The following is a 144,179-nucleotide window of genomic DNA, read 5'->3' as shown; positions in this document are numbered from 1 at the left end:
TACAATAAATCTTAGTTACGAGAATAACTGTATGCTAAGTCTTGTGAGTCCTTCTAGCTAATTTCTAAATTTGGGGATAGCCTTGGGACCCAATAGAAGGTCCTTCTATCCCCAGACCCTCTCCTGACATCAGAGAGAGTCCTCTTATTCCTGACCCTCTCCAATGCTCTTTCTAGAAGATCTTTGAGGAGGAGGCTCAGGCTGGAATTCTATTACTACAAATGGTGTCTGACAATCGCTAGTTTGTTAGTTTTTCTAGCTAATGGTGTATCCAGGATTTGGTTATTTCATTTTTTTTGATCTAATGCAGAGAATGTTTATTTTTGAGGAAAGATTAGCTTCTCTTTGTTTCTGGCTTTAGTCTGGCTGAGAGGACAAATCTGAAAACATTTTGGTGAACAAAATTATTTAAGAAGTATTATGTATCCATCAACCATCTGTTTATTATCTATGTATTATCTATTTCTCTATCATCTGTCTACTTGTCTTCTATCTATTCATCTATCTATTATCTATTATCTCCCAACTACTCTGCTCACCACCCCTCTACAATTGCCATCATCACCTTCACCAGCAAACTAGCTCTATCATCAACATTTGGGTCTCACTGTCACCACCATCATACCCACCTTCCACCTCCATTATCACAATTGATACTATTACCATTACCACAGTCATTATCGACTCCATCTCTACCACTAGTCCCACCATCACCACTAATGTCAACATCTCTATCAAGTTCCATCATTTCTTATGTCCTCTTGACTGTTATCCTTACCTCACCACCTCCCCACCAGGCTAGGTCAGCATTCACTCTCTAGCACAGTTCATGCCACATTGGTACTGCCTAGTGAATCAACCAAGTAACCATTATTTAATAATTGATTCATTACAACCATTTTTATTAGCAAAGTCATCAGCATGATAACCATTAAAAAACCCGGAAAATAACAAGTTCTTTTAAATTCTCCAAAGAAATCAGAATGCTTTATGGTGATCTGAAGTAGACAAATTCTTCTATGTAACAGGAGCTGCAGGCTGGTCTCCAGTATGATGAAGCAATGGAAAAGTACTGGAAGAAATAAAGGAAGAAATCAGCAGCTACTTTCAGAGTAGACCATAGGCCCCCAAATCAGCACAGTGCCTCTGTGCTAGACATTGAAGATGTTGGTCAGGAGTGTGGTGAAAATCTTACAGCAGCCAACAGAGAATTTAAAGCAACACCTCTTTTATTTCCCACTCCCTATTTGGCTTTCATAAAAACCTACATTTGTGAAGAAAACTTTAGCATTATTGATATTAAAAGACATTTTAGCCAGCAGATGGGGAAGTGGAAGCCTAGTTAGGAGTGGCTGGGGTGAGGGAATATCTGAAATGCATGTTTTATCAGTCAAGTGAGATGTCCTGGCTCTGGCATTCCTCACTGCCTGGATGTGGCCTTCCTTAGAATCTGTGGCCTTTTGTTGCCATGAGCTAGAGTAGAGCACTTCTGATTGACAGAATCTAGGAAATTTTCATTATCTCTTTACCAGACTATGGTTTGGATATAGTTTGCTTGTATCTACCAAATCTCATTCGTTTTACCAGGCAGCCCATAATAACTCCTTGAGTTCCCTCTGAATATCTACCTCAGGCCCCCAGACACTAATGATCAAAGCCATGATGCAAAAAAAGGAGGGAAACAGCCATAGGTGAGTGTGTTCTCATCTACTTTCCTTATTCTCCTCCCTCTCTCTCTCAAGTAGCTGAGTCTATTTGGCTTCTATCTGTAGTCGAAGGGATTCACAGGAGGGGAAGCTCAAGGCCAGATTCTGGGGCTCAGGATCGTGTGCCTCTGGCTTTGCATCTTGCTTTGACCTTAGGTATTGCTATGGTTTGGATATGGTTTGCTTCTCCCCACCAAATCTTATATTGACATTTGATCCTCAATGTGCCTGTGTTGGGAAGTATTTGAGTCATAGGGGCAGAGCCCTCATGAATGGCTTGGTGCCATTTTTGTGGTAGTGAGTTCTCACTTTCATGAGACTGGATTGGTTCTCGGGGAAATTGATTAGTTCCCCCAACAGGGGGTTGTTATAAAGCCAGGATGCCCTTCCTCTTTGGCCCCCCTTTTCACTACCCACTTCCCTTTTGACCTCTGCCATGCTTTGACACAACACAAAAGCTCTCATCAGAAGCCAAACAGATGCCAGTGCCATGCTTCTTGTGCAGCCTGCAGAACTGTGAGCCAAATAAGCCTTTAAAAAAAAAAAAAAAACCACCCAGACTCAGGTATTCCTTCATAGCAACAGAAAGTGGACTAAGACAGGTATCATTTCTGATTTCTGGAGCTTCTGTGTTGGTACCAAGACCCATCCCCATTCAGTCTCATCTTTCAGTTCAGTTACTGAGTGTCTCATTTTTGCTGATGTGCCTGAATTATCACCTTGAATTGTCACACTAAACTCACCGCTTTGGAACTGGGGCTTATCTTGCTCTTGCTTCTGTGCTGAGAGACTGTGGTCCATTCACCACACATTTATGGTATTTGCATTATGTACTGGGCATTCTTCATGATAATGTGATCAAACAAATGGCAAAACACAGCCTCTGCCTTCATAGAGCACTCACACTATTGAGGGAGACTGACCCTTACACAGATGCTTGCTGTAGTGTGAAAGAGTGATGTGCAGGATGTGGGAGTGAAGGTAAGTTGAGGGAAGGCTTTCTGGAAGATATGATGTCAAATCGTGTTTTGGAGCTTGGATAAAATTTAACCAGCCACACTAAAGGTGAAAAGTGCATTTGAGGCAGAGGAAAGAGAGTGGGCAAAGACACAGAACATGAAAGAATGTGGGTATGTGCAGGACTAGAAGCTGTTTGGTAGTATTTGAAGATAATTTCACACAATTCAGTTCATAACATACCCCTTGTTTTATCTCTCCCTCTGCTTATCATAGAGTCTGAAACTTCACCATTCAAGACTTACCTTTTGGTTCTGGAGGTTTCTTATTCTCAAACTATTATGGACATAACTATGGGAACTTTTATGGTTGACCCCTTGGGAAACATGATATGTTGAGGGTTTATTGGCTGACGCATATGGCTGCTCTCCACAGAGAACATGCACATGGCAGTGAGGTTGGTATTATCATGGGGGAAGAGGTCCCCAGGGAGATGAAATAATGCCAGAGACCAATTATGTTTACAGCTGTGCCAGGGCTGGCTGTTCCTGGCCATATGCCAGCCCTGGAGTAATATCTCTGCCTCCAGCCTTTTTCTCCTGAAATAAATCCTTGAAGTGCTATATTGGAAATGCAAATCGGCATCACTGTCCCCTAAAAATCTTTCTGTGGCTTTCCTTCCCTGAACTTTTCCGAAGCATGGCAACGAAGTGCTCAGCATCATGGCCCCTGCCTCACCCTCCGGCTATATTTCTCCTCATGAATTCCCCCGCATCCTACTTCATTTCACAATTCATAGTTCTGCTCATAGCCTTGATATTCTATATTCTAATCAAGACCTGTTCATGATTTAAGAACAAAAGTATAAAGAAGCAAGAAAATAAATAGATGAATGACCAAAGAAGTAACTGGTGATGAACTGTTGGTAGATACAGAAAGTATTCTTTGGATTTTCATCTGCGTAATGGGATGGAAGAATGTGAAGAAACAGCCTCAGCTGATACTCATGATAGAAACAAATCCCACTATGAGAGTTATTTCTACTTATTATCAGTCTACTCTTCTTGCTTTCCAAATTACTCCCACGAATCTCCATAATGATTCTGCTATAACTGGTCACTGCCACAGGAATGGGCCCACAGCTAGTGAGTACTACAGTCAGGATTCAGAACAAACCGGGAATACCTAATGCTCAGGTGTGTGCAGTTTCTTCCACTCCCCATTGCCTCACAGAGCCATCTCATGCTCTGGAAATGTGCGTTTAGTGTTGAGGCAAATACCCGGTTTTGTGACAGGGGCCTGTATCCTCCTACCTTAAAAAAAAGCCCGAACGCCTCCTGAGAAAGAGGAATGAGAATTCTCCGATTTATCCAGCTGTAAAGTGAGAGGGGCATGGACTGAGAGCCAGAAGATCTGGGTCATATCTTTTTTCTGTCCAGAGTTTTATTCTCACTGGGATTATATTTTTCTCAGTTAGCTTCATACTGCCTGGCCTCTCAAAAATTACTAAAACTCTCCAGGTTCTCAAAATAGCTGAGCCTTTTAGCTTTACTCTTCTTTCCATACAGGAACTTTAATAAAATTCTCCAGCACCAAGTCTTGGTGCATTTAGGAACACTGACAGGGCTTCCGCAGAGACAGTCTTCATTCACCAAGTTTCCAGTGGGGGATATTGACCTTTGGGTCCTCTCTTACCTTAGGGCATCACCACCTCTTGCCATTTTGGAGCATCGCCACCCTGGCCTGGTATATTGGTTGGTTTTGTCTCTCCTAATTTGGTGCCTGCAATGACTGTGTTTCAGAGACCTGATCTGCTGCTCCAGGGCATTAATTGTCATTTGAAACAGGACATAAGCACCCCTTGCTAACAGGTCTTGCCTATTCTGAAATTCCTATTCCTATTCTTGAATTCTGAAACCCCAGAATTCAAGTCAACCATGTATATTAAGAGTACTCTTTGTTACCCAGAATTTTGCCACTCCCACTCAGACTGCAGCAGGATAGGGCCAAGTACTCACACTTCCCCATCCAGAGAAGTCTCCTACTGAGAGTCAGAGCCAGGGGTGTTTAGATGGTTGTGAGGCATGTTCATCTTACAGTGTCCTTGAGAGATAACCTCTGGGCTCTCACATCCCATTATGTGCATGTTACAGAACCAACCTGAACGAGTCAACCTAGAATTCACCTGGGGATAGAAAACAGAATGATTACAGGACTGAGAAAAGAGTAAAAGAATGAATGATGCCAAGGTTGACTGAGCAGTCACAGTGGTTGAGGTGGTCATGCAGAGTCGTCAATAAACTCAGAATGATGCAAACTCTAAGAGAGAGAGAGTGTCTGATACAAAGTGAGATTGAGAGCAGCTGCGAGGCTAGACTTAAGACAGGGAAGCTCAGTGGGACAATAGGACAAATGTCCAAAAACAGAGAACATGGGTTATTGATATTAAAATTTATTGGGTTTCTAACATTTGCCATACACTTTATTTACATAATCTCATTCTGTTTTAAAATAACTCTGCAAAACATGTTACTTAAAAGAAGCATGTTTAGCAACATAAAAAGTTGAAATGTTGAAAAATTAAGGCTCTTGGGGGAGGAGGGAGAACATTAGGAAGAATAACTAATAAATGCTGGGCTTACTACCTAGGTGATGGGATGAGCTATGCAGCAACCCACCATGGCACACACTTACCTGTGTAACAAACCTGCACATCCTGCACATGTACCCCTGAACTTAAAATTTTGAAAAAAGAAAAATTAAAGTGCAGGGAAACTTACCTGTGTTCATATACCCAAGATTTAGTAATCTCTTTCTGACACCTTCTCTCCCTCCCTCCCATCTTCTTTCCCTTCTTCTTTCTTCCCTTCTTTTCCCCATTTCACGATGCTACACTTTCTCTAGTGTTTTATTATTAAGAGAAGTCATTTTAGAAGTTCGTAGAGCACTCTTTTGTTCCAAGGTGCTCAAGGAACTAAGCTGAAGGTCCCAGGTTTGACAGACAACTGTCCTTAACACTGAACCCTAGACCAGGCCTGGTGCTTCGTCTCATACCCTCATGGGAACATATGCTTGTGAGTCCCAATGTGGCTACCAAACTAAATTTCTTTTATGATTCTCTAAACAGACTTGGCTTATGTCTTCCTGATTCCAGGCCTTCCTATATATTTTCCCCCTACTGGGATGCATTAGTTGAGTGACCTGTTATGCAACGTAAAAAGTAATTAAAAAATAAATTTATTTAAATAATGCATGATATGGTTTGGCTGTGTCCCGCAACCAAATCTCATCTTGAATTGTAGCTCCCATAATTCCCATGTGTTGACAGGAAGGACATGGTGGGAGGTAATTGAATCGTGGGCACAGGTCTTTCCTGTGCTGTTCTGATAGTGAATAAGGCTCTTGAGATAATGATGGTTTTATAAAGAACAGTTCACCTACACGTGCTCTCTTGCCTGCTGCCATGTAAGACGTGACTTTGCTCCTCATTCATCTTCCACCATGATTGTGAGTCCTCCCCAGCCATGTGGAACTGTGAGCTAATTAAATCTCTTCCCTTTATAAATTACCTAGTCTCGGGTATGTCTTTATTAGCAATGTGAGAACAGACTAATACGAGATAGTAGTTTATTTTTCACTTACGAAACAGACATAAGTGGTCCTGAGCTAGAGGGGCAGCTGTCCTTCCCAAGGATGTCAGATCCTGGAGTTGTTCCATCTTCTTGCTTTGCCATTTCCAAGCTGTTGTCCTTGCAGCACATTGATTCTGGCTCCTCTATACCCACATTCCAGGTCAGTTGGTTTGTTAAGTGGCTAAGTAGGACATTGGGCTAATCACTTGGGCTCACATCTCATTATCACATGGTCACACCTAGTTGCAAAGAGGTAGGAAATATGGATTCTGCTGGGCAGCCACATTTCCAGCTAAAACCAGCCACATCTTCCACTAAAAGGAAGAAAAGGAGATTGGACACTGAAGGATATTTGGGAGAATGTCTCACACAAAAATTGTCTCCTTCCATCTTTTTCGCGTGTTATCCATCCCCCTGAGATGTCACTTAAAAAATATTAATTTAATTTAAGTTCCAGGATACATGTGCAAGATGTGCAGGTTTGTTACATAGGGAAATGTGTGCCATGGTGGTTTGCTGTACCTATCAACCCATCACCTTAGGTATGAAGTTCCACATGCATTAGCAACTTATCCTGATGCTTTCCCTCCCCCGGCCCCCCACAGATCCCAGTGTGTGTTGTTTCCCTTCTCGTGTCCATGTGTTTTCATTGTTCAGCTCTCACTTATGAGTGAGAACGCGCATTGTTTGGTTTTCTGTTCCTGTGTTAGTTAGATGAGAATAATGGCTTCTATTGCATCCATGTCTCTGCAAAGGACATGATCTCGTTCCTTTATATGGCCACATAGTATACCATGGCGTATATGTACCTTTTCCTTGAATCTTTCTCTAACCACTCAGACTTACCTACCCCGTTTGTTTTTACCCCAAATATATCGTTTTCCAAATTGCCTCAGAATGTGCCTATATACTGTCCACTTCTCCCTATATACTGTAAAAATTTTGAGAATAGAAACCTTGCCTTATTCATCTTTATGTTCCTATTCCTCTCACAAACCTTGGCCACTGTAGGCAGTCAATAGGCTTATATGAGAGAGAATGAATAATTTAAAGTTCGCTGAGAAACATCATTAAACAGAAACTGCTGCAGGATTTCATGAGATAAAATGTTAGTTCTAATGGATTTTTGATAACTCATTTTCATATGAAGCTTAAATGGTTTCTAGGCAATGTTTCCCATGTAGTATTTTATTTTGATTCTGACTCTCCTACCAAACAGTGAGGCTGATAGAGTGTAATATTCCTTCCAGCCTGCAGCTCAAGAAACTAGGGCTTGGAGCCTTGAGGTTTGGGTAAGCCACGCAATCAGGAAGTAGTGAGGCCTGCTTGGACTGGAAGTCATATTCTTTCATTGTAAATCAAATGTCTTCTATCATCGAAGGGGACTATTTCTGGGTATATAAAGGACCAGAGAGTTTAAGTGACTCAGACAAGGCCAAAGGGATGGAACCTACGTTCCCACCCGGGACAGTGTCTCTCATTCCTTCCAGGCAGATTCATAGATATGGGCCCTTTAATCAAATGCTCTGAGTTCCAAATTATTAGCTGTGTGTCCTTAAGTAGGTTACATAGATCATCTAAACCTGAATTTCCTTTTCTATAAAATAAGGATAGTAATATTTTCAAGTTATCATGAAAATGAAATGAGACCTGAGTAAAGAACCGTGGCATACAAGGCGGACTCAATTACATGTTAGCTATCGATTACATTATTATTCATTTTTTTTTTTGTGAGCTGGAATTCAGTTTTGAGTCTCCTCAAAACAGTACGAATTACCTTTTATAGATCACCTACTATGATCCACGCATTTTATGTGCTCCCCTATGATCCATGCATTTTATGTGCTCCATTATAACAGCCTATCCACTGTTATACTCAGCAGACAGATCATGATTCCTGCAACATTCACACTTCCTCATAAAGAAATTGACGCTTATTTGTTCCTTGAGCAAGAGGGACTGTCTTCTGAACCATCTTTCCCTTTTCCCTGACTACAGTGGAGATCATAGTAGCTAGGTAAGCTGATCAGGTTCTCAAGAGTTTGTGCTTGAAAATTCAGAGAATAACCTGCTTATGTGAAAGGGCAGATGTGATATCTAGGCAAGTAGAGACCAAATGTAGTTGAACAAGTTATTGTGCCTCAGGAGTGAAGAGCCATGAACTCTTGTTTTTGGAAGAACTACAGATACTCAGGCCCCAGGAATGAATGGAGCTTCCACGGATTCTGAGTAGTCTTACCATTCTGGACTCAAAGAGGCTCCTGGTTCTACAGTTATTTTTGGCTTCCTATTGAACACTGCTTCTCCTTAGCCCATTTTCCTTAGCTTCCTGAGGCAAATTGAGAACTTCTCAGTTATTTTTAATAAGAGACAAACACAAGTAGCCATTGCTACTTCGTACAGGTAAAGAAAGTGAAATTCAAAGAGGTTGGTCTTTATCCTTAGGCCACAAAGCCAGCTAGTAGTGGAGCTGAGATTCAAGGTTTGCCTGGCATCATGGCAATTCTCTTCTAATTGCCCTATTAATCCAAGTGCCTGTGAGTATCCCTGGACTGCACGTAACCTCTTTTATATTTTGGTGAATTATTTAAATGATATGCTTTATTTTTTACCATTAACCAGAAGGAATATAAGATCAGATATGCTTGAGATAGCTTTTATTTATGATAAGAACAGGGGTGTGTCCTGTATGTTTAGGAGCTGGATTTGTCTTTTCCAATATAGAAGCTGAGAAAGTATTATCGACTTTAGCAAACCTTGTTTGAAGATTTGTGGAGCATAAAGATACCTTGAAAGGGTTGCTGAAAACTGACTTCTGCAGGAATAATGGGTACATGGATGGTTACACATGAAATCCCTTTAACTGGTCGGGGAAGAATGTGATCAATTTTTATTGTTTTTGTTTCTTGAAGAAATTGCTTAATAACTTATTTGGGGAAAATGTTTGTGTAGAACCAAGATAAAAATAAAGGAAAATCAGGGTTTAGTCAGAGAGTAATGATATCAGTAAAAGCATAGCATCACTGAGGGAAAGAGGATGGTGTCCTCTCACGCTAGTTGGAGCTCACACGGGGATGATATAACTTCTACTGTGGTAAGAGAGAACGTTTGCAATAAGACTCCTTAGGTCTGAACCACAGCTTTGCCTCTTAACTTAGCAATGTATGGAAACATTATTTAAGTTCTCTAAGCCTCAGTGTTCTCATAAAGAAAATGGGAATAAGTGGGAGTAAGTGCCTTATAGGTGATTATACCTCCCCTCCCCTCCCCTCCTCTTCCCTCCCCTTCCCTCCCTTTCACTTTCTTTCTCTTTCTCTCTCTCTCTACTTTTCATCTCTCCCTCTCTCTTTTTTTTCCCTTCTCCTTGACTTTACTTTCTATTCAATTGTTCCAATTTTTCTGGGAGTCTTTTACACCTTAGTGTGAAAAATAGGAACATGGCCAGCAGCACCATGCTCTTGCCTCTTGTTTCAGTCTTCCATGATCCCACAGTCAATCCTAAAGTAGCTTTGAGTCCCCATGATCTGGAAAAAGAAACCTAAGATTGCCTCTGGGAGTTTAATGGGGAAATCAATAAGTAATTAATGAGAGAAAACAACGCTCTTTTACATGGACAGAATGTCTATTAGGCCAAAATATCTCGACTCTAACCTAATTTAAAGCATTAATATAACATTAAAGAGATATGTCTCAGAAACATAGTTGTTCAGCTACCCAAAGCATAGCAAAGGAAGAACTAAGGAAGGAGCTATAGGAATTGCCCAGCCAAACCCTGATCAGAGGAGAGGGAGACTTGGTCCCAGAATTATTTCTTCTTGCATAAGGATGTGAGAATCTTATGACTAGGAATACATGAGGGTTTTATTCAATGCAATCAAACATTCCACTGCATAAAAAATTTCTTGATGTGATTGCTTGTTCCCCAGAATGCGTTATTTGACTTTGCTTGTGGCTACCTTATGGAAAGAAAATGTATTATCTCCAAAGTACGTGTAATTTTCATAGTAAGGTAGTAGCTTAATATATTGATTTTAGAGTTTAAGGAGGGGGAAAGCATACATTGTCCATATTGTTGCAGAGCTGATTTTTAGTGAAAGGGGTTTATCAGTGTTTGGAGAAAGTTTCCTGAAGTCTTGCATAATTTATTTTAAAACTTATCAAGTTGGATTGTTATTCAAAGAGAACCATGTTTATAGATTCATGTCCTAGTGTCTTCTGACTCATGCAACTTAATATCCTTGTTTAGAGGGTTGGGATTCTTTATTTTAGGCTCAGTCAAGATCATTCTAAACTTTCTATCACAGTTTTCTATCACTTGGCAAATTTGTGATGGTTTTAAGAACAAAAATAACCCAAATAGTTGCTTTTTTGGTGGCTTTGTTTTCTAACAGTATTGTGTAGGACTTCAATATCATGCAAAATGTTCTTGTACATTCTTCCTCTTCAATATCTCAGTGATCCTCAAAGGATCTAGACTGTTTTATAAAAGCCTTGACAGATTTGGCATCACTGGGGCTGAGACACTGGCCATTTCCTTCATGGCCTGAAAGAACCTTTGGCCATGAGAGACCTTGAAAAAAGCAAGGTCCTTTGACACCTTGCTATATTGCCCCACACCAGGCACTAATCCTGAGTCTTTCTGCAAGGTAGAATCACCTCCTCATGGTGGGATTGCTGAAGTTATTGAGCAGCAGCTCTTGACTGTCCATTCCCACGTGGAAGCCACAGTCACCTCTGCAATTTGCAGCTTCCTCCTTGAATGTCTAAACTGGAGCTGGTACCAGATTCAGGTCCTCCTCATTTCCATGGCCTCTGCTGCATCCACCCCTGCTGTAGTCATGGACACTTCTATTATGGGACTCAATTCCTTGGTTCTTCTTTGATTGTACTTGACTCAGTTTGATCATTTACCAAGAGGCAAAAAGCTTTCAAATAACAGCCAGAAATCATGTTCTTTTCTCAAATTGTCATCAAATGACTTTTTGACTAAAATGTGAAGGGGTTGTGTTTGTCTCATTACATCACCCGGAATTAACCAGCAAGTGTAAACATTCACAGCTAGTGACTTCTATGCTATGCCTATCAGCGATAGTAAGGCTGCCAAGTTCATATGAATGAGCAATGGGTCATGAATGTACACCTAGTTCTTCTGATTTTGATGCACGTTTCCTTTTCATTATTCTAAACCACTCCTGCTGTTAAAAGGCCTTTGGGAGATACCAGCAGTAGGCACTGTATATGTCTGGAGTAGGGAAGAGTCGTTATTTTGTTTGTTTGTTTGGCTGGGAGAATTGGAAAGACTTTCCTATGATGCTAACTGGGTGTAGAAGGCAAAGGAAAAATTTTAGTCTTTGGCCATTTTCCAGTTAGGTGGAAGCCCAGGGATCCCCAGCCTGTCTTGCCCAAATGACACACACCTCTTACTCTGAAACCCCAGCAGCTGACAGCACACTCATTTCTGCCCATAATTCCACAAATTCCAATTTGGCAAAGGCACATATAAAACTGTTCTGATGATGGTGGAATTAATGTGGGAGGTGGGAAATGGCTTCTTCACTGTTTTGATGACAGTCCTGAGGGGGAGCCAGAAAATACATTACTTGATATATTTTGTTCTCTGCACAATTTTAGATGTCTTAATACATCTCTAGTATTTTGATCTAAATGTCATTTTTATTTGGAGTCATTTGACTCTGTGTCGAGGGAGTAAGGAAGGAGGAAGACAATCTAGTACTTTGCAATATGTTTCCATACATCAGCACTCAGTAAGGAATCGGAGAGAGGAGCCAGGTCCTTTGCAATTCAATCCAGTTTCCCTGCTCATTAACTGGGAAAGACCTCGAGTGAGCCCCTTTACCCCTTTACCCTTCACCCTTTTGCCTCCCACACGAGGAATTGGATTCTTGCTTGTGTTTTTGGTATGCTATTTTTAGGGAAAGAAATATCTGCATGTTTGTTGGTATACTTCATGATTTCAGTATTTAAAGAAAAGAAAACCTGCAATTTGAATTATTTATGTCTTGCGACACACTCAGAGAGCTACCTATATTCGACATTAAAATTGTAAACAAACAAATGTCTATTTGTTTAGAAATCATTTTGGCCACCTCCCTCCCCTTTTTAAGCACTCTTGAGGTATCGTACTGTTTAAATTCCCATTTCCCAGGTTCCTAGGAATATTGAAATTGCTTTTAATGCTTTTCAGTCATTTGTATTTGCCCAGGAGCCAGTTCTGCTCCATCTGGCAGATATTCTTGATGGAGTTGTTTTAACTGGAAGAAGGGTGGGGTGATGTTTAGGAAAACAGGAGGAGGGTAGTATCAGTATAGGAGGGATTAAAGGAGGAAAGTGGAGGGAAGAAGAGAGGGGTGCTATGAACAGGCTTAATTTCCAGTCATTTCTGTTGAGCCTGACCACCTCCTTCTGTCAGGTCTATGTTCACGGTGTGCTCATCACTTATTTCCATCAAGGCTGATTTCCATCCTCCCGTAGGATGATTTATTTTCATCAGTATCAACTTCCACTCATCCAACTTGGAGATCCTTAGTGTGAAGCCTGACCCTCTTTCAGCCTCTAAGGACAAGTTCAGCAGATGATAGCAGCTACATCTCCCTTTTTTCATGGAACACTGGTAAAAGCAGTAAGTGCCTACTGGGCTTTTTATCTATGATCTCAGGCGATCTTTACAAGACCTGTCTGTAAGCCTCATCTCGTGACCCACCCTTTCACAGATGTGACAACTGACACCAAGAAAAGTGATAAGCAGCTTAGGTAGGGGACCCACAGCTAGCGAGAATCAGTACTAGGATCTGAACTCAATCTTGCCCTTTCCAAAACCATATCTCTTTCCACAATGCTATGGGAAGTAGATTTATCTTCACCAGGTGACAAGTGGACAGGGTGAGCAGAACGCTTCTCCTTTTCCCCAGTGTTCCTGCTGCTGTTGAATGAGTAGGACCTTCTCTCAACACTCTGCCTTCTCAGGAAAGGGCTGGTAGGGGGTGTTTCTACCCTTCTCTGCATTCCTTAAAGAGTATGAAACTCTCAGAGAGTAAAATCTTGAGGCGATTGAGTCCACAAAATTTGTCTGGGGTGGGAGAGAGTTGGACTGGAGGGAAGGAAATTTCCTGGGCAAACTTTGACATAGGGGTCTTGGCCAGCTGCTGCCAGACCACACCACCACTTCTCCTGTTAATTCTTCCAGAAACAACAGCAAGTATGTTTCTAAGAAACAGGAGCTCTGGAGTAAATAAATCGAGTTTTTTCATTGTTTGGGACAAAGCCTAATAAGAATTTACAGCGAGAAAGCAACATGAATCTCTATAGATGCCCTTTCCCAAGTAACTGCACATCTCTGTGTCTTAATTCCTTGATCTGCAAAACAGATACAATTATTCTTGTCTTCATAAATTACACTAGGCTTTGGGGAAGACAGATGGGGAATATATATGAGAAAGAATCTCATAACCAGAGGAAGGAAAGCAGCTTATAACTCCAAGGTATTTATGTTATTAATTTTATTCAAAAACTAGAAATGGATTAGAAAGGCCACAAAGGCATTTTAGTGCTCTAAGCTGTTAGGAGGTTCCAGCTGAATAGACTCATCCAAAGTTTTCTTCAAATGAGCAGGATTAAGCTTTTATTTTTGTCAAACTGGAGGGTTTATTTGCTCTGCACAATTCCTACAGCCTCGTTGTGATTCATTTCGATTCTCAAAATTTAGGCTGAACATATTTTGCAGTGAGGTAGACTGGATTGACATTTAGTTAAACATTTGATGAGACTGGTTTACAACGCATGCAGGAAACAGGGGCAGCAGCTAATTTTGTCCACGTTCAGTGCCTATTGCAGGAAGGTCAAGGGTTTGCCTCCTTTGGTAAACAACCTCTTCCTACAAAATAAGAAAATTGTAAGCTGAAATATTGGTTGTTTTAAACACATATAAACAAACATTTACATGTATGTTTCTTTACCTTTTTTTATTGATACATAATAGTTGTACCTATTCTGGGGGTACATGTGATATTTTGATACATGGATGTAATATATAATGATTATATATAATGATTAGACCCTTTATATAATTATAAAGGGTAGTTGGGATATCATTACCTCAAACATTTATCTTTTCTTTATGTTGGGAATATTGCAATTTTTCTCTTCTAACTACTTTAACTATATAATAGAATCTTGTTAACTGTGGCCACCCACTGTACTATCAAAACTAGATTTTATTCTTTCTATATAACTATTTTTGTAACCATTAATTAACTTCTCTTCATCCCTCTCCCTTGCCTACTCCCCTTCCCAGCCTCTGATACCCACCAATCAACTCTCTATATTGATGAGATCCACTTTTTTAGCTCCCGCATGTAAGTGAGAACATGCATTATTTACCTTTCCACACCTGGCTTCTTTCACTTAACATAATGACCTCCAATTCCATCATGTTGCTGCAAATGACAATATTTTATTATTTTTTAATGGCTGAATAATATTCCATTGTGTGTTTATACCACACCTCCTTTTTAATTTATCTATTAATGGCGTTTAGGTTGATTCCATGGCTTAGCTATTATGAATAGTGCTGTAATAAACATGGGAATACAGGTATATCATGTTAATATATTGATTTCCTTTCTTTTGGACATATATTCACCAGTGGGATTGCTGGATTATACTGTAGTAGTATTTTTTTAAAAGGAATCTCTATACTGTTTTCCACAGTGGATGTACTAATTTACATTCCCAACAACAATGTTTGAGGGTTCCCCTTTCTTGGCATCCTTACCAGCATCCATTATTTTTTGTCTTTTTGATAAAAGCCATTTTAGGTGGAGTGAGATTTTAATTTGCATTTCCCTTATAGTTAGTTAAGCACCTTTTTTTTTTTTTTTCATATACATGTTGGCCTGTATGTCTTCTTTTCAGAAATATCCATTTTGAATGTGGCTTACAACAAAGAGTATGAATTCTGAGTCCATGGGCCTAGTCCTGAATGGCAGCTTTCCATGAACCGGCCACTTGAAGTGCATACATCGATTTACTCCTCCACTTTGGGTTCTGCATTTGGGAAATTGAGGCAATAATGCCATTTCCATTAGGTTTTCATGAAGTGTGGCAGACACTCTTAAGACTCTTCCTAATATCCATTCTGGTTTTTTTTTTCCAGATGAGAAATTTGCCTATTTGTTCAGAGCAGCAATGTGTCCAACTAAATACTCGTGCTTCCTCAGCCTCCTATGCAGTAGGGGTGGCAGATGGGAAATGGGTAGTGTTCTATTGTGAGTCCCTAGGGGTAGTTTTTCATTTCCTAGGGGAAAAAGGGTGCTGAAAGGAATGGTGCATTATCTTTTTGCTTTGAATATGGAAGTGTTGTCTGGAGCTAGTAGCCATCTTACAAGCATGGGGATAAAGCTAAGGCTAGTAGACCAGAAAGATAGCACACTACTCCTTGTGGAAATAAAGCCAGAAATTTCCCACCTATAAAATGGAAGAACAATAAATTCTATTTGTGTAAACCATTCTAAGTTGGCATATACATGTACCCAAATGCATTCCTTGCTGCAAAAGAGAATAAACAACGTAACAGTCATAACTTGCAGACCACAATGCCTGGCACACTATGGAAATTCATTAGGTCTTGCTTCTGCTTCCTTGTGTTACTTAGTTACTGTATTAAACAAGAGATGGATTAACTAATATTCCTTCTTTTTAATTAGCTTTCCAAATATTAAATATCAATGACATACTAGACATTCTGTGAAACATGAAAATACGAAGATGAATGAGACTGAGCCCTTGACCTTGAGTTGTTCAGAATCTTAATTGGAAGATAATTAATTGCAATTCAAGGTAATGAGTACTAGTGTGGAAATAGGTATATAATGCTTTAGGAGTATGGGATGTAAAACTGAATATCAATAGCTGTGAGACAAGGATAAAAGAGAAAGAAAAATCTTCCAACCCCGAGAAAGAGTGGCCAAGCCCAGCATGTGGCTATTGAAAATTTTGTAGAGAAAAGTAGATTTATCTGTCTATGTCATAGCATTGAGTCACACAAAAATTTGAACCTAGAACCCTGAAATATAACAATAATAATAACTAGCTAACATTTACAAGAAATTTCCTTATAATCTGGTGCTCAAAAAGTATCATTTTATTTAATATTCACAACAACTCTCTGGGCTAAGAGCTAATGCTATTCACATTTTACAGATGAAGGGACTGAAACTCAGTTAAGTTGTTATTTGCCCAAAATCACACAGGTATATAAAAAGTGGAGTTAAGGCTGAAATCCCATACATGGTATTAGTAAAGTCTGCTCCATTAAATACCTTGGCAATATCTATGGTTTTGCAATCTGTGGTTTCCAAGATATACTTATGATTTATTTTGTGATATTATGGTTCTCTTGGTGAGTGGCTGCTCTCTGGTCTGCCATCCAGAACTCCCACCTGTGCAAGGCATAGTAAGTGAAGGCCAATAACATTTTTATTTCAATTTGTTCTATTTTTGCCTATTTATATGTTTTCAAGATAGTTTCCACCTCAGTGAGTGCTGGAATCCTAGGTCCCCTAGATCAGGCCATACCTGAAGACATCCTAACTCTGGACTTTCATTACATGAGCGTAAAACATCCTCTTTTGTTTCCCCTAATCCAGTTGGAGTTGTGTTTCTTTTCTTTTGACCCAAGGAATCCAAACTAATACACTATGCATCCTCCCAAAAGTAGAACCCCTTAGTATATAGTTAAGGAGTTTGGACTTTGTGGAAACTCAGTATTTAATGATGCATCGTTTATCTTTGTATCTCCAGTACCAAATCCTTTGCCGAACACTTTGTAAACCCTGTTTAAGTATTCAGTGTCAGAAAACCTATCTCTCTCTCTCTCTCTCTTTTTCTTAAATGTAGGTCTACTTTATTTCTCATGATTAATGAGCATTTTAGTTCCCGAATCCAATCAGTCTCATATTCTTTTTTGCCTAGGACCTTATGTTGGCAGATTAAACTTTCTAAAAAAGCCCCTTGCAATTCCCGAGACAATCTCAGGTCAAACATGCCCTGTGCCTTGGTCATGGGTAGCACACAGGATGGAGCTCCTTTCAATCCATACTGAATTCATTGGTTCCAGGACTTCCAATTTGCTCCTACCTGAAGCTCTCATTTTTTCAGGAGCCTTCTGGAGCCAACAGGGATTATTTTTGGCTCAGACCCTTCTTGTCAAGCTCACTGCCATCTCTAATTCACAGGCTGGCAGTCATGGGGCAGCCACTGAAGTCTCATGCCCAGTGGGCAGCTATTCTGGGATGTTTGTGCTTGCCATTCACGATGGCTTCCTGGCTGACTCACTCTCCAGTCCAGCCCCCATCGTGCTGGGCTAGGGTAGCTCAGCAGCCTGTTTTGATTCTCCTAATCAAAGAGCAGCATCCTAAAATCTTGCAGTCAGCCATGCACACCAGACTGGGAAGAAATTGTCAGCTGCTAAATTTAACCACAGCCACTTTAGAAATGAGCTGCTGGGAGATTCTGAGAATGTAAACTGGGGAGATTCTTTCTTCTTCTCTTTCTTTAATTTTTCTTCTGATGTTTGAATCAACTGGCTGAGTTAAATCCTGGATGAACTATTTCTTGCTACTCTTGGAGAAGTTACTTCACTACTCTGAGCCCTAGTCATCGCCCCGTTGTTGAGAGTAATTTCTCTCAACAAATGGTAACAATAAAGCCTACACAGTAGGATTGTTTATAGGATTAGGAACAATTAGCTTGTCTAACAGGCCTGATACAGTGCCAGGCATCTTGTTCATTACCATGTTGTTCTTGTTTCTCATTAATTTTCCAACCACCTGGGGCCAACCACCTAGTAGGTGCTCATTAAATGTCAAGAGAATAAGTGAATAAAATAATAAATAAATGAATAAATGTTGGCATCATAACCCTTGTTTTTCCTCTTTTATCCTACTTTGATCTTTTAAATAGACTAGATGATCCACATAATGCATACTGCAGGCATTGGACAATTGCCCATCTCAGAAAACATGCAGAGTGCATCTTGACACCTCTCATGTCAACTCGTAACTTCCCCATCTGCCTTCTCTACTGACATTCAGCCCTGCCTAAAGCATTCCCGGACTCTGACACTTTTCCCACGGGCCCACTGCTCTGGGGCCTGTTTTGCACATGCCACTCTGGCTCTCTCTGACACTGTCCTAAGACGATTCTGATGTACTTTGGACCTCACTTCCTCCTGTTTAAAGACATTCTCATTATCTTGCTGGGATAGCCCCAGGGGCTAAGCTCTCTCTCCCCTTCAGGTGAGGAGGGGGCACTGCCTCTGAACCACACACTTTGCAACTTTCAGTTCAGAGTTCCTTGCTGGGAATCAATGCTTTCTATAATGAGTTTCCACCTTCTTGCTTAGATCTCCTTCACAATAAACTTTTTATTCCAGACACCCAACTCTAATCACTGTCTCCTAAAGATACATTGCCGGACACATAGTGAATGCATAGAAGTGTTTGCTGTTATCATAGCATTAACATTATTAATCATATCAATACTTTAAAAAAATGCATCGTCTTTACGTTCTTCCAAGTTGCATTTCGCTATTTTCCTAATGGTGCAGCTCAAAGCCCACTCCAGTTACTGACAAAAACAAGCTACAATAGTGATGACAACAACATCACAATGCCAAGAATGCTAATAGCTGACTTCAAAGGAGCACCATCAGCGGGCCAGGCTTGCTATGAAGCACGTCTCACTCACTGACGCAGGTTACTCTAATAGCAACTTAATGGCTCCTATCTCCCCACTGAACAGATCAGTAAATAGAAACTTAGAGAGGCTAAGAAATGCTCCCAGTGTAAAAAAGAAGGCAAACAAATTTTAACTCCAGAGCCTTAAAACGTAACCTTCAGAACCTCAACTTCTCATCTTTGAGATAAGTTAACCATAACCTTTTTTTTTTTTTACGTTTAGAGAGAAGATTAAATAAAAGAATACCTGTTAAGCACTTAGAGTATCTGGCATTCAGTGGCATGCAATAGCTGTTAGTGAAGTTGCTGCTGCTGCTGCTGAACAGTCATCTGAAGTCCATGTTTGCTCTTTGAATTATTCACTAGCCTATGGAGACCCGGAACCTTTATCATGTTGCTGCCTAATTTTCTCTGTATATATGCTTTGTCTCCCCAGAAGGACTATAGGCTCCTTCACTGCAGAAACCAGCCTAGGTACACAATTCTGCTCCTTGGGGGTCTCAGTTTTCTTCTCTGGAACAGGATTTTTGATGCTTCCCAAAGCCCCTTCCAAATATGACAGTCTCTGCTTCCATAAATGTTATTTATTCTGACCTCTCCCACAGCCTGTAACACTCCACTTTGCATGCAATCCTCAGTAAATATGTACTGAATTATTAACATCTAGAGGTGAAGTCTCAGGTACTAGGGAGGTTCTTTAATTTTGACTTTGGTGAAAGAGGGAGAAAAAGATGTAACCAGGTTATAAGGTGCATTACCATTGATATCTAAAGATTTCAACTGAGGGAACTGGAAACTGGGGCATTTATAGGTGGTGGAAATGATGTGAGCTTTGAAAAGTGAGGAAATTCCTTTCCCCAAGGGATATTGGGCTTTCACTGTCCTCTATTTCAGTCAGTTCTGAAAACGTACATGTCACTGGGTTTTGCCGGTCCTGTTGGCTGGCTTCTGCTGAGAGGGAAGGAAAAGAAGGAGACAGTGAAGGAAAGGGAGCTAAATTTAGTGGGATGGTCCAAGGCTCCAGGCAGTGGCTGAAGGCAGCTCCTAAGTACTTAGCCTCCCTGGGAGATAGAAGTAAAGTTTTCCTGAAAACAGGGTAAGAGAAGTGGGAGGAGCGATGTATTGCAACATGTGCAAGCTTCCTATATTCACTCCTTCTCCTACTGAGATCTGCAGAAAGCTTGATCAGTGGTGGTGTTTGATAGCATTTATTGAGCACCACCTGTGAGCCATGCTCCACATTAGACCCTGGGATACAGAAAGATATAGGACATAGCCCCTGCTCTGAAGTATCACCATTTATTGGCGGGAAAACCAACATATAAACAATTACCAAAATATGTTGTGATATGTCATGTGATGGAATTATGTGGAGTAGTGTTGGCACCTTTGAACACTACGAGCTCCACCAGAGGCAGGGATTAAGGTGAGAGTCTCACAAGGAACTCCTGAACCACAGGCTGTCACATAAAAAATAGGTGCTGTTTTAATCACCAAGTTTGTAGCAATTTCTTATGAATCGTTAAAAACTAATACAGGACTATTATAAATGGTACAGATTTAATATATTTTTCTAAATTATTAATCATGATGCATGTGGTTAAGATCTAAACTTCTCCCCCTCTGTACCTCTTATCATGTTGGTCATTGTCACTCCTGTGATGTTCTGGGATAGCATACACATGAAGCAGATCTAGGAGAATGTCAACTCCATTTTATGAGTATTTTCTTAACATTTAAAAAATTTTTCAAATAATTGTAGATTCACACATCATGTTTCTTACAACTCCTTGTAAGAAACAATAGAGAGAGATTCTGTGTACCCTTCATTTTGCTTTCCCCGTGAGGTAACATCTTGCTTAACTATAGTATGATATCACAACTAGGAAACTGACATTCTTATAACCCACTGACCTTATTCAGATTTCACTAGTTTTATGTACTTTTGCATATATGTGTGTTCATTTGGTTTTATGCAATTTTATCACAAGTGCATGTTTATCCAACCACTGCAATAGTTAAGATCCATACCAGTTTTATGCAAGAATCCTTCTTCATGGGAGCTGGGTTTTTTTTTTTTTACCCTAAATTTGTGCATGGCTTTCATCCCTTGTGGTCTGGGCCAGATGAGCCAATATTCATTTCCCTGATCTAGATTACAGACCATCTTTAGTAGAAGGGACACTGATAGTTTTATCACTTGAGGTTCCTGGCTCCACATGTCAGAATGCTTAAATATTTTATGTTCTTTAAAATGAGTATTTTCAGAAACACATAAATTACAGAGGTAGTTCTTTCTGGCTTCAGGCATGACTGGATCCAGGGTACCAAATCATGACTTTAGTTTTAGCATCCAAAGATCTCTGTTATGTTTTCCTTCATGGATAATTTTTATCAAGCATCTCTTTCCTTGCAGTAGCTTCAGGCAAACCATCACTAATGCCCTACAGTTTAACAATCCCAGAGAAGTCTTGGGATTCAGCTTCATTGTCATGGGATTCGTTTTTGAGAACATCCTTTTGGCCGGTGGGATGGAAATATTCTGATTTAGCAGGACTGGGCAGAGGAATATGATTAGCCTCACTCTAACCATGTTTGATTCAGAGAGGAGAAGGTGGAGTGGGTGCTGGGGTGCAAACTCATGATAGTCCTTGACCTCACCTACTCTCATTCCCTTCTCTCATATATGAGGAGACCCCAGACCCTATGCTCCATACCTACTCCTTGGTAGGTGAACACAAAGAGGGGAAAAAGAAAATGAAAGGCTGAAGTGAAGAATAGAGTAAGAGAAAGAATGAGATTTCCCAAGAGAAGGTCAAAGAGAGAAGAAGTACAATAGAAAAATAACCTCTCCTGGACAAAAAAAAAAAAAAAAAAAATCAAAAATGACTTTCTTCAAGAAGAAACAATGGCTTCTATTAAGTTGGTGCAAAAGCAATTGTGGTTTTGTCATTACAGCAAAAACCACAGTGACTTTTGCCTCAACATTATATGTTACTAAGATCTCCCTGCAGACCTCTCTCCACCTAACCCCTCCACCCAATCTGTCTTCTAAAGCTCTTCAGTGTTTTTGTTCTTGAACCAAAATGGATCAAGAAGGGGTCACAGAAAATAACCAGAGACCTCTATCGAGGTTAGCAATGTAGCTCTTACTCGGATTACCATGCGTCTCATTTTCTCAATACTCAGGTTTCTGAAAACTGAACTCCACAGAAGTGTTAATTTGAATTTATGACAGTTACTGAGTCCTAATAACATTCAAGAGCATCTTTGAATTCACCCAAAGAAGTGACAAGTAGAATTTCAGAAACTGCAGAAGGTCAAGGCGGGAACTATCTTTTGCCAAGCAGGATCATTGGGAAACTCTCCAAATATGGTCATTTAGGCAGCCACTTTATTGGGCTTGTCTTCTAAAGAAACAAGCCAACTGAAAGTTAACTGAATCTCAAGCCCAAACTACTTCCTTTAATTTTCCTTTGTGTCAGATAAGCTATATAATTATCGATAACTGTGTGCGTCCAAGTATTTGCTTAAAGGGCAATTTAATGTCTGTGATATATACTCATGAGTTATTAAGTAGCTGCATATTTCCTGTGTATTGTTTTCTTAACATATGATTAATTGAAGTTTAATGAAGTTTTAAAAGACATTTTTCCAGTTTTGTCTGGAATGCTGTCTTCTCTCCAGAAATTACAATTATCCCCTGTGGAACAACTTTGTAAAAAGGATAGAAAGGGGAGGTTTTGGGCTTCTGACCTTCCTCTTTTAAATCCATCTATATGACCCAAGGCACATTTCTAACAGATATGCTGCTTTTGGGTTACAGGAGACCGAGTTATTGACTTCTCATTCTTGACAATAGTCCCTATACCTACTTCCCACAGCCACTGCCTAAGAAGCTGCTCGACTTCTCATTCTTTAAGGCAGCTGGGTAGGGTCTGCTGCAGCGGGAGTTCTCATACTAGTTGACTCTGGATACATCACCTCATTCTTTTTTTTTTCGTTGAGATAGAGTTTCGCTCTGTCACCCAGGCTGGAGTGCAGTGGTGCAGTCTCGGCTCACTGCAAGCTCTGCCTCCCGGGTTCATGCCATTCTCCTGCCTCAGCCTCCCAAGTAGCTGGGACTACAGGCGCCTGCCACCATGCCCGGCTAATTTATTTTATTTTATTTTTAGTGGAGATGGGGTTTCATCATATTAGCCAGAATGGTCTTTATCTCCTGACCTCGTGATCTGCCCGCCTCAGCCTCCCAAAGTGTACCTCATTCTTTAGAGTGTCCTACATATATTATCGCTATCATTATCATTATCCAGACCAGTTTCATAGAGGGATCCCTCGTGAGAGCTGGATACAGCTTGTCCCCACCAAAACTCAAGTTGAAATTTGTTTCCCAATGTGGCAGAGTTGGAATGTGGGGCCTAGTAGGAGGTGTTTTGGTCATGGGGGTGGATCCTTCATGAATAGATTAATGCCCTCTTGTGGGAGTGAGTGAGTCCTCCTGGGTTAGTTACCAGAGATTGGGAGAGCTGGTTACTATACAAGTGAATTTGGCTTCCTAGACTCTCTTACTTTCTCTTTGTCATGTGATCATGTGGAAGATGGGGGAAGCACCTGCAATCACATGTATACAGGTATATGTTACTTTCAGGTCTGGCCCATAAAACTCAAGCAATTCTTTACGTTCTTTCGGCATTTTGCAGGGGACTCAATTCCCCGGTGGGTGATGTAGTCTGGGTTCCTAAACTACTGTGTAAAGGAGAATTTTCTCTGAATTCCCTACCCCTAACTCATTGGACTGGACCATGAGCGAGAAACACATTTTTCTTGTGGTACGATACAGGTTTTGTGTGTTGCTAATGCAGCAGCGTTTTGGATAATCTTGGCTCCTGACATCCCTCAGCTGCTAACACAATTAATCAGTGTTTCAAAATGGCAGTACCTGATCCAAGCCTTTTCCTGATGTTTGAAGTTTGGCCAACATAGTGGACCTCACTGCCTCCTCCTTGTTTAGTAGTGATTTCATCTGCAATTTTATCACATAAGTAGACTGACCAGTGAATAAATGAGCAGAGGCTAATTGGAGGGACAGCCTTCTAGTTCCATAGGAACTATAAATCTGATCCTAACAAACTCTTGGAGACAGTGAGCTCACTGATTACTAGATTACTAGTTCACTTTACCAGAGGCACCAACCTATGGGTTTCCTTTTTGAGCCACAATCAGGGGGTATATATGCTGGCCTAAGGTCAACTACAGCAGCAGCCAAAAGAAGCTGTAGTCAGTGAATCAGTGACAGTTTTGTGAGAGCTTTCAAGCAGGCAGTCATCACTGATGATGTCATAATGTTCTTCTTGTACTGAAGTTTTGATCGTTGTTGATTTTTCTTTTTCTTTCTTTGTCTTCTTAGTTAAAATCAGTACATATTTTCTTGCTTAGGTGACAGGTTGCTGGGATGGTAACTTTCACTTTTTGTGTAGACGTAAGAAGGAAAATGAATACTCGCAGTCTGGAGGGGAGGGAAGAGGTAAAGTATCACTAGAACCGTGAGGAGACTTACCTTCAGTAGAGTCACAAGAAGATCTGCATAGAGTCCTTACCTAGAGGACGTATGTCTGCTACTGAAAAATCACAGTTATATGCCCTTAGATTTATTGTGGAAAGAGGCTCTCCAGAAAGAAGAGATGATTGGTCAGTCTTTCTTGCCCCCATTCACAAAGTCTCAGCTTCCCTTTGGGATGGACTTCCTTATTTTATTACACTGGTCTCCATGGCGGAGACAGTGCTCTCCTTGAATGCTCAAATATAGACAAGCTATCTTTTTCTTAGCTGAATTGGGCAGCAGTCTTCAAAAGTGGTTCTCAAATTCTAAGTAGAAAAGGGGAATTCATGAAGCATATGAAATTAAAAGTAGTCCAAATCACAGGTTGCAGTGGTTTGTCATTTCCACTTGCTTGCCTGAAGGATTACCATGTAGAGTATTTGGCTGGATTCTCTACTACCACGATAGAGAGGTGTCTCTTGTTACAAGAGTTCCTCCTTATGGAAACTTCGTCAGAGAACTATCTCACGGACAAGGAATAGGGTGATCTCTTCTTTGATGAAGAAAAACCAATATAGAATTTTCTTCATTCTTTAATTAGGATAATTTCTTTCACTTTTTTGGGAGTATAAGAGATATACTCATTTATCCAGCTATAGGACTGACTTCCCACATCAAGTTCAATGCATATAGGAATTGAAATAACTTTTCTTATTGGTCTAATCACATTTTAAATTGTTTTTGGGAACATGTGTAAACATGTATCGAGTTAAAAGTAAGTCTCTGTACCATGCCTGATTCAAGATTTTGAGTTTTCTTTCCCATAGTTAACAACATTTTACGTTTTTTTTGGTGTATCTTTCCCTCAATAAATGTGTTGTTTTTAAAGTCTACTTTGTGTTAGGCCCTGTTCTAGGCAGGTCACATTACATTTACCTTCAAGATATCCAGAATCTGACCTTTTTTTTTTTCACCACTGTTTTTTTGAAAAATAGAGACAGAATCTTGCTCTGTTGCCCAGGTTGAGGCACAGTAGTGTGGTCATAGCTCACTTTTTTGGCCTTAAACACCTATCTCATTATGTTGTCCAGGCTAATTTTAAATTCCTGGCTTCAAGTTATCCTCCTGCCTCAGCCTCACAAAGTGCTGAGATTTCAGGCATGAGCCACTGCATCCAGCCTCCTTTTACCTCTTCTGTCATTATCACGTTGGCCCTCTCTTGTCAATTGTCACATTAACCTCCTTCTAGCATAATTTGGACCCATTCACTTTAAGACAAAATCTTTCTCTTTTTTTCACAAAGCATATCATTATCTTGCATGCATATTATGAAATATATTATTTTACATTGTTTTCAAAAATAAAGATACAATAAATTCCAAATATAAAAAGCTTATAGCTAACATCATATTCAAGGAGAGAAAAAGCAAATCTTTTTCTCTATGATCAGGAACAAGACAAGAATAACCACTCTCACCACTTCTATTCCAGTTAGTTCTGGAAGTATTATCCAGAATAATTTAACAACAACAACAACAAAAAAAAACAAATAATAAAAGAAGCAAAATTATCTATTTTATTCAGACGACATAATCTTATATGTAGAAAATTCTAAAGATGTCACAACAAAGCTAATATACTAATTCAGCAAAGCTGCAGAATACAAAATCAACATGAAAAAATTAGTTGCATTTCTATACACTAACGTTAAACAGTCTGAAAAGAGAATTAAAAAAATTTTCATTTACAATACTATTTAAAAAACAAAATAGGTATAAACTTAACCAAGGAGGTGAAGGTCTTGTATACTAAACATTATAAAACATTGCTGAAAGAAGTGAAAGTTGACACAAGTAAACAGAAAGATAACCCTTATTCATAGTTTCAAAGACTTAACATTGTTAAAATGTCCATACTACCCAAACTGATCTACAGATTCAAGGCAATTCCTATCAAAATTCCAATAGCACTTTTTTTTACAGAAATAGAAAAAGCAATCTTGAAATTTATATTGAATCACAAAGAAGCCCACATAGTCAAAACAATCTTGAAAAAAAGAACAAAACTGGAGGCCTTTAGCTTTCTGATTTCAAAATATATTACGAAGCTACAATAATCAAAACAATATGGCACTGGCAAAGACAGACATATAGACTAATATAACAGAATAGAGATCCCTGAAATAAAGCCAAGTATGTACTGTCAAGTAATCTTTGACAAGGGTGCCAAGACTACACAATGGGGAAAGGATAGTCTATGCAATGTATGTCACTGGGGAAACAAAATAAAAATGAAATTGGAGCCCCATATTACATCATACACAAAAAATAAAATTGAGCCTTATATTACATCATACACAGGAATCAACACAAATTGATTAAATACCTAAATATAAGACCTGAAACTATAAAACTCTTCGAAGAGAAACATACGAGCAATGTTTCATAACATTAGTCTTAACAATGATTTCTTACATGTGGCATCAAAAGAATAGGCAACACAAGCACAAATAGACAGGTGGGACTAAATCAAACTAAGAATCATCTGCACAGCAAAGAAAACAATAACAGGTTCCAAAAGACACCTACAGAATGAGAGAAAATATTTGAAAACCACGTATCTGATAAGGGTTAATATCTAAAGTATATAAGAAGCTGACACAATCTAATAACAAAAACATCCCATATAATGTGATTTATGAAATGAGCAAAGGACTTGAATCTACATTTCCCCAAGAAGACATGAAAGTGGACAACAGATATATAAAAATATGCACAATATCATTAATCATTACTGATCATCACCACCTGACCAATCTTATGACTCTAAAAAGAGATATATAGTTGTAGAATGTAGAATGAACAGAATAGTCCCAGTGTCAATTAGAAAAAGATCATGTATTTCCTATCATTAGAAATTAGGCATTTCATCTTCTGTAAGGCCACATCAAAATTCCTCAGAGACTATTAGTTCTTATTTCTTTATTGGCTAGGATGGGACAATGAAATTTCTAGTGACTCTTTTGTTTAAAATATTGACAAATGTCTTTGTGTAAGTGGGGGCAGGATGTCAATGCTTCTTGAGGGTTTACTAACCTGTAATTTATTTTCAAGGTCCTGCCAATCAAACCTTTCCAACCAAGGTAGAAGTCAGTATCTTGGCCTATTTTGTGCTCCCATAACAGAATACCTGAGACTGGGTAATTTACAAGGAACAGAAATTTGTTTCTCACAGTTCTAGAGGCTGGGAAATCTGAAATCAAGGCATCAGCAAGTTGGTGTCTGTCAAGGGCCTGGTCTCTGCTTCCCAGATGGTGCCTTGAATTAAGCATTCTCCAGGGAGGAGGAACATTATTTCTCAAATGACAGAAAAATGGAAGAGCAAAGAGAGAAAACCCAACTCTGAAAGCCCCTTTCTAAATGCATTAAACCTGCCCCATAAAGGTGGAGCCTAATTACCTGTTAAAGTCCCATCTCTTAATACCTTTCCAGTGACAACTGAATTTTGATTTGAGTCTTTGAGGCAACAAACATTCAAACCATAGTAGCCAATGAGGCTTCAAATGCAAGTTTAAATTCTTAATCAACTTTTTTGTTCTCCATCCTGGGTTTTGGAAAGTCTTTCAGGAAGGCAATCTTAAAATCCAAAATTTGTGGGAACTTCCCCATAACGTTTAAAGAATACAAACCCTAGGATATCCAAGATTTTATTTTCTTTTTATTTAAGACTTTTCACAAGTGATCAATGTTGTTTAAATGTCAAAGTTCTCCAAAGTGAGTCACTGTGATATCAAATTGCTCTTGGTGAAATTATGGCATTTAGAAAGACATGTGCAAGGATAATACTTGTAATGCAAAAACATGAAAAAACACTGGGTTTGGCCTGGAGGGAGCTTAGATTTAGGGCTCATGATAAATGCAAAAATGCTAACTTATGTCTCTGGAATCTGGACATAGACCAGCTTTGACCAGCTGCTGGCCCAGGAACCCAAAAGTCCAGACAGACTGACTTGGACACAGCAGCTCTAATCAAACAGGACAACAAAGACAATTGTGAGGAAGGTCTTTATAGGGCTTTGATAAGGTGATCCAAAGCAAAGTTTATCCAAAGGTTGTCAGTTTGATGAGAACATTGGAACTCATCAGCTTTGGGGGCCAGCTTGAGGATAGATTTATATAGGATCTATGTCTACCTTTTCTCCATAGACTTTCTCTTAAAGATGAAAAGTGCTCAAGATATTGGACAAACAGAAAGACAATAGGTGATGGTGTTAAAAGCTAAATTTTGCAAAAGAACAATATAATTTGATGGGAAATCAAAAATCTAAGAAAACAAATATAAATAACACTCCAGATTTCAAGCAATAATGAAACTTAGCTTCATTATGAGACTTACTTTGCTGTAGTAGGCAAAATTGCCTTGAGCAGGTGGAGTCTCAAGGGGTCTAATATAAGCACACTGTTTTCAAGGTCCTGTTTTGCGGTGGTAGGCTTCTTGCTGGAATCTTAGTAGGACCTCTAGGATAGTTGATGTGCTCTGACCAATGAATGGCCAATAGGAACACAATTGAAGCTTAAAAAAAGTTAGATTTTTTTTTTTTTTTTTTTTTGGCACTCTAGGGGAACTCTGGGAGAATCTCAGCAAAGAAAAATTGGGAGGGGATTCTTATAGAGTGTGTGGGTATACGTTGAGTGATTTTTTTTTTTTTTTTTTTTTTTTGAGATGGAGTCTCACTCTGTCACCAGGCTGGAGTGCAGTGGTGCAATATCAACTCACTGCAACCTCCGCCTCCCAGGTTCAAGTGATTCTTCTGCCTCAGCCTCCCAAGTAGCTGGGACTACAGGTGCCCACCACCATGCCTGGCTAATTTTTAGTATTTTTAGTAGAGACGGAGTTTCACCATGGTGGCCTCGATCTCTTGACCTTGTGATCTGCCCACCTCGACCTCCCAAAGGGCTAGGATTACAGGTGTGAGCCACCACGCCCTGCCTATGTTGAGTGACTTTTTAAGGAGAAAGTCGATCTGCCTGGACTTTTGGGTTCCTGGGCCAGCAGTTGGTCAAAGCTAGTCTACGTCCAGATTCCAGAGACATAAGTTAGCATTTTTGCATTTATCATGAGCCCTAAATCTAAGCTCCCTCCAGGCCAAACCCTGTGTTTTTTCATGTTTTTGCATTACAAGTTTTATCCATGTACATGTCTTTCTAAATGCCATAATTTCACCAAGAGCAATTTGATATCACAGTGACTCACTTTGGAGAACTTTGACATTTAACGTAAGTGTAATGTTCTCAATTTGGTGAGTGAATATATTAATAATTTTTATTTGGTGTTTTAGCTCAAGCTGCCATAACAAAATACCATATACTGGGTGGCTTAAACAATAGAAATTATTTTATTGCCATTCTGGAGGCTAGAAGTCTGAGATCAGGATGTGAGTATGGCTAGATTCTGGTGAGGGCTCTCTTCCTGGCTTGTGCATGGCTGCCTTCTTCCTGTGTCCTCACATGGCAGAAAATCAGAGAGTGAGCAAGCTCTCTGGTGTCTTTGTATAAGGGAGCTAATCATATCATAAGGACCCCACCTTCACGATGTTCCTTAAACCAAATTACCTCCCAAAAGTCCCATCTCCAGATAGCATCCCATTGGAGATTGGGGCTTCACATATGAATTTTCAGGGAACACAATTCAGGTCCATTGCATCTAGGAAGCAGGAAAATTAAAGCACGTGGGAATGGTCATGCTAAGATGCAGTAACCACTCAGAGTAATGGGACATCATTCAGAAGAGAGGATGCTCAGTCATTTTTGTGTTTGCAGAGTGGCATTGCCTAAGTCTTGTTCCGTACATAATCATGGATTGGCCTTGTCTATGTCTTGGTCTGAGGATTGTTTATGTTCTTTTGTGAAAATTTACTGCCTTGTTCTCAGAAAGTCTGTTTTTCTTAGTAGATTGGAAACATCTCCATTACTTCTTGTTGTTTTTAATTGCCTTAATTCCTCTTTTTGCCTTGAATGAATAAAAGGAATATGTAAATTATTATTTCATTTGATTGCAAAGTGATAACTCTTTGGAAAAGAATATGAATTAACTTTTGTCTTTGTTAAAGTAATATGTATATATGCATTATAGAAAAATTAAAAAAATATGAAAAAAGCTATTATAGTTTTATCTTGCAGAGACAAACTATGTTCCCATGTTTGTTTCTTTTCACATTTGTCATTTTATTCTATGAACATTCACACTTGTTTTCATAGTTTGGGTTATACTGTAGATATATTTTGTGTTCTGAACTCTGACAAAAATTTTGCAAAGCGTATTATCTTAGGCTGTAAGGAGCTCTGCTGATGGGAAGCTTGAGAGCCACTGAATCTACCTGTAACTCAGTTTGTTCACCTGAAAATAGAGATGAAATCACCAATTCTGTATTATCCAAAAGATTGTTGTGAGAGTTGCATAATTGTATATTAATGTGTAAATATGCTTTGAGGACAGTAACTTGTTGTACTTTTTAAAAGGGATGTACTTCCCGTTATAGAAATTGGAGGAGGAAGACTGGAGGATTCTGATTTGCAAGCTTATTAAGGCAGAATAATAAATTTTGTTTAAGTCTGTCTTTGTAAGTAATTACCGCAAATTCTCCAGTCCTCTAGTCCTGGGAGGCAGGCAGTCAAGCTATTTGTCAACTAAATGGAGCTGCTCTCTTTTTTAGTCTTGAGCAATAATTTTCTTCAGACTTGGGAGAATCGATGAGACTCTAGTTGCTAGATGGGGTTAGTGTCCAGTCTGTTGAGCAGGAACTTACACCTTTCCCCAGTGGCTGTGCTAATGGGTGTCAGCGTCAACAGGACAGGCAGAGTGTGCCAAAGGAGACACGGAGTGAAGCAAAAAGGAATCTTTTCAAACTGTGTAGATGGTGTAGTATGGGGAAAAGACTACTTTAAAGTACCAGGGGAAAATCCCAGAAGCATTAATAAATAAATGCAGTGGATACAAAAAAGGGTGAGCTGAAAATATTATATTGTATTCATCTTGATATTTTCAGCACCTAGCACAGAGCCTGGAACATCAATAATTGTTTGCTGAATAAATGAATGCATGCATGCATGAATGAATGAATTATAATATTTAGGATAAAGCTGGCAGAAGGGAGGAGATGAAGCCATTACATATTCAATGCCTACACTTTACCAGACACTGTGATAAGCACTATAGAGGCATGGTATCCTTTGATGCTCAGAGCAATTTTGTGAAGGTTAGTGTTATTATCCCTTTTTATGGGTGAGGCAACTGTGGTTGAACCCTTTCTTTTTAGCTCCTTTCACAGACATGCAGTGATATATGTTATGAGAGAGGATTTTGTAAAACGTGAAGCACTACCCACCTGTGGGGAATTAAAAGGTGTTACTTGAGCCAGAATAAACTTAAAACACAGATATAATCAAGGCAGTAACGTTGGAAATAGATTAAACTTAATTGACCCTTTTTAATGCCTATTATGTTCTTACTGTAGGACCGGATATTTCAAGTTTGAATTACTTTTGCTACTCTGTGACCAAGGATAAATCACCCAATCTTATTTGTTAAGCTACAGTTTATTACAGGTGCTGTGGTATCACAGGCAATTTGCCTACATTACCTTATTTAGTTGATAAAACACAGTTATCTAACAGGAATAGTTAATATCATTTTACAAACCATGATTGAATGGTCTGACAATAAACCTAAGAACTCATAATTTAGTGAAATTAGGATTTTTATCTATTTGTCTTCAAGATTTTCTTTTACATTATTATATAACTTGGCCTCACTACAAAATGTCATAATAGACACCATCTGAACACTCATGAAATTCTAAGCTCAATCCTTATAAATTTTCCCAGATTGTGAAAACACTGCTGGCTAACCCATTTTACAGAGGAAGAATCAGGGGGTCCCAAAAGTAACATGATGTTTCAAGGTCACTCTGCTGATAGGAATTTAGTTCATATTTCTGCCCAAAGCTCTCCCAGTGGTTTCCAACCGATGCTTCTTAAATTCTTGTAAGTCCAGCAGGAGTAGCTCACATATGGTGCCCTGCTTTTGGGCTCCACTAGGGGAGGTGATCCCAGGCTCATGTTTGGTTGAGGGGCAGCCACTGATTGAAGCAGAGCTGAGTATTTTACTCAAGGACAATCAGTCTGGATGACTTATCAGTTGGAATCTAAAGAAGGGCAATGGAGATTTGCTAGGCTAATCAGTTTTTTATTTGAAATTGAATGAGAAAATGTGGGGAGAACCAAACAGTTAGTCGAGCAGTAACTATTGTTGAAAGATTAGTAGGAAAGCTACGGAAATCAAGGAATATCTGCCTTTTTGTCATAAGATCAAAGTAACAGGGGGTGAGGGGCTAGGTAACCAGCTGAAGAAAAACTTCCCTGAAGAGTCAACTGGATCCACCGTAGAGTTTGTATAGAAAAATAATATTGCTGGCTTAAGCCAGTGATCTTGAAAGATTGTCTATTACTGTAGCATATTCTATCATATCCCACTAATATAATGCTTTGGGGTCTCCTTTGTTTGCTTCAAGTAGTAAAACCAACTGGCTATTTTAAGCAAAATGCAAATTTGTTGGAAGAATGGAGGGTATCTAACAGAATCACAAGGAAAGCTGAACAGCCAGTCTTCTGAGAAAGGATCCAGGTCCACCCTGATGATTGGAGCAGAAAGTGATAGGCAATATGAATCATTTCCAGCCACATTCTGTCCTCTTCTCTGTGCTTAATATTCAGATTCCCAGGCAAGAATATCAGATTGGCTTATTTTGGGGTCATCTGTCCACTCTTTGGCCAAAGGAAGGCAGGCATCTTGATAAGATTGTTCCACTAAAATGGTATGCAATGGGGAGATAATTTCTCAAAAGAAAATTAGGACACAGCTAGAAAACAAATAAACAAAGCAAAAAAAGTAAAAACAAAAACAAAGCTATAGAGCTATGCAGCCTCAAACGACAGGTGCAAAACAACAGGTGCTCACCACACAATTTCTGTTTCACTGCAGAGTATTACTTTCATCTTTCAATTTTAATTATGCCTCTACCCTCTAGACTGATACACTCCTCACTTGTCTGACATTGGATCTTTGGTTTTCCTTGACTAACATTGCTTCTGCTTCAGCTGCCAGATACCTGAAATGTACAGGATGAAACCCTTTTTATAACCATTTGTTCTCCTTCTAGCTTAGCCAGCTCCTTTCACTTTTTCCTTAAAGGTGGCAGGAATATGAATTTATTCAAAATTGGACGGCTCAGGAAGGTTCTTTCTGTTTATGTGAAAAGTGTCATTGCAGTGTTGATGAAATTGCATTGAATCTGTAGATTGCTTTGGGTAGTATGTACATTTTAATGACATTAATTCTTCCAATCCATGAACACAGGATGTCTTTCCATGAATTTGTGTCTTCTTTGATTTCTTCTATTGATGTCTTATTGTTTTCATCCACTTTCTAAAATTTATTTCTAAGTATTTTATTTTTTGATGTTATTGTAAATGGGATTATTTTCTTAATTTACTTTTTGTGTTGTTCACTGTTAATGTATAGAAACACAAATTATTTTTGTATGTTGATTTTGTAACTTGCAGTCACTATCCGAATTCCAATGGCATTTCTTATAATTTTTTTAAAATCCTAATATTTATAGGAAAACACAAGAATACTCAAATATCCTAAGCAATCTCAAGAAAAATGAACAAGTCTGGAGGGTCCTAATTTGAAAACATATTATAAAGCTACAGTAATCAAAACAGTATGGTATTGGCATTAAAGGAGACACATAGACCAATGAAACACAATAGAGAGCCCAGAAATAAATTCACCCATTTATGGTTAACTGATCCTTGACAGAGTTTCCAAAAATACACAGTGGGAAAAACACAATCTCTTTAATAAATGATGTTGGGAAAACTGGATGTCCACGTGTGAAAAAAACAATACAGAAATAAAACCTTTGTCTTACACTATACACAAAAAATGAACACTAAACTAATTAAAGACTTAAATCTGAAACCATAACACTCCCAGAAGAAAATCGGAGAGAAAAATCTCTTTGACATTGGTCTTAGCAATAAATTTTTAAAATATGATCCTAAAAGTAAAGGCAACAAAAGCAAAAATGAACAAGTGGGACTACATCAGACCAAGCACTTCTTCTTCACAGCCAAGAAAAAACTTCAACAAAATGAAAAGGCAACCTATGAAATAAGAGAAAATATTTGCAAGCCATGTGTTGATAAAAGGTGAATGTCCAAAATTTACAAAGAATCTGCACAACTCAATACCAATTAACCAAATAATGTACAAAGGACTTGAATAGACATTTCTCTAAAGAAGACATACAAATGGCCAATGAGTATCTGAAAAAGTACTCAACATCACAATCATCAGATAAATGCAAATCAAAACCATGGTAAGATATTACCTCACACCTGTTAGGATGGCTATTATCAAGAAGACAAGAGATACAAGTGTTGGCCTGGGTGTGGAGAACCCAAGCTTGAATACTATTGTTGGGGATGTAAATTAGTATAGCCACTACAAAAAAAAAAAAAAAAAAAAAAAGATTCCTTTAAAAAAGTGGAACTACCTCATAATCCAGGAATCCTAGTTCTGAAGGGTATATATCCAAAGGAAATGAAATCAGTACCTTGAAGAGATAATTACATCCCCATGTTCATTACAGCATTATCCACAATAGCCACGATATGGAAACAACCAAAGTGTGTACACACACATACATACACACACCTTCTCACACACACAAGGAAATAGTAATCAGCCACAGAAATGAAAGGAATTCTGTCATTTGTAACAACATGGATGAACCTGGAAAACATTGTGCTAATGAAATAAGCCAGGCACAGGAAGACAAATACTATATTTGTCATTTACATGTGGAATCTATTAAAGTTGAATTTATAGAAACAGATTAGAATGATGGTTGCTAGGGTCTGAGGGTGCAGGTGAAATGGCAAGATACTGATGAGGTTACAGACTTTCAGTTACAAGATCAGCAAGTTCTGGGGATCTAATGAGTGGTGACGGATATGTTAATTGGTTTGATTGTAATAATCATTACACAATGTATGTGTATATCAAATCGTGTTTTATACTTTAAATATATATGGGTTTTTTTTTTTTTTTTTGGTTTTTTTTTTGAGACGGAGTCTCGCTCTGTGGCCCAGGCTGGACTGCAGTGGCCGGATGTCAGCTCACTGCAAGCTCTGCCTCCCGGGTTTACGCCATTCTCCTGCCTCAGCCTCCCGAGTAGCTGGGACTACAGGCGTCTGCCACCTCGCTCGGCTAGATTTTTGTATTTTTTAGTAGAAACGGGGTTTCACCATGTTAGCCAGGATGGGCTCAATCTCCTGACCTTGTAATCCGTCTGTCTCGGCCTCCCAAAGTACTGGGATTACAGGCTTGAGCCACCATTCCCGGCCAATATATATGATTTTTATTTATCAATTAAATATACATACATACACATATACACATACATATATGCACACATTCATATATATGTGTATGATATATATATCATATATACACATATATATCCATGTATATGATCAGATATATATCTCCATATTTCATGATTGAATATACATATACATATATGTGTATATATCATGATTAGATAAATATATAGCTATATATCCAATTATATATATATCCAATTTTATATATATATATATATATATGGTTGAATACCTCAGGGCTAAGTTTCTGAGGCAAAATTGCACTGGCATGTTTCATTAGTAAGGAGTTCAGCTGCTGTTGTGGACTGAGGCTTGGAGGATTTTTATCAGCCTAAGTAAGCATCAATTAATGAATACACAGAATTAGGAATTCTAGCCACATATCATGTTACTCAGGAAAAAAATCCCAAAATAATTCGAATGAAAAATTAGTCTGTTTGTGTATTTGACAGCTAGCTAAGTGCAATGTTCATTAGGAAGTTTAAAAACCTGTTTCTCTTTTTCTAAGTTGGGAGTCTGTTTAGTGCTGCACGAATTTTTGAGATACTTTTTCTATCTGAATGTGTTTCTCTCATTGTTGCATGGTTAACTCCTCTCCAGAGGTTTTTGACAAGTTCTCTTGTACTGCAGGTGCATCTGCAATGCCCATTTATATTAATTGAGAGGCAGGAGCTTCAAAAAAAGAAAAAGAAAAAAGCAAACACAGAAAGATTAAATTTAATCATTTTCTCCAGACCTGTGGTTCCCAAACCTGACCATGCACTGGAGTCATCTGGAGGAGGTTCCAAAACTCTGTTAATAATGGATTTCACACTAGACCAATTAAATTAGAATTTTTCACTGTAGGACCCAGACATTAATATTTTAAGAAGCTCCATGGGTGATTCTAGTATGTGGCAGGATTAAGAAACACTAATTTAAATCAAACAGGAGCTGATCCTGCCCCTGGGAATTATCTAAGCTCTCCAGGTGCATAAAGGAGCCTTTTGGATCCCATCAAGGCTTTTGAATAGTATGGACCAGAACTAGGATCATCAGTAGTTAGTGAGCACGGCCCTTCCCTTTTCTCAAGAGATACATTCATTATAGGAAAGGAGGAGGAACAGAAATATATTTACACATTATTGTGGTGTGCCTGGCACCATACTATGTTCTTCTATGTATGTTATCTGTAACGGGAATTTTGGCTTTGATTTGTCCAAGAAAGCTAAAGCAAGGGAGATAATTCCTCTTCCTGCTCCCAGTGGACCAACAAAGAGTGACCAATTGAATGTTGCCTTCCAGAACTTTTGGTCTGGGGTAAGTGACATAAGAGGTAGGAGAAACTTAAAGTTTATTCCTACAGGAGTGGCAAGGTATGTGGCAGAGTGATAAGGGCTAGGGTACCAGATTCACCTGGATGGGGCGGTGGCTGCAGCTCTCCCACCACTGTCTTGCTTCATGATCTTTTGGCCTGGGCTAATTTCTCAGGCTGTCGTGGGGTCTGCCTGTCTTCTGAGTCACATTCTCCATCCTTCCTTTTGAGTCTATGGGCCCACAAACATTCTTCCAACAAATTCCTTTCCTTCCCTTAATCAGAGATGGTTTCTTTTTTTTTTCTTATATTTCTTTGTTTTTAAGATGAATAACCTTGCATAGCATATTACTTATTCATAATTATAACAACAATAATAATACAAATATTTTTGTAGCTCTACTCTGGTTAAAACATGCTTTCATATACTCAATAATAATCCTGTGAGAAAACACATAGATATCAGAGAGCATATGTATACTACTTTCCATTTTGCATCCACTTGGAGGGCTAGAATAAAAAAGTCAGACAATAACATGTATTGGCAAGGATGTAGGGAAATTGTAACTCATATATAGTTGGTGAAAATGTAAAATGGTGAAGCAACTTTGGAAAAGAGTTCAGTAGTTCCTCTAAAAGATTGAAAATGTATGTCCATGCAGACACTTTTGCATGAATAGTCATAGAAGTATTATTCATAATAGCCCAAAAGTGAATATAATCCAAATGTCCATCAATTGATGAATGGCTAACTAAACTGTGGTCTATCCATGCAATGGAACAGCATTCAGCATTAAAAAAGAAATTTGAAAATGTTCTAAAATTATTTAATGATGGTCGTTGCACAATTTAGTGAAGATACTAAAAATCGCAGAATTTACAATTTAAAAGGGTGAATTTTATCGTATGTTACTTACATCTCAATGAAGCTGTTATATTACAACAGAAATCACATATACAGGAGTTATACCTTATACCTTATTGTAATTCATTTACATATACTCAGCAGAAGAAATAAGCAAAAAAGCATTTTTAATAATAAATAGATCCAAATTATGAACTATTTTTGGCATTCAATCAAAGCAGTAGCAACCTGTTTATTACTGAGGGAAAAACTGGCTTTGTATGGAGAAATTATGTAGTATCGCAAAGCTATGTATATAATATTCTGTTAATGACTTAAGATGTTTTCAAGGATAGTTTTGGTTTTGTCTTATGCACATATTTCAGAAACTACTTCATAAGATACAACTACAGTGTGTTAATATTTTTTGTTTTAGAGGTTAAGAGACGGTAGTTCATGGAGAATATGTAAATTGTTGAGAGTAATAGTACTAGTAAGAAGAAGAACCTGAATTTTTACCCCAATCTTCTGAGCTCCAAATTCTATACCTTTTGTCTTCTATCATATGGCCTTCTATAAGAAGGATTACATTTTATGTTACAAGTTAAGCAATTACCTATTTTTAGTAAAATTCTGTGGTCATCCGTCCATCCATCCATCCATTCACCCTCCCACTGAGTCTTGAACAAATGCTTGTTGTGCTATACTATAAATTTAGTGGTATAGAAGTCCATATATGTTCTCCAGGAACTTACAGTCTAGTGGAGGAATTTAAGTCATAGTTTTCCTACTAAACCTCATTTGGCATATACACTGGGTCTCAATCAGTATTGATTTGGAAAAGCAATGGAATATTTTTCAGTGCTGGACTTGGGTGTGTGGTAATACCATGTTTTCCTTTGCAATTCATGAGAGCTGCCAAGACTTAGGGTTTACCTTTTACACAGGGAATCATTGTGTTTGAATTGGAAAGAAGGGCTATTATCATATAAGAGGAACTCCTGTCTATCTTGGCAGCTGTCAAGTTTTTGCATTGCTTCCAAATATCCTGGTCACTACAGAATGAGTGACTCATGGTCTCTATCCTGGAGCCCTTGGCTGACCAAGTATGGCCCTGTATGAGAGTTCTGTATAGTTCATTTGTTTTTAAGCTTTCTTATATATGGGATGGATACTTCATGTGTAAAACAGAAAACATTATCCCCATTTTACATATGTCCAAGGCTTTTAGACAACAGTTAAGATTTGACAACAGCAGGTAAGACAGGAGTTTTGACTTTAAGGTTAGTAAACGTTCTACCCCAGGTTTCCGCCTTTGAGACAGGCATTCTGAGAAACTTTGTTCCCTTGAACAGAATCAACTTGCTAGGATAACATCTTGTTCTCTGCACAGGGAGATGATGGCTGCTGCTTATGTTTCCAGCAGGCTGAGGTGCCCCCAGCTCATTCATTGGAGGCAGGCAGTCTTCTTTTATAATCCAGATTCTATTCTTCACATTTCTCGTATGTAAAATGCGAACAGTATCAGTATTCATTTCCTCGGGTTCTGATGAAGACTAAAGGAGACCATGCATATAAAGTGCTTAGCAGAGGCCCTGACAAATAGCATAGCACTTGCTATTAAGCTTTCATTATTACTGCTGTCATTGTTATTATTTGTCTAGAGGCCATGGTGAACCTGACTTGCGTTTTATCACTCTGTTTAGTTTTTAAGGATTTTAATAAAAATATTAACACTTGCATATGAAAAAATTAAAAAGGGTCCACAGTGAAAGTTAAATCTTCTGCCAACACAGACTTTTAGTTCCCCAGATCCCCCTGGGGACAACTCCTGTTACCAGGGTCTGGCATCTTTCTGAAATGTGACAGATGCACACATGCATTTGATACGTCTTATACATGCATGCTATGCACAGTTTTGCATCTTTTTTTTTCTTAGCAATGTCACTTTGAGAACATTTCCTGTCAGTACAAACAGAATATGGTTTCTCTGATTCAGTAAATTAAATCAGTAAATTGCTTCATTGAGGAACATTTAGGTTGCTTATAGACTTAGCTAATACCAGCAACACTGAAATAAACACTTTCTACTTATTTCCTCGTGCATGTATCTGTAGGGTAAATCTCTTGAAATGGAACTGCTGGATTGGTTGGCTTAAGAACTACTAATTTTAGTAGACATTTCCATATTACCTTTCAAAGAGATTATACTGATTTACTTTCTTACTAGTAACTCCCCCATACCAACTTTGTAATCTCTGTCAGTAAGATAAATATAAATGGAAAGCCCATTACAGTTTTAAATTGCATGTTAAAAATTATGACAAATAGGCCAGGCATGGTGGCTCACACCTGTAATCCCTAGCACTTTGGTAGACTGAGGTGGGCGGATCACGAGGTTAGGAGTTTGAGACCAGCCTGACCAACATGGTGAAACCCCATCTCTACTAAAAATACAAGAAAATTACCTGGGCGTGATAGCGCATGCCCGAATCCCAGCTAGTCAGAAGGCTGAGACAAGAGAATCGCTTGAACCTGGGAGGCAGAAGTTGCGGTGAGCCGAGATCGCGCCACTGCAATCCAGCCTGGGCAACAGAGCAAGATTCTGTCTCAAAAGAAAAAAAAAAAAATTATGACAGTGTGTTTTCATGTGTTTAAAAGCAAAATGTATTTTTCTGTGAAATTTCTGTCCTTGTCCTCTGCCTGTTTTTCTAATGAATTCTTATTTATTTAGATACACTCTTTACATTTGTAGGTAACAGATTATGTTATCTTGGAAGTATTTTCTTTCCTCTTTGTCTTATGTTTATGACTTTATGAACATTTTTATATGCAGAGGTTTTTAACTCGTACGTGGTCAAATGTATTCATTTATTAATGGCCTCTAGGTTTTATGTCTTTCTTAGAGAGACCTGCTGAAATCTGTGATTACAGGAATACCTCATTTTATTGTGCTTTGTTTTATCGTGCACCACAGATGTTACGCTTTTTACAGATTGAAAGTTCATGGCAACTCTGCCTGGAGCAAGTCTATCGGCACCATTTTTCCAACAGCAAGTGACAACTTCATGTCTGTCTGTGTCACATTTTTGCAATTCTTAGAATATTTTAATATGACAATATTATATTGTCATTATGGTAATCTGTAAACAGTGATCTTTGATGTTACTCTTGTAATTGTTTTGGCTGCGTGAGCTGTGCCCATATAAGATGGTGAACTTAATTATAAATGTTGTGTATGTTCTGACTGCTCTCTTCTGTCCTCCTGTATCCCTCCCTCTCCTTGGACTTCCCTATTTCCTGAGACACAACAGTCATGAAATTAGGTCAATTAATAGCCCTACAATTGTCTCTGAGTGTTCAAATGAAAAAATGAGTCACATATCTCTTCACTTTAAATCAAAAGCTAGAAATGCTAAACTTACTGAGAAAGACACGTTGAAAGTCAAGATAAGCCTAAAGCTAAGGTCTCTTGTGCCAGTTAGCCAAGCTGTGAATGCAAAGGAAAAGTTCTTGACAAAAATTAAAAGTACTACTCCAGTGAACATACAAATGATAAGAAAGTGGAACAACCTTGTTGCTCATGTTGAGAAAGTTTTAGGGGTCCAGATTGGAAAAATGAAATTAGTCACAGTATTCCCTTAAGCCAAAGCCTAGTCCAGAGCAAGACCCTGACTCTCTTCCATTCTACAAAGGCTGAGAGAGATGAGAAAGCTGCAGAAGAAAAGTGTGAAGATAGGAGAGGTTGGTTCATTAGGTTTAATAAAAGAAGCCATCTCCATAACGTAAAAGTGCAAAGTGAGGCAGTGAGGGCTGATGAAGAAGCTGCAGAAAGTTTTCCAAAAGATCTAGCTAAGATCATTGATGAAGGTGACCACACTAAACAACAGGTTTTCTGTGCAGATAGAACGGCCTTATATTGGAAGAAAATATCATCTGGGACTTTCACAGCTAGAGAGAAGAAGTCAATGCCAGTCTTCAAAGTTTCAAAGGTCAGGCTGACTCTCATTTTAGGGGCTAATGCAGCTGGTGACTTTAAGTTGAAGCCAATGTTCATTTGCCATTCTGAGAATCTTAGGGCCCTTAAGAATTATGCAAAAACTATTTTGCCTGTGCTCTATAAATAACACAATAAAACCTAAATAACACACTTCTGTTTACAACATGGACTAAAGAATACTTTGAGACAACTTTTGAGACCTACGGCTCAGAAAAAAGATTCCTTTCAGAATATTACTTCTCATTGACAATGCACCTAGTCACCGAAGAGCTCTGATGGAGATGCACAAGGAGATTAATGTTGTTTTTATGCCCATGCTGCTAACACAACATCCATTCTGCAGCCCATGGATCAAGGAGTCATTTTGACTTTAGGTCTTATTATTAAACGAATACATTTCACATAACTCTAGCCATAGAAGTGATTCCTCTGATGATCTGGGCAAAGTAAATTGAAAACTTAAAATAATTCATCATTCTAGATGCCATTAAGGACATTTGTGATTCATGGGAGAAGGTCAAAATATCAACATTAACAGGAGTTTGGAAGAAGTCAGTTCCAAACATGGATGACTTTGAAAGGCTCAAGACTTCAGTGGAAGAAGGAACTGTAGATGTGGTAGAAATAGCAAGAGAGTTACAGTTAGAAGTGGTGTCTGAAGATGTGACTGGGTTGCTGTAATCTCATGATAAAACTTCAACCAATGAGAAGCTGCTTCTTATGAAGAAAGAAAGAAAGAAAGTGGTTCCTTGAAATGGAATTTTCTCCTGGTGAAGATGCTGTGAACATTGTTATAAAGACAACAGAGGACTTAGGACATTCCCAAAACTTAGTTGATAAAGCAGCAATAGGGTATGAGAAGATCTATTCCAATTTTGAAAGAAATTCTAGTGTGAGTAAATGCTACCAAATAGCATCACATACTAAAGAGAAATCTTTCGTGGAAAAAAGAGTCAATCCATGCAGCAAACTTCATTGTTGTCTTATTTTAAGAAATTTCCATAGCTACTGCACTTGTTAGCAACCAACACCCTGATCAGTCAGCAGCCATCAACATTGAGACAACACCCTCCAGCAGGTTAATAACTACAACTTTTTTTTTTTTTTTTTTTTTTTGAGACAGGGTCTTGCTCTACCTCAGGCTAGAGTGCAGAGGTGCAATCTTGGCTTACTGAAGGCTTGAACTCCTGGATTCAAGCAATTCTCCCACCTCAGCCTCCCTAGTAGCTGGGACTACAGGGGTGTACTACTACCACGCCTCACTAATTTTTCTTTTCTTTTCTTTTTTTTTTTTTTTTTTGTATTTTTGGTAGAGATGAGGTTTCACCATGTTTCCCAGGCTGGTCTCGAACTCCTGGGTTCAAGTGATCTGCCCACCTCGGCCTCCCAAAGTGCTGGGATTACAGTGTGAACCACCACGTCTGGCCTAAAGTATGTATGTTTTAAAGATGTAATGCTAATGCACAAATAATAGACTACAGTATAGTGTAAATATAACTTTTTATATGTGGTGGGAAACCAAAAAATTCCTATCACTTGCTTTATTGTAACAACTTGCTTTCTTGCAGTGGTCTGGACCTGAACACGCAATATTGTCGAGGTATGCATCTATTTTATTTTGTTTTCTTTTTCTTTTTTTATTTTTAATTTTTGTGGGTATGTAGTAGATGTATATATTTATGGGATACATGAGATGTTTTGATACAGGTATGCAATGTGAAATAAGCATGTCATGCAGAATAGGGTGTGCATCTCCTCAGGCATTTATTCTTTGAGTTACAAACAATCCAATTACACTCTTTAAGTTATTTAAAAATATACAATTAAGTTATTATTGACTATAATCACCCTGTTGTGCTATCAAAAAGTAAGTCTTATTCCTTCTAATGATTGTTTTTTGTACCCATTAAGCATCCTCCCCTCCCCATCATCCCTCCAGTGCCCTTCCCAGACTCTGGTAACCATCCTTCTACTCACGTTTTTAAATTTTTTTTCTCTCTCTTGTTAAGGAAGTACCCCCATACATTTATCACCTTTCTTAGATTCATTTTCTTTATAAAAATATTTTATAATCTGTACTTCTCTTTTTATCTTCTGAAACACTTTAAATATATTTTAGTTATCTGTTCTTGCATCGTTTAAACCATCTGGGCACAATTTGGTCTTAATGTCCTCTCGGGAGAGTGATTGTTTCGACAAATATCTGTTTCTTCGATGGTGACTAGACTGTGCATATCTTCTGTACCTTCTGAAGTAAAGTTTGTTGGTATGAATTGTTCTAGAAAATCATTTACCTTTCCATTTAGCTAAATCTTTATTAATAGAGTTGAGCAAAACAATATTTTATGTCTTTGTTACTCACAGTGTGTATTAAAAAGTCATTGTTTTTATTTTCTTAATTGGATTTGGTTATGTTTTATCTGGTTTACTGCTATTTACCCCACAAAGAAACAGGTTTTTAAATTTGGTAGTCCCACTAGTTTGTAATTTTCTATTTTATTAATTTGTGCATTTACATTTTTTCTTTTTACTTATTGCCTTGGGCTAATTTGTTGTTCTTTATCTAACTTTCAGATAGATGCTTTTATTTATTTACATTCTTTCTTTTTGAGTAACACAATTACATATTAATTTTCCTTTGGCTATTGTTGTAGCTAAATCCCAAAAGTTCTGTTATATGTTTTTATTATTATAATTTTCCAGTCATTTCTTTTTATTTTCTTTTTGATTTACACATGATTTCAAACAATTTACTATTTAAACTTTTTTTTTAATAGAATGGAAGTTTTTATTAATTAAAGTTTAAAAGTTTAAAAACTGTTTTGCCTCGTCAAAGGCTTTTCTGTATTCTTTATTCCTTTTGAAATTTATTAAGGTTTTCTTGCATCTTAATATGTATTAATTTTTGCAAATCTTTCACAGACCCTTCGAAGAAAACTTTCTATTTTCCTTTGAGGGCATTAAGTTAGTCATGAAGTAATAGCTTTAAATTGTTAGTTTTGTAACTTAAATCTTCTGTATCCTCACGTTATCTATATTACCTAATATGTACTGAAAAGGTGAACTAAAATACATAAGTATTATTATATTTCTTCTTTTGTTTCTTATATTCGCATTAGGTTTTGCTTTATGAATTTGAATTCCATATAATTTGGTTCATTAAATATTTTTACATATTCAGTAAATAGTGTAAGAATTTTTTATTTTATAATAAATTTATTTTAATAAGGTACCTATTTTATCAAGTTTAATGCATTTTGTTCTGAATTGAACTTTCTTATTATTTATAACAGGTCTCTACTTTTTTTGGCCTGCATTTTTCTAGTTTGTTGCCCATTCTTTTCTTTTAAACTTTTCTGCTTCTCTTCCTTCTAGACATACCTGTTAAATATAGCACATAAGCATTTGTTTTGTGAACTAACCTGAGTTCTTTCCTTTTCATAGCAAATTTATTCTAACCTCATATTTTCATTTGCCAGTGTTTTTCTCTGTTCTGTATTGTTATATAACTTATCTAGTAATAACTGTTATTTTTAGTGCACTTTTAAAATAAATTAAATCTTTCAGTACGTTCTTTATTTTGTTTTCTGCATGTTTACATGTCCACTGTCAGCTTAGTCTCAGGAACAGGGTGAAAGGACTTCCCAAAAGGGGAATGGATGTTTGCCCAGTAGTCTAGGACAGCGGGGCTGGAGCGCATGTCCTTACAGTTACGCTTTAACTACTTATTTTCCTAAACAAAATTTATGACCTCATTTGAGCTCTCAGGGAACAAATGATCATATAAATGTGTAATACAATTTTTACTATTTGAGATACTGACAGATATGATGGTCAAGAAAAACCCAATTCCTGCGACTTTTCCTAAGTCACATTTTCTGCTTGATAAATGAGGGTGTTAAACTACAGAACATCTAAGGTTCCTTTCCAGCTCTTTTCTGTAATTTTTCTGATGTAGCAGGTATTTTTATTGTGTCTTTACATTCCTTTAGCCTCAAACAATACAAAATACTTAAAATTTTGTTTTCAAAATGCAGCGTATAAGAAAATGCACAAATCATATTTCAGCTTAATGAATCATCACAAAGTAATTGCAACCGATACAACTATCACAAAAGTGGGGAAACAAAATATTCTGTCACTATAGAAGTCTTTTCATATCCTATCAAAATGTAAAAGCTATCCTGACTCTATACGTCACAGATTAGTTTTCTCCGATTTTTAATTTTATGCAAAAGGAATTATACGGCATCAATTATTTTAGTGTCTGACATCTTTTGCTTAATGTTATATTAATTGAGATTCACTTACGTTGTTGTATATAGCTGTAATTTAAAAAATGTTTTATAGTATAAAATTCCAATGTATATATATCACAATTTATTTAACCTATCATTGACAGAAGCTTCTTTTCCCCAGTTTTTTTTTTTTTTTACTATTGCATATCACTTAAATGCTTCCACACGTCTTATTGTGTAGATATGCACTCATTTCATTTAGCTATACATCTAGGAATGACATTTCTGCATTATTGAGGTTATATTGTTTAACCATGAAAAATAATGCTAATTAACCCAACAGAAGACTATAGTTTCCAGTGGATTTTATATCTTCACCATAATTATGTTGTCAGAAGTTTTAAGTTTTAGTCATTCTTTTGAATGTGAAATTGCATCTCATTGTGATTTTAGTTTGCTTTTTTTCTGATCATTAATGAGAGTTTTCATGTACTTTGACTTTTTGAGTATTTTTTTGAAGTGCCTATCAATTTTTTTGCCATTTTCAATGAAGTTGTTTGTCTTTTTCTTATTAATTTGCAGAGGTTCTTTTTCTATATTCTGAATATGAGCCCTTTGTTAACCATAGATATAACAAAAATGAAACTACCGTATGATTTAGCAATCTCTCTACTGGGTATTTGGCCAATGGATAATAAATCAGTGTTCAAAGAGATACGTGCACTTCCATGTTTATTGAAGTATCTTCACAATAGTAAAGATATGGAATCAACCCAAGTGTCCATCAATAAATGAAGGACTAAAGAAAACGTAGTATATATACACACAATGGAATATTATTTGGCCATAAAAAATAAAATCATGCCATTTGCAGCGTCATGAATGGAACTGGAGGGAATTATGTTAAGTGAGATAAGCCAGGCACAGAAACACAAATACCACATGTTCTCACTCATATATGGGAACTAAAAAGCGATGCCATGGACATAGAGAATAGGGCAATAGATAACAGAGACTGCGAAGGTTGGGTGGGTTGGAAGGGGTATGAAGAGAAGTTTATTAATGGACACAACATACAGTTAGAAGAAATAAGTTCTAATGTTTGATAGCAGAAAGGAATGACTATTCTTAGCAACAACATCTTGTGTATTTCAAAGTAACTAGAAGAGAGGACTTGACGTGCTACCAACACATAGAAATGATAAATACTCAAAGGGATGGATATCCTAAATATCCCGATTTTATCGTGACACATTCTGTACATGTAATACTCACGTGTACTTCAGATATACATAAAACTTTAATCAATTTTTAAAACTAAAAAAAAAAGCCTATATTTTCATTTTTTTATGGTGGGTGCTTTTTACATCCAATTAAAGATATTCATTAGATACAAAAGAAGTCTGGAGAGGGGAACTTTAAGCAACTCAGTGGTTGGGCTCAGTTTCCCAAGGAACTAGACACCAAAGCTGCAATGAAGAAAGGAATAGACATTAGACAGGACAGGCTAGGAAAGGGGGCAGGCCTGCCAATCATCAGGGCCATATGAGCAATGGTGTGCATTGGGTGCTGTGAATCCCAGAATGACTAATAATGCTCAGCATTAAACTCTTTCAATTGGGGCCCTCCCTGTGTTAGTCTCTTAAAAAAAGTTTCACCCTCGATTTCTTTATGCCCAGCTCACAGGACTGTTGTGAACAGATGGGTTAAGTTAGTATATGCCAAAATAATGTGCAAAGTGCAGAGCAAAATAAAAATTAAGTTTTGGATTTTTTGAGGCAGCTAGTGACAGGGGAGGAACACAGACGCTGGAATTAGTGGATGGAATTAAATTCACTGGTGATTTAACAGCTGAATTATCTTGGGGAAAATTAGCATTTCAAAGTTATTATCTGTGAAGTAATGAACAACTAAAACATCTCCTTCAAAAAGAAAAGTACATATATACGTTCTTTCTAAACTGTTAAACCTTTTAAAATATGACTTTGTCATCCATCTTTATTCATGTTTTTTTCTAAAGCTATAAAATAAAAAAAGAATCAGAATGACCATCATTTGTTTATAGAATCTGATTAATGTGTGTTTGGTTTCAGTGTTTCAATCCTATGTATATTCATGAAAATAAGAGAGGAGAAAATTGCTTCCTGCCCAACATATTCCAGTGAGGATTTTGATAAGCAGAACAATCATTTAATTGGTACATTTCTATTTCTACCAGTGTCAGGCTGGGACAAGAGGCTCCTTATGCAAATCAAGAGGATTGGGGAAATGGATGCGGATTTATGGATTGCCCAGTGATAAATCAACATATTTTTCTTACCTTGGGATCTCAGCTTGAAGAGCAAGGACAAAGACACCGGTTCCAAAATGAGACAACATAGAAGGGAATGGGCCTGGCTGAACTGATAATATTCTAATATATTGATTACTGCTATACATGAATATAACAGAAATACTGTTGTATATTGCTATGGACTAAATTATGTCTCCCCAAAATTCCTATGTTGAAGCCCTAACCCCCAGTATGACTGTATTTGGAGATAGAACTTTTAGGAAGTAATTAAGGCTAAATGAGGTCATATAGGTGGGGTCTGATTCTGATAGGATTGCGGACCTTATTAGAAGAGAAAGATTCATTCTCTCTCTCTCCACTCCTTCAACACAAGCACTGAGGAAAATTCACGTGAATGCACAGCAAAAAGGTGTCTGTCTGAAAGCCAGGCAGAGAGCCCATACCAGGACCTGACCATGCTGGCACCCTGATGTTAGACTTCCGGCTTCCAAAAGCATATGAAAATAAATTTATATTGTTTATACCACCTAGAATGGTATTGTTATGGAAACCTGCACAGACTAAGACATACATGGCTAGCACTCTGTTATTCATGTATCCAGCAAATATTTATTTTTGTGAACATAGCCTGTGCTAAATACTGTACTAGCTCCTAGGTTAACAAAGGCTGTTAGAACATAGTATTTGCTTTCCAGTGATTTAGAGGTTAATAGGTTGACTTGCCGGTCTGACTCAATTTAAGTCTTACAAGTCAGACTTACAATAAAAGTAAAATCAAAGAAATGGGTACATACAGGAGAACATATTTTGCATATTTTGGTGTTCCTGGATGTGTCAGAGGATGCTTATTTTAAGAGATGACATTGAATTGATTTATGGCATTCCGGGCAGAATAATAGCATGTGAAAAGGCTAGAAGGGAAATGGGAACTTTGAAGAAGTCTAAAGTAGTGTGTACACATGGAATATAGGATGGTAAGGGAAATGGCAGGAAGGAAGACTATCAATGGGAACATGGAAGGGCCTGCCATGAACTCTATATGAATCTAGGCTCAGAAGGTGGATTTTAAGAATTTATTCTTTCAAGGAGAACTACAAACCACTGCTCAGTGAAATAGAAGAGGACACAAACAAATGGAAGAACATACCATGCTCATGGATAGGAAGAATCAATATCGTGAAAATGGCCATACTGCCCGAGGTAATTTATAGATTCAATGCCATCCCCATCAAGCTACCAATGAGTTTCTTCACAGAATTGGAAAAAACTGCTTTAAAGTTCATATGGAACCGAAAAAGAGCCCACATTGCCAAGACAACCCTAAGTCAAAAGAACAAAGCTGGAGGCATCATGCTACCTGACTTCAAACTATACTACAAGGCTACAGTAACCAAAACAGCATGGTACTGGTACCAAAACAGAGATATAGACCAATGGAACAGAGCAGAGTCCTCAGAAATAGTACCACACATCTACAGCCATACATCTGCAGGTTTTTGAAAAACCTGAAAAAAAAACAAAAAATGGGGAAAGGATTCCCTATTTAATAAATGGTGCTGGGAAAATTGGCTAGCCATAAGTAGAAAGCTGAAACTAGATCCTTTCCTTACTCCTTATACGAAAATTAATTCAAGATGGATTAGAGACTTAAATGTTAGACCTAATACCATAAAAACCCTAGAAGAAAACCTAGGTAATACCATTCAGGACATAGGCATGGGCAAGGACTTCATGTCTAAAACACCAAAAGCAACGGCAACAAAAGCCAAAATTGACAAATGGGATCTAATTAAACTAAAGAGCTTCTGCACAGCAAAAGAAACTACCATCAGAGTGAACAGGCAACCTACAGAATGGGAGAAAATTTTTGTAATCTACTCATCTGACAAAGGGCTAATATCCAGAACCTACAAAGAACTCAAACAAATTTACAAGAAAAAAACAAACAACCCCATCAAAAAGTGGGCAAGGGATATGAACAGACATTTCTCAAAAGAAGACATACATACAGCCAACAGACACATGAAAAAATGCTCATCATCACTGGCCATCGGAGAAATGCAAATCAAAACCACAATGAGATACCATCTCACTCCAGTTAGAATGGCAATCATTAAGAAGTCAGGAAACAACAGGTGCTGGAGAGGATGTGGAGAAATAGGAACACTTTTACACTGTTGGTGGGATTGTAAACTAGTTCAACCATTATGGAAAACAGTGTGGTGATTCCTCAAGGATCTAGAACTAGAAGTACCATATGGCCCAGCCATCCCATTACTGGGTATATACCCAAAGGATTATAAATCATGCTGCTATAAAGACACATGCACACATATGTTTATTGCGGCACTATTCACAATAGCCAAGACTTGGAATCAACCAAATGTCCATCAGTGACAAACTGGATTAAGAAAATGTGGCACATATACATCATGGAATACTATGCAGCCACAAAAAAGGATGAGTTTGTGTCCTTTGTAGGGACATGGATGCAGCTGGAAACCATCATTCTAGAATAGAAAACCAAACACCACATGTTCTCACTTATAGGTGGGAACTGAACAATGAGATCACTTGGACTCGGGAAGGGGAACATCACACACTGGGGCCTATTATGGGGAGGGGGGAGGGAGGAGGGATTGCACTGGGAGTTATACCTGATGTAAAGGACGAGTTGATGGGTGCTGACGAGTTGATGGGTGCAGCACACCAACATGGCACAAGTATACATATGTAACAAACCTGCACATTATGCACATGTACCCTAGAACTTAAAGTATAATAATAATAATAAATAAATAATAAAAAAAATAAATTGATCAAAAAATGAGGTGGTAAAAAAAAAAAGAATTTATTCTGAAAGTAAAAATGGACCCTTGGAGATTTTTTCTTCATGTATTTTGGAGTTTCATTGTTAGGTGAATATATATACACACACACACATATATATAATATTTACATATATACATTATTAGATATATGTATCTATTATATATTTTATATATACACGTTATATATATAATGTTATGTTATATCTTTGTGATAGGTTGACATATTATTATTATAAAATGTCCTTTTGTGTCTATAGTAACAATTTCTGCCTTAAAGTACATTTTGACTGATATTATTTTAATCACTTGAGATCTCTTTTGGTTACTGTTTCATATTTTCTCCATCTTTTTGTCTTCAATCTGTTTGTGTTTTTGAATCTAAAGTGTGTCTTTTGTAAATAGCATGTGGAATCATGTGTGTTTGTTTTCATTCTATCAATCTCTGTTTTTTGATATGACTGTTTAATTCATTCAAATATCATGTAATTGCTGATCAGATAACATTTATTTCTGTTATTTTGCTATTTGTTTTCTCTTTGTCTTATTTCTGTTTTGCTTTTTCTATTTCTTCATTACTTTCTTAATTTGTGTTAAATCAACTTGTTTTAACGCACCATTTTAATTCACTTGTTATTTCTGTTACCGTATTTATTGAGCTATTTGCTTAGTAGTTGCCCTGGGAATTAAAATTAACACCTTAACTGAAAACAATCTAGTTTAGATGAATGACAACTTAATTTCAACATATATAAAACTTTGTTCCAAAATAGCTCCATTTATTTTCCTCTCCTTTATGATGTTGGCATCATACAAATTATATCACTATACATTTTAAGCTAATCTATACATTTGTGTGGTTATTACATTGTGCAATTAACTTTTAAATCACATAGAAGCATCAAAAATAAAAATAAGTTTGTTATTTTTAAAATTTTACTTTAGGTTCAAGGGGTACATGTGCAAGTTTTTTTACATGAATATCTTGTGTGATGCTGAAGTTTGGGGTACAGATGTTCCTGTCACCTAGTAGTGAGCATAATATCCAATAGGTAGTTTTTTAGCTCATGTTCCCTCTCTCCCTCCCTATGCTTGTAATAGCAAGTATCTACTTTTTTCACCTTTACATCCATGTGTACTGAGTGTCTAGCCCCCGCTTATAAGTGAGAAGATGTAATGTTTGGTTTTCTGTTCTTGCACTAATTTGCTTAGGATAATGACTTCCAGGTGCATCCATCTTGCTGCAAAGGACATGATTCCATTCTTTTTTATGGCCGCATAGTATTGGATGATGTATATGTACTACATTTTCTTTATCCAAAACACCACTGATGGGTACCCAGGTTGATTCCATGTCTTTGCTACTGTGAACAGCACTTTGATAAACATATGAGTGTGCGTGTCTTTTCAATAGAACCATTTTTTTTTGGCAATACACCCAGTAATGGTATTGCTGGCTTGAATGGTAGCTCTGTTTTAAGTTCTTTGAGAAACTGCCAAACTGCTTTCCATAATGGCTGTACTAGTTTATATTCCTGCCAACACTGTATAAAGCATTTCCCTTTACTACAACCTCACCAGCATCTGTTATTTTTTTAACTTTTAAATAATTGACATTTTGACTAGTGTAAGATGATATCTTATTTTGGTTTTGATTTTCATTTACCTAACGATTAGAGAAGATGAACACTTTTTTCATATTTTTTGGGCCACTTGTGTGTCTTCTTTTGAAAAGTGTCTGTTCATGCCCTTTGCTCATTTTTTTAAGTGAGTTTATTTTTTTCTTTGCTTGATTTAAATTCCTTGTTGATTTAAAATGTACCTTTGGAGATATTTTTCTTCATGTATTTTGGAGCTTCATTGTTAGGTGAATATATATATATATATAAAATATATATAATTACATATATACATTGTTAGATATATATAACATATCTATTATATATTTATATATACATTTTATATATATACACATAATGTTGATTTAAATTCCTTGTATTTTCTGGATATTATATTTTGTCAGATGATTTAAATTCCTTGCATTTTCTGGATATTAGATTTTGTCAGATGCATAGTTGGTGAATATTTTCTCCCATTCTGAGGTTGTCTTTTTATTCTGTTGATCAGTTATTTCACTGTGCAGGAGCACATTAGTTAGGTCTCACTTGGCAGTTTTTGTTTTTATTGCAATTGTTTTTGGGGACTTAGCCATAAATTCTTTGCCAAGCCAATGTTGAGAAGGGCATTTCCTAGGTTTTCTTCAAGGATTTTATAGTTTGCAGTCTTATGTTTAAATCTTTATTCCATCATGAGTTAATTTTTGTACATGACTGATTTGGTTTGGATCTGTGTCCCTGCCCAACTCTCATGTTGAATTGTAATCCCCACTTTTGGAAGTGGGGCTTGGAGGAGATGATTGGATCATGGTGGTGTATTTCTCATGAGTGCTTTGGTACCATCTCCTTAGTGCTGCTCTCTGATAGTGAGTTCTTGTGAGATCTGGTTGTTTAAAAGTATGTAGCACCTCCACCCTCTCTCTTGCTCCTACTCCAGTCGTATGATGTGTCTGCTCCCCTTTAACATTCCTTCATGATTTTAAGTTTCCCGAGGCCTCCCAGAAGCTGAGCAGAATGCCAGCCTCATGATTTCTTTAGAAGGATGGGGGAATTGTGAGCCAATTAAACTTTTTTTTTTTTTTTTAAGTTTACCTAGTCTCAGCTATTTCTTTATAGCAGTGTGAGAATGGACTAATACAGATTGGCACTGAGCAATGGGACATTGCAGTAAAGGCATCTGAAAATGTGGAAGCAGCTTTGGGACTAGGTGACAGGCAGAGGTTGGAAGAATGTGGAGGGCCCAGAAGAAGACAGGAAGATGAAGGAAAATTTAGAACTTTCTAGAAACTTGTTGAGTAATTGTGACCAAAATGCTGATAGTGATATGGATGGAGATAGCCAGGCTGATGACCTCTGAGATGAAGATGAGGAACTTATTGGGAACTGCAGTAAAGGTCACTTTTGTTATGCTTTAGCAAAGAACTTGGCTGCATTTTGCCCCTTCTTTAGAGATCTGTGGAACTTGAAACTTGACAGTGATGATTTATGGTATTTAGTGGAAGAAATTTCTAAGAAGCAAAGCATTCAAGATGTGGCCTGGGTATAATATTTCTTATACAGCAGGGCTTCCAGGGTGGTGTTCTGTATGGTTTTGTTTATTTAGGAATGTCTTAATTTTATTTTATTTTTTGAAACACAATTTTGGGAAAATAGAATTCTTAATGGACATTCTTTTTCTTCCAGCACAGTGATTATATCATCCTGCTGACTTTTTGCCACTATGTTTTCTGATAGGAAATCCACTTTTAATCTTATTGAAGATCCTTGCATGTGATGAGATGTTTTTCTTTTGACACTTGCAAGAATTTCTATTTGTTTTATCTTTTAACAGTTTGACTATGATGTGTCAAAATGTGTATCCTTTTGGATTTATCCTATTTGTGATTTGTTGAGATCCTTGGGTGTGTAGGATTTTTCTTTCAATTTGAAAAGTTTTCAGTCATTTTTTCTTCAAATTTTTCTTCTCCATTGTCTATTATCCTTTTGGGACTCCCATTATAGAGATGGTAATATGCTCGATGATGTCCTACAGATCCATTAATCTCTGTTCACATTTCTTCATTACGTTTTTCTCTTTTCCTCACACAGGACAATCTCAAGTGACTTATCTTCAAGTTAACTGGTTATTTCTTCTGAGAGCTCAAATATTGTCTTGAGTCTTCCTAGTACATTTTTTATTTCAGTCAATCTACTTTTCAACTTCAGAATTTCTACTTGGTGGAAATCTATTTGATTAGCTTCGTGGTCAGCTAATGATTTGAAAGAGATTACCTTAAATGCCTTAAATCAATAAATAGCCTCTTAACTAAAAGGTTCTGTGTTTTTATTGGCAGGTAGCTTATAAGCTCTGGCAGTTGACAACACTACCTGCTTGCAAATAGCCTTTAAGATCAACTAGAGGTGACAGATTGTTACCAGTGGCAGGTATCCAAGATACTGGTGGCAAATCCATACAGGTCTGCAGTAACCTCAATTATTGCCTCCTCAGAAGAAAGAATTTAACTGAGGGGCATAAGACAGAAGAGACCAAAGTGAGTTTCAGAGCAGGAGTGAAAGTCATTTAAAAAGGCTTTACAAAAGGAAAGAAAGGAAAATTCACTTGGAAGAGATCCAAGTGGGCACCTGAAGGTTAAGTGTCATGTTTAACCATGATGTTAGGACTTTATAGGCTGACCTCTTTCCCATGATTCTTCCCTTAGGGTGGGCTGCCTGTAGGTGCAGTGTCTTCCTTACCCTTGGGAGGTGAGCACATGGTGTGTTTAGAAAGTAGTATGCGTGTCCATCTAAGACTTTCTTCCCATTTCTGGGAGAGTGCCCTTGAAAGGTCATACTTTGCCATTTTGTCTCTTGATGTGCATGTGCAGGAAGTTGCTTCTCCCTGGCATCTGCATTCAATTAACACTTTAATGTTAACAGCTGTGAATCATCAGGAGACTGTCTCTCCATGGTGCCCTGGCTCCTGCTGCTGAATTATCATTTTTAGAGAGGCAGTGTGATAATTGTCAAACCATGACCTCACAGTCCTAGTTGGTGGAGCAGAAGAGCCTGTGCCTGCGCTGCTCATGCCTGTCTAACTACCCTTAACAAGATTAGGAATCTGCATATGGAAGGGGCCAGAAATATATTGGAGCTTTTCAAAGGCCCTATGAAGTTTTCAGTTTCCAGATTTTTATTTTAAGGATTTTGTCCATTCTCATGCTTGCTCCAACTGGTTATGCTGCTTCAGGAAGCTGTAATGTTAAACAATTGCCTCTGATTATTTTCAGCAAATACCATGAGAGTATGTTCTTTTCTACTGGGTGAGCTCTGAGTCAGTTCAAATAAAGATAAGCCCTGTGAATGAGGCTTTTCCAGATCTTTCCCAGATACTTCAAATAGTGACAATTTTCTGGGAATAGGGCTTTATCTCAAGCTTCAAGCCAATTTTGCCTCCTCTAGTGGCTCCTAATCTGTTGGTTTTCACAGCTCCAATGGTGTGAGTCTCTTAGTTTTCAAGGTTACTGTGAAACTTGGAAGAAAGTGATGAAAATAGGGCAAGTTAAAATTTATAAAGCTCTCTATTCTTAACAGGATTCAGCAGTTTTTCATGAATAAACATTCGTCGAATTGTTGCAAGGCTTTGGTCAATTTCTAGGCTTCTGCAAACGTTGATTTTGACCTTTTTTTGTTAGTGCTATTATTGCCTGTATGAAGGAATGTATTTTCAGATGTCCTTATTCTGCCATTCTGAAAGTGCTTCTGTGTACAAAAAGTTTAGTTACCTTTGAAGAGTTTTAACCAGAGGAATGACATAATTGACTTTGTTTTGGTCTAATCACTCTGTCGGCTTTTGGAGAATGGGGTATGAGTGAAAGAGTAAGACACATGCCAAGGCTTGACAGTCATTCAAGGATGAAGTGATGTGGACTTGAACAATACATTGCTGCTAATAAACACTGCTGTCCTAAATAACCATGGATAAAGGGTTACCAAAAGACTTTCCCTTACTGGATGAGAATTTGATCTCCATCTAGTTATCTTGTTGAGTTACCCAGTATTCAATAAGAATAAGAATGTCAGCTATGTTATTAAGCAATGTTTCTCATCATAACCCCATGAATGGTAATCTGCACACGTCTGATCAACATTCCATGGCTTGGACTTTCCCTGAGTGCAGTGCTTCTTGTAACTCGGCACATCTCTGTGATGACCCAGGAAGCCGTGCCTATGGAATTGTTGTCTGATACTGGCTCCCATGAGACATAAAATGTTTAAACCAAAGCCCCTATACCTACTTCATGTGCATCTTGTCTCTTGGCATTTGTATCATCATCTGGATAAGGTGGGGGTGTCGAAGAGATAGCTCCCTGTGCAGAAAAAAAAAAAAAAATGCCTGGTGCTATACTGATAGCAAACTCTGATTCCTTTCTTATGTCATTACAAGTGAATAGGATGCCATGTGTGGCTGAGGATGGTTTTGAGAGTCTTAATGTTTAGTGATATTAACAAGAAACCATGGTTGGCTTTGCAGAGACCCTTGTGACATGCTTTGGCATTTCAATGACTGGGAATGGTCTGCATTCTTACCTGCAGCTGGTATGGAATTTGTGCTGCCTCAACACTTGCAAAGTGTTTATAGTAGGTCACATTTTACTTTGCATACCAATCTAACTCATTTTTTTAATGTGTAATAAATAACATTGTTTTCATTCCAGTATATTCTGGAGGTGAGTAATAATACAATCTCATATTTGTATATGGGTAAAAAGTCATTAGATTTGATAATCCTTCAGAGATTTCAAAGTGCTGTCATAATTATGGTATCATCTTTTTCTCAAACAACACTGAGTTGACATCATTGTCCTTATTTCATACTGTGAAATTCTGGCTCTCAAATGCTCAGTGGCTTGCTCAATGAGTCAGATGATTAACGGCCAATCTGTGATCTGAACCCTGGTCTTCAGCCTTCAATTCGGTGTTCTTTCCACTGCCATATGAAGCAGAAGTTGTTAGCCATGTCCCCATGAGTCCTATGCCAACAGAAGCTAGTCTGAACTGATTTTGTTTTACGTGGTTGTTAGAAAGTGAGACACTCGCCCACAGAGCCAACAGGAAAGCTTGCCAGATCTTCAACCTTCCTGTTGAAAGAGGAAACTCTACTTCCTCATCACTTAACACTCATGTCATAGTTTTGGTGAAGGCCTTGTCACAACTGGCAAAATTCTTTTTCAGCTGAAAGCTGCTCATGCATATTCAGAAATGTAAATTAAATGTATGCCCTTAACTGGAAAGAAGTTAATAACCTGTAATAGCTGCCTCTGGCACTCCAATGCTCTTGTGTCTTTACTAAGCAGTGGCAAGAGAGGGTGGTTTCTCATGGAAACCAGTTTTGTCTTTTGATATATGCGTACTAATAATATAATGGTTTATATTTTTGATAAAGCTAGTCCTGCTTCCTTCTTGGACTCTTATTCTTTTTCTAAAATTTTACAGTTTAAAAAATTAACTTGTGATCTTTAACGATAGGATCTTAAGATTGAGATTCATGTTTGAACAATCTCATTTTATTAGATGAGAAACTGAGTCCCAGAGAAGCAAAGCAATTTTTGCAAGGTCACGTAGCCCTACTTGGGAATTCTTTAGCCATCATTTGGTTTTCCTCTCCCTGCTCATTTGTTTTGAAATTTTGTTGCATTGTGATTAATTTATAATAGTTGAAAACAATATATTGAGGACTAATTATAGAGCACTTACTAGGTCAGCTTTTCAGAATTCTGAGATGTAGAAGTTTATAATTTGATCGAGAAAACAGATAAAAGTTAGCAGGTAAGATGCTTATATATGGGAATAAAGGCATACATATTGTGCCTTAGTGGAGTACATTCACTATGGTTAGTTGATGGAACATGTACTTGTTTTTTGTTTGTTACATACAATGCAATGTGACATACAATGTTACATAAAATGCAGTGTGACAAATGTGATGGGAAATAATGATGTGAATGAGACATAATCTTTGCCTGCCCTAAACCTGCAATCCAGTAAGGCAACTAGCACTTAAGCAAATGTGTTAATGACCTGATGTCATTACGCATAGAAGCATACATACAAGTACATATAGTCAAGAGTATGAATGACCTAGTCCTACACTGTTTACATATCTCCTATTACACCTTTTCTTGATTTCAACCATTCTTCTCTATCATCTATTCTGGTTAGTTATTCCTCTCTGATCATACCACAGCCTGTATGATGTGTAAACATGTGGATGCTGGAGCTATTGTGCAGGGTTTGTATCCCAGATCTCCTGCTTAGTAATTATGGGGCATGAATTAGCCCTTCTGTTCCTCCATTTCTCCATCTGTGAGTTGGATATAATGGTATTATCTACCTCATAGGGTTTGTGAGGAATAAATGAGTTAGGCCATGCAGAGATTTTAGAACTATTTTTGGCCCACAATCAGCACTAGAAATGAGTGTTAGTATTAATATTGCTCGTATGACCTCAACATATCTTTCAAGATTTTATTCAAGTGTTATCTTTACCACACATCCTCTCTTTTTAAAAATTATATTTATTTATTTGAGACAGTCTTGCTCTGTCACCCAGGCTGGAGTACCTTGGTCCCATTACAGCTCACTGTAGCCCTGAACTCTTGGGCTCATGTGGTCCTCCTGTCTAAGCCTCCCAAGTAGCTAGGACCACTGGCCTGGCCCAAGTCAGCATGTCTGAATATTCTTTTTTAGTAGATGAGGTCTATCAGCCTACCCCACACTGGTGCTGTGAATGGAGAACAAAAAGACTGAAAAGGCATGTCGGAAGGAGAAACAACAGGACATAACAATGCCATAACAATGTCAACAGCCAAACAACACTCTTTTATGCCCCTCTCTTCTGAGACCCTCTGCCCCCATGTTTGTTAGTTTCAGCTCTGGGCTCCCTTCAGACTGTGCTCCAGCCCTCGCCTTCTGAAAGCTGACTCTTATCTCTAACTGCTATTGTGAGTCCCTAACCCTGGGTAGAATCTCAATCACGGGACTACTACATTGCATTTCTTGGTGTTTTTTCTCTCTCCAAATATTTTTAAGATTATCCAGGATAAGAACCACTGAGGGATGGATACAAAGGACATATAGGTAGAGGAATATTTTTAGTGCATGGAGAAATGTGATGGATTTTGTCATTAGTTTTGATTTTTAGAGCCCTATTTTATTATTAATCAATTAGAAATAAAGAAGAGAAAGAATTTTTAAGAGCCCCAAACAAACAAACAAACAAAAAACCCAATCAATCAACCAATCAAAACACCAAAAACTGCTGCTGTTTCAAGATGGCAGATCTGAAAAATATATTCATTTCCTGTTCTTCCTAATATATTTTAAGATAAAAAATCTGGAAGCATAGAAAAAATAAATAAAGTATATCAAAGTGTAAAGAAAATGTATGCAATGTATAAAATAAACCAGTTAAGAGAATGGATGAAGGTGGAAATTTTACCATGTGAGAAATAACACTGTTTTGGATGATAATAAAGAGTGCATTGATGGAAGAACCCACAGAGAAAACTGCAGCCATGTAGACCAAATGGAACAAAAATAGAGTCTAGAAATACATTATACATTTGTAGTCAATTGGTCTTTGACAAAGATGCCAAGAACACACAATGAGGAAAGCTAAGGATAGATTTTTCAACAAATGTTGATGGGAAAACTGGATATCCACACGCAAACAAACAAACAAACAAACAAGAAACCCAAAACGTATTAAAGATTTTAATGTAAGACCTAAAACTATAGAACTACTAGAGGAAAACATAGGGAAATTCTTCAGGACATCGGTATGGGCAATTATTACTATTTGGATATGATCCCTAAAGCACAGGCAAAACAGCAATGATAGATAAATAGGTTATCATCAAACTAAAAGGTTTCTACATAGTAAAGAAACAATAGAGTGAAGAGGCAACTTATACGATGAGAGAAAATATCTGTAAACCATGCATTTGATAAATAGTTTATATCCAAAATATGTAAGGAATTCAAACAATTGAACAACTGAACAATGAGAAAACAAATAACCTTATTTAAAAACTGTGTGAAAGACCTGAAAAGACATTTCTTCAAAGAAGATGTACAATGACCAAGAGGTATATTAAAATGTGCTCAACATCACTAATTTTCATAGAAATGCAAATTCAAGCCACAATTAGGTATCACCTCACATGTTTTGGGTTGGCTATTATCAAAATTACTAGAAATAACATGTGTTGATGAGGGTATGGAGAAAAGAGAACCACTGTACACTGTTGGTGGGAATGTAAAATGGTACAGCCATTATGAAAAAGAATAAAACCTCCCCCAAAATGAAGATAGAACTACCATCTTAAAATAATTAATAATGATTTCCCCAATATTTTGAAAACTACAGAAAATATCTTATTTAGGCATTCCATATGAAGAGAGCGAATGAACCCACTCAGACAGCCCCATAATTTAAGAGCACGTTTTAGAGTTTTCGAAGCCATCTGAATCAGATCACTCGCTCTGTAGTGGAAGATCCAGAGAGATGTGTGTAACTCAGCACATCCATCTCTACTGTTCTTGCTGTAGTTGTTCAAGAACATCTTACCTGCACTACATGCTTCACTGCTGTAGCTGTATTTGTAAAATATTTCATTTTAAATATTTCATTTTAAAGTCACCAAAATTATCTTCTTAAAATCCAGATCCTAGTGTAATGGGATATTATGTTACCCTGGGATTTATGACTAAGATTCTAAGTTAGGAGGAATCAAGTATCTCCTGCAAGTTTGCTAAGATATGATATTAGCAGCACTGCTAATGCCAGCCACAATCTCAACATTATCCCTTGCTCCTTCCCAGCCCACTTATGGGGTCTGGAGTGACTCAGTGTCCTGAGATATTGGCTTTGAGGTAGGGAGGCATAGTGTTGTTTCTTTTCCTCTCATCAGCAGGGGTGCTTTACTCCCACTCTAAAGTAGAGAGAAAGGATCCTCCAAAAGGATTCCTCAGAGCTTTCTGCAAGAAGGAAAGATGGGCACCTTGCTTTCTGTATGGCTGTTGGTTAATCTGCAAAGAGTTGCATCCCCATCCCAATGCTCTCAACTGCAGTTAGCACTGTTCTGTGGGGAGCCTGGAGTATGGGCACAGATGTTAACTCAGAGACTAGAGATTTCTGAAGGTGGAGGTGATGGTTGCAGGGCCTGTGGGCACCAGCAGAGTGAGAAAGGACCATGAAATAGGGTGCTTTTGAAGAAGTGGGTTTACATATCCCCTGATCTGGTTCACATATCACCTGATCTCATTTACATGGCTATAGATGTCATTAGAAGAGGAATTTGGTGATTCCTTTGGGTCCACACAAAGGAACAGGGAGGATGAGGAAGTGGCAGGACCCTGGTAATAGCCCAGGTGGCTGCCAAGGGAAAGAGTGCCCCCTTCCCTAAAGAGGCCATTAGGTGTGATTTACTGGCTAGGACAATTCATAAGCACCATCCCAAGCAAGTCAGGCACACAATCTAGATGGAGATCATTAAATTATTGACCACCAGAGGCTGGAATGACACTAGGGTATAATCAACATCAGACAGTGTGGTAATTCAACCTCTACTATATTTTCCATTATTCTCTTATTTCCCCAACACCAGAGACAGATATAGAAGAGGAAAGAAGAGGAGAAAATATTCCCAAACCAACACGCCTTTCATCTCTCCTGCTGTTTCTGTCTGTACCAAATTGGAAGAGGTGACAGAAGGATGGAAAGAATAGAACCTGTATGCCTTGCCCACTACTTCAAGTCCACTAGGCAAAATATGACTGAGAACAGGAAGGGGTGAAGACCTGAATCCAATGTGAGACTAGAGTTTTCAACTGCACTTAGGAGTTTATAAGTTAAGCACAGTGACTGAAAAGTTAGTTGGAAAAAAATGAATTTTCAACAAAGCATGGTTAAACACAGTGATCTGGTGGAAGGAGAATGAAGAGTTTAAGCTTCACATTTCACTTATGCCAGATTGCTTAATTAGCCCCGAGTATACCGCTTGGTATGATTTGAATATGTGTTCCCACCAAATCTCATGTTGAATTGCAGTCACCAGTGTGGGAGATGGGGCCTCGTAGGAGGAGTTTAGGTCATGGGGATGGATCCTTCATGGCTTGGTGTTATCCTCAGGGTAGTGAATGTGTGGTCTTGAGATCTGGTTGTGGTAAAGTGTGGCACCCCCACCACCTCCTTCTCTCTTGCTCCTGCTTTTGCCCTGTGACATGCCTGCTCTTGCTTCACCTTCCACCATGAGTAAAAGCTCCCTGAGGCCTCCTCAGGAGCTGAGCAAATGCCAGGGTTGTGCTTCCTGTACAACCTGCAGAACCGTAAGCCAATTAAAACTCTTTTCCTTGTGAATTACCCAGTCCCAGGTATTTCTTTACAGCAATGTAAGAATGGACTAACACAACGCTTCTCTGAACCAAGCACTCAGACTATTTTGTAACTTTTTAGTATGGCATTCAGAACATTCTCCAAGCCTACCTTGGGCTTCCTAGCTCTTGTGCCTTTGTTTAAACTGTTTCTTCTGCTTAGAATGAACTTTCCTCTCATGGTCTCATATTCAAGTTCTCTCTAGCCCCTAAGGGGCTATATAGTATTCCATTATAGAATTGGAACATAATTTATTAAACTAACTGCCTCCTTCCCTTTGTGATGAAAACTATCATTTTTTAAATCTGAGATATAATTATATATCATAAAATTCACTCTTTTCAAGTGTACAATTTAATATCTTAATAGTTGTGCAATCATCACCACTTATACGATGATTTTCATTACCCTCGAAAGAAACCACATACTCCTCCATGATATGCTTATTTTACATTGCATGCCTATATCAAAACAAGCAGGGGATACCTGGTAGGTGTATGTATTTATGGGGTAAAAATTAAAATAAAATAAAATAAAATAAAATAAAATAAAATAAAAATGTTCCCATTAGCAGTCACTCCTTATTTCCCCCTGCACCCACGCCAGGGAAACCACTAATCTACTTTTTGTTTCTGTGGATTTGCCTAATCTGGACATATAAATGGTATCATACAATATGTGTCTGGGATCTTTCATATAGCATAATATTTTCGAGGTTAATTCATGGTACAGCATGAATCAGTATTTCATTTCTTTCTATGGCTGAATAATATTCCATTGTATGGATATACGATATATAAATGTAATCAGTGGTAAAATTCTACCATTTGGAAAGTAAGTCACATTGCTAACATAATCTTCAAATATATATAAAATATATATTAATAAATATTTCAGTGAAGCAAAATGGTTTCTGTAACCATTTATATATAAAATATGTAATGTATATATATGGTTTGGTTTGTCTTATCCTTTAAAATTAGCAGTCAATGGACATTTGGGTTCTGTATACCTTTGACTATTTAGAATAGTATTACTATAAACATTTGTGTATATATATATATTTAAAAAACTTATTTTTAATTCTTTCGGTTATTCACACAAGAGTGGAATTCCTGAGTTACACGATAATTCTATGTTTGACTTATTGAAGCACTGCCAAACATTTTTTCAAAGGTAGCAGCACCATTTTACCTTCCCACTTATAAGATATGAGAGTTCTAATTTCTCTATTGTCTTGTCTGTTCTTTTCAGCCTGAATAAATTGCTTCAGTAGTTTTGTGAGAGAGGCCTGTTAGCAATTAATTTCATCAGTTTTTGCTTTTGTGGGGCTGTGTTAAATTTCTTCCTCTTTTTTTTTTTTTTGAGACAGAGTTTTTTCTGTAGCCCAGGCTAGAGTACAGTGATGTGATCATAGCTTACTGAAGGCTTGAACAACTGGTCTCAAGCGATCCTCCCACCTCAATTTTTCAGAGTAACTGACACTATGGTTACAGAGTAACTGCCACCATGTCAGGCTAATTTTTTATTTTTATTTTTCGTAGAGATGGGGTCTCACTATGTGTATGCCCAGGCTCATCTCAAACTCCTGAACTCAAGCAATTTTCCCGCTTTGGCATCCCAAAGTGCTGAGATTATAGGCATGAGCCACTGAGGCAACCCTCTCCTTCATTTTTGAAGGATAGTTTTGCCGAATGTAGAATTCTTGGCTGATGTCTCTTTCTGGATTTTGAGTAATATCTCTTTTCCACTGGCATTTGTGTTTTCGGATGTAAAATTATCTGTTCATCTAATTGAGGATGTCTTGTACATGATGACTTGCTTCTCTTTTTCTGCTTTCAAGACGCCTTCTTTGTCCTTGTCTTTTAGTGATTCTGGTGTGTCTAGGTGTGGTCCTCTTGGATTTCATTCTACTTGGAGTCCGTAAGTTTCTTGGATGTGTAGGTTAATACTTTTAGAAATCAAATTTTGGAAGTTTTCTGACCTTATTTCTTCAAATATTCTCTCTGCCCTTTTCCATCTCTCCTCTCCTGCTAGAACCTCCATTATTCATATGTTGATGCGCTTGATGGTGTCCCCCCAGGTCTCTGAGATTTTGTTCAATTTTCTTTATTTTTTGTTTATTTCCTCGCACTACGTAATCTCAACCGACCTATTTTCAAGTTTGTTATTTCTTCTGCCTTCTCATATCTGCTTTTATGAGTCCCTCTAGTGAATTTTTAAATTTCAGTTATTGTAGTTTTCAACTCTACAATTATTTTTTAAAGTTTTCTGTCTCTCCATTGAAAGTCTCTGGGAATCATTGTTCTCACAAGCCTTTTTAGTTTTTCGGACATGACTTTACTCTAGTTCTTGGACACACTTTAAATAACTATTTAAAGTACTTTTCTAGTAAGTTTACTATCTGGGCTTCCTCAGGGACAGTTTCTATCGACAATATAATGAAACAACTCTGGCATTCAGATTCTTCCACCTTCCCATGGTTTGTTATTATTACAGTTTGTTGTTGTTTTATCTTTAGTAACTTTTCTTACTAATCCTGCAAAATCTGTTCTTTGGCATGTATGGTCATTGATGTGTCTGCTTAATTAGCTTACTGGTCAGCTAATTATTGAATTGATATTTACTTCAATGCCTGCAATTAATAAGTCTCCCATTCTTTGCAGATCGTCTCTATATGTTTGTTGGAGTACATCTCCAACACTCAGCCAGGCAGTTTCCAACTCCACCTTAGCCAACCCTTCCTGTTTGTGCCAGTTTTCCCCCAAAAAGTTGTACCAATTTCTGTTTCCATCAGCATCTATGATAGTGCCTAAATAACAGTGCTTTTTGACTATACTGAGTTTTTTCAATAGATCTTTTACTAAGTTGTATTATGTGAGAATCTGAGGGAAGAACCACCTGAAAGATTTATCTTGAAGCCAGTTAGCCCTTTCCCTGAATAACTAATAGCAGACTAATAAGTCAATTAACAAAGGACTGCTTCACATATGCTTGGCTCCTCTATGCACAATCAGATTCTTGCTGCTGCACATGTTGTATTAAGAGAACTGGAGTTAAACAGGAGCGAAAAATAACTTATCTTAATACAGCATCCACCATATTCCAGTTCATACAAATATATTGCTTAACAAAACAGACAAATAAGTGGAAAATTTGAATATTGTGTAATTGATGTTAGTTTAGATCTGTGCACTGAATAAAAACAAAATTTTAAAGCATTTTTCAGGTCATGCATTTTATATGACTTGTCTCACTTAATCCTCAATAATCCTGTGAGATGAGTATGTGCTCTGGATTGAAAACGGATGGGCTCAACCACTCCTCTTCCCATCATAGAGAGTATAACACTGGGAAAACCTGTTTATCATCTCTAAACCTCATTACCCTCAACTGGGAAATGACAGTTTTAAAAATAGTTACCTCATAGAGTTGTTAAGGAAATGAAACAAAGTAATGCATATAAATCTTGGCATAGAGTAGGAGAGGAATAACCATGAGCTAATATTAATATTGTTAACTTTATTTTTTAAAAAAATTAAAGTTGGGAACCTAAAGCTCAGAGATGTAAAGTGACTTTTTCAAGATGGTTAGCTCAAACAAATAACTGGTGGTATGATTTTGAACTCAGGTTTATCGTTAGCATATATTCTCCTCTATTCTGAGTTCCGTGGACAAAATCACTCAAGGTTTTAAAATTTGTATTTAGGAAGATCACATTGGAAGCATATAGGTGTCCCTGGGCTGTCACATCAACTCAGCAAACATTGCTTGGTCACCTATTTAATGGTAGGCCCTGTACGCTAATCGATATGGGAGATCAATTGACAAAGAAAATCAATTGGCACAGCAGATTCAATGGATAGATATTAGAGAGAGAGAGAGAGAGAGAGAGTGCACATGAGCGCAGACCTATGCTTCTCAGGAGCTCATTATTTAGTGGAGAAGGCAGTCATTTCCGCAGTTTATTGTAGAGCAATGTAGGATAATCTTCAAGGGAAACCTTAATGATGCAACAACTAAACTTGCTATGGTAGATAGATAACATTTTAAGAAGAAATATAAAATATAAAATTTTGGATTGTGTCATCCCACAAGGCTATCTTTGGCAGAGATAATTCTTTACAGGAGGTGTGTTAATGAGAAGCCATATAATAGTAATAAGAATTACATTTCTGTAAACCAGGTACTTGATAAAGATTTTTAAATCTACTCTTTATTGAATTCTTATAGAAACCTTGAGAAGATGTTCTCTTTCCATCCTCATTTTTCATATGAATTAACCCAGAGTTAGACACAGTGGTCACATTAGAAACCAGAGTTGAGTTGGGCAATGAAATCTACATAGGACCTCTCAGAAGGGATATTTCAAAGCAATTCTAGAGAAGAAGCAAGAATGATAGTCTATGCACAGGCTTAAATGCCTCATGAAATCTTTCCCTGACCCTTAGATTTCATAAGTCCTCTCCCACCCACACACAGATAATCCTTCATAAAAAAGTTATTACATCTATTTGATTTTTTACAATCTTCTCCTTTAGTTCATAAGAACAAGGACAGTATTTGTTATGTTCTACTTTTTCTTAGGTATTAGCTTAGTTCCTGACATTAAATAGGTATTCCCTTAATATTTGTGTAAACAAATTTGAGTCAAAAACAGAAGTTTGTTATAAAGCTGAACATGGGTTTACCATAAGTCTTGGCAATAGCATCCTTACATTTATCTCACAAAAATGAAAATTTATGCTCACACGAAAGCCTATACATGAATGTTTATAGCAGTTGTATTTGTAATAACTCTGAACTGCAAACAATTAAAATGTCATCCAATGGGTGAATGGTTAAACAAACTGAATCATTCATATTGTGGAATACTAATCTGCAATGTAAAAAGGAACACATTGCTCATGCAACAACTTGGATGGGTCTCAAAGGATTTATTTCGAGTACAAAAAGCCAATTCCAAATAGTTACATACTATATGATTCCATTTATGTAGCACTCTTGAAATTACTACATTATAGAAATGAAGAACATAAGAGGGATTGGGGAAGGGAGAGAGATGACTGTGTCTATAAGGAGTAGCATGAATAATTCTTGTGGTGAAGCTGTCCTGTGTCTTTACTGTGGGGGTGGTCATGGAAATTTACACCTGTGATCAAACTGCGTTTAACTCAATACACTACCCACACACGTGCATGTGCACACACAAGCGTGAGTGCATATAAAATTGGTAAAATCTGAATAATGTTTGTGGACTGCATAAATGTTAGTTTCCCTATTACGATAGTGAACTATAGCTGTTTTAACATTAGAGAGAATTGAGCAAGAAGATTATAGGATATTTCTCTGTATTATTTCTTATAATGGATTGGTCTTTATTGACCTAGGTCCTTACCACTGGGCAGTATCTTAAAGGTATCTTCTACCTTCTGAGGAGCTGTTTCTTGTAATAAGAGAATTTGAATGTCTTGATCAGACCCCAGTACATTCATAATAACTGAAGGGAAAGAAGAGTATATAGGTACAGCTGCAGCCAAGTTGTAGGTGAGGTGAGGGGAACAAGGAGAAATTATCTTTTGTTTGTTTTTCTTTTCTCAGGGAAATAGAAAGCAAGACCATCTGATGAAGGTGACTATGAGAGAGGAGAGCTTTCCAATCTGAGGATAGAGAAGGCATGAAATAGTCATGAAGATGAATGGGAAAGTGAAGCATCTACAGGGAGAAGTAATAGGATTGCCGTTAGTGTCAGAGGCATTCGAACCAGAGCGACTGCATTTTGAGTGAGGGCTGGAAAATGAGGCTGAGACTTGTTGGGCTGCATTCTCAGAAAATTAGGCATTCCTAGCCTCTGGATGTTTACAGTTAGGGGAACAAATTAATAATGTTTACTACACAGACCCAGACTTGGGAGTGTCCAGATATCTCGATATCTGGAGAACAAAGGCATTCCTAATTTTGTTTTAAAGATAATAATATCAATTCAAAATATAGTAATTAAGAAAATTAATCCTTTATCACAAACCCTTGTAGCAGAGCACATCTCCCCATATTGCAAACATTGTACCCAGGGTGGACGCATTCCTTCTCGTACTTTCTGGAACATCCTATTCTGTCTATGGAGTAGCTGTCCTTTCACCACTTTACTTTCTTAATAAGCTTGCGTTTACTTTACATTGCGGACTTGCCCTGAATTCTTTCTTGTATAAGATCCAAGAACCCTCTCTTGGGATCTGGTTCAGGGCCCCTTCCCTGTAACATTAAGGCTGAGAGCCCACTTGAGGAGAATGACTTTAGAATTTCTAAGTGATTTTTGTATCTGCATATTTATGTACTTTCCTCCGGTCATTCTCAGTTTGCCAGGTTGAGGAACTAAATGAATGGAGAGTCACTTAACCAAGGTGGTGTTTTGCAAGTGAATTTGACAAAGGAGCGGAGAAGCAAAGCAGTCGAGGTGATACTGATGGTGATTTTAACGATGGACCATGGAGTCTAAGCTGAAAGAAAGGAAGTGAGGATGTGGGGACAGAGGTAAGAGAGAGTGAGAAAATGGTAGCATCAAAGGTTATAGAACATAATCGTGTCAAAGAATTACTGGAGTTGTGTGACTAGAAAAATGATCTGGAAATTGACTTATGGAAAGGGTACAAATTTGGGATACGACTGGTGACATGAATGGTTGAACGGCGGTAAAAGACAAGATCATTCGAGGAGGGACAGTCAAGAAAGTGAGAAGCCAGGGCAAGGGGAGCATTATTTTAGTGGATATTCAAATTTAAGATAAGACTGTGTTGGAGAAAGGATCAGTGATCTAGAAGTTGCCACATCCCAGTAATAAATACCATTGTACTCCATCCTCACAGGAAGACTGTGATCTAGGTCTGCTTAGCCTCAATATACAGAGGACATAACTGGGGCTCACAGAGCTGAGACAATTAGTGCAAGATCTTACTAAAATATATCAGATAACCAGAAGTTCAGGTAAAACAAGTCTCCGTAAGGAGGATATTTCAAATTTTTGGAGCATGGTGGTCCCTGTCAGTTTAGCTGAGGCCAAAGTAGATCATTGTGGAGCCCTGAGGAACCTGAGATAAGGAGGGGCATTGGATTTAATTCTCAGGCTTTACAATCATGATCAGAGACATGTTCTATAACCATATATACTATAAGGCTGCAGGCTTGGTTTACTTCTTCAGCAACACTCTAACCAACTGAGCTAACTGGCCACCACCTTGGTTTACTTTAGAAAATAGAATAGCTGATCCTGGAAGCTAGTGAATGGGAGGTTGAAATATGGGTTTTCCACTCAATCAATAATCAGAAGGCAGGCTCACCTGCTGGAAGTTACTCTTCTTCTAGGCATTTTCTACATCAGAGTCAGGCAGAAATTAGTCCTGAGTCCCCAAGAGGAAATAGACGCCTGGAAGTGCCTGACCTAGAGTGAGAGACAGAAAAAAAGAGTGCAAAGAGGTGGGCATGATGAGAAATGCTAGAAGACACTCTTCTGAGAAGCCAAGTTCAGGGTGATAATTTTTGCAAGAGCTTTATATAGTCTCACTGAAACTAAAACTGGGGCAAAGTTTTTCAGATACTCTTTCCAATAAAATCAAGCTAAATTACTAAGTTTTAAAAGCAAAGTCACAAAGCAACTTAAATAAATTCCACTGTGCCTCCATACCCAAATCTCATGAAGTGTTTAAACTGAGAGAGAAATTTCTTAACATCTAAAATTGTACTAATAAAGAGATTCTCAATTAACCTTAAAAAATATGTATGTGATCATATAGAAAAAGGAATAGACTTTGTAGCCACAGAAAACCGGATTCAAATTTCATCTTTGCCCTTTTTTGAGTGGTATATTTTGATGAGTTACTTAACATGTATATGCTCCAACATTTTTCTTCTGCATGAAGGGATTATTATTTCAAATGTACTATATCGTTGGGAGAACTAATTCAAATAACATATGTAAAGGAGCAATCACATACTTGTCTCAGCTATCTCAGTTACCCTAACTCTTAATTTAAAGGTTCTAAGACCTCAGACCATGAAGAATAAAAACAATGATGACAATGACAGCCACCACAGAAGCTAGAATGTATTGTTAGGTGCTTTACATATTTATCTTATTTAATCTTCCCATTGACTCTAAGAGTTAGCTATTACTACTATCTTATTTTGTAGATGTTGAAACCAAGATTGAAAAGGCTAAATAACTTGACTAAAGGTGCATGGCATATGCCATGGAACTGGCCTTCGAGAACTGAGTTTCTTTGGAAGCTTTCTGCATCATTACCCAATTTTTGATAACCAATACGTACCAGATGTCAGATTAAAACATGGTAAAATTATTTCCTTATAGGAAAATAGTCACCTCGATAATGTCCCTCCCTGCCTTCCTTTCTGTCTTCCTTCCTTCCTTTTTGCCTTCTTTCCTGCCTTCCCGCCTTCCTTTCTGCCTTCCTGTCTTCCCATATCACATAAATTGCCATCTATCTCACCTTCCTCCATGAATTCTTAGAAAGGTTAGTAATCTTTACCAGTTTGTCATTACAACATGCCCCTTTCTAGCTGTATAGTCTTAGAATAGTCATCTGAACTCTGTGAGCCACGAGTGTCTCATATGTAAAATGCACATGAACATAAGATGGTTGCGAAGACGTAAGGATGTAACGTACATGCTTAGATGGAAATCACTATAGAAATATTTAGCATAAGGATAAATGATTTAATTAGAGACAATGACAATATTTAATTTATCAAGAATAACTTGCATATTTTTTCTTTTTGATTTCCATGTTATTATATTATCTTTACTAACCAAGAAAATCTTTTTTGAAATGATGTATACAGAATATCAGAATTTGAATCTTGGTTCCACTATTTACTGGCTGTGCGGAATGCTCTGGATCAACTATAGAGAATCATAGATCAGTAGATCAATCCTCTGTATCAACTATAGGGATAAAAAAAGACAGTGGAATAAAAAAGATAGAAAGGAGAAAAGAAAGGGAGGACAGAAAACACAATGTTTGCTGGGTACTTCACATATGTTATTTCATAGAATTTTTGATGAAATAACCAAGACAACAAAAGAATTTACTTACTTTCCCAGGTCACACAATTAATAGATTTCAGTTTTAGTATGGAGAGATATTGATGAAAACATGATGCAGGGGCAAGATTGATGTTAGTCCTACCCATATTTGGGAGGTGGAACAAAGTGGATGACAGCCTTCTTGGGTCATTGCAAAAAAAAAAAACCAAAAAACAAAAGTCAACCACCTAGCAGTGTATATTATCAGAGAAGCTGTGCATACAATTGTGCAAAATCTTCGAAACTCTCAGTTAAGGGAACCTTGTTAATTAGTGTCCACACCCCTGCTCCTTGCCCAGCACAACTGACTGCTCAGAGTCCTGAGCACTAACAGTCACTGACCTCACAGAGATTCAGTGATGAGTGAGACGACCAGAGGTACCTGCACTCCAACAGGCCACTGCTTTGCTTGTCTTTTTTTTTTCTTTTTTTTTTTTCTTTTTTTTTTTTTTTACATAGAGTCTTGCTCTGTTGCCCAGACTGGAGTGCAGTAGCAGGATCTCAGCTCACTGCAACTTCTGCCATCCAGGTTCAAATGATTCTCAGCCTCCCAAGTAGCTGGGATTACAAGTGCCCACCACCACAGTTAATTTTTGCACATTTTGTAGAGATGGAGTTTCACCATGTTGGCCAGGCTGGTCTCAAACTCCTAACCTCGTGATCTGCCCACCTCGGCCTCCCAAAGTGCTGGGATTACAGGCGTGAGGGACCGCACCCTGCCTGGCCACTGCTTTTCTCTATAACTCAAAGCCACACACTAGTTAGGGCCCTCATGGTAAGATGAATTAATGTCTGATTTATTTAATTGCTGAAAAATAAGAAGAAAGAGGAGGAGAAAGAGAGGTGTACAAGACTTAAGTAAGCATATAGCTGTGTCCCTGTAGCATTGTGGTGCATGAGGGGAAAGGGCTATGGAGATGGAGACTTTCAAATGGAGCATTTATTCCAAAGGGAAGACAGTGTCAGAGGGATTCAGTATCAAGTGGAACTAACAGCCCGAGCAATTTAAGAGAAACAGTTTGAGGATAAAAGCATCCCAGTAAATGACTTTCGAGAATTAAAGGTGTTAAAGACAGACTTTTATTTTAGTCATTTACTTTTTTCCTTTTCAATTTTTATTTTAGGTTCAGGGAGTACATGGGATGGTTTGTTACATGGGTAAATTGTGTGTTGCTGGGGTTTGGTGTACAAATGATTTGGTCACTCCAGTAGTGAGAACAGTACCTAATAGATATTTTTCTGACCTTTATCCTCCTCCCACCCTTCACTGTAACATAGGTCCTGGTGTCCATTGTTCACCTCTTTGAAATTAAATGTGTGCTCAACATTTAGCTTCCACTTATAAGAGAGAACATGCAGCATGTGTTTTTCTATTTTTGCATTTATTTTCTTAGAATAATGGCCTCCAGCTGCATCCATATTGTTGCAAAGGACATGATTTTGTTCTTTTTTACAGCTGCATAGTATTCCATGGTGTATATATACTATGTTTTCTTTATCCAGTACACCGTTGGCGTGCATCAAGGTTGATTGCAGGTCTTTTCTATTGTGAAAAGCACTGTGATGAACATATGAGCACATATGTCTTTTTGGTAAAATGATTTATATTCTTTCTGTATATACCCAGTAATGGGATTGCTGGGTCAAATAGAAGTCCTGTTTTAAGTTCTTTGTGAAATCTCCAAACTGCTTTCACAGTGGCTGAAATAATTTATATTTTGACCAGCAGTCTATAAATGTTCCGTTTTTCTCCACAACCTTGCCAACACATTTTCTAACTTATTAATAATTGCCATTCGACTACTGTGAGATGTATCTCATTGTGATTTTGGTTTGCATTGAAGACAGACTTTTAGAGGTGTAACACCGCGGTTCCCAGTAACCATATTTTAAAACTCATGCCATCTTTAATAGGACTGAGATTTCCCAACAGAAGCTGATATTTCTTGATTCAAGGCAACACTAACTCCCCTGTTCTCCTCCTATTTCTTCTTCGTTTTAAGCCAAAATTGCGTAAGTGCATAAGTAATTGTGGTTTCAGACCATGAATTTTTAAATCATTATAACTAGGCTGAAACACATCTTTATTAATTAAAATAGGAACCATTACAATCAACACATTTTTGCCAATGATAAATAAGTTTGTTTATTCCTGTAGTGCAAAAATCCCTGTGTCAAGATTGGACAAACTCTTGGAAAGCATTTTCTGTATCCAAGAGTTTGTTGCATCTCAAAGCATAGATTTTTAATTTATTTATTAACTAATAATTTATTTATAAATTTATTTATCACTTATGTATTAATTAAAATAGGAACCATTACAATCAACACACTTATTATTTGTAATATGATTTGATAAAAGTCATACAATCTGGTACAATTGGTGTTTTTAATGATAATGTGTAACTGTCAAGAAAAGTCAAGTGAAATGGGGTTCTTTTCTATTTAAGAAGATAGATAAGTGTGCAATATGTTTGAGATTAATTTATTCCAAGTTAATTTATTTAACAAATATTTAGATTGCTGGTTCTGTGCTAGACATTGAGAATACAAATGTGATTTAAAGATATAAGGTACCTGCTCTTCTAAAGTTTATAGCTAGAACGGATATTAAGAGAAGTAAATAAGCAATGAGAATATGGCATGCTGAGGTCTCTAACTGAAGAGATACAAGAGGCTCTGAAAATCACTGGAGGGGCACTTAGTTTAGGGGAAGGAAGCCTTTTAGGATGGTCTCCAATAATCTCCTCCTCATGGTATTCACCTCCTTGGATAATCTCCTCTCATTAAGTGTGAACTGGACTTACTGACTCTAATGAAAAGAATCCAGCAGAAGTGATGATTTTTCACTTAGATTAGATTATTTAAAGAACTGTGTTTTTTGTTTTGGGTGTGTGTTCTCTCTCACTGTCTCTGATTGTCTGCCCTGAGGGAAACTTGTTTCCAGCTTGTGAAATAGCCCAGTAGAAGGATTCAGGTGGCAAAAGATGAAGACCTGCTGGCAACCACAGGAGGGAACTTGGAAGCGTTCCATCCTTCCCCAGCAAAGCCAGCAGATGACACTGTAGTAACACTGGGTGACAGCTGGACTGGCCTGACGGCATATATCTGGGTCCTTGGACTTTTACTCTGCTCTATTCTGGGACTAAAAAATGAAAAGTACTATATATATATATTTTTAAAACTAGATGTCCACTGCAGTCTGAGGCTACTTCTACCTAATCCTTCTTTCTTCCCTCTCTCCTTTCGTAAGTATCAGACCCCCATCACAATCTAAAGAGTCTCACCTACTTTTACATCTTTCCCTTGTATTCTTCAGAACTGTTTCCCTAATAAATCTTCTGCACATCTAATCTGCTCTTTCCATTGGCTTCTCAGAGGATACAAACGGACACATTCTCTGAAACCTAAACCAGATGAGCCTCAGACAGCAGTGCAGTTCTGAAAAAGCCTTGGGCAGGTCAATGGGCAGTCTTTGAGCAGAAGTTGCCTGTTAGAAGAGTCCCTTATCAGGTAGAAATCACCCAGAGTTAGTACCCCTACTGTGCTCCGTCCTTGGCTGGGAACAAACTGGGGAAAGTGTGCATCAGTGTGAACACAAAGGATGGAAATGGAGAAGAGGGTAGCAGTTACCTCACCATTTACATGATTCACTACTTTCTGGCATATTGTATGTGTCCAAGAATGATTATACTGTGACAACTAGTATGTATTATGACTATTAAAACACTTATATAGTGCTTGTTAAAAATAAACTAGGCCCAATTCTAAATCCTTTGCATATATTAATTCATTTGATTATCACTATCGCCCTATGAAATAAGGTTATAGCCTTTTTAAAGATGATGAAATTGAGGTATAGACAAGTTAGTAAGTAAAGGGGCAGAGCCACGCTTTGAACTCAAGAATGCTACCTCTGGAATGCATGTTTGTACTCATTACATCTGTTTTATTTACTTTAACAACACAGTCTCTCATCTGATTTTCACACTAGTTCTATGGAATATGTGTTGGTATATCCAATTTATAGGGGAGACAGATGGGCCTCACAGAGTGGTAACATGTTTAGTTCTCATAAAAGAGATGAGAATTGAACTGAAATCTGTCTAACACTGATGCTCATACACTTTTCATAATACAACCCTGCCTTTAGAGGGAAAAAAGGAGAAAAGGGAGGAAGGATGTAGGGGAGAAAGGAATGAAATATATATGTTAAATCTTCTTGGAATGACTTCAGCATGTTCTGTTCCATCCAAAAATTTAAAAATGCAAAATTTTTGTTAGGCAGACTTGCCACTTTCCACTTGTTGGATCATAGGCCAAAGCGTTGTCATGGATGTATCATTGTCTCTCCTTAGTTCCTTTACTCTTGCCCTCACTTTTAATTGGTACCTGCATTAAATCATCTTCCATTATCCTATTCCAGTGTTCTATCTGTTTTCTGCTGGGACCCTGACTGTATATAGTTCTTTCCTAGAGACTTTAGAAAAAATGAAAAGAATATTTAGAAAAAATGAAAAGAATATAAAGGAAGAAACAATGGTGATATTAATAATAACAACAGCAGCAGCAACAGGAACAACAACAATAAATCATTTATAATCCCACTGTCAAATATAATCATTAATATTTTACTATGTATTCTTCCAATTTATTTCTTTACATTTTTAGATTATTTTTGTGACATATTATGATTTTTGTTAGGGTTCTCTAGAGGGACAGAACTAACAGGATAGATACACATATAAAGGGGAGTTTATTAAGGAGTGTTGACTCACATGATCACAAGGTGAGGTCCCACAGTAGGCCATCTGCAAGCTGAGGAGTAAGGAAGCCATTCTGAGTCCCAAAGCTGAAAAACTTGGGAATCCAATGTTCAAGGGCAGGAAGCATCTGGCATGGGAGAAAGATGCAGGCTGGGAGGCTGAGCCAGTCCAGTCTTTTCATGCTCTTCTGCCTGCTCTTTTTTCTGCTCTCACTGGCAGCTGATTAGATTGTGTCCACCCAGATTAAGGACGGGTCTGCCTTTCCCAGTCCACTGACTCAAATGTTAATTGCCTTTGGCCATTAACACTCACAGACACACCCAGGATCAGTACTTTGCATCCTTCAATTCAATCAAGTCGATACTCAATATTAACCATCATGTGATTATTTCCATTCTGTCAAAGATGAAACAACCTTGGGGAGTTGAAGCTGCCTGCTAGTTTCAAATGAATAGATAACTAGGCCAGATCTGCGGGATTCCATGTAAGGCTGAGATATTAACAGAGGAAAATCAGTGAGGTGGGGAATGGGAAAAGTCAAAGGAAAATATAAGAGCATGGAACTTTTGTGTAGCATGTGCCTAGAAAAGGTATGTTTGGGAGGTAGGGAGGCAAGAGGGAGCAGCTAGAGAGGCTTGGAAACATGCCCTTAAACTGGGCTCCTTGAAGGTAACTCTGACTTTATCATCTCTATTTCATTAGACCTGAGCAGAGCCTTGCATATGGTAGGTGTATAATACATCTTGAGCAAGAGTGAGATTGAAGGAGAGAGACAAAGAGAAAGCATTACACTCTAAAGGTTCTCAAATGACAAGGGAGACTTGGATCATCACATTGCTCAGTATATGTCCATCTTGGCCAGTATTTCTATCCTAGATGTCTGAGATCTGTGAGTCTTCTCATTAGTAGGTTGGCTCTTTCATTTATCATCAAAACCTTGAGAGTAAAAGGAGATATTATTAATAATTGCACTGAGCAACAGACCTAAACTCAGACCAAAATGATGGCATATGGTCACTTTACCCTTCAAAAGCCAAACATGTACCTCTATGCAGGGGCTGGGATGGTTGGGAGGGATCTGTGAGTCTCTCCCAGGGAACGGAGTCCAAAGCACAGCAGTGGGCTCATGGCAGAAGCCTGTGTCTAGGTCAGTGAGGGCGATTGGTCAGGGATACTGAAGCTCTCTAGAGGTGAGTGTGCCCTTTACTTCTTTGGTTTCTGGCTCAAACACTCTAGGAAGCAGGTGTTTAGGCAAATGAAAGTATTTTTTAAAAAAATGGCAGGGAGCAGTGTATCTGTAGGTGAATGTTACATATTGTCAGAATGAAGCAGATCAGAATTGCTTTTATTTAATTTATTTTAATTTTTTCACAGTTTATAATTCTGAGAAATCTTGTGTTGAGAGAAGAACAAAAAGAGCTTTATGACAATGCCATTCAATTCTTTGAAATTATTTTAAGTTATATGCCATAAAAGACTAACATTGATCTATAATAAGTGTGTTTTTTAGCAGTATATCAGTTGACAATTCTCTTAGGTCTTCCTCCAATTTTGTTGGACGTGCTGAATTAGAAAAAGCCTGATTTGCCAAAGGATTTGTTACCTAGGCATTAGAGACCCTCATTTTTAAAATTTCTGGCAAGTATATAAAAAGTTTTTAATCAACGTTTATTAGATGACCTGTTATTTTTAATTTAGAGGTTTAAAAAATATTATTCAGCATACTCTGGAAAACATCTATTTGTTAAAACATTGAAGCTGCAGAATTAGATTATATTCAAAATATTTATCGCATAATTTAATAACAGACCAGCCACCTTACAAAATAAGTCAACCAAATCAGATAGTTTTCTTGAGAAATGTGTCTTAATTTTAAAATTTAAATAAAGATGTTTATATACATTTATACAATAAAAACCATTCAAATTGAATAACAGAATGCATCTTCAAAGATAATTAAACATTATCATTATCAACACAATTGAGAGCTAACATTATCAATTCATCCAGATTAATAAGCATAAGAATTCATCCATATATTGCATATAACTACGTTGTAATAGTGCAATTTAATGTAGTTGAAGTTGTGAGCAAGTCATACAATGAAAGTTATGATATTTCTTCAGGAAACATACGTGTAGTCCTTTGCTGAGTTGTAGTATTTGGGTCTCTAGGAATAATTAAATCAGAATAATAAATACAAATTCAAAAGTGGCTCGATTAAATTTTCTGGACATACGATCATTCTGCTAAAAACTAGTTGGTCCAGTTGCATTAAATTTTACATTAATTTGCATTAAAGTAGGAGACAGAAAATAACAAACATTTTGTAAGATATAATGAAAGGAAATTGATTATAATCGGAATTATTTTTCATATTATGATTTGATTGAATACGTTTTAACTACCTAACTGCATAATACACACACTTTTTTGTTAAGTCACATACAATTGTTACTTGGTGGTTTCATCCAATATAACCTGAAATTTTTTAGTTCCAGAACACATCTGAGTTATATTTGAAATAATCAACATCACTAATCTATTCTGTTTTTAAGTACTGTGTGTTTTTTTTTATTTTAGGTGATGAAAAGTCCTTAGGAGTTAAAAATAATTGCTTATATTTAAAGAAGTAAATAAATGACATTTACAGGGTTTGGTATTTCTTCAATATGCTACCTATGCCCTTTGACATGCTTTCTTAGGACTCTACCCGCAAACCATAAATTTTTGTAACAACAATTTGGGCATAAAATCCAGATCATACAAGGAAAATCATCATCATGCCTACCACCGAAATTCTTGCCTTCAGAATCTGTCAAAAAGGGCCAAAGCACACCATTTCCAAAGCCATGCTTTGATCTTTACAGGAAAAAATAGAACTCCATGATGAATGTGAAATTTTGGTGCTATAATGGCTCATTAAAGAGTCTTCTAGAAAATACTATCTAAAACTATTGTTTTATTTGATGCTCTGAAGATATTCATATCTGGAGCAATTCTCCATGATGAGATTCTGGATATCTGAGGATTATGACTTCCATAAGTAGAGTGGGAGAGGGGCTATTGTGAAGAGTGAGGTGGAAAAGGAGATATTGCATGATGCTATAAAGTGCAAGTGCGAATGATGACTAATTCCTAGAAACTGATTTCTAACTTTATTAGCGCCTGAGCATTCCTTCGAAGGCTTTGGGAAAGGTTTTGGAACCTTAAAAATTTAGAACCTTAAAAACTGTCTAATGTATTTGAAGAACTTTGCTTTAGATCATCTTTAAGGTCTCAAATTAGATGTGAAGCCTCTAAAATCATCTCTATAAACTACACTTTGTGGATAAGAAAATAAGGCCAAGCAGAGTTTAAAGACTTGAGTGGATTTCTATGCCCAGTTTCCCTATGGTGTTTTGAACTACTTCATTTATGCCATGATACTTACCAGCTTTAGCATGGTCATGGATTCAAACCCTAGCCCTATCACTTCCCAGCTGTGTTTCTCTTGGCAATTTATTTAACTTCCTGGAGCCTCTGTTTTCCTGTTTGTAAAACAATGATAATCACACTACCCAATTATAACTGTTCTAAGTATTAACTGAGGCGTTAACATGTAACATGCCTGGCACGTAAAACATGTCTAAGAAATACTCATTTTCACTGACTTTCCATGTTCGTTCCTTCCTTTGTAGTATGTTTATTAATGGTGATCTTCTCTTGCAAAAACATTATTTCTTTGAACATATATGTCATAGCTTATTTACCTTTGTATAACCCTTTAGTGTTTCTATCAATACCTAGCATATAGTAAGTACTCAGTAAATGTTAGTTGTAAGAATGGAAAATAGAATTTTCTTCCAAAATTAAGATACTCTGAGGATTGAGGTGGAAAGCACCTTAGGATGGTTTAATAATTCGTGGCTATCAGTTAATTCTTAGCCTAAATTAATTTATCAAATTGCTAAACTTAGGGAAAGTGACCTAGAAGTCTGATGTAGGGGAATGCAGGTCTGAATGAGGTGCAGAAGTGAATTCTTCTGGTCTTTCATCAATTATTCAACAAACATCTATTAAACTCCTACTCTGTGCCTTTGTGTATATGGGGATGTAACAATTAATAGAATAAGGTACTTCTCAGAGACCTTATTGTATTACAGGGAAGATAGACTACACAGCAGGGAGTACACTGTGCCATTAATGGAGATAGAAATGTCATTAACTCCTGTAAGTGCTTAACAGGCACTGAATAGTCTTCTAAATGCTTTACTTGTATTCACTAATTTAGCACTTACAATCATCTCTTTCAGTAGATATTGTTAACATTAAAATTGTATACATATGGAAAATAGAAAAAAAGTTAAATAACTTGCTAGAGAACACACAGCAACTGACAGATCAGGGAACTGAACCTCAGCATTATAGCTCCAGAGCTTTCCCTCTTCATAAAAGATCCTGTTCCGAAGGGGAGAGTTCTGTTGACTACTGGCTTAAAGAAGGCTTTGTGGATAAGCAGTAGCTCAGAGAGTAAAGCAGTATAGCTTAGTGATTAAAAGCTGGAATGCACTGTCCAGATTTGAATCCCAACCCTGCTCTTTATTAACTATACTTTTAGAACAAGTTATTTAATCTTTTTATGTCTCAGTTTCCTCAACTAGAAAATGGGGCTAATGGTATAGACCTTGTAGGTATTAATAAAGGTAAACTAAAATAAAGTATGCAAAGTGACTGGCAGATAAGGTCAACAAATTACTGTAGATGGATCTCTAAGTACAGGCATAGATTAGATGTGATATCCCAGTGAGAGGGAAAATCATTATCCAAGTCATCGCTCCAGTGGACAAGGCAAAAGAAGGCTCTCATTGTGTCTCCTGATATCCACAGGTGAATGCAAGGTGACGCTGAGGAATCTGTACCTGTTCCATAGACTCATGGTTGTTGGCCTGGCAGTGGCTTTCTTTCTGAGACTTATTTTATATCTGAAATGGGCATAATAATACTAGACCATAACAGAGTATAAGATTGAGTAAAAAAGGGCACACTTTAGGCACTCAAATGATTTGGGTTGAATCTAAATCTGATCATGGCCATGGTGTTTGGAAGGTCTAGGAATGGGTGACGTCATTTTCAAGATTCATTATTTTCTATTCTCCTGGTGTTACTCAACGGTTTCAGTTTCAAGTGTCAGTGATTTGTAGTTGTAGGAAGCCACATTAGTGCTTCTTCAAGACTGGGAAAGACACAGTTGATTTTTGTGGTGCTCTCTGTGCTGGTAGAGTGGCAGCCTTAAGCAGCTAGTGTCACTATTCCCTGGGGCACTACACATGGATTGAGGAGAATGTTTAGAAAGCATGAAGGGCAGACTTCTCCAGAAATTGGCACATGGCAAATACAAAGAACAGCATTGCACTTCCTGACCTGTTGATCAATATAAAAAAAAAAAAAAAAAAAAAAAAAAGGACAGTCTTTAGGATATCATTTCTTGTTTCTTGCTTTATTATTGTGCAGAAGGCACAATAGAGCCCAATGCACCCCACCTGATTCAGTTAAAGGTATCTTATATGCAATTCATACACATTGAGCTTTTAAAATGTGTCATGTGGGCTGGGCGCAGTGACTCATGCCTGTAATCCCAGCACTTTGTGGGGCTGAGGTGGCCGGATCACCTGAGGTCAGGAGTTTGAAACCAGCCTGGCCAACATGGCAAAACGCCATCTCTACTAAAAATACAAAAACTAGCCAGGCATGGTGACAGGTGCCTGTAAGTCATCCCAGCTACTTGGGAGGTTGAGGCACGAGAATCCCTTGAACCTGGGAGGCGGAGGTTGCAGTGAGCCGAGATCACGCCACTGCACTCCTGCCTGGGCTACAGATCAAGACTCTATCTCAAAAACAACAACAACAACAACAAAAACCAAAACAAACAAAAAAAAACCCCAAAAAACAAATAAAATGTATCATGTGTTTCATTGGGTCTCATGGACAGGAAAGATAATACCCTCTTTAGTCTTGCAAGGGAAAAAATCAGATTACTATACAGTATAAAAGTAACATGATAGGAATACATTCTGAGCTTAAGAAACAGCAAGGACATTTAATTCAGACTGATGGCAGGGGGCTTTGGGAATATACTATTCTATTGTTTTGTTCTTTTTTTATTAACTCTTTTTATTTATTTCCAGGTGTTTGAGATATATTTGACACATAAAAATTGTATATATTCAAGATGTACAATGTGATGATTTGATCACATTGTACTATGTAATAACCGTACTGCAAAGGAAGGAAGGAACATGGAAAGTAGGTAAAAATTAGTATTTCTTAGACACGTTTTATGTGCCAGTGGTAAAAATAATTACCACAATCAAGCTAATTAACACACCCATCACCTCACATAGTTACCATTGGTTGAGCTAGGGGGCAGTGAGAATACTTAACATCTACTCTCTCAGCAGATTTCAGGTATATGATGTAGTATAATTAACTATAGTCACCGTGCTGTAGTTAGAGCCTCAGAACATGTTTATCTTGTAACTTTGACCAACATCTCTTCATTCTGTTACTCCATGCCAGCCTCTGGCAACCATCATTCTACTCTCTGCTTCTATGAGTTTGATATTTTTAGATTACATCCATAAGTGAGATCATACAGTACTTATCTTTCTGTGTGCAGCTTATTTCACTTAGCATACCATCCTCCAGTTTCATCCATGTTGTCACATATGGCAGAATTTCCTTCTTTGTTATGGCTGAATAATATGCCATTGTTTGTTTGTGTGTGTGCCACAATTTCCTTATCCAGTCATCTGTCAACATACATTTAGGTTGGTCTCATACCTTGGGTATTGTGAATAATGCTTCAGTGAACATGGGAGTGCAAATATCTCTTTGACATAAATATTTCATTTCCTTGGCATATGTACCTAGAAATGAGATTGCTAAAATCATAGGCTAGTTCTATTTTTAATTTTCTAAGGAATCTTTATATTGTTTTTCATAATGGTTGCATCAATTTTCATTCCCACTAATGGTATCCAAGGGTTTCTTTTTTCCCACATCCTGATCAACACTTGATTTCTTATATTTTTGATAATAGCCATCCTGATGGGTGTGAGGTGATACCTCATTGCACTTTGATTTGCATTTCCATGCTTATTGGTGATGTCAAACACTTTTTCATATACCTGGATGTAATATGTGTGCCTTCTTTTGAGAAATGTCTATTTAGGTCTTATGCTCATTTTTGAATCAGATTATTTATTTTCTTGCTAATGAGTTGTAGGAGTTCCTTATATATTTTAGATATTAGCTTCCTCTTTGATATATGAGTTGCAAATATTTTCTCCCAATCTGTGGGTTGTCTCTTTACTTTGTCAATTGTTCCCTTCGCTGTTAAGAAGCTTTTCAGTTTGATGCGATAGTGTTTGTTTATTTCCGCTTTTATAGCCTCTGCTTTTGGGGCATATTCAAAAATCCATTGCCAAGATGAATTTCAAGGGGCTTTCTTCCACAACGTTTTCATCTAGGAAACGTGTAAGATCATGATTTCAGATCTTACATTTGAGCATTGAATTTACATCAAGTTAATTTTTGTGTATGGTGTAAGATAATGGTCCAATTTTTTTTTTCATGTAGATACTCAGTTTCCTCAATGCCATTTGTTGAAGAGACTATCCTTTCATTATTGTACATTTTTGATGCCCCTTTTAACAACTACTTGACTATATATGATTGGGTTTATTTCTGGGCTGTGTATGCTGTTTCATCAGTTTATGTGTCTGCTGTTTTGCTGACATCACACTGTTTTGATTACTGTAGCTTTGCAATATGGTTTAAAATAAGGAAGTGTGATGCTTCCAGCTTAGTTCTTCTTATTCAAAATTGTTTTGGCTATAGAGGTTGTTTGGTAGTCCACACAGATTTTAAGATCATTTACACTATTTCTGTGACAAATGCCATTGAAATTTTGGTAGGTTTTACATTGACTCTGCAGATCACTCTTTGTAGTTGCAGATATCTTAAGAATATGAATTATTCCAATCCATGAAAACAGGCACTGAGCATCTGAGGCAACTTTGGGTAGTTCAATGGGGCCATAGATTTGAATCTGTAAGAATGAAGAGACAAGAAAGGAGGTCAAAAGTTTTGGAACAGAAAACACAGGAGCTCAGATTCCAAACATGAGATATAATCTTATTGATCACTTTTAACTGAAAAGGCTTAAAGGAGACCATAGAAAGCATACATTCTACATTGCCTGGAGCTAAAAAGAAGAACTACATGCTGGGTAAAGGAATCAATACTTGAAGTCACTTAGCAGACTGGAAAGATTTTTGAAGCTCAGCAAGATGAACTCTAATAGGGATGAACAAAAAATCTCACAGAATTGGAATCTAAGTCAATTGCAGCAAAAAAGTGATGAAGTACTGGTGTATATAGAAACACATACATGCACACATGTCTAGGAAGATCTAATGTTTCCTTTGTCCACAAAATTAAAAGGAGCCAGATATATGACATGGCTGCTGAAAAACCTAATGCTGTCTCAGGCTACTCAGATAGGTGGTGGCCAAATCCATGGATATAGTGTAATGCAGAAGGAGTTACAATGTTTTAGGAATCAAAAAGAATCACTGTACCACCTACAGCTGTGTGGTCTTCAATGCATTCTGTAGCCTCAGTTTAATCATTTATAAAATAAAGCTAGTGATAACTGCTCACTCCCTTAAAGCTTAATATGAACATCTGTAAAGTGCCTATATAGTGCCTCACATATTAGTGGCCAAGAAATGTTAATTTTTTTCTGCATTAATATCATCCTTGAAGTGACACTGAGCAAATTCAATCAGGACATCAACCAACAAACAAGGAGCTACTGAGAGGAAAAAGACTTAGGTAGTAAGAACAGGGGCTAAAAATAGCATGATCTTTTTGTTTTGTTAAGAAGAAACAAGCAAACAAACATGGATATAATAAACTATATGATTTGAGGGCTCTTATATATAAAGGAGAGAATATTTATTTATAATAGCTCTAGAAGATAGAAGAGGGATTATTTACTCTGTCATTTTTAGCTCCTTAACTTCTACTTATCCTTCACATGTTAGGTCAATGTCATTTCTTTCCAGTAAGGTTTTCTTTACTCTTATACTTTTAGTGTATTCCTACAACTGATTATTACCTTTGATTATATGACTAATGCTCATCTCCCCATTCAACTCTATGTTCCATGAAAGATGGGACCATGCCTATTTTCCAAACCATTATATGCCCAGCCATTGACATGGAGCCAAATGCATGGAAGGCCCTCAACTGTTTGTTACATATAATTCCCACCCTCAAGACTTATAGTCTTGTGGGTCAGACCTCATGAGATGCTGCAACTACAGGATAGGTAAAAATGAGAAGACAAACCCAAGCCGGAGATTAATCACCTTCAGCAGCACAAGCCAAGTGATTTATCAAGAGTTATTGGTGCCCTGATTCCATGGTCTGGCTTCTCACCTCCACTTCTGGCTACTTAATAGGGTCTACATCTGAACACAGGGCTGTATTGCTGAAAGTTAATGGAGGGAAATAACTTCACCTATCTTAGGACATTTTCAGAGTTAATGAATTGGAAAACATCAGAGTGAAACAAGGTCACAGCCCAGGCAAGGGCTTTCAGCAAAGGCAGCCACAGCGGGCATCAGAGGACAAGGGGCTTCATTTGATTGGGAGGGCATCTTAGTCATGCAAATTAATGGAAAGGAAGCAAGGGGGTTACCTTGGTGATGAACAATGATGACAAGGGACTGGAGACATATGGCAAAGAAGGAAATGCAAAGTTATGTCAGCTTGCAGTGATTCATAAATAACAGCAAGAGGTCTGCGAAGGCAGATTGAAGGCATCCAGGGTGTTATGTAATCATGTCCCAGTGATGCATAAAAGTATCGAGCATTTTAATGTGACTGTCTGACATGCCTGCTCTGTTAAAGAAGCCTTTAGTTCTGCGGTCCTGTAGACACAGTTTGTACAGCTAAAGAACCATTTCAAATGAATGATTTTTCTTAGTGCTTTGATCTAATTTTGGTTAAATCTTTTAAATACCTGTAGAAATTGTTCACATTTCTGTCAGTCCTCCCTCATTCATTCATTCATTCAAAAAACTATTTAATGCCTAGTTTGTGCCAGCCTCTGGGCTAGGTGGTGTGTTGCTTCCTATTGCTACTACTCGTGTTTAGGCAACAGTCTTCTCTCTAAGAGATTACTGCAAGTGTCTTCGCATTAATCCCCTGTCTACAGTCTTGTCCATATCTATTCCTTTCTTCACTTTTCAGCCAGAAAAAAAATTTAATTTTGTTTTTCTTGTGATGCTGAAAATGTTTCTTGCTGTAACATACATTCCTTCCATCTTCTGTAAACAGCATCCACCCACCTGCACATCCTCTGCATCATCTACATTTTTGACAATGCTACATGAGGACTGCTATTTATAAATTGCTCTTCCTACTCCAATTCCATTGGTTAAGGGGTGGGCTCATGACCTGTCTGAGCCAATTAGGAAATTCTCCTTTACCCCGGCTGCAGTGATTGGTTCAGATTTAGGCATACACCAATCAGAGCAATTTTCTGAGAGCCTACTAGAGCTAGGGCAGAGGCAGAACTCAAGGCGCACGCTCTTCGTGCTAGTTTTCAGCTGGTGCATAACATACTACCAGCAACATAGTGGCTTAATACAACACTGATTCATTAACTCACCAGTTAGGTGAGAAGTCTGGCAAAGAATGGCTGAGTTCTCTGCTCAGGGTATCACAACACTAAAATTAAGGTGTTTGCCAGTCTGAGTTCTCTGAAAATTGTCTGCTGTCTTTGACTTCCTGCCTGAACCTATGACTATGAGCTTAAAAAGTCTTTTGGCTCTAACAACCAATGCTATTTTTTATTTAATGATCTTAATATGTCCCTCACTGTTTTTGTCTTTTTGATTGGGACCAGCTCTGGCTTCTCTGGCAATGTCTAGCAATATCACAGCTGGTCTCTCTAGTTTGCAATTCTACCTTGGGCTGATTCACGTTAACTTCCAATCTTCCAGATTTGATTTGGCCTTGGCATTGGGGAACTAGGCATCAGCTGTCAGTCCCGTCATCTCCAGTCCCTTTCAATTGGAATCAATAATTTTTTCCTTTCTGTATATTTGGTTCCAACTAATTTCCAGGCAGTTCTCGCCAAGACAGCAGTACATCACTAGTCCCCATCCATTGATGGGTGAAGTCTGGGACTTCACCCTCACTACTGCTGAAAGCTTGGTTTCCAATGAACCTGACATGAATTCAAGTACATGTCAAATTATAGCTTTTCGCCACCCAGTTATTATTAACTGAATTCTTACAAATGGATGTAACTCATCGGTTTATTAATGTCCCATTACACACTATTACTAACATATGCCAACTTCAGTTATATGTATTTCCTGCCAGGTCCCTGAATGTATCATGTGAGTTTATTCTGGAGTCATTTTTATACTTCAGAGAAGTTGGATCCTGTCCTACTCCCTCTACGTTTTCTAGTAAGATCATGCTGATAACATGGACTTGTGCAACTGTTATTAAAAATAATTTCCTGACTCCTTTTGGAAATTGACATCAACTTTTAGCAAATTTTAGTTCACTACATGTCTCTAGGTGCTATGTATTAGGCTTACAAGCAACTCTTCACCTCTGCCCTTTCTCTGCTTCAACTCCCAATGGCTAACTCTACCAAAGGTTCACATATGCAGGTTACTTTCCTTCTAGGGTCAAACTTATTTCTTCGCCTTTCCTAGTAGAAATGTAGTTAAGGACCCAGAACATTTCACATATGAATTCAAACTGGTTTTGACACTGATTTTATTGTTATTATTGGTCGAAGACATTTTCTGAACTTCACTTTGCCTACCAGTAAAGATTACAGTTTTAAACGCAGAAATCTCTCAAGACCCTACTGGTCTCTTAATGCCTAACTTCTACATCAGCTTTACCTTCAATTTTCTTACATTGGTTTTCTCATCCATTTTTTGCTTTCCTCAAAAGACTTCTTTATTTCCAACCTGGCTTCTATTCTCATAAATAATTTTAGGTTCAAATGAGTGAATGCCACTTATGCCTCATCTCATAGGGTTCATTATGCACTGCCATTCTAAGGAGTCTGTAGTTGAAAAGTTTATTTCCTTAACTGATGGCTCATTTGAAAGTTTTTGTTTGTGTATATGTGTGTTTTATTTCTTAAAAAATCAATTTTAATGAAATTACTAGAGAAAATCAATGAAACTAAAAGCTGGTTCCTTGAGTAGATTAATAAAATTGATGAAACTCCAGCCAAGCTAATTAATGAAAAAGAAGAAACAAATTACTAATATCAGAAATGAAAGATGTACCATTACCACAGATCCTTGGACATTAAAAGGCTAATAAAAGAATACTATGAACAATCCATGCCCACAGATTTGATAACATAAATTAAAGAGGCGAATTCCCTGAAAAACAAAAACAAAAACAAAAACAAAACAAAAACAGCTACTTAAGCTCTTACAATAAAAAATAGATAAACTGAGTGGGTCTATACCAATTAAAAATTAAATCAACAATTAATAACATTCAAACTGAAACACAGTACCATTGATTTGATTGATAAATTCCACAAAACGTCAAAATAAGAAAAACTAGCAATTTTCTAGCAAGCTTGTCTATAATCTCTTTCAAAAAATAGAGAGGGAACATTTACTAAATAATTATAGGAGGCCATCATTGTAATGATACCCAAAGCAGATAATGATGTTACAAGAAATAAAAACTACGAACCTATATCTCCCATACTGTAAGTGCAAAAATCCTCAAAAATTAACACATTAAATTCAACAATATATAAAAATAATTTTACACCAAGTGGTATTTATTCTAAGCATGCAAGAGTAGTTGAACATTCAAAAGTTAGTTTACAAAATCACCACATAAACAGGATAAAAAGAGATAGCATATGATTTATCAACTAATGTAGAAAATGCATTTGACAAAATTCAACACCTCTTACTCAGAAAATTTGGAATAGAATTAGCTCCTTCAACTTGATAAAGAATATCTCCATAAAATCTACATGTAATATAATATATAATGATGAGAAACTAGATGTTTTCTCCCAAGATTAATGATAAAGCAAGATACCCTCTCTCTCCTCTCCTATTCAATATTGTACCAGAGTCGTATCTAATGCAATAAAACAAAAAAAGAAAATTAAAGGTATAGAGATTGGAAAGAAGAAACAAAACTGTTTTGTGTGTTTGTTTTTTTGTTTTCTTGAGACAAACTCTTGCTCTGTTGCCCATGCTGAAGTGCAGTGACATGATCTTGGCTCACTGCCACCTCTGCCTCCTGGGTTCAAGCAATTCTCCTGCCTCAGCCTTCTGAGTAGCTGGGACTACAGGTGCCTGCCAACATGCCCAGCTAATTTTTGTATTTATTTATCTATTTTTTGTTAGAGATGGGGTTTCACCATATTGGCCAGGCTGGTCTCAAACTCCTGACCTTGTGAACTACCTGCCTCTAGCTCCCAAAGTGCTGGGCTTATAGGTGTAAGCCACTGTGCCTGGTCAATAAAACTGTTTTTATTTGAAGATGAGATGATTGTTTATTTTTAAAAGAACTTAAAAATAAATTTAAAAACTCCTAGAACTAATAAGCAATTATTTTAATGTAGCATGATACAAGGTAATACATATAAATTAATTGAAATTCTAATATAAACCAGCAATGAACTATTGAAACTTGACATTGAAAAAAAGAACAATTTACAATAGCACCAAAAATTGAAATACTCAGGTATAAACCTAACAAAATATGTAAAGAATTTATACTTGGAAAAATTTATACTGATAAAAAGCTCAGAGGAGGACTAAATAAATGAAGAGATATTCCATGTGCATGGTTTTTCAAGACTCAATATCACTAAGATGTTAATTCTTCCTAACTGATTTATAGATTCAATGCAATCTCAATCAAAATCTCAGCAGTCTATTTTTCAGGTATTGAAAATGGGATTCTTTCTTTCTGTAATTTTAATTACAGATTCAGCAGGTACATGTGCAGGTTTGTTACCTGGGTATATGGCATGTTCTGAGGTTTTGGATACAATTGATCCTATCACCCAGGTGGTGAGCATAGTACCCAGTAGTTTTTCAGCCTTTGCCTGTCTCCCTCCCTTCCTCCCTCCCTGCCTCCCTTCTCTAGTAGTCCTCAGTATCTACTGTTGCCATCTTCATGTCCATGAGTACTCAATACTTATAAGTGAGAACATTAATTTTTTGTTCCTGAGTTAATTCTCTTAGGATAATGGCTTTCAGCTGCATTCATGTTGCTGCAAAAGATATCATTTTGTTCTTTTTGGGGGATGCATAGCATTCCATGTTGTATATATACCATATTTTCTTTATCCAATCTATCATTGATTAGCACCTAGGTTGATTCCGTGTCTTTGCTATTGTCAATAGTGCTGCGATGAACATTTGAGTGCATGTGTCTTTTTGGTACAACTATTTATTTACTTTTGGAAATATATCCAGTATTGGGTTGCTGGGTTGAATGGTGGTTCTCAGTTCTTTGAGAAATTTCCAAACTGCTTTCCACCATGGCTGAACTACTTTATTTTCTCACCAGCACTGTGTAAGTGTTCCCTTCTCCACACCTTGCCAGCACCTGTTGTTTTTTGACTTTTTAATAATAGCCACTCTAACTGGTATGAGATGCCACATTGTGTTTTTGATTTGCATACATTTCTCCAATGATTAGTGATGATGAGCATTTTTTTTCACATATTAGTTACTCACTTGTATGTCTTCTTTTGAGAAGTGTCTGTTCATGTCTTTTGCCCATTTTTTAATGGGGTTGTTTGTTTTTTTGCTAGTTGTTTAATTTCTTATAGATTCTGGATATTAGACCTTTTTCAGATGAATCATTTGTGAATATTTTCTCCCGTTCTGTAGGTTGTTTGTTTACTTTGTTAATAGCTTCTTTTGTTGTACAGAAGCTCTTTAGTTTAATTAGGTTCCGTTCGTCAATTTTTGTTCTTGTTGCAATTGCTTTTTAGGACTTAGTCATAAATTCTTTCCCAAGGCCAATGTCCAGAATAGCATTTCCTAGGTTTTCTTCTAGGATGCTTAGAGTTTGAGATCTTATATTTAAATATTTAATTCACCTTGAGTTGAGTTTTGTATATGGTGAAATGTAGGGGTCCAGTTTCATTTTTCTATATGTGGCTAGCCAGCTATATCAGCAGCATTTATTGAATAGGGAGTCCTTTCTCCATTGCTTATTTTTGTCAACCTTGTTGAAGATCAGATGGCTGTAGATGTGTGGTTTTATTTCTGGGTTCCCTATTCCATTGGTCTATATATCTCTTTTTGTACCAGTACCATGCTGTTGTGGTTACTGCAGACTCACAGTGTAGTGCAAAGTTAGGTAACGTGATGCCTCTGGTTTTCTTTTTTGCTTAAAATTGCTTCATCTATTCAGGCTCTTTTTTGGTTCTATATGAACTTTAGAATAGTTTTTTCTAGTTCCATGAAAAATGACATTAATAGTGTGATAGAAATAGCATTAAATCTGTAGATTGCTTTGGGTAGTGTGGCCGTGTTAAGGATATTGATTCTTCCAATCTATGAGCATGAAATATTTTGTCATCTTTTTGTATCATCTGTGATTTCTTTCAATGATGTTTTGTAGTTCTTCTTGTGAAGATCTGAAAATGGATTCTAAAGTTTATATAGAAGGGTAAAATACCTAGAATGGCCAAGACAATATTAGAGGAGGACAACAAAGTTGCAGGACTCACATTACTAAACCAGAAGGCTTACTATAAAGCTAAACTAATCAAGAGAGCATGGTATTGGTGAAAGAATAGAAACATAGATCATTGTAACAGAATAGAGAGCCCAGAAATAGACTCACGTAAATATAGTCAACTGATCATTGACAAGGGAGCAAAGGCGATTCAATGGGAATAAAAAATAGGCTTTGCAAGAAATGCTGCTTGAACAAGTAGACATCCAAATGCATAAAAACAAATCTAATCACAGACCTTCCTAACACCTTTCACAAAAATTAACTCAAAATGGGTTGCAGACGTAAATGTAAAATAAAACATGTAGTTTTTAAGTTTTACCTCTATAAACTTCTATAAGAAAAGAGGAGAAAATATAGATATTCTTTGATTTGGCAAGGAAGTTTTAGGTACAGCACTAAAAGTATTATCTATACAAGAAAAAATGGCATTGAACTTAAGTAAAATTACAAACTTCTGCCCTGCAAAAGACCCTGTTAAGAGAATAAAAAGAGAAATCACAGATTGGGAGAAAGAATTTGGAAAATGCGTATCTGATAAAGCTCTTGTATCCAAAATATACAAAAAACACTTAAAAATCAACAGGAAGAAAACATGCAAACAACTTTTAAACAGATCTGAACAATTCACTAAAAATATATGCAGACAAACAAGAAGCATGTGAAAAGATTTTCATCATTTGATTAGGGATTTGCAAATTAAAACAAAAATAAGATACTATTACATATCCATTAAATGGCTAAAATCCATAAAATAATGACAGTACCAAATGCTGGCAAGGATATGGAACAACAGGAACTCTCATCCATGGCTAGTGGTAATGTATAAAATGGGACGGTTACTTTGGAAAACAGTCTGGCAATTTCTTACAAAGCTAAACATAGTCTTACCAAAAAATCCAGCAAATGCATCTTAGGTATTTACCCAACTGCTATGCAAATTTATGTCCACATAAAAATGTGCAAGTAAATGTTTATAGTAGTTTTATTCATAGTTGTAAAAACTGGAAGCAAACAAAATGTTCTTCAATACATGAGTGGATAAACAAACTATAGTAATCCACACAATAGATGATTATTCAGTGATAAAAAGAAATGAGCCATTAAACCATGAAGAAACAAAAAGTAAACTTAAATGCGTATTTCTAAAGCAAAAGTTCAGTTTGAAAAGGCTACATACTGTATGATTCCAATTCTCCAACATTTTGGAAAAGGCAAAACTTAGACAGTAAAATGTTTAGTGGTTGCCAGAAATTCTGGGTAGGAGAGAAACATTGAATATGAGAAGCATAGCAGATTTCTTTTTTCTTTTTGGGGGCTGTGGAAACCATTCTGTATAATAATGTAATGGAGACTACATGGCACTGTGCGTTTGTCAAAACCCATCGAGCATAAAGAGTGATATTTAAAAACAATCGTTTAGGAGTTTAGTGCTTCCCAAATCATATGCAGACTATGAAAAAAAGAATCTAACTGTATTACACATTATAAAACAACTTCAGTGAGGAAAGTAAGAGTGGGGAAGGACTGACCCAAGTATTTTTGGAAATTATTGAAGTCCATAAGACTAAAAGCAAAAGAAATTGCGCAGAAGCACTGCATTATAGTTGAAAAAGCTTTTCCCATGATATGCACGGGTTAACCATCTGATACTTCTATAACTACACTAGAATTGAACAATGAAGTAAATGGATGGCAGGAGGCGTGAGCCAGGTGTATCCCTGATAGAGTGTGAGTTTACAGGAGGGAGAAGGCTAGAATGTCCTAAGTGTTAATGGATCAGAGTTGAGACTATACAACATTAATTTCCTTGCACTGTCGGCAGAGAGGCCTAGAAGCCATGGCACCTCAGTGGCAACCAGTACCGCTAAGCAGCTAGATCTTGGTTTGGAATGCTAGTCTTTAACAAAAGGAACCAGCGCTCCCTGAATAAATGGCTGATCCTAGGACTAGGACAGAAAATACATAAGATAAGTCTGGAAGATCCTCCAGTGCCAGAAACTAAGGAAGTAATTAAAGACGTAGCCCACACTAATGAGGTATGCAAAAGTGGAACAGGATCTACTTTAAGGATCTCCCAGTGGCGAAGGGGAGAGCAATTTGGGCAACATATAAACAAAGATGGGTTGAATCATAACTCAAACAATAAAATAACCATGAGTCATAAATAAATTGCTGAATAAATTAATTAAAGGGGAGAAGAGACAAATCTCCCTTAAGGAGGGAAAGCAGAACTCCTTACTCCCTAAGTATAGGCTGCATATAGTGACTTCCTTTGAGAGTACAGTAAAGAAAAGAAATGGTGTCTTTGCAGTGGAAAAGCTTTGTAAACACTGCCTTGGCAAGGTAATGGAGGATAATATCAGCACAGCTAAATCATGCTGATAATATGTACTCTTGATAGAATATGATGAAAATGGCACCTTACCTCTGTGATCTTCCACCCCCAAACCTATAGCCCTACTCTCGCATGAGACAAACATTAGACAAGTTTCTAAAGAGGGGAGTGTTATAAAGTACCTGACCAGTACTCCTCAATACCGTCATGGTCATCAAAACCAAGAAAAGTCTGAGAAACTGTCACAACCAAGAGGCACCCAAGGAGACATGACAACTGAATGTAATATGGTATTCAGGATAGGATCCTGGGAGAGAAACAGGACACAGGGTAAAAATTGAGGTAATCTGAATATGGAATGGGCTTCATTTAATAAGTCATTAATATTAGTTCACTACATTTCACAAATATACCACACTGATGTAAGATGTCATTAGTAGGGGAAACCGGATGTAGAATATATGGAACTTTCCATACTATCTTTTCAATTTTTTTCCTGCAAGTCTAAAATTATTCCGAAAGTATAGTCTGCTTTGAAAAAGCATATTTATTTTAAGCTGTCATTCTTTAGTTACTAATTTTTGGTTTATTGTATGGTAGTCAGAGAATATAGTCTGTAAATTTTTTGCTTTCTAGAATTATTCTATTTTATTTGTGTTCTAATACATGATATAACTGTTGTGAAAATTTGTACATGAATGAAAATAATGTGGCTGGGCATGGTGGGTGGCTCACACCTGTAATCTCAACACTTTGGGAGGCTGAAGCAGGTGGATCGTTTGAACTCAGAAGTTCAAGACCACCCTAGGCTCATAGTGAAACCTAGTCTCTACAAAAAATACAAAGAGATTAGCCAGTAGTGGTGTGCATCTGTGGTCTCAGCTACAAAGAAATTAGCCAGTAGTGGTGTAAGTCTCACTCTGTTGCCTAGGCTGGAGTTCAGCGACTCAATCTCAGCTCACTGTAACCTCTGCCTCCCAGGTTCAAGTGATTCTCCTGCCTCAGCCTCCCAAGTAGCTGGGATTACAGTCACCCTCCATCATGTCCAGCTAATATTTGTATTTTTGTAGAGACAGGGTTTCACTATGTTGGCCAGGTTAGTCTTGAACTCCTAACCTCAGGTGATCTGTCCACCTCAGCCTCCCAAAGTGCTGGGATTATAGGCATGCACCACCGCACTCAGCCGAGGACCTATTTTTTAAATGGGACATTTTAGCCCATTCAAATATGAATGGAAAAGTGCATAAATTTACTACTTTTTATGGTTTTCCACCTACAGAGCAATCCCCATAAGTAGAACATTCAATTCAAAGGGTACCTTCAGTGGACCAATACCTTGAGTTATGCTTTGAAAATTTTCTTTCCTACAGTCCAGGACATTCTGGATGCCTTATCCAGGACATTCTGAACACCTCTTTTGTATCCCCTGTGATACACTTGGGGATAACAGGCATGGGCATCAGCAGATACTACTACTTTCTCAACATTCCAAAATTTATTTCTAAGGACAAGGGACTTGTTGAATGGCATGATTCCCACATAATTTTCTCCTGTGTGCAGGGGCCACGGGTATCACAATTTAGACTCCATGCCTTCTATCCTAGGTTACTCTCTTCAATCTGTAAGCTCAGGTTCAGCCCTCATTTTTTTTTTCCCTTTCCCTTTTTCTGTTTCTGGTTGAAGTAGAGATGATTTATGTAATGCTACATGCTGAACAGTTGTCCCCAGCACAGCTTGGGGAAGCAGACCCATTTTCTTCTGTATTTTTATGAGTAGTTGACCCATACCTTGAAAATCCTAGATCACCATGAATGGCTTCAGGATCTAAGAATGGATCTAACAGAAAATTTTCTTTCTTGATTACATTTGACATTCAGCTGCCGGACTATACATTTAAACAGCAATTGTGTCTACCTGCCACTGTCACTTGGTATTTTGTTTGGCACTAGTGGATGCAGGGGATGTTGCTGGTCTACAATCTGAAAGCCACTGTATAGACATTCCTGAAACATATCCATGATTGTCCATCTTGAGGCAAAGATTTTGAATTGTGAGTAGAGTATTCTGTCTAGTGCTCTGACACTCTCCTGCTGTTGAAAACTGCATGTCTCCTCTTTGCTCACCTCTAGTCCTTCAAAGCTCACTCTTGTATGCAGAGTGAGGGACTTACTAGGGTCAGCTAAGGCTAAGTCAGGGGCTGATAATACTTTTTGCAGAGTAATGAGTACCCAGTCAATGGATGGCTCAATACTAATTTCTTGAAATGTTGAAGAACGTGGGTTGATGAGACAGATTCCTGTTGTTCTTGAGCTTTCTCCTGCTTGGTCAAAGCTACCCTGATCTTAATCTTATAACTCACAGTTACATCATTAATGGATTAGCAATCATGACATAAGCTTCACAAAATTTATCTCATATCCATCATATTCCCATAAGGAGAAAAATCAGATGGTGACAATTTCTGTGTTCATCACCACTTTGGCTAATCCTTATGATCCAAGGAACAGTGGCATTTATCAGGATCTACCTTCAGTCTTGCTTTCTCCAAAAAGTTCCTTTTAGTCTTCTCCAAAGACAAGCCGGTATCTCAAAATAGCTTGTGTCTCAACTATTTTTGCTACTAATTGTTGAAAGATGGCATGAGATACTTTGGGGCATTTTTTCAAATTGAAAGATATTCTGTAGGATGTAAGATTTTATTCTTTTTCCTTTAAGGATGTATCTATTTTACTCTTCTTCCTTTCAGTCAGAGTTATTTTAAAATAACTATTCTCCAAATTCTTCACTCCAAAATACTGGCTCCCCCATCAATAGAAAGCAAGGGTTTTGTCTGCTTTATTCTCTGCTGAATCCTCATTGCCTGAAACAAATTTTGGTAATCATTAATTCTTATGAAGTGCTTTACAAATAATTTTTGAATGGATTAATTAAAAAACTGCTCTCTGAAAAACTCAGTAAATAGTACATGATTTGTTTATCATCTCTCCAGAATATGGTAATCACTCATATTTGTATTTATTATTCTTATTTTATCAGTAGATGGGGACACATATAGAACTGAGGGTTTCTGCAGGTAATCACCAATAAATATTTTTACAAGTATTTGACTTTAAAAGGAGCAAAATTTCTAGATCAAGATCTTAAAAATCAAGAACTATGTGGCTCACATTCCATCCACGTGGGCAGAGAATATCCCTTTGGACTTTCTTTTTCCATTTCTTAACTCTTCAGATATCAGGGAGACTCAGATATTAAAATTCTTAAAATTTAATTTTGGGAGAGACCACATGGGTTATGATCCCTGAGAAAAGGCAAGGGTTTATTGGATTTCTTTGGTTTATTATCTGTCTTTAGGGATGTTTTGGCACATAGGACATAAGTGAGTACAACCTATGGCCACTCTGAGCCCTGATGCTATTGACTGAAATGGGCTAGCATCTTAAAATGTTGAAGTTTGTTGTAACAGAAACCTCTACTCTCTGTATGCCTCCTGGGTCTGCAAGTAAGTTAGTGAATGTTTCCCCACTGGTTCCAAATATCAACTGGGGAATTCAAGCCAATGATAATGATCCTAAAACATGAGCAGACTTTGTTTTTCAAGCTGTTCCAGCCTCTACTGCCAACTCCTTCCCTGGGACCCACCAAACACGAATGAACTGAAGATGAAGAGGCAGCTCGCCATGAATCTCTCTTGGGGAACATGGGACCGGTCATCTCCAGGGCCCTTTTAGCCACCTCTAACCCTTTGCTGAGAGCTCCTCAACCTTTGGGATACCAGGGCTGCATTATCTTTCTTATTACAGCCCCCATGTGTGTGTCTCAGGCTTTTTCCATGCCAGCAGGTCAAAGAGGGGTTGCCTACTTACTTTGTGGGATGCTGCAATCAATTACCTTGCTTTGGAAACAGCTCTTGGGAATAATGCAGAGGTGTACTAACACCTTGTTCCTAGACTGTAAAACAAGTTTAGGCTTTGCATTTCAGAGCCTTTCTTGTCCATAGCTCATGAAAGGGAGCAACTGATTCTGTTTTCTTTCCCCAGTAGCTTCAGCCACTGGGGAAATGGAGCCATTTGATTGAGCTGAGAAATGAAGGCATGTTTTACTGAGATTGGACTCAGGTAATTCTTGTTTTACGTGGTCTTGTGAAAGTCTTTTCATCACTAAAGTTCCTGATCTAGGAAACGTGCTCTTTTGCAATAGCCTTGTGGAATATGGCACCTGGTTTCTTCAGACTTGAGTTGGAGAGAGCTAAGCCTTCATGGATTGCTTCAAAGGCTGGATGTCTTGAGTGTTACATCAAACTTTGTGTTTATTTTCCTGCATCTGATACTGGCATTTGTGCAGCATCTTGCACTGGGGTGGAGTGTCCAGAAAAGTACTTTAAATTTTGATATTTTCCCTAGTAAATAAGAGGGATAACTTTCCTAATGAAGTTCCTTTGTGCACTATTCACGGTAGCCAAATTATAGAAACAACCCAAATGACCATCAGCTGATGCATGGGTAAATAAAATGTGACCCATCCAGAAAAAGAACTACTATTCAGCCATAAAAGAACAAAGTACAGTGGTATTGTTTGGATATTTGTCTCCCCCAAATCTCATGTTAAATATAATCCTCAGTGTTGGTGGTGAGGCCTGGTGGGAAGTGTTTGGGTCATGGGGTGGATCCCTGGTTTGGTGTCGTCCTCATGGTAATGAGTGAGTTCTCTTCTGAGTTCATGGGAGATCTGGTTGTTTACAAGCGAGTGGAAGCTCCCCCACGTCTTGCTTCTGCTATTGCCATGTGACATGCCTGCTCTCGTTGTGCCTTCCACCATGAAAGAAAAGCTCCCTGAGGCCTCACCAGTAGTCCAGCAGATGCCAGCACCACATTTTCTGTACGGTCTACTGAACTGTGAGCCAATTAAGTTTCTTTTCTTTATAAATTACCCAGCCTTGTTACTCCTTTATAGCAACACAAATGGCTTAACACATATCAGTACGTGCTACAACATGGATTAGCATTGAAAGCGTTATGCCAAGTGAAAGAAGTCAGATGCAAAAGTCCACACGTTTCTGATTTTGTTTACATGAAATATGCATAACTGGAAAGCCTATAGAAATCAGATTAGTGGTTGTCAGGGGAGGTGGAAAGAGGAAGTCACTGCTTAATGGTTATAGGGTTTCCTTTTTTAAAAAATGTAATGTTTTTCAAACCCACCACCCTCCAGGGTTTCCTTTTAAACTAATGAAAATGTTCTGAAACTAGACAGTGGTAATAGTTTCACACATTGTGACTATTAAAATGCCATTGAATTTTGCACTTTAGAATGGCTAAAATGGCAAATTTTGTGTTATGTGCATTTTACTACAATAAAAAAATTAAAAAAGAAACAGTATTATAAGACAAACAAAATATAGTATTTCTGTAATAATCATAGAATTGGGCAAAGCTTTTCTATATACAAACTACTAAAGGCATCGAGCAAAGATGAAGAGATACAGCTACTTTAAACATTAAAAACTTCTGCTTGGTATATCATAATAATTGTTTTAACACATTTGAGAGATATTTGAGAGCAAGAGCCAAAGTTCATAATTTTAAATATATATATATCCCACAAATCTATGAAAAATTTAGTTTTTAGAAAGCAGTAGAAAAAAATGTCAAAGGAAATTCACAAAAACGTGAATGGTTTCAAACAAAAACATATTCATCTAATATTTTCTGAAATGAAAACTGAAATGAAGAAATAGGTTTTTCCACATTGGACTGACTAGAATTTAAGACATTTAAAGCATCTGAAGTAAAACAAGAGTGTGTGAAAATAGCACTGTTATATACAGAAGTTTAAATTGCTGTTGTTATTTTGTAAGATAATTTTGTAATTTCTATTAAAATATTAAAATATGCATAACCTATGTCCCTGAAATTCCATTTAAACAGTTGTATTCTATAGAAGTTTACTTTCTATTACAGAAGCAATAGGAAGATTGTCTTAAGCTATATATGCATAATAATTTTATTCTGGCAAATTTAGTAATAACAATAAAAAAATTAGAAATGACCAAAAGGACTTCTGATGAGAGAAGAATTTAAATTAAACATAACATAATATGATGCTCAATAACCATTAAAGAAAATGTGGTACATATACACCAGGGAATACTATGAAGCCATAAAAAAGAATGAAATCATGTCCTTTGCAGGGACGTAAATGGAGCTACAGGCCATTATCCTAGAAAACTAACACAGGAACAGAAAATCAAATACCTCATGTTCTCACTTATAAATGGGAGCTAAATATTGAGAACACGTGGACATGGAGAGGGGAACAATACACACTGGGGCCTGTTGGTGGGTGGAGAAAGAATTGGGAAAAATAACTAGTGGGCATTAGGCTTAATACTTGGGTGATGAAATAATCCATACAACAAACTCCCAAGACACAAGCTTACCTATATAACAAACCAGCACATGTACCCCTGAACTTAAAATAAAAGTTAAAAAACTTAAGTGGGGCTAATAACAAAGTATCAAAACAGAAAAGTGTCTACTATATACAGTTTTGTGAAAAAAGGGAAACAGCTTAGTAATATTTATAGTATGGTCTCAAACTTCCATATTGGAAAGGATAGATAGGGAGAGATTTTATTGCTTGATTATATACTTCAAAATCTAATTTTGTCGTCATGATTGAATATTATTTTGGCTTTTTGCATGTTTCTATTTTTAAAAAGTAACTCTGTATCTACTTCTACAACTTTTAAAATAATTTATTTCCAGGCTAATCATTGCTATTCCAACCTTATGCTCTTGGAACAGCCAGAGTTTCTATTTCCTCTAGATGCTCTGCTTATTTGCAAAGAATTGTAGTCCTTCCTGATCTCAAGAGTAATTTGCTACTTTTCCTACCTCCTCTTTTGGCTTTCCATAGCTTTCTTGCTGCAGCTCACATTCCCTGATGAGCCTCAAGCCTCTGCTTTCTCACGGGCTAATGGAGAAATCAGCATTGGGAGGTTATGAATGGTTACCTCATTTGTGCTGGCCCTCTAGGGCTGAGGTTTGCATTTATAATTTTCTAATTTGTAAATATGCTGCCAGAAATAGCTACAAAATATGTCTTGGGGCACCCGGAGTCTGTTTTCAGGATCTCGAATTAAAATGCACACAAAGAAGTTACCAGGCTGCACACATTCTCTTCACATCTCCCTCACTGTGCTTTTGCTTTCTCCGTTGTCTTTCTTCATTTCTCCTTGCTCCATCTGTTACTCTTCTCTTCTTCATCCTTATCTTCACACAACTGGAGTTTCTTAAATTTAGGGATTCATTTAGGAAAATAGCTTCCTGTTGGTATCACAGCCCAACACGCAATAGCCAGAATGAGGGCTAAACTTGGGTGACTGGAGGAAAGGAACATCGAGCCTCTCTTACACAGATCTGTTTTGCAGTGACCAGAACTGTAGATTTGGGGGAGAGATGAAAATGATCCCCTCCATTTTGGTCATGCTCAATTCCATCTATCTGTGAGATACACGGGCAGGATAAACATGTCTGGGGTAAAAGAGAGATGTGGGCTGCAAATACGAGGTAGGAACTCATCACATATCTATGTCCAAAGATCACCCAGCTAGTAAGTGACAGAGCTTGGATTTATACCCAGGCTCTGTGACTCCCAAACCCTGTACGTGACTAACACTCAGTACTGCTGCTTTCTTAGATGACCTGCAAATCGATCCCAAAGTCGAGATTCTAAAGATGGCATTATTCCATTGGCTGTAGTCCCTGCCATTCCTTCATCTCCAGAGCCTCCATTCCTCACTCCATACCCTTCAGGGGACTCAGAACCATCCTTCCCTTTCCTATGCTGTGCAGTCTGTGTTTGCCAAAATTAGCTTTAGCCTGTGATATGGTTGGCTGTGTCCCCACCCAAATCTCATCTTGAATTGTAGCTCCCATAATTCCCAGAGTTGTGGGAGGAACCTGGTGGGAGATAATTGAATCATGGAGATGGTTTCCCCTATTCTGTTCTTGTGGTAGTGATTACGTCTCACCAGATCTGATGGTGATATGGGAGGGGGGCAGGGAAGTGCTGGGTAGAGAAGGGCGGGGTCCCTGGTGAAGGCTCCACCCTAGGGCCTATGCCCACAGACCTATGTGAGGACAGGCATTCCTGTTTCCACACCCAAATGTTGTAATTTCCAAGACCACTATGGACCACCACGTCCCCCCATCCTGTGCCTATAAGAACCCTGAGACCCTAGTGGGCACACACACAAGTAGCTGGACGTTGAGAGAAACACACTGGCAGAAGAACACACTGACAGATGTCGGAAGTGATGGTGGAACCACATGGATGACATGGAATTCTGGCGAGGGTGGTCAGAGGAGAGCCCTGCGGCTGAGCGGCCCGACAGCAGGAGAAGACCACCTTCCCACTGCATTCCCTTTCTGGCTCCTCGTACGTCTGCTGAGAGCTACCTCCACTCGATAAAGCCTTGCACGCATCCTCCCAGCCTATGTGTGATCCGATTTTTCCAGTATTAGGGCAAGAACCTAGGATACAGAAAGTCCTCTATCCTTGCAATAAGGCAGAGGGTCTAATTGAGGTGACTAACACAAGCTGCCCGTGGACAGCTAAACTGAAGGAGCACACTGTAACACATGCCCACTAGGGCTCCGGGAGCTGTAAACTCAACCCTAGGCGCTGCCGTGGGGTTGGAGCCCCACGACCTGCCCGGCGGCATGCGCTCCACCTAGCGGTTCGAGCTGCAGGGCACTGAAAAAGCAAGCTGCACCCCTGTTGCATGTCCTGCAAAGGGGATAAAGGAATTTTTCCCGTTTCAATGGTTTTATAAGGGCAAACCCCTTTCACTTGGTTCTCATTTTCACTCTTGCCTGTTGCTATGTAAGACATGCCTTTTGCCTTCCACCTTGATTGTGAGGCCTCCCTAGCCACGTGGAACCATGACTCCATTAAACCTCGGTGGCTCACGCCTGTAATCCTAGCACTTAGGGAGGCTGAGGCGGGCGAATCATGAGGTTAGGAGATCGAGACCATCCTGGCTAACACGGTGAAACCCCATCTCTACTAAAAATACAAAAAACTAGCCAGGCGTGGTGGTGGGCGCCTGTAGTTCCAGCTGCTCAGGAGGCTGAGGCAGGAGAATCGCTTGAACCCGGGAGGCAGAGATTGCAGTGATCCAAGATCTGGCCACTGCATTCCAGCCTGGGGGAGGGAGCAAGACTCCGTCTCAAAAAAAAAAAAAAAAAAAAAAAACCCAGTCTCAGGTATGTCTTTATCAGCAGCATGAGAATGGACTAATACAACTTCCTTTCCCTTCAATCTGATAGTGTTTTGCAAGTACTAAGTTCATGTTGTCAAATATAAATAGTTATCACATTTCAGGTAAATATTACTAGCTTTCCATTAATCTAGGAGTCAGGTGGATTGAATAACAAATTAGAGCACCTTTCTTCACAGCTCTTTGTCCAATAATATAGTATATGATTAAGAAATGAAACCTGCTGTGAATATCTGGTTTCCCCAGATATCAAGCAACTTGATGCAGCTTTTTAAAAGTGGAAATTCTGGTCAGTCACAGTGGCTCATGCCTGTAATCCCAGCACTTTGGGAGGCCAAGGCAGGTGGATCACTTGAGGTCAGGCGTTCGAGACCAGCCTGGACAGCATCGTGAAACCCTGTCTCTACCAAAAAATACAAAAATTAGCCAGACCTGGTGGCTTGAGCCTATAATCTCAGTTACTTGGGAGGCTGAGGCAGGAGAATAGCTTGAACTCAGGAGGTGGAGGTTGCAGTGAGCTGAGATCACACCACTGCACTTCAGTCTGGATGACAGAGTGAGACTGTCTCAAAATAAATAAATAAATAAATATAAATGAATAAATAAAATCAAAGTGGAACTTCTGAGTCTTAGAGCAATCATAAATTGTAGCTTTCAGCCATATGCCAGAAAATCTGAGCTTCAGTTGGTGGGGGTGGAGGAGTACTTGAGGATTATTTATTTTTCAAGTGTCAAGTTCCAGATGATGAGGAAGCTGATCCCACAAATGTGAAGTGATATTTTCCCTTCAGGGTCGTCCCCTGTCTGGGTTAAGTATCCCTAATTGTTTCAGCAGTTCTTCAAATGAAAGTATTTAAATGTCTTGCTGTCTTTTCTCTATGTGGTTTAAGTTTGTCAATGTTCTCCATATCTAAAACCCAGAATAGAATTTAATGCTTTAGACGTTAGCAGATTATTACAGGACAAATTAGGATTAGTAATTCCAGTTTCCTTAAGTTAATGTTTTTGTAAATAATCAAGGCGCTTCCTTGTTTTCCATAAAATATGATTGCTGATAAAGCAGTTGCTTTTAATATATCTTATACAGCTGGAGTTCTTGCTATATTTAAAATTTAATTCTTGAGATGGCTTAACTGTTGCTCATAAATCCTTAGTGGTAGAAAGTGGGCTTAATTATTTACGTGAGAATGAAATAAATGATGTTCCTTGAATCAATTACTGCTTTATATCTCCTTCAGCATCTGAAGGAGCATCTTCAGCATCTCTGGCCCTGTAGCTCCTTCAGCATCTCCGGCCCCATCTCCGTGGGGCAAGGTTAACCCCACTGAGCATTGAAAGTCACTAAATTATGCCATATTTCATTGGAGCATGCTACAGAGAAAAAGTTTTGGGTTTTCTAAACTATGAAATAGGAATTATCCAACTTTTTTCCTTTATGTGTTGTACCAGAAAAGGTGATTAGAAAGGTAAACTTATAGTTTATTTTATCTGTCAACTTGACTGGGCCACAATGTGCCCAGATATTTGGTTAAATGTTATTCTGTGAGTGTCTTGGGATGACAGTAACATTTGAATTAGACGACAGAGTAAAGCAGATTTTCCCCCACCCACTCCCAGTATGGGAAGGCTTCATCCAATCTCTCAGAGAGAGGAACAGAAAAAAAAAAAAATAAAGGGTGAGGAAGGGAGAATTTACTCTTCCCACCTGTCTTTGAGCTGGGACATGAACTCTGGCCTGATGAACTTGACCTGAAATTTATACCATTGACTCTCCTGGTTTTCAGGCTGTCAGACTTAATCTGGAACTCCATCACTGGCTCTCCTAGGTCTCCAGTTTGCTGACTGCAGATCTCGAGACTCCTCAGCCTCCATAATCATGCAAGCCAATTTCTTATAATAAGTGTGTATGTGTGGGTGTGTGTGTATAAACCCTGGACTTTCTTCATGTCTTGTATTGAGGGTTTAAGTTCCTGTTTTCTAGAGCTGAAGGGACAGAATGACCAAAGTTGACACTAGTTTCTCTCTATCATGCATGCAAGTACTTACCCTGTGCCAGACACTGAGGTAGGCACTGAGGATGCCAAAACCAGAATTGGTGCCAGACATCATGGTACTTACAACATTTGAGAAAAGGGATGCTAACCAGTCATCAGAGAATAAATGCCATCTATTAAAAGATTTACAAAACTCTCTAACAATTGTTTACACCTCTATCTCCCTCATTGCCTAGTGACTCCTGGGAAGGGTTTTAAACTTTAGACCCTATCACATTCTCTGATACATAAGAGATGCTAAGAATGTAAACATTTGTTGACCCAGTCTAAATGTGGTACGTATACACATGGAATACCATGCAGGCTTAAAAAAAGAACAAGATCGTGTCCTTTGCAGGGACATGGATGGAGCTACAGGCTATTATCCTTAGAAAATTAACACAGGAACAGAAAACTGAATACTGCATGTTCTCACTTATAAGTAGGAGCTAAATGATAAGAACACATGGACAGATAGAGGAGAACAACACACAATGGTCCCTATTGGTGGGTGGAGACTGGAAGATGGGAGATGATCAGGAAAAATAACTAATGAGTGCTAGGCTGGCTTAATACCTGGGTGATGAAATAATCTGTACAGCAAACCCCCATGACACAAATTTACCTATGTAGCACACCTGCACATGTGCCCCTTAACTTAAAATAAAAGTTAAAAATAAACAAGTAAACAAACAAATAAATCAATAAAAGTAGGACTAAAAATTGTTACATGAATGACTGTTAATTTAACAAAGAAAAAGGAATGGGCACTGGAAGGAGAATGGAAATACACAGAAGTTCACTTTAGCAGTTTGTCTAGTGCAAGTTCTACTAGAGTGAACTTGAAGTCTAGCAGAACCACGTTTTGTTTATTTTCATAAAACATTTATTGAGCAACTGCTATAAACCAGCGTCTTTACTAGGCCCAGGGATATACAGATGAAGAGAACAGAGACTTGTACTATAATAACTAAGAGTATGGTAGATAGTAGGATGCGTCGGTCTCATTAAAGGCATCTTCTCCTTTTCCCCGGGGAAGATGGGGAGGAGCTAAGACTGAGAAGGCAATCACAGAGAAAATAATGTACAACCCAGAACACATCTGTCTACCTTAGTGAATTACTTACTTGGGTTTAATTTACAAGAAAAACCCAATCAAGGCCAGTGAAGAGTACTTTCGAAATCCTTGGGGCATATAATTAGCTTTGCTTTTAACCTTGCTGACATAGAATGAACAGATTTTTAATAATGTCTAATTACTAAATTGTACCTTTCTTTTTAATGAACTACTCCAAGTGGCACTCCAGGGGGATTTTTTTTTTTTTTTTTTTTTTTTTTTTTTTTTTTTTTTTTTTTTTTTAGCTCTGATGAAACTGTTTTTTGCATTCAGTATAAAAGATACTAGAGGCAGAGCTGGTTTGGCTGGCTAAATATTAGATGACTTTGTAGCCTGCATGGCAACTTCATGACATTAAAATCAGGTAATGTCTAGGCTAAGGCTGCCTCAGAGAGAAAGGCTTTTACAAAGACCTTTTATCCCTCAATATTACAACACCCCAAGCCTCCCTCAGTGCTTCCATCTCTTGTCACCTGGCACCACTCTGTCTCCACTTATTGGTCCAACCATATCCACACTGGGGCAGGGGTTAGAAAGGAAAATGATACGGAAGAAACTTTATTAGCAGACTGCGCTTGTTACATTGCCGTTTCCTTTTATTCCAAGATATTTCTCTCTTTATCTTCTTTTAATGCCAGGAATTCACCATTAAATATTGGTTTTACTATTAATAATTGTATGGAAGCTTTGGTTGCAATAATATAAAACCTGACTCCAATTGGTATAAAAACCAAAGGAAATGTAATTGCCTGAATAACTGAAAAGTACCTTGGTAATCTAGATTCATGCACAGCTTGAACCAGAGGCACAAGTAAATGTCACCAGGACCTATATTTTCCCAGTTTCCTTAGCCTGCCTTCTTCTGGGTCAATTTCAATGGAAGTTTAATTTCCCTTAAAGTTGAAAAATTGCTGCCAATAACTTCTTAAAGTTATATACCTTCATTTTCATGTCCAGCAGGAAATAGAACATCATTGTCCCAGTACTTGTAGTATTATATATAATTTACCATGGTTGTAATGGCTTAGGTCACTTGTTATTCTCTGGTCAATCCATGTGGTCTGAGAGAAGAAATGCACTACTAGGCTTAGCCCTAGTTCATATGGTACAATCCTAGAAACAGAGTTAAAGGGGTAATGTTACTTTTTCAAGATCACAAATCTAGTGAGTTAGTAGGACTATACATCTCGTGTTCTCTATGACACACCAAATGCTGCAAACTACCTGTAAGAATTCAATGCACTCTTTTATTTATGCACAAAAGAGGAGTTTAACTCTTTGCATCTGATAGTACAGTTCTCTCTCTTTAATTTAGTTATGATTGTTCCGCTGACCAATTCTGTGATCCTAAAGCAAATTGAAGTCCTTTAACCTCTGCCAGCATCAGTTTTCTCATCTCTAGGGTAAGAAAGAAAATGTCTGCTCCATCAGGACACATGCATTAATGCCCACAGAAGCACTTATAAATTTCGGAGGGCTACACAAATACATGATATTGTTATCTTTAGTGGTAGCGTTAATTGTCATTGGCTGTTACACAGCTTCTTTGACTGTGAGGGGCCCTGGTAATCACGGATTCCTTAGTTGACTGCGTGCTCTCTGAGGACAAGGATTAGGTCTGTTTGGGAAACTATTTCTGACCACAGAGCATAGTTTTGGGCACGTGATATAATGCTCAAGAATAATCAGCTGAATTAATAATGTAGTCCACACATTCATTAGGCTGAGATTTAGAAGGCTAGAGCCTTCCACATGGTTAGGAAATTTCTAGGAATGCACAAATACAATGAAGAGTTTCAGAAACAAAGAAACTACAGAAAGTGATAACATTTTCCAGCAAATTCCTTAAGGATTTCTATGAACATAGTTCTGTGGTATGTGGTTTAGAAATGACTCAATATAGTAAATCTATCCAAGTTATCAAATTAAAAGCAAACTTACTAAAAAATAAGAGCCCACACAAATATCAGTGTCTGCATCTAAGTTCAAGAGGGCTAAGTCTTGAGGTGGTAAAAGCGTGAGAAATTTTTGAGGAATAGCAAAGCAAACAGGAAACCCTATGACATCTTTAGGAAACCTCATGGGGCATTATATTTGGTTCATGCCAACTGAAGGCATAAGCAGTTGTTTATTGGTATGTTTTCAAATGGATTTTGAAGGCAGATTGGGTGCTAATAGGTTTTGCCATCATAAAGAAAAGCATTACCAAATACATAGTACAGTGTCAGACAGTCTATAATCAATAACTAGTGTCTGTGTGTTGAGGCAGGTCAAAAAAGCTTCTTATCCATAAGGTCAGAATAGAGCTGGTGACGGTGGAATTCTAAAATCTACTCAACAAGGTATGTGCCACGCCTGGACAGAAATGTAATAAGGGACGTTGAGGAGGTAAAGAAAAGGTTGAGGGGGATGGAGCATAGATATCAGCAATCTGCGTGAAAATGGAGATGCAGGAATTGTAAGGAAATATTCCTGCAGCCCAGAGGCCCATTCTAGAAACGCTTCCATGCATTTGCTGGGCTCTTAGCAGATCTTCCCATGATTTTATGCAGTGAATCACTCTATGTCCTACGCTGCCCTGGAGCTAACCCTGAGAAGCTGAATAAACTTGCACAAGTTATTTGACCACAATGTGTCTCTCTTTTATCATCTAGCAACTAGAGATAACAGTAAGTTATTATGAGGGTCAAAGGGAAGAATACATGTAAAGCCCATAGAACAGTGGTTAACACACAGGAAGAAATCAGCAAAGTTGGCTATGCTTATTTATGACACACCTCACTTTACCTGCTTAGAACAAGTCTCAGTTACAAAAGAAAATCAACTCAAGATTCATAAGGTGCTTCCTATGTAGCTGCAAAAGTGCTGGCCATGGGGTATACATAGAGAAGAGACTCACACTCTGTCCTGAGAAGTTGCTGATCAATTGAATTACTGGGAGAAAAAAACAGCCTAAATTCTTTTCTGTCCTGTGAGCAGCCATTTCAGATTCTACAGGAGGTTGTTTTCCTCTGTTTCAAAAGACAGCTGGGTTTTCGGGTGTCAAGAAGAGTTGAAACTCAACCATTTGGTGAGAGGCTGGAGGGGGTCTTTATAAATAGAAAATAAGTGGGAAGAGGTTTTATTGAGGAAATAAAAAAAGCACCTGTATATTTTCAAAATAATGCAATTTTATAGAAATGTTCCACTTTGGAGTTGAACAATGAGAACACATGGACAGAGGGAGGGGAACATCACACACCGGGGCCTGTTGGTGTGGGGGGCTAGGGGAAGGATAGCATTAGGAGAAACACCTAATGTAGGTGACGGGTTGATGAGTGCAGCAAACCACCATGGCACATGTATACCTATGTAACAAAACTGCACATTCTGCACACGTACCCCAGAACTTAAAGTATAATAAAAAAAGAAAAAAAGAAATGTCCCACTTTGTAGTGGCTTGCCTAAAATGACTTGGCCCTAATTTGGGAAGTTGCATCCACTGCAATGAAGAGAATCTAAAGAGCAAATTCAGTGGCCTCTTCCATTTGCCTTTGTGGAACAAATAAGTGAAAAGTTTTATTTTCTATCCTATACAGAGTCAACGAGGAGAAAACAGAGTATTTCAAAAAGAGGTAGCAAGCATGAGTTCATTTTGGAGGCATTATTTTAACCAAAGAATTCTAGAAATAAAAAATTTACTGGGAAGAAACATATTAAAAACCTGTGTGTGTGTGTGTGTGTGTGTGTGTGTGTGTGTGTGTGTGTGTGTGTGTGTTTATAAACCTAGAAGAAAGAAAAAAAATTTCAGAGCCTGGAATTAAGGTAGGTTCAGTTCTAAGCTAAGCTAATTTCTTGTATCTGGCTTAAATAGATGAAACAGGGGAGAATTTGTTGAGCACCTAGTCATTATCTCCAATGCAAGGGGACTCAAGAAGGAGAAGGGCAGTGGTTTTCTCTTGGAGGCAATCCCATACTTGAAGTGGGCGCCAAATACCAGTCTACAGAGGTCAGCCTGTGCTGAACGTCTAACAATGCCAGTTATTTCCTCATTATTATTTTCATTGTTGCTTTGGTAAAAGGAGCATCCCTGGGCTTTCCTGGGGAATGCAGTTATGTGGTCATGGATAGGAAGATCCTCACTTTCTTGACCATTCTTTATTTCCCTCGGTACCATGCCAAGGCAGTTCTGACATCTTGATCTCATTTACTGGAGGTCATCACTGTGTCTAAGGTTCAAGAAGTCAACCTGGCAAACCAGTATCCAATCCTTCCTGGAATCTAATTTTGGAGTTGCAGTTCAGTTCTCCAGGTTAATGAATTCTATAGTCATGTTCCCCTAGTTCCTGTAGCGCACAATCATGTTTTGCAATTGTTTTGATATGTATGTTTTTTTCTTCCAGATCAGGGATTATATATTGTCACCTAAATTGGTCTCAGGTCTAACCTTCGCTATTAGCCTGAATGCAATGAGGGGTAGTGAAATAAATATCAAAAATAAAAAGCCATTTTGTGAGGCATCTGTTCAGGTGAGGCCATTGCATGTTTGGAGGCAAATGGAAGATACACTGTTTTAGCAAGTGGACCTGGATTCCCCCAGGGGTACAGCCTAGCCATGATACAAATGTGGCATACTAATGTGATGCTGTGTCTATGGCTGTATGTGGGGCTGGCTATGGCAGCAGTAGAAACCTGGATTCAAGCCATAAGGATATAGCAACCCATTGCTAAGACCTATGTAGGCCAGGGAAGTGGAAGGTGTGTTGGTCTAAGGTGATGTAAAAACCAAATTCAACAGAGATTCCTTTTTTGTAAGTATGCCAAAACGTTCTGGCACTTCCACTTTGCTTTACTGTAAGCCATCTTCCAGTCCAGGCCTGGAGGAGCCCTCTATCTCACCAAACTTGTCTCAGATCATTAATATCACATATTAGGTAAGTGTCTTCATACCAATACATTCTATCCTGTTCATTGTTCTATTTTTTTCCCACCTGGTTAACAGTCACCATACTTACTCTTATATGTGTTTCTTCAGTTCCTTCCAGATCAGATGAGCTAGATCTTGCAAGTCTGTTAGTGTATAGCCCTTCTCTTCTGGGGCTGTGCAAAACTTGACTCTAGTTATCAAGCTGGGGACAGGGAAAGTGGTAGGAGATCAAGTATCATAGTGCAGGGCACCAGTTCAGGTGAATCCATTGCATGACCCCCAGGCAAAAGGAGGTCTCTTCTGGAAAAGAGTAAAAAGCTTCTTCTGCTATGAGGAGAGTTTGGAGTTTAGAGGATTAGAGTTTAGAGGATTAGGAGGTGGCTAATACCTGGCTTATTAGCCCAGATATTCCTACCCAACACCTATCTTATATAGTATCCTAAATAATCCTTTTACAAGATTCAGCTTTCTTCTTATCAGGCCTCTGATTTTGACATATGAGACTTGTTGAGACAGTTCCTTTAATCTTTGCAATTCTTCCACCCCTCCTACAATCAGTTCTACTGCATAGTCCGTTCTCTGGCTGCAAGGGTTAAAAGTGTCTTTTAATTTATCATAGATGTTTCTGGCTTTTAGATCATGCTTGCAGTTGACAATTAACCAGCACTGGAATATTCTTTTGGTGTGTGTACAAAATCTCCCATGCCCCCTCCACCCAGAAAACAACTCTACTCCACAATTCTTACAATTTTCATAGGTACCAAACTGATTAAGATTCAGAGCTACTCAATCTCCCAAAGCCTTGTTCTGATCCCATTAATGACAGGTAGAAGCCTAAGTACTCATGATGCCACTTACTATAAGCAATAGAGTTTTATTGCCTTCACACCAGTGGGAAATCCAATTCCTAAATGCTTCCTGAGAGTCTTTGTAAGACCACTTCCATTACCAATAATCTTGGGTAGGGTTTTCTAGAAGCAGAACCTGAGGTATAAATTAAGTGTCAATGATTTATTTGGGAAATATAATCTTAGGAGGCAAGAGGAAGGGAAAAGTGAAGAAAGTAAGGAAGCATAGGAAACAATGTAAAACAATGCATTAACCACTCTGGCCTCTGCTTCGTGATTAAGCCCAGAAGAGCCCTATTTGGTTTCTATGAAGGTACGTCCTGTTTGTCACGAGGGCATTCTTGACATGGCTGGTGTACAGAACAGTGCATTGACACGTGGTAGAGAGAAACAGAAAATTGGCCACAGGCTGTCTACTTTTTCCTGTCCCACTGGTTAAAATTTCTAACACTGAACTGACCCCTTTGGCAACTGCTATGGAACCGAGGTCCTGGGATGCACAGGTGGGAAGAGGGAAGAAGAGCCAGAGACCCTAAACTGTTCAACATCAGGTCATAGATGGCCTGGGTTCACATGTGGTCGGTGAGTCGTGGTGATAGCTGAGGGGAAGTTTGTGAGTATATGTGTGGGAGACAGTTGAGGCTGAATGACTCTGAGAAGGTACATAGATATGTTTGATGTATGAGGTTTTGTGAGAGCATGACTGGGTCTACTCAAAGAGAAACAGGGATAAATTACAAATACCCATTGGCTAAAAGATTTGTTTTCTGACTTGCCTTGATCAGAAGTTGTACACAATCTCAAAAAGCCTACCAGGAGTAAGAGCCAGAATATATGTATTAAATATATACACTGTGTAAATAATTGTCCTAAACACTTTATATGTTATATCTTCTTTTGTCCTCACAATAGTATGTGAGGTAAGTGCTGTTATTAACCCTGTTTTCATATTAGAAAACTGAAGTTCAAAAATTTGAGGTAACTTTCTAAATATCATGCAGCCACTAAATGACAAGGCCATGATTCAAACCCACAGCCACCTGATTCTAAGGCCCACTTCTTAAACTAAATATGAACTGCCTTGAATATGCGAACATAGTTCAAAATATTTCTCCAAGTGTTCTCTTATTTACAGGCAAATATACTTACATGCAAGGAGCACATACTGCCCGTAAGAGATTGGAAAATTCAACATTAAACTTGTGGAAGCTTAGCTCCAAAGCCACCCTCAAATAAAGACAGGCCTACCCTAGGTCCCTTGGGCAGTACATATCTGGCCTGCAGCACCCCTGACCTCTCACGGAGCACACACATATGGCAGAGACCTGATCTGAATGTGGTTCTCAGGCAGAAGCTTATTGTATAGAACCCTGGCCCAATGTCAAGGGGGAATAGGGCCTCTTTTAGTGAGATACTGGATCTCACAGGTTCTGAACCAACAGAGATGGCTGTTTCATGCTTAGGGTGAGCAGGTTCCATGAAGAGAGAAAATGAACCGTGTCTCCTTGGGCCTGAGTGTTCATACCTGCACAGGAGTTTTCTGAATCAGTAGTCTGGAAACAACCTTCTGTTTCACCCAGTCACAATCCAGCAGTGGTGAATCCTGTTATTGTAATCATCACAGGTTCTTCATTGGTAGTAAAATATTTTACTTTTTCTCTATCCTTCAACCACGGAGATTCCAGGCATTCTTTATTTCAATTTTAAAAATAAGGAACTTTTGGAAGAAAAGCCCTTCTTGATTCCACATAAATATTAGTTCCTCTGCTATACACGCTTAATCTTGTTTTTTCTCCTTCTTAACAACTGAGATCAATTACTTTTAGGTATCATTTCTTTTATGAATATGTTTTCCCCTCTGCTAAACTTCAAGTTTCCGAAGGGTAGGGAGCATGGTTGTCTTCTTTTCTGTTGTATTTCCATCGCTTGGTGCAGTGCTGGGTATCTAGTACATGCCCCAAAACAATTTTTGTCTTTTTGAATAAATGAATAAAACTGCACCTCTTAACACCTCAGAATTAGAGGAGTTATTTGAGTCATCCCTGCATTCTGAACCTAGACTTTCTTTCCTAAATATTGGGCAAATATAAAAGTTTTCCATCCTTTTGTTAAGATCCTCTTCTTGTAGGCTGTTCATTGATTTATGTGCGTATTTCTGAAACCATAATGTATGTCTCAGTCAGAATGAAGTTCCTTAGATCCCTACATGTTTAGATTAGTATTGACCCTCAGACTCAGGCAGAGAGGGGCCTGAAGATAAGGAATAGGTTTTTCCATCCCTGAGAGAATGGGAGCCAGGAAGTACATTGCCAAGACAGCTAGTATATAGATTGATGTCTTTGATGTCTTGCTAGTGCCTTTTTCCCTGCTCCAGAAAAATCATATACTTTTGGGATGACATATAATTAACAATAAAAATGCTAGTGGGAAAAGCACACTTTTTAATATTTAGATAATGACTATGTTAGTGATTATCATACTAGATATGAGTTAATGATTAATTGGGATTATTATTGTAATAGTAGTGGGAGAACAGTTTTACAAAGAGATTAATTAGAAATAAATTTTCAAGAAGCTGGAATGGATAAGACAAAAAGAAGATGAGGCATAATTATATAGTGTAAAGAGCATCAGATATGGCACTAGAGATGTAGATTTGATTGGTTGACAGATACATGCATTTATTCTGTAAGTATATATTGGTCATCTTTGATGTGCTAGACAATCTTCTGTTTTGGAGGTATAGCAGTGATCACAAGAAAAAATTGATATCCTCACTGAGTTTACATTCTGTTATGGGTTGAGTTCTGACCCCCTTGCCAAATTGATATGTTGAAGTACTAACCTCCAGTACCTCAGGATGTAACCTTATTTGAAAATAGGGTAATTGCAGCTATAATTAGTTAAGATGAGTTCAAAATGAAGAAAGATCATCTCCCAATCCAATAAGACTGATATCCTTTGCAAATGGGCAGCTCACTTTAAGAAGGGACTAGACAATGTTGAAGGTGAAGCCTAAAATGGCAGACCATCCACACCAATCTGAGAGGAAAAAAAATCAATCTTGTTCATGCCATAATGGAGGAGGACCAATGATTAACAGTACAAACAATAGCCAACACCATAGACATTTCGACTGGTTCAGCTTACACGATTCTGACTGGAAAACTGAAGTTGTGCAAACTTTCTGCTCGTTGAGTGCCAAAGCCATTGCACCCAGATCAGCTGCAGACAAGAACAGAGCTTTCAATAAAAATGTTAAACAAGTAGGATCAATGTTCTGAAGCATTTCTTCAAGGAATCGTAATAGAAGATGAAATATGTTAATGATGTGATCCTGAAGACAAAACACAAAGCAATGGCTACCAAGAGGTGGAAGTGGTCCACTCAAAGCAAAAGCACACTGATCAAGAGCAGGTATCATGGCAATGGTTTTGGGGGGATTGTATTAGTCTGTTTTCATGCTGCTGATAAAGACATATCCAGGACTGGGCAATTTATAAAAGAAAGAGGTTTAACTGATTTACAGTTCCATGTGGCTGGGGAGGCCTCACACTTATGGTGAAAGATGAAAGACATGTCTTACATGGTGGCAGACAAGAGAAGAGAGCTTGTGCAGGGAAACTCCCCTTTTTAAAACCACCAGATCTCATGAGACGTATTCACTGTCACAAGAACAGCACAGGAAAGACCTGCCCTCATGATTCAATTACCTCCCATCAGGTTCCTGCCACAACATGTGGAAATTCAAGATGAGATTTGGGTGGGAACAAAGCCAAACCATATGAGGGATACTCAAGGCATTTTTCTTGTTGCATTTCTGGAGGGCAAAAGAGCACTAACATCTGGCTATTATGAGAATGTTTTGAGAAAGTTAGCCAAAGGTTTAGCAGAAACATTCCCTGGAAAGCTTCATCAGACAGTCTTTCTTCACTCTGACAATCCTCCTACTCATTCCTCTCCCCAAACATCGGTAATTTTGTGAGATTTTCAGTGGGAAATTATTAGGCATTCACCTTCCAGCTATGATTTGGCTTGTTCTGACTTCTTTTTGTTTCCTAATCTAACAACATCTGTAAAGGGCACCCATTTTTCTTCAGTTAATACTTTTAAAAAGATTGCATTGACATGGTTAAGTTCCCAGGATCCTCGTTTTTTTAGGGATGGACTAAATGACTGATATTGTCACTAAAAACTGTCTTGAACTTGACGGGGCTTATGTTGGGATATAAAGTTTATATTTTTAATTTTTATCTTTCCACAAACTTTTTGAAGTCTCCTTATAAACTGATATGAATAATTTCCCCCATCCCTAAATTTAAGCCTTGATTTGCTTGTCAATAAATTTAAAGGCTTTTTTTTCCTTCCTTTTTTTCTCTCCTCAAACATAACAAAGACACACTCTCTGAAACTCTAACAGTGAAGACACAGGGAGAAAGTATGAGACTTAGTTTAGCCTCAGGACTGAATGAGGTCAGAGTTGAACGCCCTACATCTTTAGGCATTTCTCATACTTCCGCCTGCCCTGGTGACTGGTGAAGTCATCTAGCCATCTTCTTGTTTGGTAGATGCATGGTTCATATTTGGAATTTACTAACTTTGTTCTTGTTTTTGTTCTTCTTTAAAATATATCAACGTTCCAAATCCTCATAAGTGGATAACACAGAGGGTAAAGGGTGTTGTTCACTGATCCTGTTCCTGTTTTTTCTTTCTTTTGTCCATAAATCAGTTATTATTAATTTAGATAGTTACCAAAGACATTTTCCTCAGGAAGTAGCTGAACTCAGGAGGCTGAGGTGAAAGGATTGCTTGAGCCTAAGAGGTCAAGGCTGCAGTGAGCTGTGATCATGCCACTGCACATAAGTCTAGGTGACAGAGCAAGACCCTGTTTCTGGAAAAAAAACAAAATCCTCATGGAACAAAAAGTAAAAATAGGGCTGGGTGTGGTGGCTCATGCCTGTAATACCAGCACTTTGGGAGGCCGAGGCGGGTGTATCCCTTGAGGTCAGGAGTTTGAGACCAGCCTGGCCAACGTGATGAAACCTTGTCCCTACTAAAAATACAAAAATTAGTTGGTTGTGTGGTGTGTGCCTGTAAGCCCAGCTACTCATGAGGCTGAGGCAGGAGAATCCCTTGAACCTGGGAGGTGGAGGTTGCAGTGAGCTGAGATTGTGCCACTGCACTCCAGCCTAGGTCACAGAGCAAGACTCCATTTCAAAAAAACAAACAAACAACAACAACAACAACAACAAAAGATAAAAATAAATTAAATGTGATTAAACTAACATCACATGAAAGCATTTTCTTCATTTGCTTATTTACTCATTCAGTCATTCCTACTAACTCATTTATTGGTTCATGCATTCATGAAGGCCAGATACTATGATAGCAGCTGGAAACATAATGATAAACCAAATGGCCTTGGTCCATGTCCACATGTAGCTCACACTGTAGACAAGAGGAAAAGTGATATTACATGCAATAGAAGTAACATGTAAGAAATCCTATGATACCAAAATAACAGGATGCTATAACAGCAGGTAAAGGTCCCCCAGCTGTCTAGTGTAGTCATGGAAGGACATAAACCAATTTGTGACTCATGAAGCTTCCTGGTATGAATCCTATTTCCTTTCTAATTAAAGGTGCAAGAATTCATGTGATTCAGAAACTGAATAGCAAAAAATTGAGATGAATATATTATTCTATAAAAATGAATCTGAAACATCAGAGTACTAAAGAACCAACTGAAAAATATTTTTAAGTATGTGGATTCCTGGGTCTCATGTCTCCCTGACCAAACTCCCATCCTCCAGCCCAGAGATTCTGATTCAATAGGATTGGTGTGGGGCTCAGAAATCTGTAGGTTTAGTGGGCATAAAAGCTGATTCTAATGGTGGGTGAAAAGACTATGAGACTCATAGAATCATTGGTTTAAGATACCTACTACAGAATATTTAAATAAATTATTCCCTTTTAATTGAAAAATAAATGCTATACCTCTGCATCATTTTGTCAATTCAGCACTCTGGCGCATTCTGTCCTAAAATATGAGTTTATAAAGAAATGATAATATTACTGTAGTAATATTTCCATTTCTATCTCACTTTGTAATTCATAAATTAATTAATTCCTTTATTCATTCACCAAAAAGTTTTGAATGCCAATACTGTACCAGGATTTGTGGTAAGTGCAGGAATTCAGAAAAGAATTGTATATGAACCCTCTCCTAAAGCTCATACACCTGGCATGAAGCAGGCACACTGTGGTGTTCCTCGTACCATGAATAGGAAGAAAGGTGGCATAAAAAAGGGAGAGGTCAGTTTTTTCTCAGGGGTGAGGAGACACGCATGTGTCAGGAATGGCTTTTTAATTTTTACTAGTAATTATTATTCTTTCTAACAGAATAATTAATATAATAATTATAGTTGTTGTTGTTGGTGATCATATTTTTATTATCCCTGTGGCAAAAGCATAGTCAGCATCTGTCACCCTGCAATGTATAAGGCCTGATGTAAGTATTTCTGGTGGGGTCCTTATCTAAACATGCAATTTGATTAAAAATACATTATAAAACTAATGAGTCCATGTGAAGCATAGTGGTTTATCAGTAAGGATTTAGAATTATATGTAGAGAAGAGGTACTTACGTATTTATTTTTATTTTTTGTCCAATCATTGCACAGAAAGACTTTTTCTAGTATCTGGGCACTGTCACTTTGTGTTCAAGTACAGGAGTCATTTCCCCATGTTCTTTATTTGTCAAACGTGCCATTCTTAGTGTCAAATTTCATATTTCACATTAGAAGAAAATGTAGCGCTACTCATAATGCATGGCTCTTTGGAACCTGTTTGTGTCGGAACAATATAGATCCTCTTACATCTGCGGTTCCCTAATATAATTTACAACCAATTACCAGCTATAACATTACTCTGATGCAGCATCATTCTTTAACCCACTTGTGTATATTGACTTTCAGTGGCTCTCTGATGTTATTATGGTGCTTTATTGACGATGACCAGAAGTGCAAGTCTTACCCAAAGTATGCCGGAAAACTTGAATGATGATTCATTGTCTAGGCTTGTGATGTTAACTGTTCAGAACTGTAGAGCATAAAGGTGCATCCTTCAACCATTCCTTCTCCTGGACTCTTCAGGCAGTAATCACTGCATTCTTACAATGTGATCTCTTCCAGTGGCGATCGCATTCTTGCCTCTAATGTACTGCCCCCAGCATGGAGGAGTATGGACAGAATAGTCCAATTTATGTTAAAAATATCTCTGTCTCATTCAGCATGACTTAAGATCTACCTGGGGAGAGTACAATGTCACTATATTAGTCAGAAGCAAAAATATCTTCAATTGGAAGGGCTCGTTGATACTGAGCAAGTCTCTGAAGACTTTGCGGGAGACAGGTGTAGCCAACTCTTGAGGAATATCTTCAATATAACACAGAGCCTTCAATGGGGGTCAGTGACCTGGACCCCAGATGTCAGTGGCACAGCATAAAAAAATGTGTAACTCTACTTCAGCTACCCTCAGGTGCTGCAGACCAAAGATGGTACCACAATCGATACATAAATGGATGGTAACTGATGCACAGGTCTATACATGTAGCTTAAGTTGAAGGATTGGCAGTGGGCTCTTGTTGGCTGAGAGACCTGAACTTTTCCTATATCCAGTGTGGGTGAAAGTCACCCCAAATCAACATGTTAGTACCATTCTGGCAGCTTAATTTTGCCCTTTACCATGAAAGAAAAACCACACTGGCCAATGGAAGTAATTTGTTCACCAGGCCATACTCCTAGAAGCAGGGCTAGGCCCTTCAGTGACCTCACAGACACAGATCTCAGAGCAGCTTGGGACAACTGGTTGACCCCACACAGGGAAGATGGTTGGATACTTCTCTGAAGGGGAGAAATGGGAGACTGAAGCCCACACAAGTCCTGGTCCGAGATTGGAGTCCTCTGTCTGGGTTGTATTGTTGTTCTCAGCAGGTTCCAAGCAATGGAGGGTAGGGGGGAAGGGACAAACTTAGACCACTTTCAGGAAGTACTGCAAAGCCCTGAGCCCACAGGCACAGGGTTCAGGTGGGGATCCCCTTGTGAGAGTCTAAGGGCATTATTTTTCAATATTATTATTGTTATTTTACCAGGAGGCCAAACGACTTGCTCAGGGTCATATTCATAGGGAGATAATGGCTGAAATCTGGGTTTCAAAGCTTCTTCCAGCAAACAACCAATTGATTTAACTTCAGCCCAATCATAACAAATCTGATGAATAAAATTTTGCTAACAGAAAATTCTACAACATAAAATAAGCCAGAGCCAAATTAAAATAAATTTTTAGTTGTTGACTCTCTCAGATTATGTGAGACAACATGCCTCTTTAACAACAGAAATGCTAATGATTCTTCAAAAAATATTTTGTGTCTGTGCAGCCCTTTATCACAACATCCCTGGGAGTTTAGTAGGGCAATGCTTAACACTTGTACATCCCAGCCGGGGAAATGCAGTTCAGAGAGTTTCCTTGTTTTGCCTGGGTTTTACACTTTTCAGTGGAGGGTTGGGATTCAACTCAGTCTCTTTGAGTCTAAAGCTCATGCTTTACCTACTAATTCACTCTGAGTTTTTTAACCATAGTGAATATTTTCTTACTCAGCATTTTTCAGGTTTATTACTGATTACCATTCTCATAGTTTCCTCTATTTTCAACTCACATCCTGTTCATAGTGAGTTACTATGGATACATGACATATTATTGGTTTCCCCGTAGGACAATGACCTGGCATATTTAAAAATGTTCTGGGTTTCTTAGCAACTCGACCAACATTATCCATTTCTGCTTCCATAATACGTTATTTTACCTCAGCAAATGAAACCCGGATTATGGGCTAGGTTCTGGGATGGTAATGGAGTTTTAGAAAGGAAGTGAAGATTAAATGTAGACTCTACTCCTACAAATGCCTGTCCTCTTTCTCTTAAAGTATTTTTTAAAATGATTAGCAGAGATGGAATGGAAAACTAGTGGATGGGATTAGAACCTCCAGAGCTTCAATTTCTACCCACTCCTTTGCCATTGCAACATTGAATGACACTAACCTAACCTCCAGTTCTTCAGTCTCAGTTTCCCCATATCTAAAATAGACATGAAGAGTGTACCTACTTCATAGCCTTATTTTTATCAGAGTCAATTATGTGAAAATGCTCTATATATGATAAAACCTCGAGTTACTACTTTTGATGCTGATTCAGGGGCTCATTCATTCTTTTTTTTTTTTTTAAATTAAGTGTCTGTTTTGTGCAGGACCTTCTCTAAAGCATCAAGGGGAGAAGAGGATGCAGTGCCTGTCACTGGATACCTCAGAATCTAATTAGGAGAGTAAGTTAAATAATACATCAATCCAGTTGTTCAGTTCAAGGGATGTGGGCAGGTAATGTGCATGGAAGTGCCTATGAGACTGCAAAAGAGGAGAGTGTTACAGTGCATTGAGAGTGACCAGGGAAGGCATCCAGAAATTTTCACAGACTTAAGGAAGGCATAAAAGACCCTCTGTGAGCTGGCAGCTCCTTTCTTCTGTGAACTCTTCTCCTGTATTACAGCCACACAAAAGCGACTGAGCAACCAGATCTTAGAACACAAAAGTCTAAGGTTCAGCCCTTGCTCCAGTAACTAACTGGCTCTGTGACCCATGGTTTCACATTTCTTGTTTGTGTGATGGGCATAATAATAAAACAAAATGTAAAGTGTTATTGAGTAAGGCACTTAGGCAGTACCTTAAACACACTATGCATCCCCAAAGTATTAGCTATTGTCAGGCACTATTCTTTGAATATATTTTGCTTCCAACCTTTGTGCCTTTGCATATATTTTTCTTCCCAATGGACAGCTGTTTGGATTTGTGTACGTCATAACATTAATATTCATTATTTGACTCTTAGACACTTCTGGTGGGAAGTTGACCCCGCTCTTATCTTCTCTTTTAGTCCTCCCTAGAAGATTTGTCTCTTCAAAGTGTGTGTGTGTATGTGTGTACCTATTGTATCTTATAAATTTATCTTTAATAAGCTGATCATATTGTATTGCAGACTTCATTGCTTACATATTTGTCTATTTAAGTTTCTTTAAGGCAAATAAAAAACATGAGCTCTGTGTGTACCTCCAGGACCTAATATAGTATCAGATAAATGCTTGTGGGTTGACGGGTGGATGGAAGAAGGAAGGAAAGAAGAAAGAAGGGGAAATAGGTAAGGATCAAAAGAGGAAAAGAAGAGTGAAGAATAAAAAGAAAGAATTTGTATTGAGGAGGTAACATGAGCAAAGGCACAGAAACTAGATTGAATACATGTTTTGGGGAAGCATTGGATAAATTGGCTAGACAGGAGGCTGTGATTTCCATAAGTGAATAGTGTTGGCTCAAGTTGATTTGTAATAACTTCCTAGATGGGCCTCACTCCACAGAGAAAAGTCTATCTTTACATGGTCTGGAATTAAGACAGATGGAGAAACACAGTGAGGGGCAAAGGTGATACATAAAATAATGTCTACCATGGATCTCAAAATACTTCAAAATGCAGTTGTAGTTATAAAAATAAACTTGTTTTGAAATATATTGTGGCTTTATTGAGCTCCAGGGAAATAATCAAATACACTATTCTGCCTCTCTCAAAGATTTTTGTTAGTTTTCTGAAAATCTTTTGTTTTATAAACCTGGAAGGATGCTCCTTCTGCTGGGTGAAATTTAGTACTAACTTGACTAAAGGCTGTGCATCTAAATAAAATGCTTTCCTGAATATTTTTCTAGAATGTGTTCTTAGGCAGAAGGGACTGTTTTATTAGTTAATTCCAAACAAGCAAGGTTCTCTGGTCAATTAAGTTTGGAAAAATATGCCTTGGATGTATATGATGGCATCACCATATTGAAGACTTTGAAATGTTTGCAGTTAAAAAGCTTCATTAACTCTTTGAAAGATTCACCTTACTCAAAACTGAGCTACCACTGAATTCTGTTTTTCAAAATACCTAATTTTGTGATATTGCTGCATTAACAAAATCATTTCCTGAAAAAATGCCAAAACTTATCTATATTTTCAATACCTCACTCCCCATGGTTCTTTTTCTTAATTTTACACATTGATAGGGGCCTTTTGAGCATCATCTCTTTTAAACCTTACAAATTTCTCATAAGGTAATGAGAGAGGGGATCATCACTCTCATTTTATAGTGACGAAACTGAAGCCCAGAGTGATTCATATTATTGAAAAGGAATGAATGAAAAATAAATGAACGGATGTGTGAATCACACACTGAGTGAGTCAGTGGGCTGGACATTTACAGTGAGTGGAAGATTTCCTCAGGCTTTATATCATTGATTTGATAATGTCTTTTCAGTGTTTCCTTTGAACCAAGCACTTTGCTTCAGAGATCATAGAGATCAGTAAGACAAAGTCTGCAACCTCATGGAACATACAAAGTAGCTGCAGAAACAGACAAGCCCTAAACAGAATTCTACATGCTACAATCACAGTAAGTTCCAACAAGTTATAGAAAGTAGGGGGCATGCTGCCACTATATGAGTCTTTGTTTAAATTAGGCAAAAGGGCTCATTCAAGTGGAGACAAATCACATGAGTACAGGTGTGGTGAATGGCCCCTTTGTGTGCAAACAACAACAACATGCCTGAATATAAGGCTTGGTGAGAAACACCAGGTGCTACTCTCTCTCTCTCTGCACAGTGGACAATTATACCTTTGGCATACCATCATCCCCAAACTTTGGGCTCAAGGAAAGTATTGTTTGGAGTAGAATGGAAAATCAATAGAGGCTCCTGGAAGATGCACCAAGAGCTGATTGTTGAAGATGATTACGTGCTGACAAAGTGGACAACAGGATTTGAGTAATGGAGCAAACACCAGGGGTGAAAGCCCAGTGGTGATGAAGTGTGTGGTGCTTTCTAGGATCTGATAGGAGAGAGTGATATGGCTTGGTTCTGGGTTCCTACCCAAATCTCATCTCGGGGGGCGGAGCAAGATGGCCGAATAGGAACAGCTCCAGTCTCCAACTCCCAGCGCGAGCGACACAGAAGACCGGTGATTTCTGCATTTTCAACTGAGGTACTGGGTTCATCTCACTGGGGAGTGCCGGACGATCGGTGCTGGTCAGCTGCTGCAGCCCGACCAGCGAGAGCTGAAGCAGGGCGAGGCATTGCCTCACCTGGGAAGCACAAGGGGGAAGGGAATCCCTTTTCCTAGCCAGGGGAACTGAGACACACAACACCTGGAAAATCGGGTAACTCCCACCCCAATACTGCGCCTTAAGCAAACAGGCACACCAGGAGATCATATCCCACTCCTGGCCGGGAGGGTCCCACACCCACGGAGCCTCCCTCATTGCTAGCACAGCAGTCTGTGATCTACCGGCAAGGCAGCAACGAGGCTGGGGGAGGGGCGCCCGCCATTGCTGAGGCTTAAGTAGGTAAACAAAGCCGCTGGGAAGCTCGAACTGGGTGGAGCTCACAGCAGCTCAAGGAAACCTGCCTGTCTCTGTAGACTCCACCTCTGGGGACAGGGCACAGTAAACTATAACAAACGCAGCAGAAAACTCTGCAGACGCAAACGACTCTGTCTAACAGCTTTGAAGAGAGCAGTGGATCTCCCAACACGGAGGCTGAGATCTGAGAAGGGACAGACTCCCTGCTCAAGTGGGTCCCTGACCCCTGAGCAGCCTAACTGGGAGACATCCCCCACTAGGGGCAGTCTGACATCCCACACCTCACAGGGTGGAGTACACCCCTGAGAGGAAGCTTCCAAAGCAAGAATCAGACAGGTACACTCGCTGTTCAGAAATATTCTATCTTCTGCAGCCCCTGCTGCTGACACCCAGGCAAACAGGGTCTGGAGTGGACCTCAAGCAATCTCCAACAGACCTACAGCTGAGGGTCCTGACTGTTAGAAGGAAAACTATCAAACAGGAAGGACACCTACACCAAAACCCCATCAGTACATCACCATCATCAAAGACCAGAGGCAGATAAAACCACAAAGATGGGGAAAAAGCAGGGCAGAAAAGCTGGAAATTCCAAAAATAAGAGCGCATCTCCCCCGGCAAAGGAGCGCAGCTCATCGCCAGCAACGGATCAAAGCTGGACGGAGAATGACTTTGACGAGATGAGAGAAGAAGGCTTCAGTCCATCAAATTTCTCAGAGCTAAAGGAGGAATTACATACCCAGCGCAAAGAAACTAAACATCTTGAAAAAAAAGTGGAAGAATTGATGGCTAGAGTAATTAATGCAGAGAAGGTCATAAACGAAATGAAAGAGATGAAAACCATGACACGAGAAATACGTGACAAATGCACAAGCTTCAGTAACCGACTCGATCAACTGGAAGAAAGAGTATCAGCGATTGAGGATCAAATGAATGAAATGAAGCGAGAAGAGAGACCAAAAGAAAAAAGAAGAAAAAGAAATGAACAAAGCCTGCAAGAAGTATGGGATTATGTAAAAAGACCAAATCTACGTCTGATTGGGGTGCCTGAAAGTGAGGGGGAAAATGGAACCAAGTTGGAAAACACTCTTCAGGATATCATCCAGGAGAACTTCCCCAACCTAGTAGGGCAGGCCAACATTCAAATCCAGGAAATACAGAGAACGCCACAAAGATACTCCTCGAGAAGAGCAACTCCAAGACACATAATTGCCAGATTCACCAAAGTTGAAATGAAGGAAAAAATCTTAAGGGCAGCCAGAGAGAAAGGTCGGGTTACCCACAAAGGGAAGCCCATCAGACTAACAGCAGATCTCTTGGCAGAAACTCTCCAAGCCAGAAGAGAGTGGGGGCCAATATTCAACATTCTTAAAGAAAAGAATTTTCAACCCAGAATTTCATATCCAGCCAAACTAAGTTTCATAATTGAAGGAGAAATAAAATCCTTTACAGATAAGCAAATGCTTAGAGATTTTGTCACCACTAGGCTTGCCTTACAAGAGATCCTGAAGGAAGCACTAAACATGGAAAGGAACAACCGGTACCAGCCATTGCAAAAACATGCCAAAAAGTAAAGACCATCGAGGCAAGGAAGAAACTACATCAACTAACGAGCAAAATAACCAGTTGATATCATAATGGCAGGATCAAGTTCACACATAACAATCTTAACCTTAAATGTAAATGGACTAAATGCTCCAATTAAAAGACACAGACTGGCAAACTGGATCAAGAGTCAAGACCCATCAGTCTGCTGTATTCAGGAGACCCATCTCACAAGCAGAGACATACATAGGCTCAAAATAAAGGGATGGAGGAAGATTTACCAAGCAAATGGAGAACAAAAAAAAGCGGGGGTTGCAATACTAGTCTCTGATAAAACAGACTTTAAACCATCAAAGATCAAAAGAGACAAAGAAGGCCATTACATAATGGTAAAGGGATCAATTCAACAGGAAGAGCTAACTCTCCTAAATATATATGCACCCAATACAGGAGCACCCAGATTCATAAAGCAAGTCCTTAGAGACTTACAAAGAGACTTAGACTCCCATACAATAATAATGGGAGACTTCAACACTCCACTGTCAACATTAGACAGATCAACGAGACAGAAAGTTAACAAGGATATCCAGGAATTGAACTCATCTCTGCAGCAAGCAGACCTAATAGACATCTATAGAACTCTCCACCCCAAATCAACAGAATATACATTCTTCTCAGCACCACATCGTACTTACTCCAAAATTGACCACATAATTGGAAGTAAAGCACTCCTCAGCAAATGTACAAGAACAGAAATTATAACAAACTGTCTCTCAGACCACAGTGCAATCAAACTAGAACTCAGGACTAAGAAACTCAATCAAAACCGCTCAACTACATGGAAACTGAACAACCTGCTCCTAAATGACTACTGGGTACATAACGAAATGAAGGCAGAAATAAAGATGTTCTTTGAAACCAATGAGAACAAAGATACAACATACCAGAATCTCTGGGACACATTTAAAGCAGTGTGTAGAGGGAAATTTATAGCACTAAATACCCACAAGAGAAAGCAGGAAAGATCTAAAATTGACACTCTAACATCGCAATTAAAAGAACTAGAGAAGCAAGAGCAAACACATTCGAAAGCTAGCAGAAGGCAAGAAATAACTAAGATCAGAGCAGAACTGAAGGAGATAGAAACACAAAACACCCTCCAAAAAATCAATGAATCCAGGAGTTGGTTTTTTGAAAAGATCAACAAAATTGACAGACCACTAGCAAGACTAATAAAGAAGAAAAGAGAGAAGAATCAAATCGACGCAATTAAAAATGATAAAGGGGATATCACCACCGACCCCACAGAAATACAAACTACCATCAGAGAATACTATCAACACCTCTACGCAAATAAACTGGAAAATCTAGAAGAAATGGATAATTTCCTGGACACTTACACTCTTCCAAGACTAAACCAGGAAGAAGTTGAATCCCTGAATAGACCAATAGTAGGCTCTGAAATTGAGGCAATAATTAATAGCCTACCAACCAAAAAAAGTCCAGGACCAGATGGATTCACAGCTGAATTCTACCAGAGGTACAAGGAGGAGCTGGTACCATTCCTTCTGAAACTATTCCAATCAATAGAAAAAGAGGGAATCCTCCCTAACTCATTTTATGAGGCCAACATCATCCTGATACGAAAGCCTGGCAGAGACACAACAAAAAAAGAGAATTTTAGACCAATATCCCTGATGAACATCGATGCAAAAATCCTCAATAAAGTACTGGCAAACCGGATTCAGCAACACATCAAAAAGCTTATCCACCATGATCAAGTGGGCTTCATCCCTGGGATGCAAGGCTGGTTCAACATTCGCAAATCAATAAACATAATCCAGCATATAAACAGAACCAAAGACAAGAACCACATGATTATCTCAATAGATGCAGAAAAGGCTTTTGACAAAATTCAACAGCTCTTCATGCTAAAAACGCTCAATAAATTCGGTATTGATGGAACGTACCTCAAAATAATAAGAGCTATCTATGACAAACCCACAGCCAATATCATACTGAATGGGCAAAAACTGGAAAAATTCCCTTTGAAAACTGGCACAAGACAGGGATGCCCTCTCTCACCACTCCTATTCAACATAGTGTTGGAAGTTCTGGCTAGGGCAATTAGGCAAGAGAAAGAAATCAAGGGTATTCAGTTAGGAAAAGAAGAAGTCAAATTGTCCCTGTTTGCAGATGACATGATTGTATATTTAGAAAACCCCATTGTCTCAGCCCAAAATCTCCTTAAGCTGATAAGCAACTTCAGCAAAGTCTCAGGATACAAAATTAATGTGCAAAAATCACAAGCATTCTTATACACCAGTAACAGACAAACAGAGAGCCAAATCAGGAATGAACTTCCATTCACAATTGCTTCAAAGAGAATAAAATACCTAGGAATCCAACTTACAAGGGATGTAAAGGACCTCTTCAAGGAGAACTACAAACCACTGCTCAGTGAAATAAAAGAGGACACAAACAAATGGAAGAACATACCATGCTCATGGATAGGAAGAATCAATATCGTGAAAATGGCCATACTGCCCAAGGTAATTTATAGATTCAATGCCATCCCCATCAAGCTACCAACGAGTTTCTTCACAGAATTGGAAAAAACTGCTTTAAAGTTCATATGGAACCAAAAAAGAGCCCGCATCTCCAAGACAATCCTAAGTCAAAAGAACAAAGCTGGAGGCATCACGCTACCTGACTTCAAACTATACTACAAGGCTACAGTAACCAAAACAGCATGGTACTGGTACCAAAACAGAGATATAGACCAATGGAACAGAACAGAGTCCTCAGAAATAATACCACACATCTACAGTCATCTGATCTTTGACAAACCTGAGAGAAACAAGAAATGGGGAAAGGATTCCCTATTTAATAAATGGTGCTGGGAAAATTGGCTAGCCGTAAGTAGAAAGCTGAAACTGGATCCTTTCCTTACTCCTTATACGAAAATTAATTCAAGATGGATTAGAGACTTAAATGTTAGACCTAATACCATAAAAACCCTAGAGGAAAACCTAGGTAGTACCATTCAGGACATAGGCATGGGCAAAGACTTCATGTCTAAAACACCAAAAGCAACGGCAGCAAAAGCCAAAATTGACAAATGGGATCTCATTAAACTAAAGAGCTTCTGCACAGCAAAAGAAACTACCATCAGAGTGAACAGGCAACCTACAGAATGGGAGAAAATTTTGGCAATCTACTCATCTGACAAAGGGCTAATATCCAGAACCTACAAAGAACTCAAACAAATTTACAAGAAAAAAACAAACAACCCCATCAAAAAGTGGGCAAAGGATATGAACAGACATTTCTCAAAAGAAGACATTCATACAGCCAACAGACACATGAAAAAATGCTCATCACTGGCCATCAGAGAAATGCAAATCAAAAGCACAATGAGATACCATCTCACACCAGTTAGAATGGCGATCATTAAAAAGTCAGGAAACAACAGGTGCTGGAGAGGATGTGGAGAAATAGGAACACTTTTACACTGTTGGTGGGATTGTAAACTAGTTCAACCATTATGGAAAACAGTATGGGGATTCCTCAAGGATCTAGAACTAGATGTACCATATGACCCAGCCATCCCATTACTGGGTATATACCCAAAGGATTATAAATTATGCTTCTATAAAGACACATGCACACGTATGTTTATTGCGGCACTATTCACAATAGCAAAGTCTTGGAATCAACCCAAATGTCCATCAGTGACAGATTGGGTTAAGAAAATGTGGCACATATACACCATGGAATACTATGCAGCGATAAAAAAGGATGAGTTTGTGTCCTTTGTAGGGACATGGATGCAGCTGGAAACCATCATTCTTAGCAAACTATCACAAGAACAGAAAACCAAACACCGCATGTTCTCACTCATAGGTGGGAACTGAACAATGAGATCACTTGGACTCAGGAAGGGGAACATCACACACCGGGGCCTATCATGGGGAGGGGGGAGGGGGGAGGGGGGAGGGATTGCATTGGGAGTTATACCTGATGTAAATGACGAGTTGATGGGTGCAGCACACCAACAAGGCACAAGTATACATATGTAACAAACCTGCACGTTATGCACATGTACCCTACAACTTAAAGTATAATAATAACAAATAAATTAAAAAAAAAAAAACAAATCTTATCTCAAACTGTAAACCCCACAGGGAGGGACTTGGTAGGAAGTGATTGGATCATGGGGGTGATTCTCCCCATGCTCTTTTCATGAAAATGAGCGCGTTCTCATGAGATCTGCTGGTTTTGTACGTGGCTGTTTTCTCTGCTCGCCCCTGCTTTGTGAAGAAGTTGCCTGCTTCTCCTTTGTGTTCCTCCTTGATTGTAAGTTTCCTGAGGCCCCCCCAACCATGTGTTACTGTGAGTCAGTTAAACCTCTTTTGTTTATAAATGACCCAGTCTCAGGTATTCTTTATAGCAGTATGAGAACAGACTAAGACAGTGAGGCAAGAGGTTGCTAGAGATGAGTGACAAGGGAGCTGGAAACCAGAGCAGCTTTTCTTGTTAATCTCAGACACAGTAGTCATTACCAAAATTTTCTCTGACGTACCTTCACAGGAACACATACTTATGGTGCAACTACTATGACCCAGGCCTGTGAAGTGACAGCAGCCTTAAAAACAGGCACAGTGATTATGGCACTCTGTAATGAGTGAAATTAGAGGCACTGCAGGGGTAGAGAGGAAAGACATCCAAACCAGCAAGAAGTGGTAACCTGGCAGGGTCTTGGAGGATGAATAGGGTTGTGCCCAGATGAAATAAGAAACAGGGCTGCCTCCAGCACAAGCCATTTTTCAGAATTTGAAAAATTATTCACTTTGAACATAGAAATCCACAAAAGCATATGCCCTCTGAACATTCAATTAGATAAAGGTATCCCTGCCTCCATACTGATACTACCCTGGGACAAGCTGGATTTTAGCTCTGGGTTGGGGCCCCACAGCCTTTCGCTAGCAAGAGCTTGCACAACCATTTACCCAATCTCAGTAGACCTAAGTGGAGAAGGGCATTCCAGAGTGAGAATACCAACAGAAAAAGTACCTAGGCCTGCTAGGGCATGGGGGAGAGTGGGGAGCCACAGACGGTTTGGTATTGCTGAAGAGTGTATACAAGAAGGCATGGAGAAGTGGGGCATGAAAGCAGGTGCAGGTGAGGTTAGATCATGCAGAGCCTTGCTTGCCATGCTAAGGAATTATAGGCTTTATGCCACAATGTTGGGATTCACTCAGGATGGTAGCAGAAATATTAAAGGGAAATATTAGGGAAAGTTACAGGAAATAGTCACAAACCTTTTGGAAGGCCGAAAGGTTACACAGCCTGTAATAATTGAACAGGCTGAAGGCAGCCGGTTCTTACTTTAGAGCATTAGGTCATAGGGTAAATACTAGGGACAATAGAGGCTTCCCCAGTTAAGTCTGTTTACCCTACCTCCATTAACTAACCTTTGAGCCAGATGGTCCTCTAGTGGGGAAGTTCACCAAGGATGTTGCCCCCAGTGATATTTACTTTAGACCAAAGTACCCAAGCTTTAATCATTCATAGAACTACTCTCCTAACCATGTTAATTATCCACAAGTGTGTTTACTCAAAGCTTCTGTTGTTCACTGTATAGTAAATAAATGCCTGGAGTGCAAGCTGCTCAGGACCAGCTTCAGTGACAAACCTCTCTTGGTGTGTAGGCGGTCAGACACTCAGCAGGACTGGCAAAACAGAATATGTGTGTCAGTGTACGTTTTATTCATGTGTCGTTTCGGTCAGGGTCTGCAGGCAGACCCCCGCAGCAAATGCCCTCCAGTGTGAGGAGCAGTATCTCAACCGGTGCCCAAATTTGACAGATTATTGGGGTCATTTAAAAATAACTTATACACATTCTATCCCATGGATCTACCTGCCAGTCCGTGAGACTCCTCACACCACAAGCCATTGCAGCTTACAAAACCATGTGTTTTCTCTGGGACACTGTATTGGAACCCACTGGGCTGCTAATTAAATATAAACTTGGACTCCATCAAATATAAACTACATTAGAATCTTTGAATGTGGGCCCCAGGAATGTCTGTGTAACAATTTCCCCAGATGATCTTTACCTCCGTGAACATTTGAGGATCATGCTGTGATGGATAGAAAGGACTTTGTTTGTGTTTTGGAAAGATTACTGTGGCTGCTACATGAATGTGGCATTGTTATGGGAACGCTGGTAAAAGGAAGCTCTAAGAGAGAGCTGATGAAATAAACTGGACAAGTCTAAGCAAGTATCTATGCTTGACCTGTTTTAAGCATATTTATTTATCCAGAAACTCCATCCCCTCCTGAGATGAATCAAATTATGACTAATATGGACATCCGTGTATTCCCCAAATTGGGTATTATTATTATAATTTCACATGTGTAGGGGACTCATTAGATTATTTTTTGATAACAGAAGTCATTCAGGAGAATCCTCCCTTGCTGTAATACCCATGACTCAAAAATGAGTCAAAAGGAAGCTTTATTCATGCCTATTTCTTATTGTCAATAGATTTTTCTCATGTCCTTTTATTAATGATGCAATGGAATTGTTTTGAACGACTCAAAACCACCTTATTAATTGCATTCAGTTTTGATTGCAATAATTAATTGACCCAATCCAGCCAGCATTATAGCTGAATATAATTAGTCATCCACAATGGTAGAGTGGCAGGTAGGTGGTTAGTCATGGATAACTTACATGTTAGATATGCTAACTGATTAGGCTAAAACTCTTGCTGAAAGTCCCAAGTAGGCTGTATCTTAAGGTCAGGAAACCATTTTAAGTCTAGGGCTACATACTGGAAACTTGAATCCTAACTTGCTCTAATTTGACGGATTATTGGAGTCATTTAAAAATAACTTACACATATTCTATCCCATGGATCTACCTGCCAGTCCATGAGACTCAGTCATGTGTAGGATATTCTAGTCAAGGATTGTTCTTTTATCAAACAAGTTTAAGAGAAAAATTTTTTTGTTTTGTTGTTCCTTTTTTTTTTTGGAAAGGATAAAGGACACTCATTGAGAACTCAAAGACAAGAAGTTAAACAAGGGGAGTTCATGGGAACCTCATTAGATATCTTCTCTCTATTTCTTTCTTGGGACAAAATACGTATTTATTTTTCCTCTGTAAGAATGCTCCATTTCTTCCTCTGCAAACCAGCTTCCTTGATAAGGCACTATTCTGTTAACTTTGGGTTAATGCTGTTAACTCCAATTCGAAATCCATCTGCTCTATATGCGCTTAGACCTTCACTTCCCAATATGCACTGCTTTTGATGTTTGAGTTCAAATTCTCAAAAGTGGGAATCAGCTGAAGGACCACAATTCTGCAATGTGTTCAATTACCTTTGGTAAGACTAAGCCACAATCTGATAAAAACAGGTAGTTCCAGGCCCACCTCTTCAGTAGAACAGGGCTGGAAGATTCTGAGAAGGGAAACTGAACTGGGTATATAGGAAAGTGATCAAAATAGGTTAAGGTCACAAGATCAACTGTCTTAGATGTCTCAGGTAACATGCACCTAACCCATGGTATCTGTTATTTATGAGAAACCATATCTCACCTTCCTGAATCATGAAATACCACTTTGTTATGCCTGCCTTTATCCCAAAACATATTCAAAATCCTAGTAACCATATCTTGAGGAAGGCATAAACTTCTGTATGTTCCCTCGAGTTTGGACCCTGGGAAAGGGTAGTGAAGCCACCACATTTTACACAGGTTTAAACACAGAAGGAAAAGGGAGACACGAAGTCTTTTGGGGACACAAGGATCACTGAGACAAAGAAAAGAGTAACTTAAAGAACCATATGGTGAAAGTGAAATTCAAGCAGTGTAATATATTGTATTGTATGGCCTAAGTTGGAAAGTTATGTCATATTATGGTATAAATGGTGTGTTTGTGCGTGCGTGTGTGTGTGTACACACACACATGCACTGCACACACAAACTTTATTTTCTTTAGGACATCGAGCACTAGACTGTTTTAAGATTAAAGAGGATAGTGCTACCATAATTTGATTATTACACAATGTATAAATGTATTGAAACATCACATTCCATGCCATAAATATGTACAATTACTATACATCAACAGAAAAAAATTAATAAAAAACAAATTTTAAAAAATATTAAAAGGGAACAATCGCTGATGAAACCCTGTTATTCAGCATTGCTGAGAACAAAAAGTTATCTGTTTTAACCCTCTGTCTTTTATTCAGGGCTAGTCTACCTGTGCACTATATAACCAAGAACTGTTGGAAGACCCCACTGAATCTTCAGTCCCACTTCAATTCTTAACTTGGGGTTTCTTGCTTGGGTTGTGTTTTTCTCACTACTCCATTCCAAAATCCAATCAACTTTGAAACCTCTTAGCTTTGTCTCAATTTCAAGTCCTGAGCTTAAAATAATAGCACTCAGTTTCACCAGCTTTGACTCTTAAGTGTTTACTAAGATGCTGGCTATTCTCTCTTTCTCTAGCTCTTCCCACTCCTAGGCTAGTTGAATAACTATAGTACTTGATCTAATTCTGAGCCTGTGGGAAGGTCCTTAACTCTTCCTAAATGAGCCTATCCAAATTTCAGAAGGAAAAACTGTGCATTCTTGCTTTGCAACTATAGCTCCTGAAATATGCTCATCATTACAAATCTTTAGTAGCCTTTACATGTATCTGTAGTCACTACACCTGTAGTGTGAAGTAGAACACTCTTCTACAGCTCTGTTCGTAGTCATCTTGTGTTACCTCTTCCCTATCTCATAGAAATTTCCCCAGTGTTCATGATGCATGGAAAACCAAGTTCACAATCGCAACAGCATAAAAGCTGGAGTTTCTCATGATCTTCCAGAGCTGAACACAATGCTTGTAACAGGGTCTGTGTGTTTTCCCAGGACAGAATGGGAGTGGAGTAGGAGGGAGTTTTAGTTGTTCACTCAAGAAGTATCACGTAATGATTTCTAGTTTAGAGGAAATCCGCAAGAGATACTCAGTCTTTATCTCGCATTGGCCTACTACTAAAGCCAACCACCCAACACAATCACTTAGCCCTCTTGAGCTGGGGTCTAGCATGAGAAATTCTTGTGTTGGGTATGAAAGAAATCCTTCCATCCTCCTCCTTATACCCACACACTTTTCATGAACTTTTGCTTAATGTACTCCCAACAAAGAAAATAGTTACATCTTTTGGGGGTTTACACTAGTCGTTTTGAGAACTGTTGCTGTAACACATGAAGCCTCATTGAAAGGCTCTGTGGAAAGAATGACATGTCAGAGACAGTTGCCACACTGCCATCATAAGTTGCCGTGGCTCCTGGGAAGCAACTAAAGCCTGACCCACTTCCACTTCCACCATCCTGAGCTAGGGCATACATTTTTGCTGTTGGAGAGATTTGAGGATTTTAAACTGGGTAAGAGTGAAATCTAGATGTTCAGTCTGGCTTGCGGGCTCTGCTGTAGTTTATATTGGGTGTATCTCCTATTGATAACACATTCAGTAACATAAGATGATGACAAGAAATACTTTTGTAGAGGAAAGATCATGACATGTAGCCTCCAGAAGCCTGGCCACCATTTCACTTCCAGATGTGTGAAGTGGGTCAATCCCTTCACCTCTTCTGAGATACAATTTACTTGATTGTAACATGAAGATAACAAATAAAAATTAAATTATATATATGCATATTGCTTATCACTTATAAAGTGTTGTGAGATATCTACATTGGCTTTAGTCAACTACTGGAGTTAACTAAACTGGAGTTATTTCCTGTCTGCTTTATATTCATTCTATCATCCAACATCAATTTTATAAGCATATAAAGAGTATTTATGATGCATTTTATCTCAACTCTCCTTACTGAGTGCCTGCTATACACTAATATGATATCCATTTGTAAACTGATTTTTCAAAGGAAGCAAGCAGCTATTAACAGCTGCTTTCTAATCAAGACTTAGTACATACCTGGCACTAAACTGAACATGTTGCAGAAATTAGTTATTTAACTTAATTTATCCCTCAACTATGGAATGTAGGAATAAAATCCCCTAGGCATAGATAATTAAAAATTATTGAGTTATTTGCCTTAAAACCCCCAGATAGTAAGTGGCAACTTCAAATTTAAACCCAAATCTTGATATTCCTAATGATGGACCCTTTTAAAAAATGGTCTATGTTCCCAATGTAGCTACTTAGCTTTGAAATGTTACTTTTAGTATTTGAAATTTGATTTCAAGAAAGGTACTTTTTCAATCACCTTTATCTCCTGTTAGTAAAATATTTTCTGTTATTATTATTATTATTATTTATTGAGAATTGTCTACTCCTATAGTGACATAGTGAATTAAGACAGGCAAAAAGAAAGACAGTTGAGGGAGACTGAAAATACTGAAGGCAAAACAACAAAACATGATGTGATATCCTTGATAATTGATGTTGCACTGGAGCAAAAGTCTTAGAAAGCAGAGCAATCACCCATTATCTTGATAACAGGAGAAAAGTTAGAGAAAATGAGTTTTGCCAGCATTTTACTACATGTTTTAAAAATATCAGGCACACCTCAGAAGTGTTATTGAAATCCATGGAAATTATTGGAAAACTCAATAATTCATTCATATTTTCCCATCTTTTATTAATTCAATTATCTGTTTACCAATGTATCTATTCATCTATCCCTCATCTATATATTTATTTTCCTGCTCTCTTTATATTCATTTTATCATCCAATATCAATTTTATAAGCGTATAGAGAGGGTTTATTTATTTATTTATTTTTTTGAGACGGAGTCTTGCTCTGTAGCCCGGGCTGGAGTGCAGTGGCCAGATCTCAGCTCACTGCAAGCTCCGCCTCCCGGGTTTACGCCATTCTCCTGCCTCAGCCTCCGGAGTAGCTGGGACTACAGGCGCCCGCCACCTCGCCCGGCTAGTTTTTTTTTGTATTTTTAGTAGAGACGGGGTTTCACCGTGTTAGCCAGGATGGTCTCGATCTCCTGACCTCGTGATCCGCCCGTCTCGGCCTCCCAAAGTGCTGGGATTACAGGCTTGAGCCACCGCGCCCGGCCTCTAGAGAGGGTTTATTATGCTCTTTAACTCAACTATGCTTAGAGAGTGGCTGCTATACACTAATATGAAAATAACATATATATATATGTGTGTGTATGTGTATATATATGTGTGTGTGTGTGTATGTGTGTATATATATATTTCAACCTACTGCCAGGCACTTTGTAGTGATGGAAAAAATATGTGTCTGAGACAGCTATCTGCTCTCAAGTCATTAAGAAGGGGAACAAGGCATTACTATTGTGAAAGTCGTCAGAATCAAAATGAAGTCACTAATGTTAAGAAAAGCGGCTGGGCGCGGTGGCTCACGCCTGTAATCCCAGCATTTTGGGAGGCCGAGGCGGGCGGATCACGAAGTCAGGAGATAGAGACCATCCTGGCTAACATGGTGAAACCCCGTCTCTACTGAAAAAAAAAAAAAAAAAAAAAAAAATTACCCGGGCGTGGCGGTGGGCGCCTGTAGTCCCAGTTACTGGGGAGGCTGAGGCAGGAGAATGGCATGAACCCGGGAGGCAGTGCTTGCAGTGAGCCGAGATCGTGCCACTGCACTCCAGCCTGGGCGACAGAGCGAGACTCCATCTCAAAAAAAAAAAAGAAAAGAAAAGCGTGGCAAACAGAGCTAGGAAAGGCCATGAAGAGCCGGTTCTCACATTTATACCTCTGATAATGAAAACTATCAGAAGTACTGCAAAACCCACAACCTTGCACAAAAGCCATCACAATGTTATACAAAAAAATACTTCTGTGTAGACATTTGCTGAGCAATTGCCTGCACGACCTCACACTGGTGTCATCTTTATTATTGATCTTTGCAGCCAAGGATAATTACTTCAAAACAATTATATAACCCTTCTCATTTTTTTCCTTTAAAAACCTTTGTCTTCCTTTACTTCCCTAATGTGCACATAGTTTACTATGAAATACGCATTCCCATTGTAATGCTTTACTCCTAAATACATATTTTTTTCTTTAAGAGATCCTACCTCTGTTGGTTATTTATGTTGACAACATAAAAATAAATTAGCTGAGAATTCAAAGGTATATTCCTCCGAAGATAAAACCATGTAAGTGGTTATGCAGGAAATCACATAATTGAGTTCTAAATAAAAGTTTCTGAGAGGAGATGTCTAAGAGAAAAAAATGGAACAAATCAAGGTTCCTCATCTTCTAAGGTTTATTTTTAATTTTATGAAGAACCCATGTGATTTTTAATTTTTATTTATGTTTTTAAAATTTATTTTAGGTTCTGGGTACATGTGCAGGTTTGTTATGTAAGAAAACTTATTATACAGGGGTTTGTTGTACAGATTATTTCATCACCCAGGTACTAAGCCTAGTACCCAACAGTTATTTTTTTTTTATTCCTCTTCCACCTCCCACCTTCCACCCTCAGGAAAACCCCAGTATCTGTTGTTTCCCTCTTGGTGTCCATGTGTTCTCATCATTTTGCACCCACTTATAAGTGACAGCATGCAGTATTTGGCTCTCTGTTCTTGCGTTAGTTTGCTAAAGGTAATGGTCTCCAACTCTATCCATGTGCCTGCAAAGGACATTATACTGTTCTTTTATATGGCTGCACAGTAGTCCATTTTGTATAGGTACCACATTTTCTTTATTCAGAAACAATTTAGGTTGATTCCATGTCTTTGCTGTTGTGAATAGTGCTGCAATAAACAAAAGCATTCATGTGGCTTTATGACAGAATGATTTCTATTGCTTTGGGTATATACTCAGTAATGGGATTGCTGGCTTGAATGGTATTTCTGCTCTTAGCTCTGAGCAATCGCCACACAGATTTCCACAATGGTTGAATTAATTTATACTCGCACCAACAATGTATAACATAACTTTTTCACTACAATCTCGCTAACATCTGTTATATTTTGATATTTTAGTAATAGTTCTTCTGACCTACAAGAGATGATATCTGACTGTGGTTTTGATTTCCTTTTTTTCATTTTAATTTTAAGTTCTAGGGAACACGTGCAGGATGTGCAGGTTTGTTACATAAGTAAACATGTGCCATGGTGGCTTGCTGCACCTACAAACCTATCGCCTAAGTATTAAGCCCAGCATGCATTAGCTATTTTTTCTAATGTTCTCCCTTTCCCTCCTCCATCCCCCAACAGGCCCCAGTGTGTGTTGTTTCCCTCCCCATTTCCATGTGTTCTCATTGCTCAGCTCCCACTTATATGTGGTGTTTGGTCCTCTGTTCCTACGTTAGTTTGTTGAGGATAATGGCTTTCAGCTCCATGCATGTCCCTGCAAAGGACATGATCTCATTCCATTTTATGGCTGCATAGTATTACATGGTATGTATGTCCCACATTTTCTTTATCCAATCTATCATTGACGGGCAATTGAGTTGATTCCATGTCTTTGCTATTGTGAACAGTGCTGCAATGAACATACCTGTGCATGTATCTTTGTAATAGAATGATTTGTAATCCTTTGGGTATATACCCAGTGATGGAATTACTGGGTCAAATGGTATTTCTGGTTCTAGATCTTTGAGGAATTGCCACATCATCTTCCACAATGATTGAACTAATTAACATTCCCACCAACAATGAAAAAGCATTCCTATTTCTCCACAATCTCGCCAGCATTTGTCGTTTCTTGACTTTTTAATAATTGCCATTCTGACTGACATGAGATGGTATCTCATTGTGGTTTTGATTTGTGTTTCTCTAATGATCAGTGATGTTAAGCTTTTTTTCACATGTTTGTTGCTCATATGCTTGTTCATGAATGTCTTCTTTTGAGAAGTGTCCTTTGCCTGCTTTTTTCTTTTTTTTTTTTTTTTTTTTTGACGGAATCTCGCTCTGTCGCCCAGGCTGGAGAGCTCTGGCGCTATCTCGGCTCACTGCAAGCTCCACCTCCCGGGTTCATGCCATTCTCCTGCCAGGACTACAGGCGCCCGCCACCACACCCAGCTTTTTTGTGTAGTTTTAGTAGAGACAGGGTTTCACCGTATTAGCCAGGATGGTCTGAATCTCCTGACCTCGTGATCCACTCGCCTCAGCCTCCCAAAGTGCTGGGATTACAGGCATGAGCCACCGTGCCCGGCCCTTTGCCTGCTTTATGCCTGCTTTTTAAAGAGGTTGTTTGCTTTATTTTCTTATAAATTTGTTTAAGCTCCTTGTAGATTCTGGATGTTAGATCTTTGTCAGATGGATAGATTGCAAAATTTTTCTCCCACTCTGTAGGTTGCTTATTCACTCTGATGATAGTTTCTTATGTTGTGCAGAAGCTTTTTAGTTTAGTTAGATCCCATTTGTCAATTGAACCCATATTATGAAAATGGCCATACTGCCCAAAGTAATTTATAGATTCAATGCTATTCCCATTAAACTGTCATTGACATTCTTCACAGAAATAGAAGAAACGATTTTAAAATTCATATGGAACCAAAAAAGAACTTGTATGGCCAAGACAATCCTAAGCAAAAAGAACAAAGCTGGAGGTATCATGCTACTGGACTTCAAACTGTACTAAAATGCAGCAATAACTAAAACAGCATGGTACTGGTAGAAAAACAGACACACAGACCAATGGAACAGAATAAATAACTCAGAAATAAGACCGCACATCTACAACCATCTGATCTTCAACAAACCTGACAAAAACAAACAATGTGGAAAGGATTCCCTATTTAATAAACATTGCTGTGAGAACTGGCTAGCCATATGCAGAAAATTGAAACTGGATCCCTTCCTTACTTCTTAAACTTTCTTCCATTCTTTGGTTGCCTGTATTTGTGTGTGTGTGTGTGTGTGTGTGTGTGTGTGTGTGTATATGTATATATACAGTTGGAATATACTGAGTTGGAATACTACTCAGCCATAAAAAGGAATAAATTAGTGGCATTTGCAGCAACCTGGATGGGATTGGAAACTATTATTCTAAGAGAAGTAATTAAGAAATGGAAAACCAAACATCGTATGTTCTCACTCATAAATGGGGGCTAAGCTATGAGGATGCAAGGCATAAGAATGACACAATGGACTTTGGAGACTCAGGGGCAAAGGGTAGGAGGGGGATGAGGCATAAAAGACGACACATTGGGTTTGTTGTATACTGCTTAGGCGATGGGTACACCACAATCTCACAAATCACTTCTAAAGAACTTACTGAGGTAACCAAATACCACCTGTTCCCAAGAAACCTATGGAATAATTTTTTTTTAATTAAGTTACGTTAAATAATAGTAGTAATGAAAGGGACAGATGAGGGATTGGCATCTCTGTAGAGCAGTCACCCTGTAACAATTGGTAAATATTTTCTGAATTTCTCCTTTCAAAGAGGATCAACATCTCCTAGTGGAACTGTTAGCTGAAATGCAAATAAACATTTCCTGAAAATAATAATAGCAATGCCTTGGCCAGGCAGAGTGGCTCACACCTATAATCCCAGCAGTTTGGGAGGCCAAGTGGATAGATCACCTGAGGTCAGGAGTTTGAGACCAGCCTGGCCAACATGGCAAAACCCCATCTCTACTAAAAACACAAAAGTTAGTCAGGCGTGGTGGTGTGTGCCTGTAATCCCAGCTACTCAGGAGGCTGAGGCAGGAGAAGAGCTTGAACCTGGGAGGCGGAGGTTGCAGTGAGCTGAGATTGCACCACTGCACTCCAGTCTGGGCGACAAGAGTGAGACTCTGTCTCAAAAAAAAAAAAAAAAAAAAAAGCAACACCTTTAATGATGTTATGGGACAACAGTGTTATTAGAATTCTTTACTTTCTTTCAGAGAATGTATATTTTACATCTTAATGGAGTACTGTAGTTATCAGATTTAGATTCCATTTTCTGAAGATTCTTGAATTACAGGAGTTAAAGATTTATAAACAATGGTAATTCAACAAACCAAATCTGCAAAATGCTGAATATATTAGGTCGTCACACCCTGAAAACAAGCAATCCACAGGAGTATAATTTATTATCAAAACTGATCGCAAAATACACACACAAAATGCATAGTACAACTTCTCTTTTAACATAAAATGAGAATTATACTACCTTCTACAAGGGATTGTAATGAATGCTAAACCTGTTATTAAACATTGATAAACACATCTGGTCTGAGCACATAGTAACTGCTTAATAAAAGTTGGTTCCCTCTGCCTCCCTTCTCTCAATTTTATTAAATCAGTTGATACATTAGTGTCCGAATCCTCCCCTTTCTTTGCCTCTTCCACTTTG

Source organism: Macaca fascicularis, chromosome 8, assembly GCF_037993035.2.
Source record: "Macaca fascicularis isolate 582-1 chromosome 8, T2T-MFA8v1.1".
NCBI classification, from domain to species: domain Eukaryota; kingdom Metazoa; phylum Chordata; class Mammalia; order Primates; family Cercopithecidae; genus Macaca; species Macaca fascicularis.
This window is presented reverse-complemented; position numbering follows the sequence as displayed.